This window comes from Lissotriton helveticus, chromosome 1_1 (assembly GCF_964261635.1).
Source record: "Lissotriton helveticus chromosome 1_1, aLisHel1.1, whole genome shotgun sequence".
Lineage (NCBI taxonomy): Eukaryota > Metazoa > Chordata > Amphibia > Caudata > Salamandridae > Lissotriton > Lissotriton helveticus.
Window position 1 is genome coordinate 66,573,280 of NC_136057.1, and position 144,179 is coordinate 66,717,458.

At 46.7% G+C, this 144,179-nt stretch overlaps 2 protein-coding genes across 2 annotated transcripts; one reads left to right on the forward strand and one right to left on the reverse strand.

Moving 5' to 3' along the window:
- Window positions 1–12,178: 12,178 nt before the first annotated feature.
- Window positions 12,179–117,997, reverse strand: LOC144826987 (uncharacterized). Its single transcript, XM_078685488.1, has 6 exons — window positions 117,877–117,997; window positions 106,421–106,611; window positions 90,359–90,460; window positions 47,419–47,542; window positions 46,154–46,267; window positions 12,179–13,890 (listed from the first exon to the last, which is right to left on the reverse strand). The coding sequence occupies exons 2-6, from the start codon at window positions 106,442–106,444 to the stop codon at window positions 12,632–12,634; spliced, it is 1,623 nt and encodes a 540-aa protein (XP_078541614.1). The 5' UTR covers window positions 106,445–106,611; window positions 117,877–117,997; the 3' UTR covers window positions 12,179–12,631.
- Window positions 117,998–130,094: 12,097 nt separating this feature from the next.
- On the forward strand, window positions 130,095–133,715 carry LOC144827095 (uncharacterized). The gene is made up of 5 exons (XM_078685557.1): window positions 130,095–130,264; window positions 130,537–130,605; window positions 130,886–130,951; window positions 133,322–133,410; window positions 133,589–133,715. The coding sequence occupies exons 1-5, from the start codon at window positions 130,175–130,177 to the stop codon at window positions 133,713–133,715; spliced, it is 441 nt and encodes a 146-aa protein (XP_078541683.1). The 5' UTR covers window positions 130,095–130,174.
- Window positions 133,716–144,179: the final 10,464 nt, after the last annotated feature.

Consider the following 144,179-nt stretch of genomic DNA (forward strand, 5'->3'; position numbering starts at 1 on the left):
GTCAGGTGAGGCGTAAAACTCGGGGCAGTAGGATGCGTTTCACTTGGACCCCCACCATAATTTGGTTTCGGGAACAAAGTTCCTGTCCCAAACGACCTGCGCTCTTCCCCATATGGAGGCTGCAAAAAGGGTACTCCTGAACTTACTGGCTTTTCTTCGTTTTCATACAGAGGTCTGGGGTAAAAGAGTTTTTCACGGGAATATTTTTCCTCCGGGTTCACGGGCATACTGGGATATATATTTCGTACTTCCAGGGGCTCGGGCTTCTCAAAATAGGGCAATACCTGGCCCCCTCCCCCCCTACATGGGGATCTGTCCTCCTCCTTAATAGATGGACGCTGGAGATTCTCTCCTGCACTGGAAGGTCGGGCTCCTTCATTATAAGGGGGCGGACTTCTCGTAAAGATGTCATCTAACAATTCATCATCTGACTTTCCAAGGGCTCCCCAATGCTTACACTTTTCTGTCCTTTTTTCTCCCCCCGACGGGGTACATGCTGGCATCATAGGAAACAGACCCTCAACAATCATGCTCTGCCTCCACTGTTTCATCCTCTTGTCCCTAGTCTCCTGTTTCAGCCTTGGGTACCACTTGGTCAGACCTTTGTCCATCCGGGGTTTCTCCCTTTCGAAAGCCTCAATTTCCCATTCCTCTAATGCCTCATACTGCGTTAGTCTCGGTCTGGGATGTAATTCATTCATTCGGGTTCTCAAATTAAATAAAATTCTGCCATTAAAAGTACCGTCTAACGGAAAAGCCAATACTCCGTCATCTTTTGTGTACTTTACCCAATTCTCCAACCACACACAGGTGTTGTACCCTCGGTCAAACATCATGAATGAGGCAGGAGTATTCGGTGGCGGGATAGTAACGCCCTCTCTAGACTTAATCGGGTTGTCCGTTTTGAAGAAATTCTTTACCCTGCTTACAAGGGACATCTTTCTCTTAGCTCCGTACATAATATCGTATCTATTAGCTTTCCACTGATCCCTTTCAAACCCTTGGTTTCTTGGATCGGGTCTAGTCTCTGGACAATACGAGTGCCACATACAATTTCTACGCTTAACTCTGTTTACAAAGTCACCTCCAATCAGAACGCGCCTTGCAATTCCGTGCGACCAATGAGGTGCACGCGTTCAAATAATTTTGGCCAATGGGTGCGCGGCCCCTTCGTGAGACAGTTCTCACTCCTCGGCGCTTCACCCCTCCTTTACAATTTCAGCCCCGCTACCCGCCCGCTGTTTCTACCAATCCCAGCGCGGCACGGAGTGACGTCAGAGGCGCTTCGCGACTGACTCCCTCCCTTCACAAGGTAACGGAAACTTTCTTTCCTTTTAAAGTGCTCAGTGCTTGGTTATTTTACAACAAATACACATTCGCCACAGTGCTCAAGTGTCTAGACAGAAAAGATTTCTTTTACTGTAAGTAAACTACTTCCATTTACTTTTCACGCGCTGCGGGCAGATCTCTTCCGCCTACCCTTCACTCTAGCATCGGTGAACCTGTTATTCCCCTAAACTCATCCACTTCTTTCCGGGATATATCCGAGTCTAAGGTTTCCCAGCGGACCCCTTTGCTTTCACCCAAGCTCCGATGAACCTGCTACTCTTCCGATGTGACCCTTACTAGGTTACGCCACTATGGGAATTTTGCCAATGAACCTCGTTACTGACATTTATTCACACATATATTCAGAAAAACCCTAGTTAGTGCTTCCCGGTTATCCTAACCTGCACCTAACTTTCCTTAAGCCTGTGACCTCAGGACAATGGATTCTATTCACCACTTGCCCTTTCAATTCCCCGGGGAGTTCGGACAACAAGAAACAATACGGTTTACAAATGCATGGATTAATACATATAACAATATAAGAACAAGAATAATAACAATACAACAATTCATGAATTTCAGCCGCGTATTCACAAGAGAGTGATCGGTTCCCTCGCAACAGCCGCTCTTATAGCAGCATTAATGTACTAGCAGCTTCCGACTTAACTAGTCTAACCTTTAGCTAGTCCCTAACCATCCTCTGATCTACCAGAAAACTGATAGAGCGCGCGAGGTCACCCAGCCAATGATTTCGCCGTTTCCGGCTTCAGGGCCCATATATTTTCAATACACACTATTCATTGACCAGGCGACTTCACGGGCTGCTACCAATTGTGTGTGTTCCCTACTGTTATTACTTAGTGTACCCGACTTACCATCCACCGACACGGGTACCTATGACTTCAATGGATCAGGGGCCTAGCTGTAAAAGGAAAGGCAGCAAATGCAATTTCAAAATGACATTCAATACTGTTGTAAATGACCACGGACAACTGGAAGTTTTAAAATGTTTATCTAAAGTTCGTTTTCTGAAAGCATGAGATTTACAAGAATAAGGCAATCGATAATCAAGATAATGAAAAGTACATAACTATAGAGAAATAAAGTCAGGGTAATCATTAAAATGCAATAATGAGATGCAAAGGAAATATGCTATGCATTCAAGGCAGGAATTCTTTAGAAAATCTAAGTAAGGTCGTTCTAGACCATATCAGAAAATGACAAACTGCAATGCAAAATATGATTTCTAAAAGGTAGGGTAACATGGGAACATATCAAGAAAAATTATGCAAATGACTTTACGTTTCAATAGTTTGCGGCAAAAGCATGGAAAAATCAACGTATGCAAGATGTCTCTTTATTTGAGCAAAAGACAGAAATATAGAAAGGTGCAAGTTTAAAGAACTTAGAGCAGTATTTACCTAGACTGGTGTGGAAACCAAACCCTGGCCACGGGTCAGTTAAGGACAGGAAACCCTCAAGGAAGGATACCCCTCAAAGGACAGCAGGTGCAGAATGGACACCCCGGACAGGACAGGATACCCTCAGATTAGGAATCAGGACAGGACCTCAGGACAGGACAGCAAACCCTCAGGACAGGACCGCTCAGGACAGGACCACACCCGCAGTTTGGAAGCAACGCCTGCGTTCCACCCTCTCTGCAGCTATCGATCAAGACCCCGATTGGGTCAGCGAACTCCCAGCAAAGTGCTTTTGCCAGCACTTTAAGGTTCAGTAAAACCTTAGTCTATGGTCAATTTCGGACAGAGTGCTCCGCAGCGCTCTGTATCTTCAGTCACCTATTGAGTACGATGGGTCAGTGACAGGTCAGCTAAACCAGACAAGTCGGACAATTCCCTAGGTGAACCCAGGGTAGATATACTCTTTTGGGTCAGTGTACCACCCCCCAAATGTTGCAAAGTGTCAGAATCCCCAATTTCGATTGGTCCTAAGGTAGGCTTTGGGTAACACACCAATCATAACAGTCTATTTAGATGCTACATTTACATATTTGGGTACCGCCTAGCGAGATTGGGGTTCCCATGAGAAATTGTGCAGAAATACGAGTGACAATTAACATTGTTGCCGAGCTAGGACAATTGTCTCCGTTTTCCTGGGTTTTTCAGGTCAGTTCTCAGGAGCATCTTGCCCATCACTGCCAGCTGGCTAAGTTCCATCAGCCAAAGTTGTCAGGTCCCTGGAAAGGCGATCATGTGCAGAAGGGACCTCCAAGATGGCTCATCGGTACAGACAGACCCCCATTCCCCGCGGTACATGAAAAGTAAGCGAGAACAAATTAATACATAGAAATAACGTTATGAAAACACATCATTTGGTTTTGAACTTTCAACTTATCACTACAAATTATACTTATGCAGTCTAAATGTTAGCTAATATAACATACACAAGAGCAGTGGCACGAGCAGTACCACGTTGTAGGCAAAGCTATGAATTACGCATGCGCATAAATTTCCCTCCACTTCTGCAGACCCGTCAGGACACGTGAGTGTGGCTGACGCATGCGCAGTAACTAAATACAAGCGGCGGCCATATTTTACGGACACGGATTCAAATCATTAGGAATACACATAGGCAAGCTTCTTAATCCTTATTCAAACTAAATATAAACGTTAGTAAGACGTACACTTATTACCTTGTTACACATAGACGAGGTTCATGACTTCGGCAAGGTCGCAAAATATGCGAAGCTTTGCTTCATCACCATTCAAGCCAGCCTGCAGTCCATCGATGGGAAAATTGAGGCCCTTAATGGCCAGTGATACGATCGATCGCAGCCAGGCTTGTACATTTTGAAATTGATGACAGGGGCGAAAGCAAACACAGCCCCTGGTGCCACCTTGCAATTATAAGCCCCTATAGGGGTCTCATTCCAAGCGACTGGGGAAACTACAGGAGAAGAGCGGTACAAGGTTCTTCAAAGAATCAAATGGTCAGCTAAGCTTGGAGATAATCTGTCAGTGTGGGTGGAGAAGAGAAAGCTTGGCTCAAAGCCATCGACTGAAACCTCAGTAATAGGTCATTGGGAAGCTCTCATCGCAGATCTTCAACAGAAGCTGGGGAACGCACAATACAAGATCAGAGTAATAGCCTTGCAACATCATCATATGTTCCCCGCCATCTCAAGGACTGAATCAACTGTATTCGCGCTCTTCGCAGGGCCTTGGATGCCAAGAAAAGAGGTGGCAAATCAATTGATGGGCATTCCATTACTGTAGGTTATCCTATAAAAAGAAAGTATGAAAAAGTGAAAGGGAGCATATCAAAACAGAGTGGCTTAGAGTCTTTTCTCTTTCGAAGGGGAAGAACCACTCCAGGCTGTGGTGGTACTTAAATTAACAACCTAGGAATAACAAAGGAGACCTGGGTCACCGAACAAGCCTGTAGGAGGCATGTCAAACATCTCTACTCAACCGATTCACTGGATGAGGGGAATGCTTCAATGAGTCACTCGGAAATGGTCCCTGTCACCCCCCTCCCTCCCCCCCTCTCCATCCCCCCCCCCCCCCCCACCCCCCCAAGGCATTTCAATCATCAAAGGCAAAGTAATAGGAATCAATAAAAGATGGAAAGATGAAGCACCAGGGCCAAACAGGATTCCTGCCCCAGTATTAATGTCAGCACAGGATTTCTGTGCATCAATTTGAATCCCCCTTTTTAATCGCGCTTTTATCACCGCAACAACGCCGTGCTCTTGGAGAGGCTCTATACTCTTTCCTATCAGTTAAAAAGGTGACCGCTACAACCCAGCAAACTACAGGCTTGTTGCCTTGCTTGACCTGGAAGCAAAGGCTTAAGCCAGAGTCCTCTTGAACGAGCTGGAGTCATGGGCAAAAGTAAAAGGAATCCTCCTGTTTTTACAGTCAGGATTTAGTCCACACTCCTTAACCATGGACCACATCATAGCGTTGGCATATTGATCCACACAAGCGGACAAGAAGAAGCACCCACCCCTGTTCTACTATTTATAGACTAAAGCACTGCTTTTTAGGGTGGATCGCGGTAAATTATGGGAGAAATTGACCACATGGGGGATCCCACCTAAGCTCCTTAAGTTGAAAATATTGGGTTATTAGGCTGTTGAGCCGGAGACATTCTCCTTTTTTTCCCCAATTTTCCTGGCCTATGGCTCCCCCCAGATGTTGATGAGGTCTCGTCCCCAGTTTAGTCTCCAAGTCTTCAATAATATTATCTATATCAGTTAGGAAACAATTGTCTGCAGTGTGTGTTACTGGCCACACATTCTTTTTCTCCCCCTGGAGGCTTTACACAGCTTTCCTCTTTCCCATCTGGGCAGTATTTATCCTATACGGCTCTCCCAATGGGCCAAGGCAGGGTTGTAATACAAATCCACAACAGAACACGATTAGGCCATTACAGAATCCGCATGAAGTGGGTCATACAAAGTTAGACCAGTGTATGAATCTCTGTTATCCTATCCTTGGCGAAATTAGGATGGCTACTCGTCAAGGAATAAGGGTGGTTGAAACACTTGAGCCTGAGCCAAAAGGGGTGGCCCAGCCTCCTTCGGGCGATGACTGGCTGCTCTTGGACCCGGCAGATCCCATGGGAGCAACAATATCCTTTTGACGCACCTGCCCGGCTCCATGGTTGGTGCAGCCTACCAGCCGCCGGGAAGGATGGGCAAGATAGTTCTGTTCCCCACCTGGGCAGCAATCAACTGGGCATCCTAGAAATGTGTGTTATTTTTGGGGCTTTGGAGCAAGGAGAAGTGCTCTGACCAGGGTACGGCCACAGTCTTCACAGACAGTAGGGTTGCTTTGCATAATTGGGTGCTGCCCTGGAAAACGGAGACACAGAAGTACAACATCATGGGGTAACCTCTACATGTGGTCGGAGGTCAAGCACTGAAATGGCTCCAATCATTTCTGTCAGACAGGTCTCAATCTGTTCGCCTGGGCAATTACTGCTCCACGAAAGGCAGACTCCCTTGCGGAGTCCCGCAGGGCTCCTTCTTATTGCCCCCTTTGTTCAACCTCTACATGCAACCTTTGATCACTGCCTTGAGGGAGAGGAATGTGCTGGTTTTCAACTATGCAGATGATCTGCAACTAATTTTCAATCTACATTCCTCCAGCTCATCTGAATCCCACCTGCGGGTTACCATGACTTATATTAGCAACTGGATGAACCTGAACCAACTCAAGTTAAACCCGAACAAAACAGAGTTGATCTTGACAGGTGGTAATAACAGCCCTTGGAACTCCAACTTTTGGCCTATCCACTCGGGATCTCCCCCCGCCCCGGCAGTAACGGTGAAGAGCCTGGGGATCACGATAGGCAAGGATCTATCTATGAGCAAGACCACTGACTCATTGTCAGTGAAATTGCTCTCCCACCCTCGCAGCTCCACCATTAAGTGAGGTGCCCCTGCCCCTGCACTCTTGAGTGTTGGTGATCGAGGCCCTCCTCCACCCGCAGGTTTCCCTGCGCCTCTTCCCTGGTGGTCCAGTGGACCTCTGTCTCCTTTCTCTCACTCTGCTCCTTCACTCGTTTTTCTACTCTTTCTATATTTCACCTTTCTGCACCTTTCTGCATCTCTGCTCTTTTGTGCCTTATTTCTGCCCATTTTCCCTTTCTCTCCCTCTGCTCCTTCACTTGTTTTCACTGTTTTTCTACCCTTTCTATCTTTCACCTTTCTGCTCTTTTCTGCATCTCTGCTCTTTTGTGCCTTATTTCTGCTTATTTTCCCTTTTTTCTTTATCCCTTCTTTCCTCCCTTTACCTTTCCCCGCCGCTGCTGCGCCCGCGGCTCCCCCCCCCCCAGCGCGACCGGCCCACTCCAGCTCCCCTCCCCGCTCCCGCCTCCCAGCTGTCCAGCCCTCCCCGACCCCTACTTAATGCCGGCCACTGCGGGGACAGGCGAGCAAGACCACTGACTCATTGTCAGTGAAATTGCTCTCCCACCCTCGCGGCTCCACCATTAAGTGAGGTGCCCCCGCCCCTGCACTCTTGAGTGTTGGTGATCGAGGCCCTCCTCCACCCGCAGGTTTCCCTGCGCCTCATCCCTGGTGGTCCAGTGGGCCTCTGTCTCCTTTCTTTCTTTCTGCTCCTTCACTCGTTTTTCTCCCCTTTCTATCTTTCACCTTTCTGCACCTCTGCTCTTTTGTGCCTTATTTCTGCCCATTTCCCCTTTCTCTCCCTCTGCTCCTTCACTCGTTTTCACTCGTTTTTTTACCCTTTCTATCTTTCACCTTTCTGCACCTCTGCTCTCTTGTGCCTTATTTCTGCCCATTTTCACTTTCTCTCCCTCTGCTCCTTCACTCGTTTTCACAGTTTTTCTACCCTTTCTATCTTTCACCTTTCTGCTCTTTTCTGCATCTCTGCTCTTTTGTGCCTTATTTCTGCTTATTTTCCCTTTTTTCTTTATCCCTTCTTTCCTCCCTTTACCTTTCCCCGCCGCTGCTGCCCCCGCGGCCCCTCCCCCCCAGCGTGACCGGCCCAATCCAGCTCCCCTCCCCGCTCCCGCCTCCCAGCTGTCCAGTCCTCCCCGACCCCTACTTAATGGCGGCCACTGCGGGGACAGGCGAGCAAGACCACTGACTCATTGTCAGTGAAATTGCTCTCCCACCCTCGCAGCTCCACCATTAAGTGAGGTGCCCCTGCCCCTGCACTCTTGAGTGTTGGTGATCGAGGCCCTCCTCCACCCGCAGGTTTCCCTGCACCTCATCCCTGGTGGTCCAGTGGACCTCTGTCTCCTTTCTCTCACTCTGCTCCTTCACTCGTTTTTCTACCCTTTCTATCTTTCACCTTTCTGCACCTTTCTGCAGCTCTGCTCTTTTGTGCCTTATTTCTGCCCATTTTCCCTTTCTCTCCCTCTGCTCCTTAACTCGTTTTCACTCGTTTTTCTACCCTTTCTATCTTTCACCTTCCTGCACCTCTGCTCTCTTGTGCCTTATTTCTGCCCATTTTCCCTTTCTCTCCCTCTGCTCCTTCACTCGTTTTTACTGTTTTTCTACCTCCTCACTCAACAACTCCACCCCAACCATCGCGGAAAACCACGACCCCAACACCGCAGCCCGAACCCTGCATAGATGGATCTCGGACAGCATCAACACCATAGCCCCCCTCAAGAAAAACAACAATACCCGTGCCAAGAAAGCCAGATGGTTTACCACCGAACTTGGAGAATCCAGGCGCACATGTCGCCGCCTCGAAAAGGCCTGGAGAAACACCAAATCCACAGAAGTCCACAAAAACTTCAGAGCCACCACCAACGCCCACCATCAACTCATCAGAGAAACGAGGAAAAAAGCGATTGAAGACATAATCTCCACCCACGCACACAACAGCAAGGAACTCTTCAGCATCATCAAGGAGTTCGCCCAACCCACCAGTGAGTCTACCGACATCCCTCCCTCACAAGAACTCTGCGACAAACTCAGCACCTTTTTCCACCACAAAATCAAGAGCATCTACGACAACTTCGACGAAGACAACCAACACATTGAACCCTCACCAACCACCCCAACACCCGGGAACCAGCGATTGATGACTGGACAGCCCTCACCACCGAAGACACACTGAAGACAATGAAGTCAATCCACTTAGGGGCCCCCATGGACCCCTGCCCCCACCACATCTTCAACAGAGCCGCCGACACCATCGCACCCATGCTCCGCCACACCATCAACCGCTCCCTGGCGACGGCCTCGTTCCCCGATGACTGGAAACACGCCGAGGTGAACCCCCTCCTAAAGAAACCCTCAGCGGACCCCACCGACCTCAAAAACTACAGACCCATCTCCCTGCTTCCGTTCCCAGCGAAAGTCATCGAGAAAGCCATCAACAGCCAACTCGCCACATTCATTGAAGAACACAACATCCTCGACTCCTCCCAATCCGGCTTCAGAAAAAAACACAGTACGGAAACCGCCCTCCTCGCCGCAACAGACGACATCCGCACCCTACTGGACAAAGGAGAAACAGTAGCCCTCATCCTCCTCGACCTATCAGCGGCGTTCGACACAGTCTCCCACCGCACCCTAATACGCAGACTCTACGACGCAGGAATCCAGGACAAGGCCCTCGACTGGATCTGCTCCTTCCTCTCCGGCAGGACGCAGCGGGTCAGACTCCCCCCCTTTCCTCTCGGAACCCCCACCTACCGAGTCCCCCAGGGCTCCTCCCTCAGCCCGACGCTCTTCAACGTCTACATGGCTCCACTTTGCCCCCATCGTCAGAACCTACGGACTCAACATCGTGTCATACGCAGACGACACCCAGCTCATCCTCTCCCTATCCAACGAGCCCAACACCGCCAGACGCAACTTTCGAGAAGGCATGGAAGCCGTTGCCAAATGGATGAAAAACAGCTGCCTACAACTAAACACCAACAAAACAGAAGTACTCATCATGGGCCCAAACCCCGACGCCTGGAGCGACACCTGGTGGCCCACCGCCATCGGAAACCCGCCAACCCCCACCGACCACGCACGGAACCTGGGAATCATCCTGGACTCCAAGCTCAAAATGGACCGCCAGATCAACTCTGTCTCATCTTCCTGCTTCCACACCCTCCGCCTCCTTCGTAAGACCTTCAAATGGATCCCACTCGAACACCGAAAGACAGTCACTCACGCCCTGGTCACCAGCAGACTAGACTACGGCAACGCACTCTACGCCGGAATAAACAAAAACCTCATCCGCAAGCTACAGAACGCCGCCGCAAGACTGGTCCTCAACCTGCCAAAACACTGCCACATCTCCCAGCACCTGCGCACACTCCACTGGCTCCCCGTCGAGGCGAGAATCACCTTTAAAATGGTCACTCACGCACACAAGGCCCTCCACGGCACCGGACCAGCATACCAGAACAGCCGGCTCAAATTCCACGCACCCCAAAGGACCCTACCATCAGCCCAGCTCTCCTACGCTGTGGTCCCCCGCACCAGAAAGATCAGATCGGGAGGCCGCTCCTTCTCCTTCCTCTCGGCCACGTCATGGAACGCCCTTCCGCTCCACCTCAGACAGACAACATCGCTCCCCATCTTCGCAAGAAACCTCAAAACCTGGCTCTTCGACAGACCCCCTCCTTGATGGAATGGAACCTGCACCCCCCCACACCCCTAGCGCCTTGAGACCCTTACGGGTGAGTAGTCGCGCTTTAACAAACCCCTGATTGATTGATTGAACCCTCAAATCAACTCAGTGGTTTTTGCTTGCTTCTTTATGCTGCGGAAAATAAAGAAGATAAAAAGATTCCTCTCGAAAGAAGCAGCCACTTTGGTAGTCCAGGCACTAATTATTTCCAGACTGGATTATGCAAACTCTCTGTATGCCGGCATCCCAGCCTATCAAGTGCAACGCCTACAACTGATCCAGAACCATGCAGCCAGGCTTATCTTCCAACTTTCTTCTCGCCACCATGTCAAACCCCTGCTGCAACAACTGCATTGGCTCCCTGTGAGCCAACGTTGTGCATTTAAATTAGGCTGTATTGTCCACAAAGCTCTGACGTACACCGGCCCGGCATTCATATCCAGCAAGATCAAGAAACACAGTCCTTCCCGCACCCTTCGATCATCCTGCCACTGCCTCCTGAGCACCCCAAGATATAAAAGAAATAAACATGGCGGGCTGTGTTTCTCAACGCTGGCTCCCCAGCTCTGGAACTCTCTCCCTATTTCCCTACGTCTAACTGACAACCATCGTCAATTTAGGAAGCAGCTTAAAACCTGGCTATTTACGTCAGCTTATTCCATCTAATCCACTTTTGTGCAGCGCCCTGTTCCTAAGCGCCAAGAAACCTATCCGGTGTATGATGCGCTATAGAAATAATTTTTAACATAACATGTGGCATGCTTGGAATGCTGGGAGACTGCTTCAGACCCAAACAGCCGGATGCTGGGCACGGCTAACATTCTCCCTCTTTCCTATTGCACAAGGGTGGTGTCACTGCTTCTGTAAGCCCTAACCAGACACGCACTGTAATCCACCAGACGCTACCCAAAAATCCCAATCACATCACATTGCTCCTTTTCTAGAGCAGAAGGCACTTGAGGAAGGTGATGAAAGCAGCAGGGACTTCCTTTTGCATGTGAGGGAAGCTTCCTTTACAGGTCTTTGAGTTTGTGCATGGATTCCTCTTTGCAAGTTGATGAACCATGGTAATATTCTTTCACTACACAAAAGTCATTATTATAGTTATGTATAGGTTAACTAAAAGTTCCCACAAGAAGCAGGAGAGCACCAACCACAACTTCAAACAACCTGCAGGGCACACAGAACAGTCACTCACACTACACACTGAAGAAGCACAACAGGACACTCACAAATCCAGGAGAGGGCAGGAGACTTGACCGGGCATTCCAGGTGAGGGATTATGTAACAGCAGGGGAGGGATTCAATATATATATCGTTTCCTTTTACTTGGCAAGCAATGTTGCCTCTCTTTGGAAACACTTACCATAATAAGGACTCATGAGGGTATCACTTTAACTGCATTTAACTCTGGTCATTGAAACAAAACTGATGGATTGTGTGCAGAATCCTGTGTACCTTGTGAAATCACAGATCCATATCAGAGTAAAGTTCAGATGTAAACAAAAGAAGACAGGCCATACTAGCACACGTTCTTTGCAGCACAACATAACTGCAAAACAGTGGTACAAATGTAAAGTGGCAGACAAGTGTGTTTGCTGGCACAGCAGCTTCCGCCATTCCGTAGTGAGGCCCATGGGCTCAGCATGAAGCCCACTGTTAAGACTTCATTAGTTTGAGTATTAAAGAGGGGGCACCTTTGATGCATTGTAAGAAGCACAATATGGCGAATGTTACCTTCTTAGATTAATAATTTAACACAAGCAGCGTTCACCTTTCAAATGTTTTTTAATTAATTATGTGTTTGTGCTACTTATAATTACATTCACATCTATACAAGAATGATTCATTATTTAAGTACACAAGAGTTTCAAGAAATGTATACATCTTTAATACAGTAAACTTTATCAGAACCTGATTCAGAAAGTTCACAGTTCTAGAATATGTCTGTAAAACTAACATATCCTGCAGCATCTGGTATGAACCAAGACCAGTCTCTATTCAGTCTGGTCTTTGAAAATAATAAGAATGGAAACATTTTTAGGTGAAAATCCTCACCAGCAGGTTATGCAAAAAAAAAAAGAAAACATCTTTACAGTGAAAAAAACCCGTAACATGAAGGTGCACTGCTGGATGGGAGGAATGGTACAGTACTAGTGATTTTTCCTCAGTTTTCTTTATTGCCTTCGGTCTAGAGGTAAATGTAATAACATGATTCCTGTTCATGTGTGTATGCGTTGGTGCCTGATCACATAGTAGGGCTGTCGGAATCCCTTTCCGCAGTAAGCACATGTGTAAGGTTTTGCTTCGGTGTGTTTGACTGCCTGGTGCTTCACAAGGGCTGACTTATTCCTAAAACGCCTCCCACAGACAGCGCAGGTGTAAGGCCGCTCCCCAGTATGTGTTCTCTGATGTTTAACTAGAGAAGACTTATCCGTGAAACCCTTTCCACATTCACTGCAGACAAAAGGTTTCTCTCCAGTGTGGGTTCGCTCATGTTTGATCAAGGATGCCTTATGGGTGAAACAATCGCCACATGTGAGACACGCAAAGGGCTTCTCTCCAGTGTGTATCATCCGATGGGCTGTCAGCTGTGATGACTGGCGGAACCTCTTACCGCAGTCACTACATGTAAAGGGCTTCTCTCCAGTGTGTGTGCGGTGATGTCGGTCGAGGCATGATTTCTGTCTGAACCTTTTCCCACAAACACTGCATTTGTAGGGCTTCTCACCTGTGTGTGTTCGCCGGTGTGTACTAAGGGACGACGAGTCACCAAAACACTTTCCACAAAACAGACAACTGTAGGGCTTTTCTCCGGTGTGTTTCCTTTGATGAATAGTTAGAGTTGAGATATGGCTAAAGTTCTTGTTACATTCTTTGCAAGTGTACTGTTTCTGCTCAATATGTATTTGTTGGTGATTAATCAAGTGGGACGACTGGTTGAACCTCTTCCCGCATTCTTTACACTCATACTGTTTCTCTCCTGTGTGTATTAGCTGGTGACGTAGCATGTGAGATGAGGAGCCAAACCCCTTCCCACATTCGCTACATTTATATGGTTTCTCTCCTGTATGTATTTGCTGGTGTTTTATCCTTGTGGATAAATGAGTAAAACTCTTGCCACAGATGGGACACAAATATGGTTTCTCGCCTGTATGAGTCCTTCTGTGGCTGTGGAACGAAGAAAGGTACATATAGCTTTTTCCACATTCAGTGCATGTATAAATCCTCTGGTGGGTCTTTCTTCTCTCTGGTGTGCTACTATGAGTTGGTTGGCTTACATTTTCCTCAATTTTAATGGCCATTTTCTGCAATTCGTGATTTCTGTTTTTTGTCTTGTGGTGCTTTTCTCTAGCTTTTTTCAGTTCTGAATAATTCACGGCCATCTCTTTTCCTTTTCTTGATTTTACTAAACGAGACTTCAAAAAACTTGTAAACTCTTCTTGGTCCATTTTCTGAAATTTACTCTGGAACACACTGTCTGTTGGATTAAAAGAAAGTTCAGACATTATATCAAAAGCCATTGCAAACAGAGATTTGGTAAATCAGGTACGACCGGCAAAGTTCAAGTTAGAACAGTCTTGATAAATCTGGAGAATTTGCTAGGCCAGGACTTATTACCTACACACCGCGGTTCAGTGGTTTTTTTATCGACAAGTAACATACGTTTTAAAAAAATAAATAGATAGTTCGTACAACTCTTAAAGAGATGTAGAAAATTCGACTTAAGAAAATTCCCCCTTAATGCTCATACAACATGCTTTCAAGCAGTCATTTCTAAATGGATGAGTGGATTACAAAGACCACTAAATGCATCACAGTATTTAAGGAGCCAAACAGTATCACCTGCAACAAAAATGGAAGTATCTGTATCATGATCTAAGGTGGATGCCAGCCAGAATGTTTACGAATAGAAGTATTTAATGAATTACATTTTCTTTAAGTTTCTAAATGGAAATATTAGAGCATTGTTTTTATCCTTATTTGATCTGGAGAGGCACAGGCAGTCAGGAAAAAAACAAAACAAAATGTAATAAATCTAATTTCGCAAAAGGCACAATCCTTTTCTCATTTGCCAGAAGATTTGACCCAACCACAGCAGCTTGTGTGGGGTAAGGTTGATGCTTTTCATCAAAACCTAAGCAATTAATGGCGGGTGACACCCACGACATTGACTCCCCGCTGGCGTCCTTGCGAGTTGTGAGCTGGAATGTAAGGGGTATGCTTGACAAAATCAAGAGAGGTGCGGTATTGCGGCTGGGAAAGAGACAAAGGGCAGATGTGCTACTCCTGCAGGAGACACACCTCCTGGGGTCCAAGACTCTGAGCTTACAGCGCTATGGGTATCAGCAGGTATATCATGCTGGCTTTGAGCGAGGGTCGCGGGGGGTTGCGACCCTTGTCCATTGTAGATTGTCCTACTCTCATGAAGCACAATGGGTAGACAGCCATGGTAGATACGTATTCATTAAAGGAAAGGTGGGGAGAGAAACTATGGTATTTGGAAGTGTGTATGCCCCACCCCCACTGCAGGGAGCCCTTGTGGACAAACTGTTTGATGTGTGGGCTGAAATCCCGACCGTGTTGGCGATAGTAGGAGGTGACTGGAATGACGTGATGGATGGGAGTATGGATCACCATAGACCGGGAGGGGGTCGCCTAGCCGATACCCCAACTAGACTGAACGGCATGGTGCAGGGGCTGGGCTGGATTGATGCCTGGAGGTATCAACATGCGCATAGCCGTGAATACACCTATGTTTCTGCAGTCCATGGGTCGTTCTCAAGACTCAACTCCGTATTCGTCCCTCAGAGCTGGATTGGGCGGGTGGCCTCCACTTCCATTCTCCCCCGCGGTTTGTCCGATCACTCCCCGGTCCTGATGGACCTCCACCTAGACAGGAGACGACAGCCTTTCAGATGGCGTCTCTCCACCTGGCACTTGCAGCAAGTAGACTATCAGTCGCATATGAGGAACGCAATAGCCCATTATTGGGATGAAAATGACAAGCCCGAAACAGATGCGGTGACCCTTTGGGAAGCCTTGAAACCTGTGCTCCGGGGGGTGGACATTGCCTGGTGTGCCGCAGCCCGAGTAACCCGTAGGGAGGCGATCACTGACGCAGCAGATAGGGTCCGAGACCTGGAAGAGAGATGTAGGGTTGGGAATGATGCCGCTGCTGTGGGACAGCTGCTCCTGCAGCAACATTCATACACCTCCTTGTTGATGGACGAGGCTCGCCAACTCTGGTTAGCTACACAAAGTAGGATCTATCAGTGGAGGGACAAATCCAGCGCCATGCTCTATAGGCTCTGCCAGGCTACGTTTCGGGCGCACTCCCTACCAGGCCTCTGTGATGAGGCAGGTGAAGCGGTGACGGCCCCGTCTGCTATTGCGGCTAGTTTCGCGCGCTATTACGAGTCCCAATATACTCCTCGGGAATCTATCTCGGCGGAGGACGTAGACAAATTCCTAGCAGATCTCCCACCACGGGCGCTGTCGGATGAGGGGCAAGCCAAGCTCGACCTTCCCCTATCGGCCGAGGAACTGGGCACGGCGTTGGGAGAACTGAACGCCGGCAAGGCCCCCAGGCCCAATGGCTTTCCCTGCGAGTTCATGAAGACGTTTCATCTCCAACTGGGAACGTACTATAGGCGAGCGTTAGAAGCGGCCAAGGATAATGGTCGCCTTCCGGTAAATTGGCGACACGCCGAAATTGTGGTGTTCTGTAAACCTGGGAGGTCTCCTAAACAACATGAGTCTTATAGGCCGATCTCGCTCCTGAATGTGGAGGCGAAACTCCTGGCAAAGGCCTTGGCTAATCGTTTGCTCCCTTACATAGCAGACCTGGTTCACCCGGACCAGGCCGGATTCATGCCCGGTAGGGCGACACGCCACAATATCAGGCGTACCCAGGTGGTGGTGGAGGCGGCTCGAGCGGACGTGTTTCCGGCGGCGCTTCTACTAGCAGACATCGACAGGGCGTTTGACGCCCTGAGTTGGGTCTACCTACGTGCCCTCTTGTCTCGCCTGAAACTGGGGCCCCGGTTTCTTTCCGACGTGCAACTGCTGTATACGGACTTGACGGCGTCCATAAGAGTGGCGGGAGCGGTGTCCAGCCCGTTTCCTATAGGTCGGGGCACACGCCAGGGCTGCCCCCTCTCGCCCTACCTATTCGCCCTGGCGATGGAACCGCTGGCGGCCTGGGTGCGTGTAGACGCACAACTGAGAGGCGTGGAATGGGTGGCGGGACCGTCTGACAGAATAGCACTTTACGCCGATGACGTCCTGTTCTTTCTTACAGACTTAAATAGGTCCGGGCCGAGAGTCCTGGAAATCATGCGTGTCTTTGGTGAGGTGTCGGGCCTTTGCCTGAACCCGCGGAAGTCTACGCTGTGGACGCTGGGAGATTGCGTAAGCCTGGGGCCCTGGGCGGAGGGGTTGCAGAGGGCTGCTGGAGGAATTAAGTACCTGGGTATATTCCGGACGGACATCCCGGGGGTCTCATGGGCTCGTAATGTACTGCCTGTGTGGGATCGTGTACGTTCGGACATGTTGACGTGGTCCAGAATGCCCTTGAATATCTACGGCCGCTCAGCCATATTTAAGATGGTAGCTCTCCCGCGCCTACTGTACCAGTTACAGAATCATCCATACCCTATTCCACTGGTATGGTTTCGCCGAGTGAACTCGGCGCTAAGCCAGTTCCTTTGGGCGGGTGGGGTAGCGAGAGTGGCACTTCGCACCTGTTTTCTTTCCACTTACTGCGGGGGGCTGGCCACATCGGACATTCTGTCCTATTATCAGGCGTCCTGTTGGAAAGGGGAGTCTCTGGTTGGCGCAGTGCAGCACTGGCGACAAGCAGGGACCCTCTCTTCCACGTCAGGGCTAAGGGTTACCTTCAAGAACAACCTCTGCTTACCCTCTAGGTAGTGTGGCGCAAGCAGTCTAGGCTAATCTCTGGGGCACATAGGGTTAAACATTTGCAATATCATACCATCACAACCAACCCACCACACAATGACACCAAACTGTATTTGTAAAAAATATATTCTCTTTATATATTGTTTAGAAGCAGGCTTGTAAATACAGTCTTGATTACTTTAAAGTTGCGAGGTTCCAGTTACTCTTAATAAAAAGTCACAGTGTCTTAAAAGGCAATACTTTTGGGCCTTCTGCCCAGGAGTGGCAAGGTTCAGTGTTTTTCTAGCGCTTCAATGCGCTTTTCTCCGTCTCCGCTCACTTCCCGGGAGAAGTTCGGGCCCGGCCTGCCAAAGCTCACGCTTCCCGCGTGGGCACGAAAGGCACGGCCGGGTCTACTCTCGTAATGAGTCACCCTTCGGGGCTCGACTCGAGGGGAGGGGGCCGCGGGCCACCGGGAGCGTTAGGAGGGGCCTCGGGGGCCAGGAGCAGTGCGGGCCTCTGACTCAGGGGCGGCTCGCGCTGCACGGCAGATAGCAGCTGCGGGGCTCCCGGGGTGCCCAAGATCACACAGCGCGGTGCGAGCTCGGGTTGCAGGACGCTCGCACCGCGAGGGGGCAAAAACACAGTACCTTTTGGGATTCTTCGGGGATCTTTGAAATGGACGGCTGCAAGGGGAGCTGTCCCACGTCGCGTTGCTTCCTTGACGGGCGGTGCTCGATGGGGGTCACAGATCCCTTTCCTCAGCGTTCACTTCGGTCCTGATGGCGGCGGCTGAATGCGGCGCAGTGGCAGTACGGTCCCCAAGTGCGGGACGTACCCAGCCAAAGTGCCGGTCGCGGTGATGCCTGTTCAGTGGGGCAGGCAGGCAGGACGCTGATAGAGGGAGAGGACAAAGGGCGGCAGTCCGTCTTTGCGGGGGAATCTACGGCGCTTGAGCCCAGTAGACCTCGATGCTTGGACCGGACGGGTCCTCCGTTACTTTGTTCTCGTGGGGCAGAATGCAGACGCCGTCACGGTGCTCGGGCCAGCGGCGGCTGGGCCTCACATTGCTAGGGCGACTGGCTTAACCCACGGTCACGGTGTGCAGGGGGTGTAGATGCTCTCGTCCTCCTCAATCAGCGCTGCAGCGATAAGCAGCACACACAGCAGATGCCTTGGTCAGGGAGGGTAGCGCCCACTGTTCCTGGGGCGCTGGTCGGGGGGCAAGTTCCACAGCAAGCCCTTGGAGATCTTTTTAGAAGTTTGGCACAAAGTTCAAATAAAAGCAAAAGTCTCTTGTAGTCTCTTCTTTTCCTCTCCTTCTGCAGCAAGGCACCAGACACAGGCCAGAGGCAGCACTCCTCCTTGTAGTCCTTCCAGGTCCTTCTCTTCGGGCAGAGTTTCTTCTGTAGCGCAAACAGGATCTAATTTACAAGGAGCAGGGCTCCTACTTTTATATCCAGTTTCTTTTGTTCTTACAGGCCAGGGGGGCCTTTGCCTAACTGCTCTCAGCCTCTGAGCACTTGTGGTGGGTACTTCTGCTTCTGCATTCAGTGTGAGGGCAGGCACATCAGCCGCTCCCCAGGGGGGCGGAGCCAGCATTGTGAGGACAGGGGCAGCCTGAGCACTTTGTTGACAAGCTTCGGTCCTTCCTGGGCCAGGTGCAGGCTGAGTCATCAGTCGCTCCCCAGGAGGGCGGAGCCAGTATTGTGGAGGCAGAGCACACCCTGATGCATCATTCAGGGAAACTCCCACCCCCCACTAAGGTGTCATCCTGCTATTCACCACCTGTCAACTCCCAGCCCTGTCACTCACACAACTCAGACAGTCAGATACACACAAAAGCAGAGGTGGGCTGAAATGGTTAGACAAGCAAATGCTAGCTTTCTAAAAGTAGCATTTGCAAACACAGGATATTAAAATAAACTTTACTAAAAGAAGTATTTTATTATTCTGAGTTCAGGCATACTAAACATTAATTTCTACCATGTTCCCTGAGCCTGCTGGGATTATAGTGTAATAATTCCAGCAGCCCATCTGGCCTAAAGGGAACTGGTAGCCTTACAATAGTGAAAAACGAATTTGGCAGTAATTCACTATTAGAACATGCCACACAAATCAGGGCATGTCCTACCTTCGGGGCACCGCCAGCCGGAACCAAGTAGGTTTACCGTCTGATGATCAGAAGCTGCAAGAGACGGACTCTTGCCGTCTTGGAAGCGCTGGTGCCCATGAAGCGGCAACACCGCAAGGAAGCGTTTTTCTTTTAATAAAGAAAACGCACTATTTTTACACGAGTTCACAATTTGTGCACTCCAAATTGGACTAGGGCAGGACGCACCTTAGCGTGTGTGGACCACCCAGTTCAATATCACGGTCCTGACGAAAACCAATGAATAAATACAATGGTTGAAACATGTAGACCTTTTTAATCAATAGCATTTATCACACTTCACATAGCACACTTAGCTATTTTTATCAAACACTACTTTCAACACCAAAGTCTACCTAATTAGGCATAGGTGTTACACATTTTTTAACTAGGGTTCAAGCACTCAAGAATAAATACTTGCAGTGAGTAGTGTTGGCCCTTTTTAAATTCACTTGTTTGATCGCCTTGAACACATAAAAGAAAAATTAACCAGCTCCACTGTAGTCAGGTGTCGCAGCACACCCTATAGGCACTCGGCTTATGGGGTGGGACCCCGATGATGAAGCATGTCACCAACTAGGTTGGTGAGTGAGGGGTCTTCTACAAGGATATGCATTATCCTTAAACAGGTTGGGGCACATTGTGCTGAATTGAGCACATAAGCCCATGTCCAGAGAAACCTTTTTCTCTGTTTCTGAGTGGACACTCCTCCATTGTTTTTGTAACTAATTCCGGGGACCAGGAGTTCCCAACTCACATAGATAAGTGTAAATTTTCCCTCACTCTCTCTTTTGTTATTGAACATGTCCTACCTTACACTTACAATGCACCCTGCCCTCAGGCCTACCATAGGGGTGACTAATATGAAGTTAAGGGAAGGTTTAGGGGCTGGCAAGTGTGTACACTTGCCCAGCCAGCATGACAGTACCAGACTGCACGCAGGTTCTGCAATGGCAGACCCTAGACACATTTTAAGGCTGCTTCTGTGGGTGGCGCAACCAGCGCTGCAGGCCCACTAGCAGGGTTGGCATTCACAAGCCCTGGCACTCCTGGTGCACTTTACTGGGGACTGACAGTAAATCCAATGAACCAATCAGGTATATCAATCACATATACATTTTGCACAGGGAGAGCATATGCACTTTAGCACTGGTCAGCAGTGGTAAAGTGCCCAGAGTCATTAAACCAACAAAAACAGGTCAGAGAGAGTATTGGAGGAAGGCAAAAAGTTTAGGGATGACCCTGCCAAGAGGGCCAGGTCCAACACAACCCCCTTCCAGCCAAAACGCAGGGTAGACCAATCACCACTGTGATGGGCTTCCCTGCTTAGGGCGATAGAACATGGACCTGGCCCGCAACAGCAGGGGCACATTCCAGTTCTACGCCAATCTGAACCTATTTCAAATCCTCTGTCCATACTCTCAGGGTCCACCCAGCTAATCCATGGGGCACCCTTCTCTTCCTCTGTGGACACCACCTGTGCAGCCTCTAACCTTAATTCGCTCACAGGTGTGTCCCAACAGGCAGACAGAAAAATGTCACAGTGGCCACTGACAGTAGTCAGGAATGAGACCCAGGCCTTACGCCTCTCAGGGCTCTCAAACCTCTGTGGCCTCAGAGAGCGGGGGGCAGTAGCCCCAGGTGCTTGGCACCCTTGGTCCACTCTCCCTCCTGTCAGGTCAGGTATAACATCCTGGCACTGACCCACCAGTCCCAGGTCTGTACCTGGCGGCTGTACCAAAGACTGGGGTGGCCTCTCCCACACCTGGTCCTCCTCCTTAGGGCTCTGTACCCTCCCACCTGGAGTGGTACCCCCTTCCAGAATTGTCAGGGCACCTGGGGCAGGTGACCTGCCCAATTCGCCCACCAGTTCAGGGGTGCTATCCTGCAACTGGGGCACCAGGTCAGGGGGGACACCCTGCACCTGGCCCTTAAACCTAGGGTCGAAACCCTCAAACTGCACCGGGGTCAGAGGCAAGGACTCCCTCCTTCTGCACCCCCTTCCAGAGTACTGCCCACTCCCCACTGGAGTGGTACCCCTAGAAGTGACATGGGTCAGGACACTGATTACAGTGGTCCCACCCTCCAGGTCAGACAACACCTGAACCTGGCTCTCCAACTCAGGGACCCAACCCTGCAGTTGAACACTTGCCTGGCGCACCAGGACTTCCCGGGGAGCACGCCTGCCCCCCCTGAGGGTGGCACATAGCTCATGTGCTGTGCGACAGTCTGCCTGGCGCAGATCTCCCAAACCCTGTCCCTCTGACAGTGTGGGAAGATCCCCCAGGACAGAAGTGGTGTCCCCCTGGTCATTCATTGGGGACGCAGCCCTGCTGGCTGGCCCCTGACCCACTGGTTCTTCCACTGGGGACTCTTTCCCCCTCTCGCCCCTCCTTCTGGACTTCTGCACCCTCCCAACTGGAGCGGTACTGCCAGACACCAGAACTACTGGAGCTCTGCTTACAGAGCCTCCACGTTCTCTAGCCACTGGGGGATCCCCCTCAAAGGGTGACTCATCCGGACAGCCTAGGCTCCCCACCTGGTGTTCCCTTAAAGAACCATCCAGGCTCTGAGACTGAGGTTGGGCACTACCGGGACAAAACCCATTCTCACTCCTTCCCCTTAAGGACAGGACGTGAGACCCTACACCCCTCTCACTACTACAGGACCTAGCTGGGCTACTCTGCGCCACTTCCACGACTCTGGGCTGGAAGATACCTGAGCCACTCCCCACAGGATCACACCCCAATGCCTCCCCAGACCCTCGGGAATCCACCACAAGGTCTGTCTCCAATGTGAGCTCCCTGGGGTCAGAGAACTCACTCTCAAACAGGTGTTGGCATAGCTCTGGAAAACTGGGACGTAAAGTATGCTCTCCCACAATTGGATTACACAGCCCCCTAGCAGGGTTAACCAAATTATCCTTCACCTCACCATCCAGCGCCTCACACACATACTCCACACCATCCTTCTGAGACTGGCCAGACAGTAGCGTACTGACTCTGTCACACAACCCACACTCTTCTGGGCGGTCCTTACACTCACCCACCAGGACCTCAACCATGGGGGAATCCCTCCCACCACTAGGACCATGAACTCCTACGCCAGCTACCCTATTCCCTTCAGGGACGCTGCACACTACTGGAGCTACCTCATGCCCTTGAACCTCCTGGTGTAAGTTAACCCCCTCCAAGTCAGGTGCCATACCTCTAGGTGTGCGCGCTATGCTGTCAGCACAAGATACCTGAATGTTGCTGCCACCAGCTGAGCTGAACTCCACCTCCAACTCAGCAAAGCTCAATCTCTGAGCTACACACATTTCTTGTTGCTGGGCTGAAGCCCTCCTGGCCTCACACCCCTTGAGCTCCAAGTCAAGTTTCCTCATTCTTAAGTCATGCGCAAGCTCCATTTTCATTTCTTCCAGGGCTAACTTCCTAGATTCTAGCTCCAGTTGGCAATTCAATTTCAGCTCCGCCAACTTCATTTCATGTATTCTGGCCTCCTTCCTGTCCGTCAACTCCTCTGGCGACAGGGCTCTACCAAAATCCATGATGCTTCTTGCTGGTTCAATTTCCATTCTGACTGATCCAGGCATGACTTCACAACAAATGGGGATTCTCTCAGTAAAACATAAATAAAAAAGTCTGTGGCTTAGTTACTGGACTGTCATCACCGTGCAATGGTCAGTAGCTAAGGTAAAACACTGCAAATGTAAATTCGCGATCCTCACCGCTGCGTCCAATGTTGGAAAGGGGAGTCTCTGGTTGGCGCAGTGCAGCACTGGCGACAAGCAGGGACCCTCTCTTCCACGTCAGGGCTAAGGGTTACCTTCAAGAACAACCCCTGCTTACCCTCTAGATAGTGTGGCGCAAGCAGTCTAGGCTAATCTCTGGGGCCAGGAGCAGTGCGGGCCTCTGACTCAGGGGCGGCTCGCGCTGCACGGCAGATAGCAGCTGCGGGGCTCCCGGGGTGCCCAAGATCACACAGCGCGGTGCGAGCTCGGGTTGCAGGACGCTCGCACCGCGAGGGGGCAAAAACACAGTACCTTTTGGGATTCTTCGGGGATCTTTGAAATGGACGGCTGCAAGGGGAGCTGTCCCACGTCGCGTTGCTTCCTTGACGGGCGGTGCTCGATGGGGGTCACAGATCCCTTTCCTCAGCGTTCACTTCGGTCCTGACGGCGGCGGCTGAATGCGGCGCAGTGGCAGTACGGTCCCCAAGTGCGGGACGTACCCAGCCAAAGTGCCGGTCGCGGTGATGCCTGTTCAGTGAGGCAGGCAGGCAGGACGCTGATAGAGGGAGAGGACAAAGGGCGGCAGTCCGTCTTTGCGGGGGAATCTACGGCGCTTGAGCCCAGTAGACCTCGATGCTTGGACCGGACGGGTCCTCCGTTACTTTGTTCTCGTGGGGCAGAATGCAGACGCCGTCACGGTGCTCGGGCCAGCGGCGGCTGGGCCTCACATTGCTAGGGCGACTGGCTTAACCGACGGTCACGGTGTGCAGGGGGTGTAGATGCTCTCGTCCTCCTCAATCAGCGCTGCAGCGATAAGCAGCACACACAGCAGATGCCTTGGTCAGGGAGGGTAGCGCCCACTGTTCCTGGGGCGCTGGTCAGGGGGCAAATTCCACAGCAAGCCCTTGGAGATCTTTTTAGAAGTTTGGCACAAAGTTCAAATAAAAGCAAAAGTCTCTTGTAGTCTCTTCTTTTCCTCTCCTTCTGCAGCAAGGCACCAGACACAGGCCAGAGGCAGCACTCCTCCTTGTAGTCCTTCCAGGTCCTTCTCTTCGGGCAGAGTTTCTTCTGTAGCGCAAACAGGATCTAATTTACAAGGAGCAGGGCTCCTACTTTTATACCAAGTTTCTTTTGTTCTTACAGGCCAGGGGGGCCTTTGCCTAACTGCTCTCAGCCTCTGAGCACTTGTGGTGGGTACTTCTGCTTCTGCATTCAGTGTGAGGGCAGGCACATCAGCCGCTCCCCAGGGGGGCGGAGCCAGCATTGTGAGGACAGGGGCAGCCTGAGCACTTTGTTGACAAGCTTCGGTCCTTCCTGGGCCAGGTGCAGGCTGAGTCATCAGTCGCTCCCCAGGAGGGCGGAGCCAGTATTGTGGAGGCAGAGCACACCCTGATGCATCATTCAGGGAAACTCCCACCCCCCACTAAGGTGTCATCCTGCTATTCACCACCTGTCAACTCCCAGCCCTGTCACTCACACAACTCAGACAGTCAGATACACACAAAAGCAGAGGCGGGCTGAAATGGTTAGACAAGCAAATGCTAGCTTTCTAAAAGTAGCATTTGCAAACACAGGATATTAAAATAAACTTTACTAAAAGAAGTATTTTATTATTCTGAGTTCAGGCATACTAAACATTAATTTCTACCATGTTCCCTGAGCCTGCTGGGATTATAGAGTGTAATAATTCCAGCAGCCCATCTGGCCTAAAGGGAACTGGTAGCCTTACAATAGTGAAAAACGAATTTGGCAGTAATTCACATGCCACACACATCAGGGCATGTCCTACCTTACACTTACAATGCACCCTGCCCTCAGTCCTACCATAGGGGTGACTAATATGAAGTTAAGGGAAGGTTTAGGGGCTGGCAAGTGTGTACACTTGCCCAGCCAGCATGACAGTACCAGACTGCACGCAGGTTCTGCAATGGCAGACCCTAGACACATTTTAAGGCTGCTTCTGTGGGTGGCGCAACCAGCGCTGCAGGCCCACTAGCAGGGTTGGCATTCACAAGCCCTGGCACTCCTGGTGCACTTTACTGGGGACTGACAGTAAATCCAATGAACCAATCAGGTATATCAATCACATATACATTTTGCACAGGGAGAGCATATGCACTTTAGCACTGGTTAGCAGTGGTAAAGTGCCCAGAGTCATTAAACCAACAAAAACAGGTCAGAGAGAGTATTGGAGGAAGGCAAAAAGTTTAGGGATGACCCTGCCAAGAGGGCCAGGTCCAACACGTCCCATCTGCTGATACTAAACGAATGGTGGTATGGGGATCGGAGCGATCCGGCCTATGCCCTTGAGCGGTTCTTGATGGACCCAGATATGCTACACACAATCTTATATTCAGCGGCGGCGCGGAAGAAGCTTCCGTAGGTCACACAGGTGGTCTTTTGGGTGTGGCGCAGCGCGCTGCACTGTATGGGTTGGTGGAACAAATTGACGGGGGAGACTCCCCTCTGGCACAATTGGCGGCTGCCGGCGTTGGCATCCCTGAGGGGTTTTAGTGGCTGGGATGCAATAGGCATATCGGCCCTGGGTCATGTAATGAAAGGCACGGTTCTTAAGACATTCCAAGCCCTGAGAGAGGAATATGATATGCCCCCAACACAATTTTTTTTATATCTGCAGCTTAGACACGCCCTGTCTCCCCTCCTGGTTGGTCTAGACTCCCTGCCCGAATTCAGCCCGCTGGAGGCTAAGATCTTCATGGGTGAGTTAGGCACGGAGAAAATTTCCAACATATATCAAACATTAGTCACGCATTGCTCCTCTTCTTTAGACACTCTGAGATCTGCTTGGGAAAGGGATATAGGAGACCTGGAGGAAGAGGACTGGAGGGAAGCCCTGGAGGCCCCGAGGGGGGCAGCGATAGCGGTTCGCCTGCGCTTTATCCAGTTCAAATACTTGCACAGGGCCTATTATACTAGAGCGAGATTGTAGAGGGCGGGCCTGATAGCCTCCCCTGATTGCTTGCGGTGTGGCAGTGCGATTGGAACCTTTGTGCATACGGTGTGGGAATGTGTTAAACTGGCGAGATTCTGGACTGGTGTCTGGGACTGCCCGTCTGAAGTGTTGGGGTGGGACATTCCCCGCTCCCCGAAATTGGGCCTCTTGCATGTTATGGAACAAGTGGGGGGTAACATTTACAAACTACATTTACTACTTTTAGGCCTTACAGTGGCCAAACGTGATATCGCCTGAGCCTGGAAAGACCCAAGGGCTCCCTTGCTAGGGGTATGGAAAAGGGGATTGGACTTCTGTATGGGGCTGGAGCGTCCAGTGTTTATTGCCAGGGGCTGCCCCAAAAAGCATTTTAAAATCTGGAAGAGGTGGGCGGAATATAGGGGGTTGTTGTGGCTGGAACCGCCGGCAAGTCAAGATGGTGATGATGGACAGTCGCTTGTGGACCTGGGGTGAACAGACTCACGCACGAACTTTGTTACTGCATGGTATTATCTATTGGTACACGCTGAGACTGTGAGGGGTTAGGAGTGGGATCCGGGCGGGAGACTCTTGGGATGGGGGTTGGGGGGCAGGGAGTTTAGAGATGGGTGTACTTATTGAATATTGCTTGCATTGCTTGATGATGACGATTACTGTTCGCACACTATCTCTCTGGTGCTCAGGGAGTGGTGCCGTTTTTTTGCAATGCTTCAACACCCAACATAAAACTAATATAATTTGTTTTGAAAAAAAAAAAACCTAAGCAATTAAGTGAGTCATAAAAATGAAATTCATTCCACTTGCACACTTATTGGGTTGGTTGTATTGCACTTGCATTTATTTTATGAACGGGTCATAGTAACCAGACGAGTAGAGTATTTTATTTACTCCTGTACTGTGTCATATGCTCAAGTGACAGTCTGTGTCTCAGATACTACACACCAGTTAATGCTGCATTTCCCCCATTTGAGAGTGCTGCTGTGGACGACAGGAGCAAATTCCGTCTGTTTGTGTGTCCAGACTGGTAGCTACTCGTGTTTCTCTCGTCCTTTTCAGGACATATCCTTTCTAGACTGACACATAAAAAGGCCGATACAAGCAGTGGACACCTAGAACACAACGGTATAATTAGAAGCTCCATGTTACAGGTCGCTTCAGGATGCACAAGGACTGATCCAGGACACCTCTGGATCTTCACATTACAGGGTTGTGTGAGTAGGGAGGTATTAGATGATGTCTTTTCCAGGAAATCCAGATGATTGTCTTGGCATACAGAGGGCTACAGGACATAACAGTCCCAGATTTTCTGAGAAATAACTTTTCAGCTATCACCTTTCCACCAATATGTATACATTAGTTCTTCATACACATGTTTTTCTATTAATATGACATTATTGTCTGCCTGTTTAGTAGGTACGATTATTACTAATGCTAAAGGACAGAATATATACCTATATTCTGTCCTTTATCATTGGTAATAATTTGTGCAGGATTTATTGCTGCTATTGAGTTCTTTATGTATTTAGTTCTCACAATATATTTTCACGTGTACAAGGGGAACTTTCTCACATATGGCATGGGAAAGGAACACTTGTGTTTCTCACACCTTTTCTGCTTATTACCAGTATCAAAATCCTTGCCTCACACTTGCTCAGGAAGAGCATCTTTGTACCACAGGGAGCCTCACACTGCGTTTAATGGAGTACAGCACAAGGCTCTCACATGCTGTAGTGAGAGATGCCCCCATTAAAAAGGAAGGTATGTGTCTCAATGAAGCAGCAGGACAGTATAAGGATGCCAACAGAAACAAATATTAAGTTGACTATTTTCTTATTATTCATTTTTCTTGTGTTTGCGTTTGCCTACGATGTTGTAATTACTATGATAATCCTTTTGCACATCTTCAAAGCCCGCACAAACCATAAAGAAATGTAACTTAGCTATACAATTGGTTTGTGGCTTTTAGTGTTGTTAACCACATGCTCTGCTTTCACCAGACATCTAGATTTGGGTTCAAAGTGAATACGTTACTTACCTCCAGTAATGGGTTTTCTAGTAGAGACTCTATTTAGTCACCTCCGGAGGGAGGTGTTCAGCTACTGATCCTCAATGTCCAAAGATGATGGTGGAGATTGGGATGCCCGAGGGCAGAACCCTTCCCTGTTGCTGAAACAGTAGGTCCTCCTGGAAGGGCAGCCTAATCAGAGATCAGATGCTCCAGCCCAGGAGTTCTGGATACCACACCTACATGCTCTGTCCTGATCTTGTTGAGAACTCAGGCAGGAGTCGAATGGAATTGGGGGAGGCATAGCGCAGTCTCAAGTTCTACTCGCAGAGGAACGTGCCTCCGGAGACTCCAACCTGCAGAACGGTTGATATTCCACGTTCTTAGAGGTGCCGAAAAAATAAAGCCATGGTTCGTGCAACCGCCAGGTGTAACTGCCACTTGTGATCCACAAGGCACTGACGGCTCATCCGCCCTGGCAGTCAATGATCCTGCCAGGTGGTTCACCACCAACACAATCACTGGAGGCAAGTTTGCAGACGATCTGTCACAGATATTTGATTGCTACAGTCCTTATTTGACTTAAAACCTTTTTTGGGAGTAGACATGTACATGGTACACTGTGAAATACGTTTTGGATTGTGGTAAGGGTTCCTAAGAAATGAATGATTGCTCTGGATCTGCCAGGTGAGGTGGAAGGAACATGCAAGTGGCACCTACATAGGCTCTTCACGTCATTTCTGCTGCAGAACAGCGTCAGTGTATAGCTGGCACCACCTCCCCCCTTGCAAAGTTACTGCTGAATGGGGGGCATATATCATGTGCAGAATGACTCAAATGAATGCTCCATGAAAGTCAGAATGCATTGACTTAGAGTCTCATTATGTGTTTTCCTAACAGCATTGAGATGTCGGAGTACTTGTGAGAATAGTATGTACCATTACTTTATTTGTAAATCTACAGGCTGCCTACGTGGAACACCCAGTGTGCAAAGTTTTCAGTCTATATTGCTGTAGATCACATGCTATACACAGAGAGTAAGGCAGAGCCCTCCATCTGCAGCAACTGATGACCGTTTTGAAGCACCACTAATATAGGCCAACAAAGTGTTTCATAGAAAATAAATAGCAGCACTTATCTGTAGAATGAGAACAAGATGGGCGGTCAACCTCAAATCTGGGGAACCAGGTTCGAGTCTCGGCAATGATGCTGAACATCCTGTGATTCTGGGCAAATCACGTAATCTCCTGTGCCTACAAAAAATGAATGTGTGTCCTCATGTAATGCAACTGGTGCTATATAAAGCGCTCCGATACCCGAACCCTTCGGGTCAAGTTTGCGCTATATAAAACTTTGTAAAAAATAAAACAAGCATTTGCAATGCAATAGGTCTCGCATTTGCGAGAGTTTAAGCTATTAGCATTGTAAATGACAATGCCTTTTATTTGTGTTTTAAAAACCAAAACCGAAATAAAAGACATTATCATGTACAATGCAAATACATCAAACCCGCGTAAATGCAAGACCGATTGCATTGTAAATGCTTGTTAGTCATCCCCGTGTGTTTAAACTGTCTTAATGTACATTAAGTCAAAGACATTATTAACGTTTTTGTACCAAAAAGTATATTTTTCCTGTGATGCATTAAAAGTAAAAAAAAAAGTTTATATACCTGTCCTAAGTATGTCTGCTTACCAGGAAACACCTAACTTGTTCTACTGAAATTAAATGTGATAGTTAATATTTCCCCCAAAAATAAAACAATCTTCAAATATTTGGCTGACTAAAATGTTTGGTTGGCTTTTTTTCTTCTTTTTATTTTTGCGGCATATGCTTGCAATTTAAAAATAAAATAAATATCAACCATAGCACTAGATTGCCAGTGTTGGATCTACTGGCTTAGCCAATAGTTCTTCTCCAGACAAGATCACAACTTTTTTCATGGGGTAGAGCCAGAACGATACCCGGCATGGTGACGGACGTGGACCTCTGCCCTGAGTGGCCCAGCTGCATGGAAATCTGTTAGGAGCTATGGGTTTTTAAATCGGGATTCTTTTTAATGACATGTTCCGTCGGCACTCTTCCTTGTGCATGACGGCTACCTCCTAATCTTCATTACCTGTGTGTTTTCGTGCCTCAGAGACCGCTATAGAGAGGAGGAAGCGTGATAAGCAGTGCTTAACTTTTGCCGGTGGTTGCACAGCCCTGGAATTTATTTTTCACAATCTGGTTTTGAAACAGTGGTAAATCGAGAATGCAGGGATGAAAACAGATCCGTAAGAGTGAGATGAACAGAAAGTGTGGAGAGCTTGAAGAAAGAGGCATATGGTGGAAGACAAGTCAGCCGCAGCATTGCAGCGCCGGGATTCGGTAGCAGGGCGACAAATTCAGTAGCAAGAATTTGGACCACTGCACTTTTTTTTCGAAAATATGCACTGAGGGAACGAGGGTACAGGTACGAGCTCAGAATGGAGGGAGGGAACAAAGGCTTTAATGAGAACATGGGAGTTAACCCCCAAGAGGCGGCAAAGTAAAAGGGGGCAATCGGAAAGGGCGAAGTGATGTTTTTTAAGATGAGTCAGTACAGGACGGTACAAAGTGACAAGTGGCCAGTCCCTTATGCGGCTACAGCGAAGGTCTGGGTGTAATCAGAGTGGAAGGATACAATCCCAGCAGGGCCGACTGAGCAATTTATCCTTCTGATATCAATGAAGTGAGCACCACTGACTAGTGATCTTTGAACTAGAGAGTGCAGCGCTTAGACGCTAGTGACCGTCTTATTGCTATGAAAGAACTAGTGATCGAGGAGGAAGTTGTGTCGAACCCTGAGGTTAAAGGAAGCCGGGGCAAGGATCATTGCACCCCCAGATTGACCGACAGGAAGAGGGACGGCGCCTTCGGGCACCACTTCAAGCCTGGGAACTTCCTATACCGTGAGTAAACCCATAGTAACAGGGTTTTGGAGGTCACAGCACTTTTCCTTGAATAAGTATTCCTCACGCTGGGAAATACAGCAGTAAGCCAGACCGAGGTGTGAGTAAGACAGTACTACTCATGCGCATGCTGTGTGTGTTGTGCCCCATAGCGAAAACCAATGGAAACATCTTCCAATTATCCCTATATGAGCGCAGATAGCGTGGGTGCTTTATCGTAAGTTGCTACAGCACATTTTAATGTAATTTTTGGCAATCTGGTTCCACTAAAATAGAAAGAGTCTTTCCTTTGGCCCCCCTTTATCGGAGCAGGCAGATCGTCCCGGCGTTTGGCGGTTTGGACGAATGAGGAGTTTCCACATTTTGTGTCTTTTTTTGCTGGAACTTGGAAGCATAGGAAGTAAAATGCGGGCCTGGAGTCCAGGGTCCTAGCTTGACAACAGATATGGATCTTTTCCTGAGGGAAGAATGCTCGAGTCCTACGGATGGCTCAGTGAGCTATGCACATTGATTTATAGTGGTTTGCCTGGCCACTGGGATCCAGTGTAGGGGGAGCAGGCGTGACGAGGCTCCTAAGTGGAAGATTATGCAGCTGTCTGAAAGTTGCATTCTGGATTCAGTGTGGTTTCCAAAGGGTTAGTTGGGGTGCTATGGGCTATCCAGTGGGTGGGCAAGATGACGGGTACTAGCGTGATGGTAGATGGGAGCTTCTGTGGGAACCTGAGGTACGGGAGAGTCTGACAGAGACGTGGTTCCTTCAGTGTAATAACAAGTACTTCCCTATAAATCACGCGACTGGTTAGAAAACAAGCATGTGGGTCGTGTTGAGAAGCTTGGAGCACTCAGGGTGGTGATGAGTGTTCCTTAGAGGCAGGACCAGCAGACGGGTTTAGCCAAAGGGGGTAAGGAAAGTGAAAGCGAAAGCACGCGACCTCACAGGAACACACACGCAGTCCTTACGCACTGGGCATGCGTGCGGCCAACTTTGCCTGGGGCATGGAGCGCACGGCAGTGTCCGGGGTTCCCGGGAGCTGAGGGAGCCCTCCGTGTTGTAGCCCATGTGATGGAGGCATGAAGCCCTCTCGCAGAGAGCGTGTGCCAGGTGATGTGGCAGAGTGACTAAGCGTGTAGCGGAAAGAGCCCGGTGAGTGGGGGAGTGGGTGTGTGTGCACGTGTGTGTGTGTGCACGTGTGTGTGTGTGCACGTGTGTGTGTGTGTGTGCGTGTGCGTGTGTGTGAGCGCATGTGTGTCTGTGTGTGCGCGCGTGTGTGTGTGTGCATGTGTCTGTGTGTGCGTGTGTCTGTCTGCGTGTGTCTGTCTGTGTGTGTGTTCGCGTGTGTCTGTGTGCGTGCGCGTCCTGATCCATTGTGAGTGTGAACAGCATGCCGGACTCGGAGCGCGTGTTCACGCGCGCGACCTGATCCGATTCCGGCATGCTGCGTGTGCCCATCTCCTGTCTCCTGGGCCGGTGACTATAGGTCTCGCAGGCGAGACAGCGCTTTCGCGCTGTAATCGCCAGGTGCGAGACCTAAAAATAAAAAGATATCTCCCAGATAGCCCTTTATCCATGCAAAACAGATCTGTATTGAAGAATATCCCAATGTGAAATCCCAGACTTGGAGATCATTTTACCCACACATGTTGGAGAAAAAAATGCCACAACTGATTCATCTTTCATATCGATCTCATCCTGACAATGTAATAAATGAAAGCTTTTTCAAGAGAATACAACTTTGGGAAAAAAGTAGAGTGTAGGCTATTCCATTGCCTGATTAATATGGAATTGGAAAATTACTTCTGGGAGGAAAGTTGGGTACATACACAAACCATCTTTGTTCATGTACCTGCATATGTGGTTCTTCAACAGAAGGATGTCAAAGGTCATTCATCCTGTGCAAGAAAATGACAGACAACTGAAAGACATCGTTCCACATTAGAGCTTGTAAGGTACTAGCATGTAATGGATCACAGGAAGGCACCAGTGCTTAATACTTAACACCAGCACTAATTTATGACAGTAGGGGCAGACAGCACCCTGGGGGAGAGGCAGCCCCCCCAGCTCCTGGGGGAGAGGCAGATCCTCACGCCCCGGGGCGAGGTGGACCCCCCACACCCCAGAGGGAGACACCCCCACTCCCCTGAGAAGAGGCAGACCTCACGCCCCCAGGGGAGAGGCAGACCCCCATGCCCCCAGGGGAGAGGCCCCCGTGGAAGAGGCAGAACCCACACCCCCAGGGAAGAGGCAGACCCTCACACCCCCGGGGGAGAGGCAGACCCCACACCCCCAGGGAAGAAGCAGACCCTCAGACCCCCGGGGCGAGGAAGACTCCCACACTCCCGGGGGAGAGGCAGACCCCACACCCCCAGGGAAGAAGCAGACCCTCAGACCCCCGGGGCGAGGAAGACTCCCACACTCCCGGGGGAGAGGCAGATCCCCACAACCTCTTGGGAGAGGCAGACCCGAATCGTCCTGACTAAAACAAACATAATTATAGGGGGACACTAGAACATGATTGTGGATCAATGGATGGATCGATCAGTTAAATTTGACCTGAGGCACCCAAGAGATAGGTATTCTGAAGAATATGATTTCAGATCATGGTCTAATGGACCCCTGGAGACTAGTACACTGGGTAGAAAGGAACTACACCTACTTTACTTGCATGCACAAGTGACAATAGCGTACTGATTAACTTATTAATGGCAGTGCAAAATCTGAGAAGAATGTATATGAACACCTATAATGACAGACTCCCTGAAAATCATAAAATACCCAAGTTATTTCTTGCTACCTATTTGAGTGGCGAGATCTCAGTCACCTCAATGCAGATTTTAGGCGCCTCAGTGAGGGGGGTGCCTCGTGTGAGGACCGTGAGGATTTTTTCAGAAGGTCCTCCTCAGGGCTGGACGATTCTGTGTAGGACTTTCATGAATGCCATAGTGAGTCTTAAGCTGGTGTCCCGATCCTGAGAGCGTGGACCTTCGTAAGTTTTTTACTTCTTCTTTGCTATTTTGGGGTGAACACTCTTCGTGTCAATCTTGGTGAATGTTCTATCGTCCTTCTGCGATGTCCTTGCGCTTCTGGTTAGCCCAGCCCTGAGGAAGACTTTCTGAAAATCCTCACGGTCCCCACACCAAGGTCAAAACGCGTTGTCACCTCCTCACTGAGGCCAAGGGCTTCCCTGTTTGAATCCACACAGATCTTGAAAGACATCTAATCTAGGCTGGATTTAGACACCCCTGATATGGACTTTGACAGGCTCTACCTGACCTCACCACTTTGGACCTAGGAATGATTACAGTATGGAGGACATATAAATTAATAAAACCCAATACTTTGTAAATACGGAAGGGCCTTGAAAGGTAATGTATGTTATGTGTAGATGTCATTGTATATAAGGTTTCATGTATATTGTCTGGAAAAAGTCTTCACTATGTTTGGATAATTTTATTTATGTCACTAAAAAGAAAACTAAAAGAAGAAGAATCAAACAAATATATTTCTTTTGAGAAAATGAATTATGCGTTTTGGTTCTGTATGATGGCATATTTTGAGATAGCATTGCATCATTATTTTGACATTTTTACACACAGTAAGACGGAGGAAAGATTTCACCTCATCAGTCAACCTTTGTGAAGGGGCTTCCACTCCACAGGGATACGTGCTGCCACATTAGAAGCTCACCTGGACATGGCCGGGAGCAGCAGGGGTCCCTTAAAACCCTGGCAGTATTGTGCAGAGTTAAGCAGTTTACCCATGCCACTTTCCTCTGACCCCCTCCCTACCATCCCTCTCTCCTCCCCTAACCCCGGATCCCTCTCTCACTTTGCAGGACATTTTCTTTCCCCTATTTACAACTTCTGAACTCTCCCCATTCAACCTCTTACTCCACCTTTAATCACCTCTTGCCATCCTGTCTTTTTGCTGCCCTCATCTCTAACAGTCTCTCGCATTTATCCCATGGCCTCTCTGGCCCAGTCACCTCCCATTCCCCTCAGCACTTGTCATTCACCTCAAGTCTCTCCATTCAAATGTTTGTCTATTTGTATCTTACACCTCTCCAGTCTCCCTATTCATCTTTTCCATCTCCCCTTTGTTCTTCCATACCTTCTTGAAACAACGTCCCTTTCCCCTGTTACATCAGCACCAGTGCCTAATTTGAGTGGGTGGTTTCCGGTGCTCCGCACTGGCACCTAATTGTGCAAACTGGCAATATGACAGTCTTCCAAATGGTGGCTCTGTCTGGGTAATTTAGAGATGATCAGAATAACAGCTGTTTAATAATTCAATATACATTAAAAACGATAAACTCCTGACACCTATGCCATTCTTATAGCTTTGGGGGCTTGAAATAGTCTGAATAGTGAAACTTGTACAAGTCGTATGATTGGTAGTTGCATAGGTATTGTCATTGGCCGCACAGGTAAGGCAATGGGTGGGTGGTTAAAGTTGCAGTGGCCTACTGGTGAGGGCCCTGGCACATGTGTTATTACAAATTAATCACTGCTCAGCACCCACCCCAGTACTCCCTCTCTTCCCCTATGGCTGCTGTCCCTCACCCATGTCGCATCAAATTATCTTTTAAGGTCACAGATCATCTCTCAGCTATCTTCTCTCACAGTTTAACAGTAGCCCTCACCTTTGGCTCACACTCAATTCTTGTGTGTCTGCACTTCCCTTCGGCACTTCACATTTCTCCTAATTTCTGACCTCTTCAATCAAATTCTCTCACTCCCTTGCTGTCCTCTCATATCCTCTCCTCACCGAGCATGTGGGTCGGACCCGTATGCTCCTCTCGGCCAGTGCCACTATGCTTATTGTTCCCTAATTCAGGAACCCTCCTTTGCTTCTATCCATCAAGAATCTATTATCCTTTAGGAAGATATAAAAACCTGGCTCTATGCTCTGTAGGTTACCCCATTTGTCTGGTTCTACTTCCCCTTCTGTGTGTTTCTCATTTGCCTTCCGGCAGCAGATGGTCATTAGCCCCAGCACACTTTTTGGTAACAGTAGGGCACTACAAATGTAAATAATAATAATAGGCAGAAGCAGTGGAGGCACTAGACCTGAACCTCGGGAGGGAAGGGGGGGTTGGAGGCGGTCGCTACAGTCCCAGCCAGGGCGGCCCTAGCACTGGTGGCACATGGTGCAACAGTCTTTTTTGGTTCCCCCCCCCCTGTTTCCTCCTCCTCCTCCATGAATTCCCTCACTACCACGTCATCTCTCTATAGCACCTTTCTGACAGACATTTCATTTTTTGATAACACTACTCATAGTTTACACTCAGTTCTGTGATATGCATGGTACAGGCGCATTAACCCTCTGCACTGTGCGGGTGACAAGAGTGCCCATGTGAGTGCACGGTGAGTGATGCAACAGTGTGAGAGTAGGGTAAGAGGAGTGACTGAAGGGTGAATTTGGAAGAAATGCACAGATGCAAGGGGGAGAGTTTATGAAAATTAGCCATCATAATGCAGGGTGAGTGAGGTGAACATAGGAATTTGGGTGTGGATGTAAGTGCGGAGTGGGACAAATGAATGCATGATTAGTGACGGGCTTGTTTGAGTGAGATTGCAGATTGATCCGTGAGGGGGACAGGTGAGTGAAGTGTTACATGAGTGCATGTAGTAGTGTGCTCGTGTGACTGCAGGGTGAGGTATAAGGTGAACAGCGCAAGTACATTGTGATCACAGAGTGCAGGGTGAGATGGTGAATGGTGAGTGCATTGTGATAGCTGTGAGTGCAGGGTGGGCATGAAAGTGAAGGGCGAGAATGAGGAGTGAGTTTTCTGAATGCAGGGTGCATTCCCAGACACTTGAAATAACTCAGCATGTTATTGACGGCGGCATAGGGTTTAAGATACAAGTACTGCTATTATGGCATTAATCAGGGATCGTGGGTGGAGGAAATGAATAATATGCGGATCCTGAAACAAACTTCCAGTCCTATGGTTAGGGTTGCAAGCTCATTATTTTGTTTGCTCAGACGATACAAAATTAAGCAATCACCTAAAGCCGTATTTTCAGCACTTATCTGTGCATACTTAGAACAGCAAATATAAATAGAAAGCACTTTTAATTGTGTTCAAGGGCTGCCTCAATGATCCATGACTGATAATTAAAGAGAACAAAGACAGAAAAGTCATATAACGAATGAATATATACTTTTTTATTGATAACTATTTAGTGTCAAGAGGAGGTCTTTGCAGGCTCTTTAAACAACACACATCTGGCATTTTTCTTTTGGCAACTCTACTTTATATTCTTTTTCATGAAATGCATTCTCACACTACAGCAGTAAAATACAAATGCAAGGAATAGGCAGAGTGGGGGCCAAGGGGTACTGGAACCAGAAACAAAACTAAGCATCAGTAACCTGTTTACAAAGGCATGTAAATATGCAAATGGTCTTTAAAGACCTGTGAAAAACTCAGGCGTGCCGGAGATAAGACTCAAGACACTGCCCAGCCAAGCCCACAGCAGCCCGAGCTGCACTGCAGCAGCCCGGGCTGAGACATACGACGGGGGAGGAGGGGAGCTGAAGCTCTGTAGTCCTATGGGAAGGGCCAGAAGTTACACCGGGAATGCGCGACCACATTTGTATCACTCCACGGCCCCCCAGGGGGTCGCACCCCACGGTTTGAAGACCCCTGACATAAGGTATCCAGGCCAAATTTGCACCCTTTTCTTCCATCATAGGGGTTTTAAAGGTACCCAGGGTTTGTAGATTCCACTCGAGGGGACCCAGAAATTAGTCAAAATATTTTTGGGTGGGGGAAGGGTGAGGACCAGGGAAAAGTGGTGCAGAAGAAAGCGTCTGTTTTCCCCCCAGCAAAAGGGATCAACAAAGGGTTTGTGGAGCTGAAATAATCATCTTCCCGGCTGTCTGGGCCAAGCAGACTTTTGTCAGAAAACGAACATTTTTTTACGCAGTTTTGGAATTTTACTTAGACATAGCCTATTTTTGCTACTTTTTATGCTTTCAACCTCCTTCCAGTTAGTGATAGAAATGGGTATGAAAGCAATAATGGATCCCATAATGCTGTATATTTCTGAAAAGTAGACAAAATTCTGAATTCAGCAAGGGGTCATTTGTGTAGAACCTTCAAGGTTTGTTTATAGAAACTAACAGTCGAATATAGGAACAATTGAAAAAGAGTTGAAAAAAACAGCCATTTGTGCCAACGTTTTCACCTGTAACTTCTTCCAAGTATGACAGATGTTTGAAAGCAATATACCATTACAACCGCTGGACTGTTCTGGTTGTGGGGATATATAGGACTTGAAGGTTCACCAAGAGCCAGAGGAACCCAGAGCAAATAACTGAGCAGCATCTTGCAGTGGTTTTATATTGTGTACCGGGTATATAGCAATTAATTTGGTAAAATATAAAGAGTGAAAAATAGGTATCGAAGAAACCTATGTATTTCCGAAATGGGAACAAAATATAGAGTTTAGAAACATTAGAAATTTGCACATCTCCAAAATTGTGGTTACCCATACTAGCCTGTGAATTATAGGACATTTTTCAAAGAGACTTCTTTTTCAAAAATTGTCTTACACTAGGAAGGTAGAAATGCAAAGAAAGTCAATATATAATAACACTTTAAAACAAATGCACCGAAGCACACCAAATCCCTGTTACTTTTATCCTCAAAAAGTCATGAAATTCAAAAGAACACTTCAAGTTGATAGACTTCTATTTTCAACTTTCCAAAAAGTGAATCATAGTTGTGGACATTTTCAGATCAATTAAGTTTATTCCATTATAGACAAAACAAAAGCAGCCAACACGCATTTCGTCCTCCTGGACTTTCTCATGGCTTATCTCAAAATTCAAAGATGAACAGTCCTTTCTGGTCTAATAAAAATCAAGACTCCAAGCATGAAAGAAGTATGAGTTCTTTTTCCTTTTTAAATAGTTGTACATCTGCCGACCTGAATTTAGTAATACCACGCCATAAGTAACATACTTGGAGTAAGGGAAAAGCAAATTTGGCAGTTAATCAGTCCCAGTTAGTCCGTTGCAAACGGTTTCTTTATGTTCAAGGATGCGATGTTGTAATGTCGTGGAGGCGCTTGAACCATGTTAAGTTAGCTTATTTGGCTCCCTAGAGCAGAGCATTTGCCGTATTCTCGAAATTCCTCGTCAATGTGATTTCATATTGTGGTCTAGACTGCGGATGAAGTTCTAGCAGATTGTTACCTAAGGTGGGTGGGTAATATGGCACCACAAGAGCACCCTTGTACCTTGACATGTTATAAATTGAATGTTCTAATAAAATAAATACTGACTCAGATGTGCAGATTTGAGAGCATATCCACCGATTGCATTCCTGTAGGTATTAACATTTGCTCTACAATTCTGAGTTCCCCTAAGTCTCCGGATAAAAAATGGTCCTTCACTTGTGTGGGTAGGTGTAGTATTCTGATGTTATAGTTTCTCTCCTATGTTATCCTGTTCCTAGCTGCTCAGCCTGTGTGAGTGCTCTAAGTGGAATTTTGGTGAATGGGCTATGACTGGAAAGACTGTGTGACTGGATGAGTGAAGACAGTTGGTGGATGGGGCTGAGCATCTAGCAGGCTGCTCCAGGTGGGGCTTTTAATGATGACCTACAGGCTGTCCTACAGGAATTATATACCTGTTTATAAGGACTTACCGAAGATCTATATTACCTGTCTACTTATCTGAATAAACCTGCATGAACCTCATCTTACAAGCGTGGTCTTGATTACTACATTCATTTTGGCGATGAGTTGAAGTCGTCCCCACGCTCTTCAGTTGGTACAAGTGTACTTCAAAGTCATCAAGATGCCTTCTACAACATGTTGGGAAGAAGCTACAACAGGGAGAAGACAACAGGAACAAAAACGCAAAAAGCAGGAGTCACAAGATGAAACAAAGAAACTTAAGGAGTCACAAAGGGAATGTAAAGAGCACGCAAAGAAGCCCCATTAGTGTACATCAGATCGGTCGGCCCCAACTCAAGCGTGCTGTACTCTGTGGCCACATCAACAAGATCTGTGTTTTCAAGTAAAGTATGCCTCCACACTTATTTTATGGACACTGCACATATTGACAGACAAAGCGAACAGCTTGACAACATGTGTGTGCTGGGAATGTGGTGTCTATAAGTTGATCTGTTTTTCTGCACTGTAGCAGAAATGGAGAGCTGTTGCGCTGGAGGTTCACCATGGAAACAGCTTGAGCCGGTTCAAGATGTTTGTGACTGGAGCAAGTGGTGGGGAAAATAGTTTGGAGACACTTTTGAGTTGTCACGTCGTATAGCTTGTCTGCCACTACGGGACTTTGCAGTCAGTGGAGGTGAGTTTTTCACTCAACGGTGACATTTGTTTCGACATGCTCTAGTTTTGTTTAGCACTCTGCATTCAAAACGCCAACCACGTCTTCATCGGTGGTGCGGCGTTGGTTGCCACGAGTGGGGGTCTGTATTACCAGATCTTCTCATTGTTCCTCAGATCTATTTGCTTCGGTTTCCTGCAGTGCTAGAGAGTCATCCCATGATCTCTGTGATCGGATGGATCATCTTACAGATTTGATTTGATTGATTTGATTTTGATTTTTGAAAAGCGCGCGATTGCCCGTGGGCGTCTTGGCGCTGGATCTGTTTCAGGAGACACATGGTCCAATTTGCTCAGGTCTATCTTGCTATGAACAGCCAGGTTTTTACTTCCTTCCGGAAGGTGAGCAGAGAGGTGCTATTTTTAATAGTGACTGGGAGTAGGTTCCAAGTCCTGGCCGTGTGCAGTATGAAACTTCCTCCCCACCTAGCCTGTCTAAACCATGGGACCTCGAGCAGTCAGTTGAGACTGGCTAGATCTGAGGGTTCTGGATGGTTCATAGGGTTTGAGCCGTGTTCTAAGGAACAAAGGGCCAGAGCCATGAAGGGCCTTATAGTCCAGGCAAAGTGATTTAAACACCACTCTTTTGGGAATCGGGAGCCAGTGGAGGTGCTCCAGTCTGTGGGCTATTGGATTGTGCTTGGGGACGTCCAACACCAATCTGGCTGCTGCGTTCTGTAAACATTGGAGTTTAGCCATGATTTGGACCTGGGCCCCAGCATACAGCGCATTTCCGTAATCTAGCCTTGATAATGCCAGTGCTGTTACAACCGTTTTCTTGGTGTCCAGCAGGATATAGGGTAGGAGCTTCCTTATCATTTTCAGAATATACCATACCACCGATGTTAGTTTGCTGGCCTGAGCATCAAAGGAAAGCTTACTATCCAAAGTAGCACCTAGGTTCCTTACCTTCCGAACTGGAGAAGGGCAATTGCCCAGGCTATCTGGCCACCATTCCGATGTCCATACATTGGCGTCAGATCCAAGCAGCATTACTTCGCTTTTCTCTCCATTCAGTTTTAAGCAGTTACTCTGCATCCACTGCTTGATTTGTAACATACAGGACTTTCATTTTTTTACGGTTTGGTCAACATCGCTGGCTATGGACACAACTATTTGTGTGTCGTCGGCATAGGAGACAGCCACAAACCCACTTTCCCTTATGATCGCCAGAGGCCAGTGGATGCTGTTTTGGACACTGATGGTGAGTGGCAGTTTGTTTTTTCCATTGGATTACCATCCGGTAACAGAATCGGTTTGTCTTGTTGCCGTTTTGCACTTGACATAAAGAAAGAGTAACAGGAAGATATTTTCCTATTCGAAATGTGCAGAACACGATTGAGAGGCTTATCGGAGCGGTGGTGACTTTACAACATGAACAGTGACTAATTTTTTCGTGGAGGTTGCACACTTCTTTAATGTTGTTTGCTCAAGTGCTGCATGTTTTTCCTTGTTGCAAGGTTTTGTCCTTGTTATTTCAAATGCTATGTGCGAGGAGGGCCAAGGGCTCCTGGCCGTCTGATGCACTGAAGGGGTAAAAGAATAGGTTACGAACCCTGTAAGCATCTGTTCCTGGCATGTAGTGCTGTTGATTCACATGCTTTGCATATTGCTGCCATCTAGTGTTGGGTCTGGATGTGTGCAAGTTGTTTTTCTTTGAAGAAGTCTTTTGAGTCACGAGGTAGAGTGACACCTCCTCTTCGTGATAATGCAGAGGGCATCCACTCAATTGTTAGATTGTTTTCTTTCCGCCGTCTGGTTTGCACATGTGAGCCTGCACTCCGGTTCAGCGTCGTCACAGTTCTCTTTTTGGCTTGAACAACACTATTCCCCTTGTCGTCATTGTTTAGATGACATTTTCCATTATGCGTATTGAGTTATAGCTAGATCACACATCAATTTGATTTGCTTAGGTCACAGTCCCCCAGAGGGCCTCGCCCAACGGGCTCTGCTTCGGTCTCCATCAATTGCTCAGAGAATGCCTGGCTGGAGATGGAACGACGCCCTTCTGTTTCTGCCCTCGCTGCCACACAAAGAATCCTCTACACCATATTTGTAACCTGTGTTTGTCCCCAGAAGACAGAGAAGCAGATGAAATGAAATGAAATGAAATAGGGATTTATAAAGCGCATGGCAGCCCTTGAGCGTCCCAGCGCTAATGACAAGGTAGTGGCAGAGGAGGAAAGATCAGGGAAAGAGACAAGTTTTCAGACCCTTGCGGAACGTGAGATGGTTGGGTTCTGCTCGCAGGGTAAGGGGGAGAGAGTTCCACAGTTTGGGAGCGATGAAGGAGAAAAGACGACCTCCCGAGCGGGCCTTTTTGATCCTAGGTACATGTGCCAGATGGAGATGAGCGGAGCGCAGGTTTCTTTTAGTAACATGATGTCTGATGAAATGTTTGAGAATGGGTGGGCCGTTGTTGTGGAGGATTTTATGGGTCAGACAGAGCGTTTTGAAGTTTACCCGCTCCTGCACCGGGAGCCAGTGGAGAAGCCTTAGGGCTGGTTTTGCCGAGCTCCTACGGGTGATGCCTGTTAGCAGCCTGGCTGCCGAATTCTGTACGCCCTGAAGTTTGGCAATTACTTTCTTTGGGGCGCCGAGATACAGGGCATTGCCGTAGTGGGGTCTGGATATTAAAAGACTCTGGATGATGAGTTTCCTAGTGTCTTGAGGAAGCAAAGGCAGGATTTTGCGAGTAGTCCTGAGGATACCGTAGCATGCTCTGTCAGATTTCCTAGCTTGGGTTGTGAACGAGAGGTCCTGGTCTAGCCATAAGCCCAGACTTTTAATAGAAGACTTAGGGGTCGGAGCTCGACCCATACAGGAAGGCCACAGAGAGTTTGGATTAAAGTGGGCTGGGTTATCTAGTACCATGATCTCCGTTTTCTCGCCGTTAAGCCTAAGGTGGGATCGGTCCATCCAGCGTGAGATGTCGCAAAGGCATGAATAGAGATTGTCGGGGGAGAGGTCAGGTTGGTTTAGAGATACTACAAGCTGCATGTCGTCCGCATACGTCATTAGCTTGAGTCCATGAGGAGACACAATTTCCTGGAGGGGTGACATGTAAGCATTAAAAAGGGTAGGGCTCAAAGAGGAGCTCTGGGGAACGCCACAGGGTAAGGGAGTGGAGTGAGATTTAGAGGATCCCTCCCAAATTTGGAAGGATTGGTTGTGGAGGAAGGATTCCAACCAGGCTAGAGCCGGCCCTGAGATACCTAATGCCCTTAGCCAATGGATCAGGATGTGATGGTTCACGGTGTCGAACGCCGTGCTTAGATCCAGGAGGATCACTGCCACTGACCCTCCTGAGTCCAACATTTTGCGCGTTTCTTCCACGACAGCCATTATGGCTGTCTCCGTGCCCCGACCTGGGCGAAAGCCCGTTTGGGAAGGGTGGAGGAGGTTGTTATTTTCAAGATAGATTGAGAGCTGCTTATTGACAAATTTTTCAGCCGTTTTACTCACTATGGGCAAAAGGGAGATGGGGCGGTAATTACCCAGAACTGTTGGGTCGAGATGTGGCTTTTTCAAAAAGGGCTTCACAATGGAATTTTTCCATCCTGGGGGCACAATGCCTTGAGTAAGGGAAGTGTTTCTAAGTTGGACCAAAGGTGGGAGAATAGTCGGTGTGACTGATTTAAGAATATGAGGGGGGGGGGGGCTGGGTCACGTGGGGAACCACTTTTGATGGATGAAAAAATAGGGAGAAGGTTCTCTTCTGTGGCGGGGGAGAAGGCGTTCAGACCGGAGCCGGGTTGTAACTGGGTGAGGGGCAAAGGATCAGGGAAAGTATCGTCTGTGAGGGGAGGAAGAGATTTTAAATATATTGTGAATTTTTACGTTGAAGAATTCAGCGAATTCATTACAATGATCTTTAAGCGGGTCATCAGGTAGGGCAGGGTCTGGTGTCTTTAAAAGTTCATTGATTATGCGAAACGTTTCCTTGGCTGGGTTGGAGGAGGTTCTAATTTTTTCCTCGAAGAAAGCTGCTAGAGCAGATTTAAGAGCTTTTTTATAGATAAGGATTGCGCATCTATAGTCTTTCTTTTTTTGGGGTGGGTTCTTTCCTCCAAGCTCTTTCATGTTTTTTACATAGTTTTTTTTCTAAGCGGAGCTCCTGGTTGAACCATGGGGATCGCGGCTTACCCCATGCGATGTGGACTGGGGTCTTGGGAAGGGTTAAGTTGAGGGAATTTTCAATCCCCATTTTATGAGTGGGTCGGTTACTAAGGAGGTGGAGTTGGTAGGCTGCGAGATCAAGTAGTAATTCTAAAGCTCCTTTATCATTGGGTTTGTCGAAATGAAGGTTTAAGTCACCCAGTATGATGAAGTTGGAAGAAGTACTGGCTAATGCGAGAGCGGCTTCCAGAAGAGAGCTTGAAAAGCGCCCTTGGGGGCCCTGGGGTCTATATACCAGGAGGCCTGAGAGGGATTTCGGAGGGGACATTTGGATCGAGAACAGAGCATTTTCACAATCCAAAATGGGGCTATCGGTGATGCGACAGGAGAGGTGGTTTTGATATATCAAAGCGATTCCACCACCCTTCCCTGCTGGTCTGTCAAGGCGCTGTATTGAATAATCCAGGGGCAGAGCTTGCGCAATATCTGGTTTACAATCAGCTGTTAGCCATGTCTCTGAGAAACATGACCTCTAGGCGGAGGTCTTGTAACAGCATATTTATTTCTAAAGCGTGTTTGGGCAGCGAACGGCAGTTAAGTAGGGCCATGTTGACTGGGGCCCATGTGGGAAGGCGGTAATCGGGTCCCTGAAGTTGGAAGGGACATGATGGACAATGTGTGAGCGGATTCATCACTGTGAGTGTATGGGAGCAACTCGGCTGGGGGGTCTGTCTAAGTCGGACTAGAGCCTCCCTTGCGTATACAGCTGAGTGTGCGGCACTGGCACAGATAGTGCTGGGTCCTGGGCCCGGTCTGGCGCGGACGGGCGCAGACGGACTTGCCTCTGGCGCGCCTCCAGCGTGCCATCGGCGCGCCCGCTGCGCTCGTCCGCTGCACGGTCGGAAGGGGTGTTGCATTTTATAGGTTGAGTGGGCTGGCAAGAGACTAGCATGCCGACCTCCCTCACCCCAAATGGCGCCCGCGATGTATTCTCGCGTCCAGGAGCCCCAAATCGGCAGCATGGATGAGCCTGTCCCTACAAGAATAGGAGCAGTGTGTAATAATAAAATAATAGATCGTTTTTAAAAAATTACGATTTCTTTTTTAAAAAGTCCGTTTTTAGGGGCAGGTGGTGCAGACACATAAATGTAATTCTTTATGGGAGCACACAGGACAGTAGAGATAAAATAATAGCCTAAGTCCCCATCTTTCCACCTCAGGGACTACTACCTTAGATTGCGACGCCTGCCACTCGTTCTACAAACACACATGCTTTGAACATATATACACAGTTTATAAGCATTTTTACTCCCAATAAGTCCACCCAAGCTCTTCGGATGGAGCCCTATAAACAGCTAAATTAATTCAAATGAACTAGAATTAGAATACATTCTCATCAAAGAAGCCATTTAAACTAAGTGCACTTTAAACAGCATAAATGCAAGATGACCTACGGCTATATCAGGACACCGAGCACGGTCAGTTATCACAGGATGAGCTCCAATTTGTGTTTAAAATCCCTGGGTGTGGAGGAAGAACTTTCCTTCAATATACATAGGATGCAGGAACAACATGGATCTTACCAAAGGCACTGCTTGTAATCGTCTCACTGTCGCAACAAAACTTGAAATCTTGCAAGGGGACCACGCCTCTTTCGTCGAACGCTGGCACCATTTCTGTTTTTACCTTCATAAAGCCTGAAGCACAAAATAAAAAACCATAAATCAAATGTTTGTAATTGTACATCGGTAGGTTAGTTACGGTAAGTAAGTATTTTTGTGCAAGTAGGTTAGCAAGGGCATGGCATGTAGTGTTGTAGGTGTAAAGGGAGGATAGTTTGGTATGAATGGCAGGTTATGGTTGGTAGGTTAGTTATGTTAATACTATTATGAAGAGGAGGAGGATAACAGTTTAATAGCACACTTTAAGATCCCAGGCAGGTGCAGCTTGTGGTTGGTATGACTTGTCATAAGTGCTCGTCCCTTATGCTCATCTATCTGTAGTGTATGTATAACCCCTTCGCCGCGGGGGTAATTCCCCCACGGCGTGCGGGAAGGGGGGGGGGTGCGGCACCGTGGTACCCGTGACGAGCCTAGCTCGTCATGAGGCACAGGGTAGCTGTGCTCATATCTAGCTGGGCTTGTCACGACTCCGCCCGCTAAGTGATTCTCCCGCACAGGCGGGGAATCAATTATGCGTGGGAGTGACGCGGCCATTATGACGAGCCCAGCTTGTCATGAGCACAGCTCCACATGCAAGGGGTTAAAATATCTTCCATGCCCTGCTCAGGGCAGTGCCACTCAAGAGGTCACCTGTGATGGTATAAGGAGTCGTGCAGCCCAGGACTGTCGCTATCACATGTGTGCTTCTCCCCAATCACCAGCATGGTCAATATTGCCAGTCTGGCGGTGTGATGTACACGTGACCACAGCGTTGGCAAATGTAGCGCAGAAGACAAATCCCAATTATGCCATTTACTTCTCTTATCCTGACCCATGCTGGTGCCTGATGGATCCAGATCTCCCTCCACAACCACCCAACAGACGGCTCCTCTTTACGTCAACTCAACTCAGAGGTTTTCGTTTCTACCTCACCCCCAACAGAATTATGAAAAAAAACATGTTTCAGTTCAGACAATTATAAAAATCTCTCAATTTACTATCGGTAAACTGACATTTGAAAAGTGTTCCCCATGCAAGGAGTACATGTCCTCTTCCCTAAGATGCGGTATGCTCTTCTCACTGGGTGTTCAGATTACTACTGCAAATACATGAATACAAGAGCTGTCAAGCAATGAAAATAAAATATCCTATCAATGAAGAAGAAAAACATTCATTGCTTTAATTACCATTTGCCCTTTCCTCTCTTGTGCTCACTGTCCTGTTGTAGAAATCCTTGGGAGGTGCTCCAGAATGCTCCTTCTTCCTTTCATTGCGGCAGGCTTTCATGATATCATGCAACTCAATCGCCACCTAAAACCAACAATCGACACCTAGATTGGTAAGCATCTTTGGGATGGTATCGCTTTCCTAAATAGTAACTTTAGGGAAATTAGTACACACCCCAGATTCAAACTTTATCTGTGATAACACCCATCCTACACATGCTATGTAAAAACGGAACTTCACATGGTGTTATTAGAGGATGAACATTGTGGAGATCTTGTTTGCCGCGACTTGGAGCGTCAACCAGCTCTTTCCTTAGGTGACTATAATTGGCAATGAACTCCAGGGACCCGCATATAAAATTCCCGAATTAGAGATAATTTTTCCTGGACTGACCTGGGCTGAAGCCAAATTGAGCTGAGACTATCAAATTAGCACTTACTCTAAAATATACCTGTCCAAGTAAATGCAGAGAAACTAGGATATCTTATGGTGAGTGCTGTGCTAATTTCCTGCTAGCAAGCAACCAAACGTGTAGGCCATAAGATGGAAAGGGAATAAGGGTGATAAATGTACTGAGAGCCAGCATGAAAGGTTCTTGGAAACTCAAAGTGCTGACACCTTAAAGCACGTACAAGTACAGGATAAAGGAGATTAAATAATGTACTAATATCTGGCCAATAACTTGTTAAACATACAGTCTAAAGTCAGACCAGCCAACAAACATATTTAAGAGACAAATCAGACCACTCCTGATTGCCTGGAACAACACAAGGACAAGAGAGTAGAGCCCCAAGTGAAAGCCTTTTAATATTTGAAGCCAGTTCTCGAATCTGCAATTATATGATATTTTTCACTGACCAGATCAGAGGTTTGGTTTGTGGTAGACATGTCGGCCTTAGGGTAGTCTTCCCCCAAACTATTTGCCTGCTTAACTCCTCTTTTTGCTGATTCTTTTTGTTGGTCTTAGGACTCTGAAAACTTTACTACTGCTGACCAGTGTTAACGTGCATGTACTTCTGCTCTAAACATGGTTACATTGGTATTGGGATATTTAATTTACCTGCACGTCCCTAGTAGTATGCATTACCTGTGTCCAGGGCCTATACATTAAATGCTACTAATGGGCCCGCAGAACTGATTGTGCCTGCCACTCAAGCAGTCCTTTAAACATGTCTCAGGCCTGCCACTCCACTGTGCAGTTTACTGCCACTTCAACCTGGCATTTAAAACTCCATGCCAAGCCTTAAGCTTCCCCTTTTATTACACATAAGTCACCTCTAAGGTACGCCCTAGTTAGCCCATAGAGCAGAGTGCTGTATAATAAAAGGTAGGACATATACTTTGAAGTTTTGAATGTCCTGGTAATGGAAAACACCTACATTCATTTTTCACTACTGTGAGGCCTGCTCCTCTCTTAGGTTAACATTGGAAATTCCCTAATTCACCCTTAAGGTGTAATTCTTGAATAGACAGAAATAGCTCCATCATGTTTTATATCTTTGGAATGGTAATAATGGATTCTCTTTAATGGAGAATGTGGACTGTTAGCTAAGCTGCAAGTAGTAATGAGAAACGCAACAAGATCAATTTTCCCAAGAAGTTCACATGCCACACCACTACTGAAGCAGCTTCACTGGCTCCCAATTAAGCAGATGGCCAGGTTTAAGGGCCTATGTATTGCACACAAAGCTCTCTTTGGGATGGCACCAGAAAACATCAAGGACCGCTAAGGATATATGTGCAGGGACTTGTCCTCTGTTCGTCCGAGGCATGCCTGTTGTCCTGTCCACGGTTTGACAAAGTCACCATGGGTGGACAAGCTTTCTCAGATCCGATTGCCCAACTGTGCAATAAGTTGCAGGAGAGTCTGCGTAAGGAAGCCACTCTCCTTCCATTCTGGAAAAAACTAAAGACTTTCTTGTTCACACAGGCCTGGGGACAAGATGAGCTCTGACTGGGTAGGCTCAGTGTTCGGCAACTGCTGGTATGGTTCTGTAATTCTCTCATAAGCACTAAGCGACCGGTGATTATGCGCTACACAATTGTCACTTAACATTAACATGTAACATTACTGTTTTAGCAATACCACTTTTAGAAAGCAGGCATTTATATTCTCTGTGTGCCTGCAGCCTGTCTCCAATGCACTTCTGGAATGGGCAACAGCTTCACTTTGTGCATTCCCTCTAGACAGCTAAAAATACAGGAACAGTAGGTGTGTCTGAGTGTCCGTCTACTTTCTGATTGTCAAACTGGGCAGAATGGGAGGAGGCAGCACTTACACCTGAATAGGCAGTGTCCTGTCCCACACAAGGACCGATTACCCAGTATAGACAGTCTGGAGCCAGGGCTGGGAAGAAAGGGATTCTGTGCATTTCAAAGACCCTTCTTCAAAGTCAACCTCACTTCAAAGTTACAACTGGGTAAAGTAGTGGGTCTCTGACACCCTCAAATCAGACACTTCTAAACGTGTAACTAATCTTGGTCAGAAGAGCTGCTGTGCTGCTACAAGCACTGACACTGCTGGACAGCAAGACCTGTTTCTTCTGCTGTCCTGCCCTGCTGCCTGCTGCTCTTGGACTGCTGAGGGAGAGTTGGACTCTGCCTTCCAACCAAAGTGATCTCCAAAAGGCTTGTTGGCTTTCCTCCTCTTGCTTGAGACCCAGGGCTATCTAAGTCTTTACTCCTGTTCCTGTGCCTAGTTCACTGCAAGTGGACCCAGATACTTGTACCAGAGTAATCAACGCATCTCCCGTCTGCTTGGAGCAGAATCGGAGCATCGGCCCTGCTGCGGGAGTAGAACTGGTTCATCACACACAGGACCAGCGCCTCGCCACAAAAACACGATGAATCAGAACCGTGCTATGCTTGAATGTGGAGAGATCGACGCTATCCCGGAGAAACCCAATGCATCACCTCACAGCCAACACCTCTCTGCTTTGGGACTTCGTCTATGCATTAGACTCATTGGCACCCCTTTGGGCTCGACATTGACGTATCACTCCACTGCGCCTTGCATCTCGCAGTTGTGACCAGAATCCGGGAACTCTGTTCCCCGGTCCTGTGTGGCCCCTGCTTCCAGCCCGCGTTCCATTGTGGTTGGCTTGAACTGTTGACTTTTCCCCTGTCCAGCAGGAGCAGATAACTCCCTTAAAGACCTATTTTCTTCTAAGCGCTAGAGCTGCATTTATTCTTTAAGAATTCATGGCTCAACTTTTTAAAATAGTTTTTTGGGTTGTTTTGGTCTTGTTTTATTTCTTAAATCATGATCTATTTTTAGGTTGAGCATTCGTGACATGTTGTAACTTCTTTTGTGGTCTTAAAGTCATCCCCCTGCTTTTGATTTGATGTTTCATTTATTTTAAAAATCCTTTGCAGCTAGTGGTTAGTCATGCCTGTTTGCCCCTCCTTTTTCCCTTCTGTTCCATCAACGCAAGAGGCACTAAGTGCTGCTTCATTTCGCAATGGTTCTTTATCTGTTCTTTGGGGGGCTATTGTTTTCTTGGTTTCCTGCTCTGTTACTGTGTGTGTGTGTGTTTAGCTTCAGCACCATAGCCGCTTACATGTAAATATAGCATTCTTCCCTCAAACCTCCTCTTAATGCCACAGTTGGGTTAGTGCTGGCTCCCACACAGTGCCACCCACTTCCTTGCTTGTATTTATTTTTACACTTTTTGCATGTTTCGATGTCCACCGTCACTTGGGCTTTTTTTGGTAGGATGTTGTTTTGGTTTTCGGCTTCCTTTTAAGGGAGACTGGGTTTGTAATCCTGTGTTTCAGCACATTGAGATACTTTAAGTGCTGCAGGTCTATAGTACATAGCAATACAGACACTATATAACCAAGCCGTTAGTTCATTGTGTGAACGTCTTTTGAACATATGAATAAAAACTGAGCCTGAAAACCATGTCTCCTGCAGCGCTTTTTTTCCATGTTCTGCCGATCATGATGTGGGCTGCGTGCCAGCAGCTCACCCTTGGTTTCCCGTGCACCTATTACATTACAAACACTTTCACGGGTATACTAATAAGAGAACAACTGCATCCTGTGCCGTTCATTGGGTTCCAAAATTACTTTAAGCATTTTGCACCACCGCAGCAACAGACGACCCACACTGATGAACATTGCAAAAAAAAGATCATGTGGATATGGCTTGGAAAATAAATTATGCCTTTAATACATTTTTAAAAATAAAATTTGGTCTGTGAATAATTTTCATTAAAACCGTTTTGCTTTGGACATTACAAATTAGTGTGCTTCATGTGTTACTTTTGTGCAAAACTTCAGTTTGAAACCGTTCTGTTTTTGTAATGTACTGCTTGCATGAGCAGCAAAAGCCATTTGCTCTATTTTTGCACTTGTGCAGAACTTTACGTAGCTTATTAGTAGTTGTTACACATAAACTGGCCATGAAAGTTAGTACTTAACAGCTTTTCGCAATTATATGCTTCTTTCTGCGAACTTCAACTTTTGTTAGATTAGGGGAGTGAGGCACAAGGTGAGAAGATGCACTGGTTATGGAGAAGTAACACCACAATTAGAAGGTGGTCCTCTAGGTTTCAGATATTTATTTTATGTGATTCTTTTTGCAGTCTTGTGTTGTACACATGTAGGTCAAGAGCATTACATCAATTTACATTACTGCCAGGTTACGATACACAAGGTCATGTTATTTATTTTTTGTGTTCAGGACAAGAGGGATTAAATGAATAGGCCTGGGGATATATAGCTGGAGCCAGGTCCCGAACCTGATTCCTCAGCGCCAAAGCCAGAAGCTCTGGCCGTTAGGCATTGTCTCAACTGTGTTTTGGGCTGAGCTATAAAGCCATCTGGAAGTTCAACTTCCCAATCTCCATTCAGAGGCAACATGATTGAATGCACTTAGGTCTATGCTCTGTTGGACCAACGTAGAATCCGCACTCTTCGAGTTCAGTGGAAATGAACTAGGACTACAACTTCCAAAGCGTTTAAGTTTCCTAAACGAGGCCACACCACAAACATACACTCCTTAACACAGAAGTAAAAACATTGCCACTTACAATGCCAATAGCTCCAACAAATGTGAAACCTATTGCATTTATATTGCTTGTTCTAAACAAGTGGGGAGTCTTTTTGTGGTGTTTTCATCGTGTTACTGTGTGTTGTGCTGCACGAATACTTTACACAATGCTTCTTTAGATTAGCCTGACTGCTCTGTGCCAAGCTACCAGAGGGTGAGCACGGATAATCTTTTAGTGTGTTTCTGACTTACTCTGGCTAGTATTGTGGTTCCTGGATGTACAGGGTGCATAACTTTGCCACCCAGAAACCCAATTTCTAACAGTTTGATTAAAGTACTTATTAACTTGCTCAAGTTGTCTTATATTGAAAGGTGCTAAACAATGGGAAAACGGAAGTCAAGGAGAGGGAGTACTAAGACAGTAACTCCAGTGGATGAGTTAGACGGGCTACGTTACGGGATTGCAGATGATAAGAGTGTGAGGAAGATTTAAGAACTACTTGACTGTAATAACCCACATGACAAGCAAGTAAAAAAAGTAGAAGTCTGATAAGCCCATCAAGAAGCAAAGGATCCCAAACATGAGCATTTCATTCCACGAGTTTGTCTACTTGCATGGCACATAGAACGACAGAAGAGAAACCAACAGGGTAACATTGAAGGGGGTTTAGGCCCTCCCCCATAGAAAAACTCAAATTTCCAGTACAGGTGAAAATATATTTGGATACCAATAATTAGCACTTTCTTCTGGAAAAGAACTCATCTTTACAGGAGGGTCAGGACTCTAGTGGCAATGTGGCAAACACTGCTAATAAACAAATACAACAATTATCTCAGATTGAAAAAATGGGAACCAGCTAGGGGGCACAATTTATTATTAAGAAGATGGAACAGAAATCGTCAAGATGTCAGAACAACACAATGATTACAACATAATGATTGATAAATCTATCCAGGAAAACACTGCCAGGGATATGGGAACAAACCGATATGCCATTCAGCTGTATGCTTGTCAAGGAAACTTGAATTCTGTAATACTAAAAGTACTTCTAGCTCCATATTCTAAGTCAAAATCGTGGCATTGTAAAATGCTGTCTTCAAAATAAAGAACATTCTTCCTATCATATACGAGTGATTACTCAATTGAAAATGGTAGCAAACTCCCAGACAAATGAAGGTCACCCCCTACTAGGAGGTGGGCGTAGAAGACAGCCCCTTTGGTGCAACCTGGACCTCATCCAACAACAGGATTGTTTACAACAACACCAATCCAAAATACTCTGGAAGCCATCCTTAACTTACCGACAAGGTCAGTGAAAGACTCGGACCATAACAGTGAACTTATGTGAGAAAGTGCCCTCTTTCTGCATGGTTTCCCCACCTTTTGCTGAACTGCTGATGTACTTTGACTGGGTGTGCCCTTGGCTCCTGCTAATCAGGTACCCCAGGCCTATGTTCTTTCCCTAACACTGCATTGAAGACAAAACCCAATTGGCATCTCTGGCCACAGGTCAGCCCCTAGTAAATGGTACCACAGGTACCCACGGAACTGTGACCAAGGAAGGCCTCCAGGGGCTGCAGCACATAGTATGCTATCCTTAGATGTCCTGTACCTTTACACTCACACACTGCCTTTGGAGGCTGCGTGACTTGGTGAAGAACAAAGTGAAGAGTCGACATGGCACACATCCCTGTGTGCCATACCTACAACCCACTGACCTTGCATAGATCAGTCACCCCTCTAGCTGGGTGCACTAAACCAGTGATGAGGGTATAGGTGCATGAGCCCTGTACCCCTACAGTGTCTAAGTCTATTCTTAGCCGTTGTAAGTGCAGTGCTGCCATTAAGAGTATATGGTGCTGGGAGTTTGTCATTACAAACACCACAGCACCATAATGGCTACACTGAAACGAAACTGAGGAGTTTGGTATCAAACATCTCAGCACATTAAACGCTCACGGACGCCAGTGTGGTATTTAATGAAAAAGGAAATTATATTGTTATCTCCGTGCTCTCCTTTGATTTGTTTAATGGTTGAGCATTCAGTCCTAACATCTCAACTACTGCACAACTAATTCGCCAGTTTGAATATATAAGCAAAAAAGAAATCAATCAAAGACTCCATGCAACAACTCTAATACATTACCACAAAAACAAAAGAATCCCCAGAGGGTTAAGAATCGCTCACAAACCAATGCTGTGCAGGAACAACAAACAATTCGTAGAAAAATGGTACCAAATTCTTAACAAATGTTCTTTAGATTTAATTTTATTGATAATACAAGAACTCTCAAAGGTTTTGAAAGAAATCGAAATTGATTTGGCAAATATGAAGAAAGAACTAGAGAAATTACCAGACCTACAAACAATCCTGGATGATGTGAACAAAAAATTAGATAAGTACGCTAAGGAAGTGAACGATCGTAAGGTAAGAAAATATAAAAGAGACACAATAGATTATAAATACGACGAGGTGTACACTTGGGCTGAAATTTATAATCAAAGAAAATGGCAACAACCCAAACCAAAAGCATCTGGTAATTCATCACAAGAAAGCTTGGCCTCAGAATCTGACATTTCGCAGTCAAGACAACCAATTGAAAAATCAATTGAAAAATCACAAGAACCCAGCACATCATCAAAAAACCAGTCTTTTTTAGACATAAGTCCAGCACCAACGCACCACCACCGGCACACCAGGAGGGGCAGACAAAACAGCAGAAGAAATTGCAAAAAGAACAAGAAGCCAGAAAACAGTCAAAATGACCTAGTAATCAACATTTCTTCAAAACAGCTAACACCAGCACAAATGACTGTACTGAATAAAGGAACGTCGTTTGTCCCTACATACAAGACCAACTTACCTGAAACAGAAATTGCCCTATTTAAATTTTTGAGAACACTGAAACTTAAGTATTTCTTTAAGGATGCAGCAACATCGGCAACCGAGCATACAAAAATTTTCAAACCAAAGAGTACATTTTGTGCACCCTATTCGCACAAAACTATCGAAGCTTTCGAAAGATCTATAACTTCTGAAATTCAAAAAATCAACTTTAGCAACAACAAGAAAGGCAATCTATGAAGAACAGAATGGAGCACAATCATACATTTATCCAATGACCCTGAATTAACTTTCCAAAGGGCCGACAAAGGAGGGGCTCTAATCATAATGGATACTGTTTTCTACGAAAATAGCGTAAACAATCACGTGAATGATTTAAACACATACATTCCTCTAAATGGTGATCCCACGGAAGAATACCAAAAAATGTTCATATCAATTTTGGAAAATGCACTCAACATGAAATGGATTGATGAAAAAATGTACAAGTTTCTTGATACTAAGTACCCACGCAGACCAAAAGTGTATATGCTACCAAAATCCATAAAAATGCCCAGAAACCACCTTTCAGACCCATTGTGTCAGCATGTGGAGCAATATCGGAAAGTATAGGTAAATATGTAGATTGGTACCTTCAACCCATCGTAAAGAAAGGACAGACTTACATAAAGGACACAACAGCCTTCCTCAATCTACTTAAAACAATTGAACTGGACAAAAACACAGACTATTGGTTATGTACAGTTGATGTTGTGTCACTGTACACATCAATCCCACACAATGAAGGTTTAGAAGCACTTGAATGGAAAGTTTTAAGAGATGAAGATTGTGAAGCAAACAAGGTTTTTCTAATGGAACTAATGCATTTTGCATTATACCATAGTTATTTTGAATGGCAAAACATCTACTATAACCAATGTAACGGTACATCAATGGGTTTTGGGGGGCCCCATCATACGCGAACCTGTTTATGTCTAAATTTGAACATGACCACATCCTGAACAACACAAATTGGACAACCAACATGATAACATTCAAAAGATATATTGATGATCTATTCCTAATTTGGAAAGGAGAAAAGGAGCAACTATTGAACAACATTGCTACATTGAATCAATTGAACCCTAGAATTAAATTCACCCACACCATCGAGAAAGAAACGATATCATTTTTGGATGTACAAATCACAATCACTAACCATCAAATACAAACTCAAGTGCACAAAAAAGCCACTGATCGCAACTCTTGCCTACTATACCAGAGTTGCCACCCTGAAACTCTAAAAAACCATCTCCCTACATCTCAATTCATTCGTTTGAAAATAATCACTTCAGATGCTCATATCCTTGAAAATTCACTGACAGAACAACAACAACAATATCTATCAAGAGGTTATCCTGAAGAGATTTTAAAGGAATCCTTAAAAAAAGTATCTAAGTTATCAAGAGAAAGCTTATTGAGCTCAGCACAACAAACCACAGAAAAAAAACAGTGTGTGTTTTGAAATTTTCTACTGAGGCAAAAAAGATCAAAAAAATCATTAATCGACATTGGTATTTAATCAAATCCGAGCCAGATCTTCAAAATTTGTACAGTGACCACGTAATTTTCGCATTTAAGAGATCAAAAAATTTGAAAGAGATTCTCACTACGAAAAAAACAACGAAATTACCATTCAAAGGAATGATGAAATGTTTGAATTGCATACATTGCAATAACGTCATCGGAAAAACTTTCATGCATCCTACAAAAGGCTATAAAATTGACCTAAAATACACAGGAACATGTGATTCCAGAAATGCAATATATGCTATTAAATGCCCATGCGGCAAAATATACGTCGGCCAGACTGAACGAAAAATTAAAATAAGAATATCAGAACATAAAAGCAATATCCGAACTAAGAACATGAAATACGCGGTGGCCACACATTGGCTGGAATCCAATCATCAAATTGCCCAATTGAAATTCACTATACTGGAGATACTCCCACAACGCTGCGACATGGATCCAGTCAAACAACGCCTACAAGCAGAATTCTTTTGGATCAAGAAACTTAATTCCCTTCAACTCATAGGGATCAATGATAGAATCAAACTCACATGCTTTTTCTGAAGATATTATGTATACTCAGCACAGCTATTGGCTCATTGAGCCGTCCTTACCCTTGATAATAGACGCTATGCATCTTCCTTCTTAATTTTGTCCATTACGCAATAGTACCGATATGTCATCGCATACTGTTATTATGGACCCGGCTTGTATATTCGCTTCATTTTTGTTTACCTTGTTTTTTAATTTGTTCATATTTTAGTCACCTTCGACATAACATAGCACTGTTATTGTTCCTGACGATTATACACGTACTGTTAACCTTCACAGTGTACTATAGTCCACTCGATGTGAATTACGCCTGATGCTTTAGCTAACTTTCCGTGTTTATTTACATTGCATTTCAGTGTATAGTTTGGCTTCCACTCTTTTGATTGGCACATTTTCCATCACGTGACCGGAACTTTTACCCAACCACAGCCTAGCTGGTAGTTGTTTTTAACAACACCGTCTAATTTCATTTATCGTATTCTTTCACATAAACTCATTTGTATACGTGAATGATATTATTTTTTCGCAGTATCATGCATATAGCTCACCCAATTTATCATTGAGACTTATTTTCGACATTGGCGTAAAGAAACTTCTCATTATCATGTGACGCGGTCACATCACTATAAGAACTCCCGTGATAGGCTTAGGCATTATCCCTTCACTTCCGCGTTTTGGAATGCCGTGATTGTTCCTGCATTACCTGTAGTAAGTACGCTAGCGACTTAGTTTATGTTTCGTTTCGTTTTAGGCATTTAACCCAGCACGCTGAATGGCCTTACAAACGGCTCCATCGTCATTCAGACTTATCTTTTGCTAATGGTCCCTTATAGTTTTCTCTACCATTTCCTGAGCCGATTTTTCACAGTCTTTAGGTTTACAATCAGCTACAGATTTAACACCTCAATAGTAACAGTATGCTTGCAACATGTTGAGATGCTTTTAAAGAACTTTTCAAATGTATATGACAGAATGTACTGTAATTACATATACTTATTCAATCAGTTTTTTGCTTTGAGTGCTAAGGTCCTGTATGTTTCTATTCACAGGTCCCTGACGAAGGGTTTTCTTTGTTCAACCCGAAATGCATTGGGCATGATGTAATGCAATGAAAATATTCATGACTGCAATGAATGACTAAATTGATTTGGAAAATAAAATCCTGAATGATAAAATACAATAATGGAGTGTATATTATTGAAGATGCACCGATATATGAAAATTGAAAACTGAAACGCTTACAAATAATTGGTAAAACGTGTGAAGAAACCACGTGAGTTTCAAGTGAAAGGAGCACGTCCTTAGTGATCCTATGACCACACATTCTCTCAATTTAATGAAAAATGCACACAGAGGCCATCTTAGACATGCCCCTGAAAAATAGCCTACCACTAGTGTCCATGCTGAGTGGCTGCTTTCAGCTGCCACCGCCAAACATGTTTCTGGAGGTCCCCTAGGTCAAGAGCCTGCTGCTCTCGGGGGCCTGCAACAATGCACATTCTGGGACGAGGTGTTAAGCCTCCTTCCCCAGGTTGGGCAGGGTCCACGAAGAGGAAACTTCAAAGGCTTGACGCCTTTGTGAGCTTCCCCAGGAGACTTGCTGCTTCCAGCAACTGGTCCCCACTGGTTCTGACCCCCACTTTGGGCGGGAGAACCAGCGGGAAAACCAAGTGAGGAAAGGAGGTGTGCCCATCTCTGCCAACTCCGCCCCTCAGGTGGGGCTGGGCAGGTGAGGTGAAGTACTACTCTCAGTCCCCGCTATCTTGCAGATGGGGGACCCAGCCAACCCGAGTGAGGCATATGCCCCCTCCCACTGGAGGGTGGCTTAATAGGGGGTGTAACCACCCCAAGGAAGGGACCCATTGATCCCAACCTTTACCTGCCTGTAATGCCCCTAAATCTAGTATTTAGGGGGCACCCCTAAACTTACCTCCTCAGACAAGAAACTACAAGAAAAGAAGAAGGACCGAACAGCCATGCCGAAGCTAACAAGAGGAGGACACCTACTGACTTGGCCCCAGCCCTACCGGCCTATCCCCACCTCAAACCTGCAGAAGTGAAACTCCAGTGTGTCATACAGTGATCCCTGACCTGCCTCAAGCCTCCAGCTGACGCCTGCAGCCTAAATCTGGAAGGTCCCTCCAACCACGACCAGGAGCTGGTAAGAAGATCCGAGCATAAAAGGCATCCCTGCACCTGACATCCTGCAGCCTTGGGGGACCAACCTGCGGCGCCTAGCCAACTCCCAACATCCTAACTTACCTCTGCAAGTAGTGGTCGCACCCAGAAGACCTTCGTCCCCAAGCCTGCAGTGTGTTTGCAAACCAGAGACTCCCAATTGAAAGCTAAAGGGAGCGCAACACGCCAAAACAGCACTATGCACCTGGCCGCCCCAGTGCAGCTGAGGGTGCACTTTTTGTGCTGGCTTGAACCCCCATTTGCCCTAAGTCCAGGAGTTTTGCTCCCACAACCTTGTGGCCTTCTCGTAAGAAGCCACCAACCAGAGGCCCCGATCCCCCATTGGATGTGTAAATGTAAATGTATTGCGACTTATATAGCGCACGTATCACCCGAAGGTATCAAGGCGCTTGCTTAGGGAACCCGTCCTGGTATTCCCCTGTGAGATACCCCGGCAGGGTATCCACAAGGTGAAAGCCAGGCATCCCGCCGCGAGGGGCCGTAGTGGAGATTAAGCAAGCTATTGCCCAGAGTCGCAGAGTGTGACCCCGTGAGTCGAGTAGGCACCGGAGCGAGAATTGTCGAGTCCGCTGAATTTTGGAGCCCGAGACCCGCCGAGGCGGGGAATCGAACCCTGGTCCACGGCCGATCTCAGCTTCCGGGTCTGCCGCCTCTAACCACTGAGCCACGCTGGATAACATTGGGCCTCAGCCACGCTGGATAACATTGGGCCTCAGCACCCGGCCACCCTAGTGCTGCTGAGGGTGTAACAAGAGTGCATCCTTGACCCTGGGGGACCCATGAGTCTACCCCCAGAATACCAACTCCCACAACTGAATACTTACCTTCGAACCGATAACCCTATTGTCCTCCATCGGATAACATTCACTGTTTTTTTCTGTGAAAAGTTTCTAAGTGTGGAGTTGGAAAATCTATGAAACCCTTTAAAACTGTAACTATATAGCCAAAATGCTTTTACTTACCTGTTTACAGGAAATGTCCCAGTGTAGTATCTAAGTATACTACACTGCGTAAGAAAAGTAATCTGTACAGTAATCTACTTGACATTCTACTAAAAAGCCAGTACAAAGTACATGTACAGTATTTAAATTCATTGCATTACTAGTAGCTCTACTGTAATCAAATCAAACGTATATATGAGGTTCTGTGATTTTCGACTTCGCTTCGTAGTCAGCCGCCATTTTGTGACAGCCGCCATTTTGTGACAGCCGACATTTTGTGTTGCCCTCACTCAGGCAGCACGGCGAACATAGTGTTTTTGCCTTTCCAGCTGCTATGCGTCTCTTTCTGTTAAAAAGTAACCCTTTGTCCTTGTTTGTGAAACCGATGTCAGGGTCTGGCCGAGAAAGTTAATCCATGTCTAGACTGATTGATCCTTGTCTTAGTTGACTGTTTGGGCCCACCATTTTTCCTTTACTTTATCTTATTTGACTGGCCTTCACTATTCTCTCCTTGTATTCTCCTATTACACAACCATCCTTTGAGGCTCGCAAATACGTCCTGCCACCTGCAAATTGAATTACATGCACTAGCATTGATTAACGTGAGGGGAGGGGAGAACACGGGGTCTGAAAGAAAGGCGTATACTAGATACTTGATAGCTTGTTTTCAAACTTTTCTCATTTGTCAGTTTTGTACGTTTTGGGAGTAGACATTGTAAATATGTGTGCCATAAAAGATTGTGCGCACGGAATGAAGTGGCAGTCTCCAGAGAACCTACCATTGGTGTACTTCTTGGACAACTGTGCTTAGCTGCAGCTAATAAACCTGATTTTCTACGCCTAACAGAGTTTCTCGTGTCTCTGTCTGACAAGGCAGGTGAACCCGGAGATATTAGACGTGCCCTGCGCCGCTCGGCCCATAAGGTCCAGTTCTCCATATATACACAATTGCAGTTCAAACTGTGTACAAACAGTATTATTACTGCAAAGTACGTATCACTTACCTGTGCCAGGCTTTCTTGGTTCTAGGAAATAAAATAACTAAAATAATATTTGTATACAAAACCAATTGTTCTGAAGTTCAGTGTTAGAGTGTGTGATATCTTTGCTGATTGAGTGTGTGCAACAAATGCGTAACACTGTCCTCTGATACCGCCTTACTGCTCGACCACACTACCACCAATAGAGAGTGAGGTGCTATCCAACTTTACCTCTGCCTACCTTTGGGGTTCCAGTGGACTCTGTGCACACTACACCTCACTTTGGTATAGTATATACAGAGCTAGCTTCCTACACCTTACTTTAGCCCTATTGCAACATCTAACAGATTAAAAGCTTAGATAAACAGAGAGGAAAAAAATTTAGTCTCATTGAAAATATCTGAGGTGACATAGGTTCCGATCTGGATTCTGTCATTCATACGGCAGGCAGCAAACAATGTAACAAAATGGTTCGAACAGAGTCCACAGACAGGGTCTAAAGAAATAGTAACGCAAAGGTCGAAAACTCTACGGATATTAAAGAAAAATAATGATGAGCAGAATGATCACGATGTCCATCTACGTGAGGACACTAATGAAATAAAGGAGACTACAGCGGAGGAAGAGAGAATTGTGGAAAATAAAGAAGTAATTTTGATTTTCAATAGTAAGAAACAAGCAAGGGCATTCCACAAGCTAAAGAGAAGGAAGAAGAGAAAATGACCTAAGAAAGGTCGAAGAGTCCTGCAGTACGTCAACACTTGTGTAAACAGCACAAAAGGGTCCAGACCACAATCCAAATTCTAACTGCCCATTGAAGGTCCCTACTCTAGATAAAACTAATGACAAAAAGATATTAAGTGAAACACATTCCCAGCAGGTTTCTCGCATGAGATAGTCACAAATGGAGACTACCTGACCCTGCTATAAAGGGAAAGTTTAGTAAAGAAGAAATACAACTAGAAATCACAGCTCCTGAAGTGAAAAAGACCCATAAAGGCACAGGAGAAATACAAACAATAGAACCACGACTCCATAGTCACGATGGAACTCGAAGGCCCGAAAGAAGAAACTTAGACCAAACTAACCATGCAAATGAAATACTCTCTGTAGGATGCTGGCTCTCTCTATAGTGCACTAAAATGAAGTACGCTGTGCAGAGAGTCCAGTGAGGCACAGATTGGTAAACAGAGGCTAAAGTAGATAATACTAATGCTCTATTAGAGGGAGCGTAGGCGTGCAGTTGGACTTATCAGAGGATAGTGCTAAGCATTACTTGTAGTCACAGAGGCAATAAATGAGACAAACATTCAAGAATAAATCAGAGACCAATTCTCAAAAATAACTTTGATTTGTATGTTATTTTTCAAACCAGGAAGTTCGCTCTTCAGTAAGTATTTTAAAGTTATGACTTTTCAGAGTTCGCAAAATGTATCCTTTTGTGCGTAATTAAGCACAATTGAAGTCATTGGGCAAAAAGACAAATGCACATAAAATCGTACAGTTGATTTTCAAGGTTCACCTCTTGGATTTCGGTAAGTAGACAGATCAGGTCCAATGTTTCACTAGTGAATTCTCTGAAGGATCCAGGATTCGGCTGGAAGCAGGGTGCTGAGATTGTTGGTAGCTGGTGTGCTATAGACAAGGGGGCCCTTGGAAAAATACACTGCACAGGGGGACTTAAAGGTTAGTCCAACTCGAGGAAGCAGGTCATAAGGGCGTAAGGTACACAGGAGCACTGCTGGTTAGTCGTTAACGGGTGCGGTCGGGCCGGGTGCAGAGCTGGTAGGTCATAAGGGCGTTGTGCAACAAGGAGTCCTCGCTGTCAGGAGCAGGCAATTTATAGAGGTGATTCAGGGACAGCTGGGCCACTCACAAAGTGGGTCTCAGGGGTTTCGACGTCCCTCGATGGGTGCTTGCTCCCTGGGGAGTTGGAGTCTGAAGTGGACACTTCTTCTCGGTGTAGGGCAGCTCCGGTAGGTCCTGGTGTCTTTCAACATGATGTGAAGCCACATCTGACCCTATGGAGCTGGTGTGACGCTTTTGGCCCAGGTGCTGCGTCAGTCATCAGACAGCAGCAAGTCGGATTCTGCGGTTCGTGCATGCTGTTGCAGGGGAGTAGAGCATGTACTCCTAGGGAGATTCTTTGGCAATTGTCGATGGCCGGAGGGGCTCCGGGGTCCTTGAAGGCCTCACAGATGCAGGACGAGACCGCACACCATGACAGTCAAGTCCTTAAGGCAACAGGCAGGGTTTTGTGCTAATTTCTTTGCAGCAGGGCTTCAGTTCTTGGGCAGCAGCTCTTCTTTATCAGTATCTTCTTCTTCCCTGACTAATTTAAGTTGCTAGGTCCAGGAATGCCACCTTAATACTGAACTCAGGGGCGTTAAAGGGAGTGACCGGTAGTAGGCAATGGGCTACCTACTTTTGGGATGTCTACACCATCTAAGTGACCACATCCTGTGGGAAGGGGCACTACTCTAGCCCTGAAATGTTAATTCCTGCCATCTCAAGTTGGTGGAACTGGAAAAGTTGTGCTCACATCACCTGCCCCGCCTTAGGAGTAGTGCTGGCTGAATGTGGTCACACCTCCTCATCTAACTAATTTCCCCACCTTTCTCCCCACCAAATGTGGAGCAGGCAAGCAAGTATGGCATCCTTCACTACCTGGAGCTGCTTGGGTCGCATTTCAAAGAAGGCATTGCATTTGAAGCTTTTTCCGCCCTGGAAGAGCATCTAACTTGGAGGAGGTGTGAAGAACCTCTGCCCAGAGCAGGCTTTGTTCCTGGCGCTGGCCCTCACCCCATGAGGTCAGAAACATGTCTGCTGATGGCAGGCTGGCTGAGACTAGTCAGGGACCACACCAGTACTTGGTAGGTTTTCAGGAGACCCTCTAAGGTGTCCCCTGTAGGAAGCTGCCTCTGTATATGGTATGCCACTTGGCGGTTATAACGTGCACAGAGTTCAAAGGTTCCCATAAAGATTACAGGGCTCAATGTAAAACCCAAAGTGCTCTATGAGTGTTAGTCTGGGTGAGCAGCCTTATGCCCAACACAGAGGAGTGTAAGAAATTTATTGCACAACATTGACCAATAATGGACACAAGACTCAAAAAGGAGATCCACACCAATTTTATAAACATTTGCTTAGTTTGCACTTTATTTTAAGACCAAGAGCTTCGTAATAAGGTAAGTATGTTTTTCATTAAAAATACTTTTCACTTTCAAAATTCGACACTTAGGCCTTGATTACGAGTATGGAGGTCCGAGGACCGCCAGACTCGCAGGTGTACGGCGGTGGCGGTCCAACCACTGCCACACCAGCAGTCCGTTAGTCCTATTAGGAGTTTGGTGGTCGGATTGCCATTGCACTGGCGCAACTGCCAGGGAACCGCCATTCCCTGGCAGTTCCGAGGGCCACAACAAGCTTGTGCGTGCCCCGAGTAACTGCCAACCATATTACGACTTTCCTCACCGCCAGTGGTCTTATGGAGGTTCTTCCTCTGTGCAAATGCTGTAAGTGAGGAAAGAAAGTGGGTCCCGTCTCCAGCCCCTACGCACGGGGGTGAATGCAGGAGGGCACATGTTGTTGCCCCCCTGTAATTCTGCATCCCCTGTTCCTGCACAGGAAGAAATGCACAACATGGTGCATTCCTTCCTGTGCAAGAACATGCACTGGTTGCTCCTCTGCGGTGCCGTTTCAGGCTCACAAAGAGCCTTTTAAACAGCACCGAAACAGGACCGCCACGGCACCCGCCCCACTAAAAAAACAATGTGGAAGGTGGGCACCAGCGACTCTTGGCAGTACAGGGGTGCGGCGGTAGAGAGCCGACTGCCCTCCCACAGCTAAAAGTAGTAATCGGGCCCAATTTCTAAACAGTTCCATGTTATCCTATGGAGGAAAACAATAATGCAGTTAAACAGATAAGTATGCAAATTACAGTTCCACTCTTCTGGACCAAAGGCCAGCAAGGGACAACGGTCAGTTGAGTACCAAAACTGCACCACCAGCGGCACTGGGTTCAGAGGTCAAAATCAGCGTTGCGCCCAATGCGTTTCAATGGAGACTGGGGGAGTGCAGAGCCACCCTGCTAGCAGGAAAGCAGATCGGTTGCAGGGGCCAAGCTTTGGAAGTTAGGACCAGCCCGGGGGCCCCCACAAAGCAACACCAAACATACACCACCAGCTATAGAAATGTTGATTGATTGAGTGATTGAATAAAGAAACTGACAGCCCACGGGTGAGATGGTTATCTGCAAAAATACTCAAATAAACCTAATTGTGGATTCAAGACTTTAACCCAAAAGAAAAAAGTTTCCTAAAAGTGAGCATCTAAAGCCTAGAAGCCAGTCAACAGGATAGGTGGTAAAGAGGCTATGGTCCAGTGGAGGAACAAACATGGTGAACATGCTGCGACAAGGAAACCACCGAATAAGAGGCAAGCAAATTAAAGTGGCAATAAAGTCAAACAATCGTAAGCGATGGCCTAAAACAAATGAGATCATCAAATAGAAAGCAAAAACTTACCAGTGACCAAATAAACAAGCATCTCCAACACAACTAGTCTCGAGTTTGTCGAAGTTAGAGCTTTTGGCATTGAAAATTACACATTTTTTACTTTCGTTTTTTCATTTCCAGTGGAGTGTTCATATTTGCATCTTGCTGTTGCCATTCGTATGACCTCATATTACTAGATTATGAGGAAGAGGAAACCAGCGCAATATGCTGGCTGAGAGAAAAAAAACAACAACAGATTGAAAAAAGCAAACACTCCTAGAGAATGCAAGATTAAGTGGAACTTACATGGTTACCTTAATGTTTTTACACTTATTATTCCGAAATTAATGAGTGTTTTTGCCTGAAAAGTTAATGACATGACTACAGGGCCTTCAAGGGACCCATTTCAATGCCCATTGATTATACCCTTACAAAACTTAAACAGTATGGATTGAAAATACCACATCCTGTGGTACATATTTTTAAACTCGTCAGCAGCAGACTGGACTACGGAAACACCCTCTACGAAAGAGCCTCGGCTAAACTCCCGAAACGGCTCTAACGCATCTAGAACTCGTCCGCACGCCTGATCCTCGACATCCCTCGCCGCAACCACATCACACCCCACCTGAGAGACCTGCACTGGCTCCCTGTCGACAAGAGGATAACCTTCAAGCTCCTCACCCACGCACCCTAGGCACTCCACAACACCGGACCAGCGTACCTCAACAGCCGACTCAGCTTCTACACCCCCACCCGCCAGCTCGGCTCCGCCGACAGAGCCCTCGCCACTGTCCCCTGCATCCGAAGAGTGACCGCTGGCAGAAGATCTTTCTCCCACCTCGCCGCCAAGACATGGAACACCCTCTCCATCCGCCTACGGCAGACCCAAGACCTACTGACCTTCAAAAGACTCCTCAACACCCGGCTCTTCGAACAGTAGCAGCGCCCCCCCCCCCCTCAGCACCTTGAGACCCTAACGGGTATGTAGTTATTATTATTACTGAGTTTTATATCGTGCCTGGTTACCCTTGGGCATCCCCGCGCTTTTCCAGAAAAAGAACAGAGGCACCATAACAAAAGACAGAGGCATTAGGCAGGGAACAGGTGGGTCTTTAAAAGTTTACGGAACCGTGTAGTGCACTTTACAAATGCTATGATTGATTGATTGATACATAAGGAAAATAGCTGATCAGGATCACATTAAACGTTTTCCACTCTACGCATCAAACAGGTATTGCAGGACATTCAGGAATGGTGCACTTCCCCACGCGGGTAAAACAATGTTAAAAAAAGACGGGAAAAGGAAAGTAGAGCTTCACTGGTAAACTCGGTAAAGTGCCGCTGATGTGTGTGGGTGTGAATAAAACCAGTTTGGCCACTTTGACTTTGCGACCACTCATTTTGTTTTTATTTAATTTTTGTATTTTTAACCTTTTTTTTTTTCTCTGTCCCGAGGATGCACTTTAGAATAGAAAAGGTCAGAAAAATCCGACATTCGCAGCAAAAGTGTATAAAAAAAAGCATTGGCATAGCCAATAGGTCTCGCCTTTGGGATCTTGTAAGTGTTTAGCCATGCAGCAGTTGATGTTGTTGCAGCAAGGATATTGTGGTGCATAACTAAATACTTATAAGATCCCAAATGAGAGACCTATTGGCTATGCCAATGCTTGTTAAACTTGGTAACACTCTCTGGGCATTGGTTGCATTACATTAATACCACTTAAACACCTAAATACAGCAATATTTGACCTGTCCAGGTTTGTAAAGGTCCTTCCACTGTGCAGCAGCACGTGCCGTCACATTTTTGGTAACCTTTGAACCGTTTGAGCTAGAAAAAAAATTGGGGGGTTAAAATCTGCAGATTATGCGGCACATGCGGCAACTCTATAATGATGCGAAAATCGCAGCGGCCACACAATTGCATAATTCCAGTGGCCTTGGACAAGACAAAGTGATGCAGTGTGATAAAACATATTGATGGAGTGTGGAAAGACATTATGATGCGGAGTGATAGACATGCCCAGAGGTACTCTCATTTATCACAGTTACTGACACAGTGTTATATATGACACATGGGTATGCACTTTAGGCAGCGATACCACAGTGGGCTAGTCGGGAGTGGTTGAAAATGTACACGGGCTGCATGGATCACTTGGAAGGTTGTGGAAAAAGCACTTGCACAGGACACGTACCCACTCATTATGTAGACAGTGAGTCCACAAGTGGCAGGCAGATTGATATTTTAGTACAGGGCCAACCTTTTGTTGAATGATCTGAAATGTGTTTCTCCATGCTGCATACCTACTTCTGACCTGTATGCCCCCCAAAAAGCATGCACAGAAGAGGCAAAAGGCCTTTAATTGCATATGTGCATTCCTCGCAGAATCCGCCAGCGCTCGCCCCGCATTGCACGTTATCCACTTACATACCAAAGGAAACTCATGAGACATATTTGTGGGAAAGCAGTGCTGCAGGTTTATTTCGTACAACACAGGTAGCTGTTAAGGTGGGTCATCTTACAGGCGATCCAATGCGGCAGCCCCTCGCTGACCCGCATGCCTAAGGAGCCATCTTGCACGGCGAGACGATGCTCTGACGGTGCAGTAAATTACCATTTCGTTATACTCCAGCCCCCCCTGTCAGGGTGGAGCAATGAGGCACACCCCCGGTCGGTTCAGGCCCCCCGACCGCCCGAAGGACTAACGGGGCGCCGACGCTGTTTCCTGGAACCTCCTTCGGCTCCAGGTGCTTGGCTCAGGCACCCTTACTGTGCCAGGCAGAGGTATCTAGACTGTATCCTTCTGCCGCAGAGGTACCCTTACTGTCCATCTGCTTCCAGATCGCCCTGTACTCCGCCACAGCTCTGGAGGAGGCCCACGTCGATGACAGAGCCCCCCCACCCACCTAGCTACTTTCGGTCGCTGTTTAGTGCACCTTTATCATAGTACCCTTCAGTTTTCTCTTCGTATTGGTACCTGACTGTTATCGCATGGTAACGCCACACTGAACCTGCATGCACTCGATTATGCTAATGGCCTATTGACCCTCCAGCGGGATTGCTTTGCCTGGATCCGTTGACCCACCCAATCTAAAAGTGGCATGGTGGTCAAAAGCCTATGGCTTCAACTACTAACCCGAGCGACTGCCAGTGGTTAGACAAATTGCAACGTTCCTCCTATCCCCACTGCGTATTTGAGTGGCTCTACCTACACTCCCTCGCCTGCCCAAATTAATAGGGGTACTGTCGACTCCAGGGGTTCTTAAGCATTTACGATTACCCCAGTTCAATTTAACCCTCAAATTCGCTTTCTGGTTCTTCTCAGAAGTTATGTCTTTGCTCTCCTGAAGTCTGATTACTTAAATCTTCCTCATTCTGTACTTGGAAGGAGGGTACTGAAAATTAACATATTTGTTCACTTTTCCTTGTTCTGCTGAATATGCCCGTTAATTGGGTAGGACAGGGGACAGCAAAGACATCTGGAATCTTACAGGCCTCGCTTATATATAGAGTGACAAGCCCCAAATAGTGCTAATAAATCGTTATTTGGGTGAGTAGGGACCGACAAAGACATCTGGTAATCTTACAGTGCCTGGACTTATATATAGCATGAACAAGTCACAGGGAAGCCTCTCTTAAGTCCCTGTGGAGCATTTGCCATTTATTGCCGCATTGTCCCTGTACCTGAGTTTGGTGCTATTTCGTAACGCGCACCCATCAATTATCCTTGTAACACACTGTTTGCTACTTCTCACATGTTGTTGCACTCTCCAATTGCTGTTTAAACCGTTGAGGGATACCAATATCCTTGGTAAGCTGTGCGCGAAATAATGGCACAGATAACCAAGACTTTTCTTTGTGTAAGTGTGGTTGCCTCGGACAATTTCATATTTTACGCACTTCCTGACCGTGCCATTCAATAAACTACACCCTGCCTGCAGGTATTGTTGAACCTATGCCAAAATAGGCAGATAGATACCCGCCTCCCGTGCTCATCTGGTCATGGCCCCGCAGCATGCATTAATGTTTATCCAACCCACATTGCCTTTCGGGACTGGTAGTTTTCTTATTGACTTTCTGACTTTTGTGCTTAAAAATTCGTACCCGAATATTAAGAGGGTTGCACAACTGTTCAGCAACAACTATAGCTGGACTTTTAGTGAGTTTATCAGACTCCAAATTAATTCGAGGTGTAGACCTATCATTTGCGGGTGTATCGAGCATCACTGCATGTGCCCGAGTCTATTCAACAAAGTCAAGGCATGTCTCTCCTAAGTCCCTGCCATTTGCTGCAGTATTATCCTTGATTTTCTGTTCCTATTGTGAAGCTCTCACTCCTTCGGGTAAAGTCCGTGTTATCGAAAAAACGCCTGTATACAATAAATAAATCGAAAGTTGACCTCAAGCAAATGAAGGAATGCCCCACTCACGATGACGTGAGCCGAAATGCATTGCATAATTATTTTTACAGTGCCATATAAAACGTATATCTATAATGAATTCAATGCGAAGTCTGTTAATGACCATTGCACTTTTGTACTTTGTGACTTTGGCCTGACCTTTTAAAACCTTCACTAAGGAAGTGTATTCCCATGTGTTCTTGTGGATTGCGAGTCTGCCATTTATTGTCTTATTACAATTTGTCCTGTGTTTGGTTCTCTTTTGCAGCATGCACACGTCACTTTTCTCTGGTAACACACTGTTTGGCAGTATTCTACCTCTACTTGACTTTGTACGCTTTCGGGGACGAGAGCGTGAATTACCCAAAATCATTGGAAGTGACGCGACCAGGGCGCGAACCCTGATAACACACCAAAGTTATCAGCACTAACTCAACCCGAAAGAAGGAAGCGCCTTCAAGTACCGTGTATACTTTACATATTCGAAGGAAGCGCCTTCAAGTACCGTGTATACTTTACATATTCTGGCAGGTGCGGGCTACGCTCTTCGTCCAGAGTCACCTAATTGAGCGCGGCCCTCAGGCTCCAATCCTGGTCTAGCACCCTGGTTGACAGCGTTCGCTCTGCCCGGACGTAAGGAGCGCTTAATTACGCAGTAATTTATTGCCATACAAGACACCTGCAAGGTAGGTGAGTTGACCAAATCACTGTATGTGAACGCGGTCCTTAGGCATGAGACCCTAGTCCTCCAGCGCGATCTCGACCCCAAAAATATGGGGCATATACATGAATCGTATTGTTTACATGAACCCATGTGATATTGAAAAGGAGGGCTACGTCAAAATTCAACTTCTTCAATTAAGTTGTGTTCTTAAATTATGTTACAATTCAACTGCCACAATTTGAGTTGCGTTCTAAAAATTACTACAGAGGTTGCCGGATCCTGTATCAGAATGTTTTATGTAGCACCAGTTATGTTACATGACCATCTCCCTTGGACTGGTGAAACTAAGAAATTTTCCCAGAAGCACCGATGTTTCGCGTCCTCACCAAGACTCGAACCAGTTCCCCAGGTAACATAGTCGAACCCAATGAATAGACCCCACATGCAAGAACAGTTAACAAAGCTAATCTATTGCTGGAATCACATTTGGCTCTACATGCGTGTTGATATCCAGTGATGTTAAAGGGGCAGAAATAGCTTCATTCGCGCCTATAGATAGAACTATTCTATTGAATAAACTCCCTTTAACCAGGTTTAGCTTGATCGCAAACCTAACTGCTTATGCCCCAATATTAACCCAGGACGAGACACAACGATTGCCCCGGAAAGAAAGTGACGAAAATGTACTGCTCTCGAAAATGTACTGCTCTCACCGAAGAACACACAGGTAGTACAGGCCGAAAGAATTTTAACGACTTTGTTTCTGGAACAAACGGTTATAAATGGAATCAGGTCGCTCATATTTCACAATTCCCAAGGAGCGATGGTTGACTAGCTCTGCGATAATTCATTTTAGTGGTAGCATGGCACCCTACAACGGCGCTTTCTATTCTATGCGACCGCACTATACAACCACGCACTTTCGACCAGGCTGAACAAAAGGAGTAGCATAATACCGTAGTACTCAAAAGCGCTTGCAGACTTTATGGGGGTCACGCATCGCTATACATGAAACTACGCCCTCACTTTATGAGGGTCACGCATCGCTATACATTAAACTACACCCTCACTAGGAGATGAAGGCCAAATAAGAGACCAGTGGGCGGAGCTGCACTAAATATGTGCATATGTTCACCCATCTAAAATACTACACATGTACGTTTTATTGCACATCACCCCGGTGGCATGGTTGTTTCCATGTTTCTCCCACCTTACCCACGTCTCACACACTGAAGAATCCACCTCTAGGTGCAGGACACTCACTTGTACCGTCTAGCTGGCAATACCACTCAGACAAGACAGCACAGCATATGCAGCACAACACGCCCCAGCTTCCTGTGAATACACCCGTGTCATATCGGAACCATGCACATATATGTCAGCTGAAATGTAGGCCTCCTTTGTACCACGCTCCGAAATAATCAAGCAGCAAAAGTGCACAATCAACCTCAGCCTTCGTCCCCCGTGATCGGACCCTGCACAGATCATCTCCTCACAACTCGCTGCTAGTAGTGACCACTGAAAGACCGGGCTGCCGCAATGTGCACAAGGAGGCAGGCCGCACCCCCGACTGAGTGCTCCGGGTTCGGATGGGAGAGCAGCCTCCACCGAGCCCTCGCGGTGCATGACCAGCAACAAGCGACCTGGAATGAATGACAACATCCAGTTGATCCAACCAAACGCTGCACCTCCCGGCACTAACCACAACACCCGTAACGCCCGAGGAACACCCGAGGAACCCTGCATGGATCGCACACCGGAAATTCGCCATTTGCCACCAAGACGAGGCCGAACTCGCTACATCAACTCTGAAGACCGATGCCCAATCCCCTCCGCCACTGGGTTACCGCATGAGCAACAGCCACACAGTTTAACATAAGTGTCCCAAAACGCAATGCATTTCTCTCCCGCAGGGACACGAACCCACCAGCTACACCTCCCCGGCGCATCCTCGCAGCTTCTCACCAATGTAGCGCAACGATTTAACCAACGAAACCGCATGCAACCTCCACGCAATTTCACCTAAGTGGCCTGAAAACGCTATGCATTTCTCTACCGCAGGGACACGAAATTATGAAAATGTCACACAATCTGAAGCCTTGGCAGCTATGCATTTCCCTAAAGAGACACGTGTTGAATGGAACCAGTGTAGAAGGGAATTTGTGTAGAAATGGATCAGCAAGCAACTCCATATTGTGTTTCTCAAACATAGGGTGCCTTTAGTCGAGCACTAAGATTATTTGTATTTAAAGCTACCTGGAAAGCAACATTGTGCTTGTGCGAATCCTTAGTCAAAATAATCACCGTGCCTGAATAGTAAGCGCTCTACCAACTGCTCTTTTCAACATCGACACATGGGGAGCAATTCAATAGCATTCCAAAACAGAAGAGCCGTGATGGGATGATAACAGTTCGCGTCCGAAGATAAACCAGAATGAGGAATAACAAGTCTTGGATGTGGAAACACGACACTTGGGGCTAAATGAATATCGATGCGTGGGGATAAGGAATAACTATACAAAGGCGCGCTGCTTCCCCGTACACTGCTGTGAAAGCCTAGGGAATGGGGGATAACACGCCCACGGCAATGACTCACTACTCGAGTCTGCGCAGTGGCGTGCAAATAAGGGGCGGGAATGTAGCGCAACGATGTAACCAACGAAACCGCATGAAGCCTCAACGCAATTTCCCATAAGTGGCCCGAAAACGCTATGCATTTCTCTACTGCAGGGACACGAACCCACACAGCTACACTTCCCCGGCGCATCATCGCAGATTCTCACCAATGTAGCGCAACGATGTATCCAATGAAACCGCATGCAACCTCCACGCAATTTCACATAAGTGGCCCGAAAACGCTATGCATTTCTCTACCGCAGGGACACGAAGCCACACAGCTACACTTCCCCGGCGCATCATCGCAGATTCTCACCAATGTAGCGCAACGATGTATCTAATGAAACCGCATGCAACCTCCACACAATTTCACTTAAGTGGCCCGAGAATGCTGGCCCCTCCCACTGCCCGACACCAGACTAGAACCCCAAAGACACACTACGTGGCGAATCATAAAGCGTGCGCCCTGTTCGACCACTGAGTAGTGTTTTGCCCTGCAGCAAACCCAGCATACCGCGCAGCTGTAACGTAAATCTTTAGCCAATGACAGAAGCAAATGCCGCGCGCCCAGCTTACAACTAAAGGAAGGGACAATTGAATGGGCTGTGGTGCGCTACCTTTATACAACATAGGAACGTTTCTGTCAGTCATGTCCACGTCTCCAGGGACTAGCCCACCTAGAGGGAGGGCGCTTGACAGTACCGTATGGAAAAGGCCGCAGACGGAATTACTTCGTTAATTTGCACTTTGTAATTCTGGCTCTGTGACTAAGAGTCGCCGCCAACATGTCGGAATACAATATTAGCAGAGTCGAGCAAGCGGGCACCAATTTATCATGTTGCATTACATCCCCTTAGTGGGAATCAAAGATGGCCGCATCCTGCTGGGCTGCAATTTATCATGTTGCATTACATCCCCTTAGTGGGAATCAAAGATGGCCGCATCCTGCTGGGCCTCAGATGCGTGCGTTTGAACATTGTCTGAGGTGTTTAATTTCATTCAAGTGCGTCACATTTCATAAAGGACTTCGTGGGCTTTTTTTATTCAACCCTGGCGTGGTCAAGCCTCAGGTATTAACATCTACCATCTACATCTACCCTCGTACCGGGAAAACCGAACGCCGCCACAACAAACATTACCCGGCACGCTCTCCCTCGGCCCCCAGACCTCAGGTATTAACGTCTACCTAACCTCCGTACATGGAAAACCGAATGCCGCCACAACAACATTACCCGGCACGCTCTCCCTCGGCCCCCAGACCACGCAACCCCCCGCTCTGCATCCAGGACAACACAGGCCCCCAAAAACTCCGCGAAAACCCCCGCAAGCGGGCCCCGATCACCAGCACTCACCGCACACCCGTCGAGACAACCCGACGCAAAACCAGCGAGGCAGATAGGCGCAGGACGGCCACGAAGAGGCCGAGACAGGAAAGAGGCCGAGACAGGACCGGCGCCTGATCAGCGCAGAGCCTAAGGGAATCCTGGCGGGAAAGAGAGGCAGAGCATGGTTGCTGCGCCGCTTTATACCATAGGGGACGCCCCCATCCCCAGGTGAGCCCTCCCTATTGGCTGCTTGCGTAGGAGGTCGGATCAGGGAGGGGTGCCGTGCTAAGGGCTCTGCTCGCCCGTCGTGTGGGACTAGGGCGCTGTCCCGCCCATGCTCCCCTGCGTGTCGCGAGTTCAGCGGCAGAATGCAAGATTAAGTGGAACTTACATGGTTACCTTAATGTTTTTACACTTATTATTCCGAAATTAATGAGTGTTTTTGCCTGAAAAGTTAATGACATGACTACAGGGCCTTCAAGGGACCCATTTCAATGCCCATTGCTTATACCCTTACAAAACTTAAACAGTATGGATTGAAAATACCACATCCTGTGGTACATATTTTTTAAACTCGTCAGCAGCAGACTGGACTACGGAAACACCCTCTACGAAAGAGCCTCGGCTAAACTCCCGAAACGGCTCCAACGCATCTAGAACTCGTTCGCACGCCTGATCCTCGACATCCCTCGACGCAACCACATCACACCCCACCTGAGAGACCTGCACTGGCTCCCTGTCGACAAGAGGATAACCTTCAAGCTCCTCACCCACGCACCCTAGGCACTCCACAACACCGGACCAGCGTACCTCAACAGCCGACTCAGCTTCTACACCCCCACCCGCCAGCTCGGCTCCGCCGACAGAGCCCTCGCCACTGTCCCCTGCATCCGAAGAGTGACCGCTGGCAGAAGATCTTTCTCCCACCTCGCGGCAAAGACATGGAACACCCTATCCATCCGCCTACGGCAGACCCAAGACCTACTGACCTTCAAAAGACTCCTCAACACCCGGCTCTTCGAACAGTAGCAGCTCCCCCCAGCACCTTGAGACCCTAACGGGTATGTAGTTATTATTATTACTGAGTTTTATATCGTGCCTGGTTACCCTTGGGCATCCCCGCACTTTTCCAGAAAAAGAACAGAGGCACCATAACAAAAGACAGAGGCATTAGGCAGGGAACAGGTGGGTCTTTAAAAGTTTACGGAACCGTGTAGTGCACTTTACAAATGCTATGATTGATTGATTGATACATAAGGAAAATAGCTGATCAGGATCACATTAAACGTTTTCCACTCTACGCATCAAACAGGTATTGCAGTACATTCAGGAATGGTGCACTTCCCCATGCGGGTAAAACAATGTTAAAAAAAGACGGGAAAAGGAAAGTAGAGCTTCACTGGTAAACTCGGTAAAGTGCCGCTGATGTGTGTGGGTGTGAATAAAACCAGTTTGGCCACTTTGACTTTGCGACCACTCATTTTGTTTTTATTTAATTTTTGTATTTTTAACCTTTTTTTTTTTCTCTGTCCCGAGGATGCACTTTAGAATAGAAAAGGTCAGAAAAATCAGACATTCGCAGCAAAAGTGTATAAAAAAAGCATTGGCATAGCCAATAGGTCTCGCCTTTGGGATCTTGTAAGTGTTTAGCCATGCAGCAGTTGATGTTGTTGCAGCAAGGATATTGTGGTGCATAACTAAATACTTATAAGATCCCAAATGAGAGACCTATTGGCTATGCCAATGCTTGTTAAACTTGGTAACACTCTCTGGGCATTGGTTGCATTACATTAATACCACTTAAACACCCAAATACAGCAATATTTGACCTGTCCAGGTTTGCAAAGGTCCTTCCACTGTGCAGCAGCACGTGCCGTCACATTTTTGGTAACCTTTGAACCGTTTGAGCTAGAAAAAAAATTGGGGGGTTAAAATCTGCAGATTATGCGGCACATGCGGCAACTCTATAATGATGCGAAAATCGCAGCGGCCACACAATTGCATAATTCCAGTGGCCTTGGACAAGACAAAGTGATGCAGTGTGATAAAACATATTGATGGAGTGTGGAAAGACATTGTGATGCGGAGTGATAGACATGCCCAGAGGTACTCTCATTTATCACAGTTACTGACACAGTGTTATATATGACACATGGGTATGCACTTTAGGCAGCGATACCACAGTGGGCTAGTCGGGAGTGGTTGAAAATGTACACGGGCTGCATGGATCACTTGGAAGGTTGTGGAAAAAGCACTTGCACAGGACACGTACCCACTCATTATGTAGACAGTGAGTCCACAAGTGGCAGGCAGATTGATATTTTAGTACAGGGCCAACCTTTTGTTGAATGATCTGAAATGTGTTTCTCCATGCTGCATACCTACTTCTGACCTGTATGCCCCCAAAAAGCATGCACAGAAGAGGCAAAAGGCTTTTAATTGCATATGTGCATTCCTCACAGAATCTGCTGCCTAATGGGGTCTCGGAGGCAAACTTTGCACTATTGAAAACCACATCTACTGCAGAAGAGATGTCTCATAAAACAGGATCTCTAGAACTCTCTGCAGTGCCCCTGGAAAGATCTCCGGGCACAAACGAGTAAGAGCATTGAACGCAGCAATACAAACCTTATGAGCATGCTTATCTCCAAGATTCATGAACTACGCAAAGATGCGGATGCTGTAGGCTCCAGGATATGTGACGTCATGAGTCCAGCCAAAACTTTGGAGTCTACGGTAATTATGACCTAAACTTACCCAGGGACCTAACGACAACACAGTTCCAAGTACGTACTATACAAAAATCCTATGTTGCGTGACAAAGACGACAGAAAAAAATACCATCCTGATCAGTGCAAACTTCAATAAGGCTAATGACAATTGGTTTATATCCTGAAAGGATCACCTTTCAAAGTCGGTTTTGAATTGAGACTCAGCGAGATCAGCCCTACTTAAAGCTCTGACTCCCTTCCTGACAACCTACCCTCATTTGGCAGGTGCAACCCTCGTTTAAATAATAAGGAGTCTCCCATAGTGTCTAGGATTCCGTCTGGGTCGAGTGTCGCTAGATACTTTCAATGTGCTCAGGAAGGGAGGAACAGACAGGAGGAAGGTGGAATGGAGATGTGCAAGCTAGGTCGATAGCAAATGAAGAGCGATCTTGAGAATGGGAAGCACTCACTTTGCACGGCACCACAAACAAGACAACGAGCAGTCCGATCTTCAAGAGTTCAACACTTGCGTGCTAGGAGAGATCTTTGCAGTCTGATTTTTCTTAGTGACACACAGTGACCACATCTAAATAGCAACTTGCCCTGAAGACGGCCGTTACAGCATTCTTTATGCAAACCTTCATCACCTTCCAAAAATGTTATGTTCTACATTCATTTTAATATGGTCACCCTCTTGAACATCTAAGTGCATTCTAATTTGCGAGCTAACTGATTGACAGGTAAGTAACTCAGAGAGCAATCAACTGTGTTTCTATAGTACTTCGTATGCACGTCTATAGCGCTATATAACGTACTGATAGCATTAATGTGTGCAGGAGGTTCTGCGTTCTTCTGCTGGTGTCCTGCCTTCAATGGTTCTGGTTAATTCACTTACCCACCTGCTCGTTGTTGGTTGATGCGCTCCTAAGGATGACACCCGGCTCAGGCTGTCAGCATTACACAGTACGAAGACCAGTTATGCTAGCACATGGCACCATGGAAACCGAGGAAAGACAAGTTAACAATTTATTGAAGCATCAAGACGTACGGCCATGTTGAAAAAGTGCAGTCTCACAACCAAAATACTTTTTAATGCTGCTTGTTAGAGGATGTTCGCAGTAACATCCATATTAAAAGTCTATTAAGTACATTATTATTTATTTCATAAATACATTTTAAGCAGAACAGCTGCATTGAAAACACGGGGAAAAGAGTATGAAATAATAAAGTAGTCATTTAGTGCATTGTACAATTAGATTTGTATTCGTTCTACGCCTTCCTTGGTATATTGTATGGAATAAACGGGCATCTCACGAATTATGATCTGCTGAAAACAATTGTTGACTACTTAGGCTACTGACAAGATCCTTTGAAGGATTCACATGAAACGATAGAATATGATGTATGGTTAAAAACAGGCCGGGTGGCTAGCGTCACCGGAAGTCTTTCTACCGCGGGATAGCATACCAAAAAGACTTTTAACTCTCAAAGGTTGAATCAATATTATTTGATAAACCCAGACCATCTTGATGGGCAGCAGCCTGGCAAGCCTTCGCCTGCTGCTAAGCGACGTATGATCTGCATTTTAAGGTGCCGGTAAGCCATATGAACACATGCAAGACAGCTGTATGCAGCTCTTCCAGCCCCTTAATGCTAAAGAGACCTTCAGCTGTTCTGAAAGGAGTCTGCATTAATAATGGTTTTGAGAAAAACACAAGACGATATTTATATAAGAACATAAAATATTATTGGCAAGCTCGGTGTGTGAGGGTATTTCAGCTCCCTTCCAATCACGACAGTATCTTCAGTAAAGCAAAACTATCAAATTCCTTCCAAGATCCATACAAGCACAAACCAGTAGCGGCAACGGCGGGCAGCAAATACTAAATTACAAGAAGCGCGGTCGTGAAAGTTAAAGCGACGTGCACTCTTGTGGAGGTTGGGTGGAGGGGAAGTACATGGGGACCAGACACACACATCGTTTCCCTTGTAGGAGCGAGCAACGGCACCATCTGTTTTGAAGATAATTACTAACAGATGGCGCTGCTGCTCGCTCCCGCAAGGGAAACGCCAAACGTGCACGAGTTGCAATACAAAGCAATGCAAAACGTGCACGCCTTCAACCAAAAGTGGCGAGCAACTGCTAAAGGTCCCCTCCTAAGCAGCGCTTGCGTGCTGCGTAGGCGAAACCTAAAAAGGAAAGGAGAGGAAAGAGAGAGTAAGAGCCGTTTGTTGAAGTTACTGTGTTCAACAAGTAAGGAGCAGGGCACCGCATGAGGAGATAACGCAGCAATGAGCAGGAAACCATATTTAAAAAAAGAAAGTTGTCTCTAAAGCTGAACAAGCATGTCACCTAACACACGAGCTGGGCTTGTAGTGCATGGAAGGGCAGCAGAAGAAAAAGAGTTCTCCCAGACAACAAATAAGCCCTGAAAGCATAAGGAAACTGTACTTGGCCAGTGCTCCTCAGCCTTCACCGGAAGTGACAAATTCGCTGTGGGAACGAGTTAGGAAGCAGTAAAGAAGAGCCACATTTTAGCCAACCTAAGGTAAGCAGCAGGCAGGAAAAAAGTTGTGTTATTGATTATAGCAGGTCTTGCAGACAGTACATGCGCGCTGCCTAGGCTCGACCTAAAAAACAATGGAAAGCAATAGGTGGAGCTGCTTTCCAGGTCGGCTAGCAACATGTCCCCGGTAAGTATTTTTCAACACAGCTGTACGGACTGGAATATTTGACCTACAAAGTGCTCAGACGGTCTTCAAAACAAAATAAAGAATAATTGCACTGCAAGACATCTCAAATAAAACCTAGGTAAATCATATACTAAATGCTTTGGAAGTGAGGGCGAAAAGGAGAAAATTCTGCCAAAGACGAAATTAGGCTTTAAGAAAGGTTATTCAACTAATGATGAGTGTTTCACATTAAAGTTATTGCCCAAGAAATATGCCTTATGAAAAGCCAGACCCTTTATTTGGCCTACATGGACTTAACTGCATTCAATACCATCAACCGGGCTCATGGGAAAAAGATGGGAAAATGGATGATTCCCGTGGGCATACTGAAATTAATCATTCAACTGCATGAACAGTCTTGGACATATATTTAACAGAGAGGAAATGGCGCACTGTCAAGGAAAATGAGTACCTCAACTGGGTTTAGGCCTGGTGTATTCTGGCACCCCTTCTCTTTCCATATGCGTAGCCGATTAACCAATAATCTTGATGGCCACCTACACATTCTCAACTAAATTAAGGGACATAACCATTTCCCATATGTTTTATGCAGATGACACAGTTTTAATTGATCTCACACCGCTAAGTCTACTAAGGCAATTTGCAAAATACGGAGTTCAAATGATGATCATAAATGTTGGTAAAACAAAAGCTGTGTTTTTTTTCAACAAAACTGAAAGAAATAATTAGTGGTGGCTTTATGACTAACAACTAAAGATTGTGAAGGAGTACACATACCTGTGCATAGTTGATAAGATCAACCTTTGAGAACGATATTGAGAGTTTGGAGCAAAGCGGGAAGGAAAGGGGCAGGAGTTCTAAGAAGACATACAGCCTAAAAATTGCAAATATAGTGCTTTATGGGAGTGAGATTTTAGAATGGGACAGATAGAAGCTGCATCCAGGTGGTGGAAATGAATAGTTGGAAAAACAGGTTAAGGCTGCAGCTTGGATTTATAAACATAAGATTCAAATAATACCAAAGAATTATGAACTACTGGTACAGTTTTGTCACAGCAGGAGAGGGCTCTTTGAGGCAAAAAATACAAATTCCACCTTCAGTCCGGGAATATAGTAGTCTGTCACGAGAACCGAAGCAAAATAATGAAATTATTCAATCCTGCAGCAGTAGCAAAAGTAGGAGAAACATCAGTACAAAACAGGACAAAAACGCTTAAACTTCTGGCTATGGGATTTGCCATTAAAAAAAGACCTTTAGGACTGATGAAAAAGAAAGCAATTTGCCCATCTTATAGTACTGGACGTCAGTGGCAATTACCAAATATATTTAAAACATATTAAACCCAGGAACACTAAGGGGTGGGAGCTGAAATTTAGACTTGGGACGGTCATTGCATTTATTAAATGGAGGATAAACAATAATAAGAGCATAAATGGGGTCACCGAAGTATCAAGTTGTCCCTTCTGTAAGCCCAACGCAGCAAAACTTTTACATTGGACTGAAGTTTGCACACCCACTCAAAGGTCCTCTGAAAAAACGTTGGGTCTTATAACATTTTCAGGTAGAAATTTCCAAAGCTCCAAAGCTTCAATAAAAACAACCTACTTCACGTTTTCAGCCTGCGTTCCACAGCGGCGGCTACAATTCCAGCGGGGAGAATTTTTCTTCTCAAACAGTGTCAAACTGCTTTGGCACTTTGGAGAAATTTCAATGCTTCTCTTCTCAAAAAGTGACACGGTCCTCTTCTGACATGGAAATTTCAAAAGTTTTGACTTGCAGACCTTTACCGGGACGAATCCACTTGGTGTATCCAACCAGGGCTTCATTGTGGTCAGCCTCAAACTGCGCTTAGGTCCTGGTTTTACTGCCTCCATAAACTATCATTGGTGCTCAGAGCTTTTCTGTGCTATTTCTCTTTAAAGCTTTAGTAATTCATATCTCCAGTTCCTCCTTATTAGATTTTTGTGTCATTTTGTTTATAAAATTTTACAAAAATGTCTTAATTCGGTTTGGAATAGTTATTACTTGGGGTATTGAATGTATCACTGTTTTGGTGTTGCACAAATACCTTAAACATTGCCCCAAGTTAAGCCTGCCTGCTCTGTGCCGAGCTACCAGGGAGGTGAGCTTAGGATCATTTAGGGACTTTCAGGGGTCACCCTGACAAGGGCTGCGATTGTTCCTTGACATGAGTAGTCACTCACCCCAAATAATACTGCAATTTCTTACAAATAGGAATGGATGACCACCAGGAATCTAATTAAAGTGATTGCATCTGGAGTGTTAGTACATTAATTACTAGTAAAAGATTAAAAAATAAATTAAGAAATTGGGACGTTAACATGAATTTAAATTTGGTGGCAACAGGAGATATTTGATTCCTGCAATGTGGAGTAAGCAGAAAAAACAAGATTTAGATCAGTGTGCATCAAATGAAATCATGTTCTTACTTTCCGGTTACTTTTAGTTAAGTTAAAAAAAGTTTGGTAAAGTTAAACGGGACGGGAATGTAAGGGCGGTTTTAGAAATTCTCTTATCTTACTCAATGTCAAGAGCTGGATGCAACTATTGAGTCTTTTTCTCTTGCCAAGACAGCCGAATGTAAGGGTGGGGTCATCATTTCCTGCAGCCATAATTTTGTTGGATTGCAGAGAAACTAAGAGTACTTGCACTGCCTCTGGAAGATCTAAATCAGCAAATGTCTGCCCGACAAGTGTGTTCTCAAATCTCAACTCTGAAATGCTGAAGTCTTGAGCTTTCTGTTGGAAGTTGGCTGCAAGGTCATGTGCAGGATTCATATCAAGGTTAAGGAAATGTTGGCACAGCAATCTGGCAACTGATGGATGCAACGGTCGAGGATTCTTCTCTTGCTACGATGGTCAGAAGGCAACAAGCGTCTTCTGTTAAGGGGGGCAAGAAACCAGGAACCCCGAGACAGAGTTGCAGAGGACCAGATCCAACAGGAGGCTCAGAAGACTAAGTGAGGGAAGAATCAAGAACCTACATGCGCTGGAAAAAAATATCATGATTCAAAAAAACTGTAACAAGGGAGGGAACCCAATGCCAAAGTTACTGGAGTGCTTGCAACATGTTGCACAGACAGCTCCAACTCCTTCTATATGGAGAAACAGAAGTAAGGGCAGAGAAATAGGAAGGGAAATACAAAAGGTGCATCTCCCATGATGGATTAGGACACTAGTAGACATTGTTGACAGGGAATCCAGCACTCCCTCTCCCCTTTTTGGGGAAGAATCCAGTATGTAAGCCTTGGAGTCTCAGAGACCCCTCTGAGAGAGTCCACTGCGTAAAGGGAGTTTTCCACAACAGAGATAGGGAAGTGATACCACTTACCCTGGGATCACAGCTTACTGGACTTTGGACGTTGCTTTGACTCGTCTACCGGTTTTTGTCCCAGTCACCCTTCCCCTCCTCTTTCCTTACGGTGTCTCTCACCCTCCCCTCCTCTTTCGCCTTCATTACCTGTCCGCTTCCCCACATCCTTCCCCCCTCCCCTGAATATTTCCCCTTGCCTGCTTTTCCCCTTACGTATTTGTGCTTATTGTTTATCATGACCTTACAAGTAACTATGTTGCCATGCTCTAAGAACTGTGTAACCTTTCTAACGATGTAACCTGTAACTATGATCTGATGCTCATGTAAAGCACTCTGATACCTCCGGGTCTAGCCAGCGCTATATAAAACCTTTAAAATAATGAATCATTGTGGTTTGGGAAAAACAAAAAGCTTCACTTCCTGTTTCAGATAAAGAGTGAAATGGAGAAGTGTCATCTACGAATCAGCAGAAATGCCTAAAAACACCCAACAGTGTTTTACAGGTAAAATGTTCACAATGAATGCCATGCTTAAGAAAATGGCATTAGAGCATAGTTTGCCTCCAAATAATCTCCAGGCAGAACGCAGAGAACATGAGGGTCCAAGCCTTTTCAAGAACAGCCCTGTTCTTCAACCTCCCACCTGGAGAGAACCACAGTGAAAAAAACACACACCAATCTCCAATACAAACTACCAAGAGGACAGTCAGGCGACTGACGAGTAGGCGGAAGAAGGACAGCAAAGAAGTTACCCAAATATGCCTTCCTCCAGAGAAGCCGCGCACTCTGAGATACAACACTGAATTCCAGACTTCTCCATATTCTTATCTAGCTACCTCATATTGAGATGAGAAAAGCTTCCATAGTAAAAATGATCATTTATTGGTATGGTGGCAAATTAATACTTGGTGACGTGCAAAATTTAACACGCGGTATGATAAAAAAAATGGTCAGTAAATGGGACTGCTGCCATTGGAGGAACTGTTTGCCACTCATAAGAGGATGCTGGGGTGATTCAGTGATATGCCTCCCCAACAGGGTTATGTTTTTCGGTATGGTTTCCCATAACCTTACCACAACTGTGCATGTAATATTTGGAACAAAGCAGGACCACTGCTGTTCTCCTGTTGCTGCAGCACAGTTCGCCTATGAAAAACATAATGGTCATAGAACCCAGTGTTCATGAAGTTACTACAAGGATTTATAAGGCATTAACAAGTAACGCACAAAATAATTATGGAAAACTGAAGAGCTGTAGACAGAGGATTATTGGCCCCTACATTACTCGGAATGGAAAGGGCCAGGATGGTTAGTTCAACAGAGGATCCTACACTGTGTGTTGTGCACACACCTCTCTGGTTACGTTCAGGAGAATCAAAGAGGCCTTGTCCCTAAGGGGAAATATGTGAGGGATATATTTTCCATAAAATCTGGGAGTGTCCCGGGGTTCAGAAATTCTGGAAGAAAGTGGCTGACCATCATGTTCTGGTTACTGGTATCCCAATACGATTGGATGCCAATGATGCTAGGTATCTGGGGTAACATTCCAAATCTGAATTACACAGACCTTTTATTAATTAGGGATTGGCTGTTGCATTATAACGCTGCACAATTGCGAGGTAGCCAACTGGTACCAAGAATAAAAGGATTGCACTCAAACATGTACTGGTGCATGTCTAAAGAGATGGTGGTGTACGCCAAGCAGAGTTGTCTAACAGTTTACAAAGTTATTGGATGAATTGCGTGAATATCATACACTTAACTGATCTGTGTGTACAGTTTATATTTAATTCTCTGGTCCACATCTTAGCTAAATTGCAGATGATGCCAAATGATTAATATCATTAAATGCACATGGTGTGCCTGTTCAATTTGCTGGGAATTAATGTAACAGGTGGAAACTAGACAGAAATGTGTGTCATCCAGGTAGAGAAGAGGATGTATCAGTACACCAGAGACAGTCAGATATTTTGAGTTTGGTCTTGAGTGTTCTGACTGAAATAAATATCAACAATTTATTATAATTCAAAATGCTGCGGTGAAGATCATAACTTATTGTTATATGTGGAAGAACATTAGCTTAACTATTCGAAGATTGAATTAGCTCCTGGTTTGTAACCATGTGGGGTATGACATTTTGGCTACAATTTACAAATCTTTTGATCCTTGGGCATCAAGTTCAATGTCTTTACTCAAAGGCCTTGCCTAGGGCCTCAGGTTGAAGGATGGCGGATTCTTATCTATTTCAAAAAGAAAACACTGGTGGAAAATGTCTGCTGCCTACTGAGGTAAATGTGACAGCAAAGAGTATCCAGTGGACAGAAGTTCAAAAAGGGTTTGTAAACACTATCTTTGTAGCCGCTTCCTTTCCTTGGTCTTGGACTTCACTCTAAATTATCAGCACAAACAAAATGAGACAGTGGGATCTACTCTTGAAATTAATGCAATCAGCTCTCAGAAGCCACATATTCCTATATCATTGAAAACATCAAGGAGAACTGGTATAGAACTGGAACAATTGTATTCAATATCATTAGATAATATTTCATAATGAATCTATCAATACCAAGTGACTTTCCAACCTTCTTACAGTCAATGGCATTTTCTTTTTCCTGACTTTGGAGTCAGCATCCAACTATCATCTTTCTTCACTTGCATAAACAAGTGAAAATTATTTCGTTGATAAATAGTTTTAAATCCTCCTCGCCACTAAAGCATCCTCACTATACAGTATCGTGTAAAAATGAGCTTAGGCTTTATCAATTTTCCGCGGTTCCCTTGAATTTTAGAGCCTTCCAGGTAATTGTTTCTACGGTCTCTTTCATAGTTAGACTTGTTCCGCCAGGTTTTTGTCTTTCAGAATAGAGAAATTTAGTCTCAAGTATTGGTTTACAGAATCAGAATTTCTAAAATAAGATTCAAGCATGTGTCTTTATGGTCAGAGAATAATATTTTGCTCATAATAGCAAACACAATTTCATCCATCAGATAAGAAATCAAAAAAGATGTATATGCTGATGTAATTGATGTAGTTAAGAAAATCCCTCTTGATGTGATACTGATATCAGTAGCTGCAACTACCCATGAAAAAAAACAGCCCCTCATATTCCTTAAACAAAGATCCTGCTTAACCAAGGACAAATATACATAAGACTCTCTTAGCATGGCATGAACAAACCTACAATAATTAGTGATAGTCTGTAATCACTGTTCCTCTTACACTCGCCACCATACATTCACTCCAGCCTTCACTCTCCACCATACATTCACTCCAGCCTTCACTCTCCACCATACATTCACTCCAGCCTTCACTCTCCACCATACATTCACTCCAGCCTTCACTCTCCACCATACGTTCACTCCAGCCTTCACTCTCCACCATACATTCACTCCAGCCTTCACTCTCCACCATACATTCACTCCAGCCTTCACTCTCCACCATACGTTCACTCCAGCCTTCACTCTCCACCATACGTTCACTCCAGCCTTCACTCTCCACCATACGTTCACTCCAGCCTTCACTCTCCACCATACGTTCACTCCAGCCTTCACTCTCCACCATACATTCACCCCAGCCATCACTCTCCACCATACATTCACCCCAGCCTTCACTCTCCACCATACATTCACCCCAGCCATCACTCTCCACCATACATTCACCCCAGCCTTCACTCTCCACCATACATTCACTCCAGCCTTCACTCTCCACCATACATTCACTCCAGCCTTCACTCTCCACCATACGTTCACCCCAGCCATCACTCTCGACCATACGTTCACCCCAGCCTTCACTCTCCACCATACGTTCACTCCAGCCTTCACTCTCCACCATACGTTCACTCCAGCCTTCACTCTCCACCATACATTCACCCCAGCCATCACTCTCCACCATACATTCACCCCAGCCTTCACTCTCCACCATACATTCACTCCAGCCTTCACTCTCCACCATACATTCACTCCAGCCTTCACTCTCCACCATACGTTCACCCCAGCCATCACTCTCGACCATACGTTCACCCCAGCCTTCACTCTCCACCATACGTTCACTCCAGCCTTCACTCTCCACCATACGTTCACTCCAGCCTTCACTCTCCACCATACGTTCACTCCAGCCTTCACTCTCCACCATACGTTCACTCCAGCCTTCACTCTCCACCATATGTTCACTCCAGCCTTCACTCTCCACCATACATTCACTCCAGCCTTCACTCTCCACCATACATTCACTCCAGCCTTCACTCTCCACCATACATTCACTCCAGCCTTCACTCTCCACCATACATTCACTCCAGCCTTCACTCTCCACCATACGTTCACTCAAGCCTTCACTCTCCACCATGCATTCACTCCAGCCTTCACTCTCCACCATACTTTCACTCCAGCCTTCACTCTCCACCATACATTCACTCCAGCCTTCACTCTCCACCATACATTCACTCCAGCCTTCGCTCTCCACCATACATTCACTCCAGCCTTCACTCTCCACCATACATTCACCCCAGCCATCACTCTCCACCATACATTCACTCCAGCCTTCACTCTCCACCATACATTCACTCCAGCCTTCACTCTCCACCATACATTCACTCCAGCCTTCACTCTCCACCATACATTCACTCCAGCCTTCACTCTCCACCATACATTCACTCCAGCCTTCACTCTCCACCATACATTCACTCCAGCCTTCACTCTCCACCATACATTCACTCCAGCCTTCACTCTCCACCATACATTCACTCCAGCCTTCACTCTCCACCATACATTCACTCCAGCCTTCACTCTCCACCATACATTCACTCCAGCCTTCACTCTCCACCATACATTCACTCCAGCCTTCACTCTCCACCATACGTTCACTCAAGCCTTCACTCTCCACCATACGTTCACTCCAGCCTTCACTCTCCACCATACGTTCACTCCAGCCTTAACTCTCCACCATACGTTCACTCCAGCCTTCACTCTCCACCATACATTCACTCCAGCCTTCACTCTCCTCCATACATTCACTCCAGCCTTCACTCTCAACCATACATTCACTCCAGCCTTCACTCTCCACCATACATTCACTCCAGCCTTCACTCTCCACCATACATTCACTCCAGCCTTCACCACCATACATTCACTCCAGCCTTCACTCTCCACCATACATTCACTCCAGCCTTCACTCTCCACCATACATTCACTCCAGCCTTCACTCTCAACCATACATTCACTCCAGCCTTCACTCTCCACCATACATTCACTCCAGCCTTCACTCTCCACCATACATTCACTCCAGCCTTCACTCTCCACCATACATTCACTCCAGCCTTCACTCTCCACCATACATTCACTCCAGCCTTCACCACCATACATTCACTCCAGCCTTCACCACCATACATTCACTCCAGCCTTCACTCTCCACCATACATTCACTCCAGCCTTCACTCTCCACCATACATTCACTCCAGCCTTCACTCTCCACCATACGTTCACTCAAGCCTTCACTCTCCACCATGCATTCACTCCAGCCTTCACTCTCCACCATACATTCACTCCAGCCTTCACTCTCCACCATACATTCACTCCAGCCTTCACTCTCCACCATACATTCACTCCAGCCTTCACTCTCCACCATACATTCACTCCAGCCTTCTCCACCATACATTCACTCCAGCCTTCACTCTCCACCATACATTCACTCCAGCCTTCACTCTCCACCATACATTCACTCCAGCCTTCACTCTCCACCATACGTTCACTCCAGCCTTCACTCTCCACCATACGTTCACTCCAGCCTTCACTCTCCACCATACGTTCACTCCAGCCTTCACTCTCCACCATGCATTCACTCCAGCCTTCACTCTCCACCATGCATTCACTCCAGCCTTCACTCTCCACCATACATTCACTCCAGCCTTCACTCTCCACCATACATTCACTCCAGCCTTCACTCTCCACCATACATTCACTCCAGCCTTCACTCTCCACCATACATTCACTCCAGCCTTCACTCTCCACCATACATTCACTCCAGCCTTCCTTCAACCTAGATTCCTCACATGATCTATCCAATTAGGAAACTAAAGAGATCATTTAAGAACCCAGAAGGCTGCAAACTGGCCCCTGGCAGGTTGAGATATGCCTCTGAAATGGTGAAATCTTCCTACTTCCAACTCCTGTTACTTCTCTCAGACTTTCCCCCCTCGACCTGCACACAAAGTCAAATCTCTGTCTTTGCAGTCTGTAGAGATAACTCCAACTAGACGCCCACCATCAAATGCAGTCTACAGCCACTACTCATGGGACGCTCTTGGGCAGCCATGCGCTTTATAAATCAAATTTCATTTCATTTAATTTCATTTCATTTCATTGCACTGCACTGCCTCGGTTTCAACATAGGACTCCTGAAACACATCCATGTGCCCGTTTTAGCATCACCTGTGCACTCTCTGGCTCGTTCAGATCTCCTTTTCTGCAGTCCTGACATGAGTCACAACACTACGTAGCCACTAATTTCCTTCAAGGATAAGTCACCCAGGTGTTTCTGTCTGTCCTACACTAACTGTAAGTGAACCACAGAAGAAAGAGCAACCAGAGTCACACTACTTACCGTGCAGTGACGCATCTTGAAATCCATAAATTCTACTACTGGAACACCGCCACTTTTTTTAGGTACACTCTTGTCACATTCCAGCACAGCAGCATCAAAACCCTACAAGGAGGAGAGAATAAAAACAATGTTAATGGACACATCATGAGCGACCGTACAATCTCACAACGACATTTACTGCAAAGCACAACTAGAGTTAAATACAAAGGCTGGTGCACTATGCACTTCGAACCATAGGTGCAACTCAGAAGGTATGAAAACAAGATAGTAGCAGCAGTGGGAAATGAGAACTGCTATAGAGTTAGGGCCAACCGTGCACATGAAGTAGTCCGAAAGAAAGTAACAGCGTACAAGGAGCCGTGGAGTCCAAAGAAGACCTGCAAAACACATGTCATAAGGTCCACCGTCAGCATCAAGGAGAAGCAGGTCCAAATATTGGTCATGGACTACGCGGGAGATGGTTGGGGTGGAGAGTTTGACACTTAAGTAGTGGCTGAGGTAGACAGGCTGCAAGGAATAGTGCACTATTACCACATAATTTACTGCTCATCACTCCAGAGCAGATCCGTCAATACGTCAGGGACCACGCTCCTCTTTTATCCCATTCCTCTTTACCCTTTGCTCCTCTATCAGCTCAAGGCCTTTCACAGCGGCCAACTTTATGGGTTTTCATCTTATGCTGAACTCCCTCCAAAACTGTTGCCAAATACTTTAACTCTGTCAGCACGAATTCTATTCCTCATCTCCCGACTGCTCCAACTCTCTTTTTTGACCAAAAACTTGATCTCCAGCCCTGTGATATGGCTGGAATCCTCCTTCTCTAGCAATGCCTCTGCAGCCTTGTGGCAGGAGATAAACAGGTGTTAAATCTACCAGGGACTTTCCTTCCAAACAATTTGGGAAATTTAGTTAGTTTTGCCATCAGGACTTTTCAGCTTCTGGTACGTACAAGCACCAGTCATTACCGGCTACAGGCGGACTTCCAGAAATCGCATCTTGTACAAAATGGCAACGCTGGTTTTCAACTCTGTGCTAGACCGTGCCATTATCACTCTCCCAATCTATTTACTATACTTGGTTTAATACACGCCCCCTCCTTCTCTTTGGGATGTTTGGACTGTGGCAAATGCCGGAAGACGCTTGACCCTAGTAGGCGGAACAGAGGGGCAGAACCTTTGATAAAAGTTTGACTACAAGGCTACCACTACTACCGCATCCCCTTGAGACACATGAAATCCTCCTTAATCGGGCGGATAAAAAACATTACAGAACTGGATTGGAGATAAGTGTACCTTCCATGTTTAACAAGAGTGCAGCTTTCTGCAAACTCACTTTAAAAGTTAGGGACATTTCCTCTTTGAATACCCAGGGAGGGAACTGCTTTTTGCCCTGAAGAAAGCCCAGGAGCCAAGTGGCCAATTAGAAGGGCTGATACATGCTGCATGACACTAGGGTCATGGGACCATCAACTCTTGACGACCCTTTAATACAGCTTTTCAATATCCCCTGCGTCTCCACAAATAAAGGGATACCTGGAGACGGAGGAGGATTTTTATCTTTAGACCCCCTGGCCTATCACTCTAACGTGCTCCCTGAAATACGGTTGACCCCACCCTGACCTTTAGGAGTCAGGGTGAACCCAATGAGGTAGCATGACACTACTAGTGTGTGTGAGGGTTACTTAACAAAAAGGAATTGCTTCCTTTTCCGTGCCACAAGAGTTTAGTGCTGAACTTTCGTTATACAGGTTGGGATACCTCAAGTGATTAGTATTTGATTCGGGAAGACGTATCCACATCCAAATGTAAATGTAAATGTAAATGTACAGTAAATGTATCCACATCCAGGAATACCTCCCTACGCTTCCGGCTTAGGTGAAGGACCCTTCTATCTTAGCCAAGTACAGTTCTGACTCAGCGGTCACCTGAAAGTTCCACAGCTGACTCCAGCCCACAGTAACAAGGACCTTATGTTCTACTCTCAGCGTCCTCTCGTTACAGCAGTCTCTTCAGCTTCTCCATACGTACAAGCACTATTCATTACCCACTAAAGACTGCCTGCCATGAATCATGTCTGTACAAATGACCAATGCTGGTTTTCAACTCTGTGCTAGACACCTTCCAGTGCCACTCTCCCAGGCTATTTCCAGGTGCCTCCACACTAGAACTGACTTCATTCCAGAGCTGCCATTTACCTTATCAGGACTCCAATCTTTCTACCTACACTGCATTTCTGGAAAGTAGGACGACGGCAGGGTGAGGCGGGCAGAGTGGCAGACACCAGAGTCGGAGTGGGGGGTGACTCAATGTAAGGCAGCCCCACATTCAAGACCACCCTCAGCTCCCAGGGCCTTGTGAGAATAAATGAGCCATAAACCTTTGAACCAGTACGAATAATAAACGAATGCAAGTTGTTTATGCTTTTGCACAAATAGAAAATGTTTACGAATTATAGAAAATACTTTGTATGTTGCATTCAGCAGCAAATTAACGCTACATGATTTGATTTACATACAAATTAAACAAGCATTTGCAATGCAATAGGTCTCACCTTTGCGAAAGTTTGAGCTATTGGCATTGTATGCCTTTTATATTTTTTGGAAACCTGCAAGCAGTGCGTAAACACGCACTTTGTACTTAAAGTCGTTGCTTACAAGAAGCAAGGCTGGCAGTAACTGCGAATCTTTTACTGCCAGCCTTGCTTCTCGTACGCAAAGACTATAAGTGCAAAGTGTGTGTTTACGCACCGCTTACAGGTTTCCAAAACACATAAATGAAAGGCACTGTCATTTCCAATGCCAATAGCTCAAACTCTCACAAAGGCGAGACCTATTGCATTGCAAATGCTTGTTTATTTAAGTTCTATGTGGTGGCCACGGATGAATTTTCTTAAAGTCTAACCATGGACTGGGCTACGTCACTGACCTTCTCATTGTTTTAATCTCAAGAACAATTTTAACAAAAAACAAATAATAATATGACTTTTAGCTTTTTTACCTGTTTTAGCATTGTTTGTTCTTATCTGTGTCTGTTCTTTTATGGTGCACACCTAAATAAAGAATAAAGAAACGAAACGAAAAAAAAGAATGCTCATAGCACCTCTGGAAAAGAAAGTCCAACCAACACTCCAAAATCAAGCCTTTGAATGATATCCTGAACAGTAAAACGTCAACCAGAAAACTACAGATGATCAACAGACATTCAAATCTAAACTGTCAAACAACCAGGAGAACATTACAACAATACCTACAGCTAGGATGCACTGTGCAAAAAGCCGAAGAAATTACTAGGGAAATCTTCAAATATTGGCCTTCCTTAAACCCCCTTCAGTGTCCCCAGCATCTAATGCGAGTGATGTAATCAAATCTATCCTTTACCATGCGCTTTGCCCATCTGTTTGTTGAACAATAAATACTCACGTCGTTCTAGAATAGCAGTGGATGGAGTGACTACAACAAAATCATGTGTGGAACACGAACCAGATAAGTGTGACTCTGTTGGGCACAGACAGATGTTTATTCTTCTGGGGTCAAATAAATAAGTAAAATCACGCTGAACATTTAACCAAAGGCCGAGATACAAATATGTCAGTTATATAAGTGTATTAGCCTTTTATTTCAGCGAGGAAGCAGGACCAAACGGTTAACAAATAAGCTCCCTGCCTTTCATTTGTCCTCCAGTAACCTCAACTAAAGAAACTTTTTCCAGTAGACTTGTCTACACATTCTTGCAAATGAAAACAATAAGAAGCAGTGAGGTAGTATTGGCTACCGTTCTTACAAAAAACGTGGAATATTGCTGGCACTGAGTCTTCAATGCCTAAAGGCTTCCAGAACTCTGCTATACTGCAGACACTGCAAACACGTTTCTTCCCCTCAAATTCTCAAAACACACATTTACAAAAATAATTCATACACACTGTTATGACTTAAGCAAAACCCCTGAAAGCGTTTCTGAATTCCAAGTGTATATGATGTATTGTCGATGTTTTGCAGCTTACCCAGCAGGGTAGCTGCATTGGCTGCAGCCCAAGAGGCTGCCTTTCTTACAATACTGCCAGGGGAGGATGAGCCATTTCAATAACCTACATTTATCAGCAGCATTTGACACCCGGGCAGCTATGGCATTCCGTCAGACTAGTTCCACAAGGTGACCACGGTGTCGCATTCCTCTCTTCATCGGCTCGGTTCCCATTTAAAAGATGCCAAATAAAAGTCACTTTTGGCAATTTCCCCTCAGACACACCCATGAACCATGGCACCCGAGATCCTTCACGCTTGGGCCCATTCCACAGCCTGCCCTCAGCCGAAGGTGTACATTTTCTATACCCTTTGCAGGCAAACAAAATTCTGCTATAAAGCTAACATGTAGATCAGCAAGCAGAATCATTTCCTATTCTACTTATTTGGATGAATACAGATAAAACTTATGTTTGCACAACTCTAAGAAAGAACTTCATATTGCTGTACACCGAGTAGCTTTAAACCAATAAACACAGTCGTCCACCTCTTAAAGTCAATGATAATCAGGTCACTCAACTAAACAAATCGCTCTCACTGAAAAAACAAGATAAATCCAGTGATTTTCATGAGGCTTTCCATTTTAAGATGAGTCCAAATAGTAAAAAGTTGCCTGCCCGATTGGTTGTCTTTGCATTGTACAACATTCAAATGGTGACATGGTTGGCTATGCTAGTGCTTTTTATGATAATCCTTCGGTCAGAAGCAACAGATTTCATAAAACACGGCTACATAACTGCGATCTAGGAGGAGGAGAATAGAAAATAGCTCCTAAACTGATAAAATAAAGAACTGTTTTTACGGGTAGTTAACAAAGGGCTCTATGTCTAGTGGGTGATAGGCAGATGAGACGAAGAGGAAGTACCACTGAAAAGCAGCATGTAGATTGAAGAACAGAAACTAAAAGAAGTGCCAGCAGTAGAGTGAGACTAGTGCAGGCTCTAAAAAAGAAGGACGGAGCATACAGCGAGAGGAGTAGAAGCAGAGTCCCCCAAAAAAAAAAGCATTTGCAATGCAATAGGTCTCGCAAGTACACGACTTTAACCTATTGCAAATGGCAATGCCTTTTATTTATGTTTTGGTTTTTAAAAACATAAATAAAAAGCACTGTTATTTACAATACCAATAGCTGAATTTTACGTAAATGGGAGACCTATTGCATTGCAAATGCTTGTTTTCTTAGACAACACTTTGGGGTAACGAGGCTTTATCGTGCTGTACCACGGATATAACCCCTTTTGCTCAGGACCTGCTAAATTATGCCCAATGAGCAATCCGAAGTGGGAGCGCGCGCTCTGCAAGGCATGAGAGCGAGCGGTGACTCGTGTTATTTTCTGCTGAAGTAAGCAACGGTTGCTTTAAATTTAACATTCCTTGGAAGTTACCATGTTAGAATATTAGATAATATCTACTTGGCGGGGAAAAAGAGCTGGCAAAAACGGCTCAGGTGAGGGAGGGTAAGCATTGTTAGTGCAGCCGGTTCAGTGGCACCTGGGCCCAGATGTTTGACTCCCTATCAGCAAGGTTTCTTTTTATCCAACTGGGAGGGGGAGGAGTGGGGGTTGCAAGAGTGCATTTTCTTTGCTGCAAATAGGGCCCTTGACACTTTTTCTAAGCTTACGGCGCTAATAACATTTAGACAAAAATATAATAAGTGACGGTGAATGAAAGAACATATTTGTTGGTGATTAGCATGTTTGACTAGCTCAAATCCGTGGCATTAGCACAGGCACACACAGGCCTTAGGCCCAGCTAATAATAGTGCGCCACCGTAGCAGAAATGCTGGCAGGCTGTACCAGAGTGTGCCTTTGGCTCCGTGAAGCCTCTGGTACACATGCCAGAACTGCTGGGCTGGGTTCTACTTTTAACAAGAGTTGAGCCTGGTATCAGTAGCCGATGAGCCAGGCTGTAAGAGGCCTCTCACAGTCGGGGCCTATGCCACCTTACTGGTAAAATTAAACACGTCGCCAATGTGCTCCGTTTCCTTAAATGCCAGGGACCACGAGCCTTCTAATCTGTTTTGTTACCTGTGGGGCGGGGACCACGTGGTCGGGGTTAAACAGCTCATCACCCCTACTTGTAGGGAATGGCTTTTAGTTGAGATCACTGGCCTTCCTTTTATGAGATAAAAATCCATATGCACTAATCATCATATAACCTGACAAAATATAAAATAAGAGAACAGGTATTTGTAAAGCTCGTGTTTAACCAACACGCTAAATAGCCAGTGCTATATAAAACCCTCCAAATAAATAAATAAATATCAAATGGTATTTCTACCCAACTCAAAGGGGTCATGTTATCGACCTTGGAAAAATGAAAGGTGAGTGGGTCTTCCAGGATTCAAACCTGTGGGCATGGGGCCAAACATGAGTCCCTGTAGTGGATACATAAATCCACAATCGCACAAACCAGAATAAGATACAATTCGATTGCAAATGACACCAGGTCTCCAGCGACAAAGTCCAAAGTGCATGAACTACGAACTTGTACGATTTCTATAGGTTTATCTAGATGTGGTTTAGAATGGTTCTTGTTAACTGCTGTACTTAAGTCCCCGACTCGAATGCTAGGTTAACCTATTTAAAATCTAGAAGAGCAGTATCATTACAATTAACTCTAGCTCCCTGGAGTAAACCCGATTGTAGGCACCCACGGGACCTGTGCGGGTTTGGGGGGTGTTGGGAGTGAGGGAGGTGGTCGGGCAGACCAGGGAATAGAAAGGCTCAGTTTATGCTCAGAGGGTGGGGGGGGGGGCTCGTAATGCGAAGCAGGAGTGGGGAAGCAAAAACAGCTTCAAGGGACATGCCGCGCCTTGCATAAGGAAGGTGGCATGGCTTCAAAAAGTTTGTTTACCCACGCTTCTGGTGTGCACCCATGTTATAAATAAAGCTTTGAATGCATTCTGGGTAAAATAAAATGTTTTTTAAAAAAAGCAGGCGCGGTGTTACGGATAAAGCATGTGTGTGTTTGGTAAAAACAAATAAAATGTTTGAGCTACGCGATGGCCCCTCGCATCATGCTGCTCCTTTTGCTGTATAACATAAAGCATGCCTGCCGGTTAAAAAAACAAGCTAGCAACAAAGCAAACAAATCCCGCCGCCCCCCCGGCCCTCACTTACCTACCTCCGGCCGCTGGAACACGCTGTGACTCACACCGCAAGTCGGCCTGGAGCGCGCCTCGGCAGAGACGCGGGAGGACAGGAGCGTGACGCGCGTGAACGTGCACGTTGACGTTCCCGCGCGTTCACGGACCTGAGTCGGCTCGTTCCCAGCTCTGTGTCGGGCTCGTTCACAGCTGCTACTCCCTTGACAGGGATCAAGGCGGCTATAGAACTCGCTGGCGGGAGCGCTTCGCGCTCCAACGCCAGGCGAGCCCTAAAAAGAACAGACATTGGAAAAACAATAGGTCTGGAGCGTTTTAGGGATACGAGTACTTTTGTTGCAATGGTGGCATGTTTGTTGTTGACACATGCATAGGGATAATATGCAGATGTACGCACAGACACATGCACTTAGACAACAGGTTTGCACGCATGTGAAAACAGATGTATAAAAGAAGTTATGTGGTTATATAAAATGATGAAATGATTGTGGGATGGCTCAGGGAGCTACTATAAAGTGCAAACGGCTAGGAGGTTCAACAGCTGGATGGATGAACGATTAGTTATGAGTTGATGGATGGAGACTTGGGTGTCGGTGATGGGTGTGGCATGGAACTGGGCAGACAGATGCAAATTGTAGTAAGAGTACTGTAAGTAAGAATAAATCTTAATAGGAGTAAGAGTAGATTAAGCAGGATAAAAAGTTGTAATAAATAGAGGTACATACACGAACAGTAGAGGAAAAGGTAATTCTGCAGGAAGTACAAGTATAAGTATGAATCAATAGTAAAGTAGGCACACGTAAGGTAAATTACAAGAGTGGCTGTAAGCAGTAGGTGTAGAAGAACAGAATCAACCAGAAGTAGGCAGGAGCAAATAGCATTAGCAGTAGAAACGTCAGACTGAGCATATCAGTGCCAAACCACTTGTCTAGGTCCCAAACCACCTTGACTCTTTAAGTAGTAATTCTTACTAATTAGTCCGCTTCTCCTCTCCTGGACACAATGCCATGTACTCAAACCTGCACCAGTATTTCTTGCCCACTGTTCACAGCACCCTTGTGTGTGACTGTACCATGTTCTATATACGATATGTAAAGCTCTTGGATTGAGTCAATGCTACAGAAATATTATAAAATAAAAAGTACAAATAAATAGGCAAGTAGGAGTATGATTACGAGTAAGAGTAGGTGTAAGCAGGAGTAAAAGTTGATGTAAAAGTAAATAAGAGTCCGCTTTAAAAGCACTGTTGATGCATCCGGTTCAGTAGGTGATAACTCCTCTTCATTCGTGAAAACAGCCGGTTAAAAGCAGTCTCGGCTCTTCGCTTACTGTACGGACAAACCACTCATCCACAACCCTGATAATGTGCTGTATTACAAGTACCCTCGCCATTTGTACTCCCCATTGGCAGAAAAGATAAAACTAAGCTGCAAAACACAGGTGACTGTGCTGTTGAAAAGACAACCTCCCCAGGAACAGTCCAAGGGGTAGACATCTAGGAAAAGTGTTTCAGAGTTACATTAAATGCTTCTTCCACTGAAATACACTCATTGCTCAGTAGCCTCCATCATTCATGCACTTGAAATAATACACACTACTGAGCAAGCTGAAGTCATTCACAGCTGTAAAATATAAACATCTGCAAAGTTCCCTGGCTTGATCCAGAATGCGAGGGGTTCTACCATGATATCTAAGTTATCTTCCAACATATCGTCAAGGTAAGTGCATGGGGAGTTAAGAATAGTACATGTATTCATCCCTGCGTGTGCTTGGCTTGTGAAACAGCTATTCATGCAGGTTGATATTCCTAACCCTAGATATTGTGACAAACAAACTTAATGTGAATGACACTTACACTGCTTTTCTGCTGATCAGGGAGCTTGCTACACAATCCCTGCAATGTACCTTCTGTTGCAACTACTCTTGCCACCTCTGGACCTCGCGGTACCCGCTGCGCGGGTCCCGCATCGCCCGTCTTGCTGGGTGTTCAGCCGAGGAGAGGAATCCTTGCTTGGGACCTTGGACGCATCGCCAGGCGGGAGGAGAACATTGCTGCAGGGCTGCGAGCGCCAGGTGAGGGACAGGGACTCCATTTCCCAGGAGTCCCTGTGTTACCATCACCTGCACCTGGTCGCTCTCCCTGGTTGCCCCGCCCCCAAACATCGAGCTAAAGGTGCCGCCTGCCTTGGCACATTGGGAGACGCCTACACTGCTTTTCTGCTGATCAGGGAGCTTGCTGCAACGTACCTTCTGTTGCAACTACTCTTGCCACCTCTGGACCTCGCGGTACCCGCTGCGCGGGTCCCGCATCGCCCGTCTTGCTGGGTGTTCAGCCGAGGAGAGGAATCCTTGCTTGGGACCTTGGACGCATCGCCAGGCGGGAGGAGAACATTGCTGCAGGGCTGCGAGCGCCAGGTGAGGGACAGGGACTCCATTTCCCAGGAGTCCCTGTGTTACCATCACCTGCACCTGGTCGCTCTCCCTGGTTGCCCCGCCCCCAACCACCTTATCCCTTTAATAGGAATAGTCGAACCCCGCTGCGCGGGAGCGCGCGGGAGCGACCGGGAGAAGCCCCGGACAAGGGCGGGACCGTCTGTGGCCGTCCATGGTCGGACAAGGTTGGGTTGGGCCCAGACCCTTGCCAAAAATTACTTTCTGTCTCATGCTATCCATCTCGTATGGTACAAAAAGGTATTTCTACTAACTATAACAAGGGAGGGGGCTTATTGGTACCTACAGCGTAGCGTAGTGGACCTATTTACATTTACTTTTACATAACTTTCCACTCAGTCTCTCACTATGCCATTAAGATCTGGGAAAGAACGTTTAGTCCACATACAAACCTCTAAGGGCGTAGTTTCTGGCCCCCTTGACGCCTTTATCACTAGAGCCACTGGAATTTTGGAAAAAGAAATCGAAATGGTAGAACAAAGGCTGTCCCTTGATTTAGTTACCGGGAAGCGCTCCTCAATTGGTGCTCTAGCCTTTGCCAAAAGCCCAGTCTCTCATGCAGAATTTAACTGCATTTCTACCTTGGAGACAGAGGCAATAGTTCATGTGGATGGTGACGGGGTTACTATACCCCCATCCCATGACAACAGGGCACAGAAATCTTACGATAACCAGACTAGAGATGGGGATGATAGTCAGAATACTGAGGATGATGAATATAGTTTGGCCAACTCACCCCAATCTATCGACCCTATCCCACCCGATCTGACCGAGCCGACCCAAATAAGTCTAAAACCAATATCTCGGAAGAGAAAACATGTTTCGAGCCCACAGGGGGAGAAAGATCAAAAACAGCCCAAAATTGATGATACAAGTAGTGTGAGTTTACCTCTTCCTCAGTCCCCTCATGGTTTCCCAACCGTGTATTGTCCATCATTAGCTCCCCTGGGGTCATCCAATCCTTGCCCAACTTGTCTCAATAGTGATGATATCTTGTTGGTCTAAAATGGAGGCAATATTAAAAACTATTCTGCTTCCGGTCCTGGAGAGAACAAGGCTGATGACCGCTAAAATTTACGCGCTGGAAACAGTAGTAAACACCAATTTGGGTCTCCTGCAAAAACTAATAATGCCTATTCCCGGGGTGGGGGTTTGTAACTCAATACAGGGTAAAAGTCAAACAGCTGGTAAACCCTCAGTGATCCCGGTAACCAAGTCCGTACTCTCAGGGATAACCGCTGTTAATAACAAACCCTTACCAGGGGCAAAGCCCGCTGCTACCTTAACCACCCCTAGTAGAGGTCCCGCAAGGAACTTACCAAGGGATAAATACCCACCGACATCCAATCAAGCTATAGTGAACCAGCCCATGTTGAAAGGCCTGCCAAAACAATCTAATAGTACCCCAGTGCAATCACTTAATAAGGGTAAAAATAAAAATAATTTTCAATCATCCTCTAGGTCTCAGTTGGTGGGTAATACAAAGATACGCCCCTCACCTCGAGTAAACCTACCCCCAGAAGCGTTCCAATATACTATAGTTTTAACTGGTGTGGCCCCCCTAAGAGATGGCATCAAAGAGACCCAAGGGGACTTGCGGAATAAAGTCATATACTGGTTAAACAAACACCGTCCACTCCCACCATCATCCCCTACAGAAATCCTCTATGTAAGTAGAGTAGACTGGGTGGGTAAGGGCTCAAAAGACTTAGAAGGGGACTGTATTTTGATATCATTTAAAGATCCCTGGGTGGTGGACCGAATACGACGGAAAGCTAGATTTGCCCGTCAAGGCGACGTTCAAACATTGGACCTTGCCTACTTCTATCCCCACATACATACTAATTATCCAATAGGCCCTAACCTGTGGAGAGTGAGAGATGGGAGGTTTCAAGGGTCGAGAACACCCCACCCACAACAGTACCCCCTACTCTTTAATCATTTTGGAGCGCTGTCCGATTTAGAATTGGTAGATTGACTGTGTTTACCCAGCCCGACGAACAACCAAATCGATGAGAGCAGGGAAGAAGTACAAATTCCAATCAAACACTCTATGATATCAACACTGGGTAACCAGCTCACGCCATACAAAAATGCAACTATGTTGGTTCCGCCAGCAGGGGAAAGTGTGTTAATTACCAACATTGAAGAAAAAGGAGTTAGAAATATGCCCATAAGCACTACTCTATCTAATTCCCACTCCCCTCCCCATCTAGGTAATAACCCTGCAGAACTCGACACATCGACATTTAACATTGTGTCCTGGAATGTAGCTGGAGCAAAGGCTCGTTTGGATTCTGAGGATTGGTTAGAGTTTATTGACAAATATGACGTAGTGTTATTGCAAGAAACTTGGGCTACTGCACCTATATATAAAGCTGGTTTCATAAACTTCTTTAAACCTGCAATAAAGAGCAATAAAGGGCGTGCCTCGGGGGGATTGACAACGTGGGTTAAACAGGTATGGGGCTACACAATCACAGAACTCTATGAGGAAAATCCCGATATCCTGGCTATTAGGCTGAGCAAGGAAGGTGGTCAGGACATGCTTATTATTAATATCTACTCTCGTGGCCTCCCTGGTGGTCGATGCCCCCAGCTGGTGGGTGCCTCGGACAATCTTCTGGCAGGGTGGAACAAGGGAACATTTATCCTGTTAGCTGGCGACATAAATTGCACCATTGAGCCGCTTTATCTAGCTGGGGATAGCTGGGGGTCTGCAGAGGATGCCACTTGGAATATACCGGTACTAATGCACAGTAAACCTGTCAAAGCAACGGAGGCTGCTCTGAACTGGACTGCTTTTTGTCTCACCTGGGGTCTAAGGGCCGCAAATGGACGCACCCAATCGGACCTCGGTGCCAACTTTACATTTGACAATGGCCTGAGAAAAAGTCGCATAGACTACATTTTCTTAAAAATGGAATTCTGGAGTCTGATGGTTGATATGGAAATTGTCACTCGCCCCGAAAGCGATCATAACCCTCTGTCTTTGAAACTAAAGCTGTACGATGTGGCTAGACTGGAAGGTCCAGCTCCTAAGGGGCAAGGGGCTGTAACCCTATCAAATGATCGGAGGAGATTGAAATGGTCTATAATATCAGGTGATGTAACTATACAGACCAATATAGAGAATGTGGTGAAGCTTGCACTAAACAAAATGATGATAGAGGTCATTGGGAGGGGATACACTGAACCAAACAAAATTATGGGCTTGCATGAACAATGTTTTGCTGAGCTTAAGCAACTTCTCTCAAAACCATGTAAGAAGGGCGTTGGGCGTCCGCTAGCCATTCGAGCAAAATGGTATAACAAAGACTGTAGGGAGGCCCACAGTACGCTAGTTGAGAAAGTTAAATCTAGAAATATGTGTTCTGTAAAGGAGGCTAGGAAACGGTACAAAAGAGTACAGTGGGAAGCAAAGAGGGTGTGGGAGGATGATTACTGGGCGGATCTCTTGGACGCCAGCAAGTCAAACAATCAGACCAAATTCTGGGACATTGTAAAATGGGGAAAGGATGGCGACTCCCGTACTCCATCTAATCATGTGTCCCCTGAAGTCTGGATAACCTATTATTCATCCCAATTTAGCTTAGAAGATATCGACTCTCCCCCCACTTCGAATTTGTTGCATGTAATGCCCCCTCGTGATACGACCCTGACCTTTACCAATACTGAAACAGAGTTAGCCCTAGGTTTAACACAGCGGGGGAAAGCCCCTGGGTTGGACCAAATACCAGCCGATCTGTTTAAAATCAATACTGCTCTTTGGGTGCCATACTTAACAAACATAGCTAATGCTATAGCAAGGGGTGCACGCATCCTCAAAACATGGAAGGGGGCTGAGATTCTTCCTATACATAAAAAAGGAGACAGGTCTAATCCAGGCAACTATCGCCCGATTAGTTTAATCGATTGCCTCCAAAAAGTCTTTGCCCGTATGATCTTGGCCAGAGTGCAGGGGTGGTTGGACTCTGAAAAGATACTGTCTCCAATGCAGGCGGGCTTCAGATCTGGTAAGAGTACCATTGATCAGGTGTTACGATTTTGTATGATCTTTTGGAAGGTTGTTACGCTTGGCGGTGGTACCATCTTTGCCGCTTTTATAGACCTGAAGTCAGCCTTCGATCTGGTACCAAGGGGTAAATTATGGCAGGTATTGAGGGTCCTGGGTATGCCTGGTGAATTACTAGAGATGATTATCAGATTACACGAAGAGAACTACGCTAGGGTAAGGTGGGGAGAACAAGGTCAATATACGGACTCCTTTCCAGTAACTCGAGGAGTTCGTCAGGGGTGCGTTCTCGCTCCCACCCTTTTCCTACTCTTTATTGACCAAGTAGTTAAATTCTTCGTGCCCACCCACACTGATGCCCCATCCTTGGCAGGGACCAAATTCCCCATGCTGATCTTTGCCGACGACACCCTACTCCTATCTAAGACCCGGGGAGGCCTACAGCGGGCCTTGAACCGCTTTGAGGAGTTCTGTATAAAAAATGATCTCCAGATAAATGTGGGCAAAACCAAGTTCATGGTTTTAACCAGGAATAACATCGTACGTAGTAACGTACAAATGAGCGGGGTCAACTTGGAACAAGTTGAAACCATGACTTATCTGGGGGTCACTCTGGACCGTCGTCTGTCGTGGAAGGATCAAATAGCGACCCAGCAGTTAAAATTCGCCCAATTGACTGGATGTCTTTTGCGCGAGCAGAAGAAATCCATTACAAAGCGGGTCATCCCGGCCCTGAGAATTTATGACACTAAAATAAACGCTGCCACACTTTACGGGGCCGAGTTATGGGGATTTATGGATCTTTCTAGTCTTTATAGAATCCAGTGCAAATTCCTTCGGAACCTGGTAGGGCTACCACAATCCACCCCATTGATTCCCCTTTGCCATGATATGGGTTGCCCACCAATTATGGATATGGCCAGATTTAGAGTAGTGTCCACATGGAGGCGCTTGTGGACCTCCGATCTTGCACTCTTTGCAAAGGAGTTAGCAGAAGTGAGGTCCATGGGGGGTTCTGAACGAATCCCATGGCTTCGCTCGGTGAAAAAGAGCCTGCATGACATGGGCTTAATACATCTGTGGGTGTCCCCAGGTACTAATACCTTTCCATCTAAAAAAGAATTCAAAGAACTATTTTGGGCTTCAACCCGTCTCTCCTTGGTAACCGCTTCCAGTTCTGGAAGTCTAACGGGAAGATTTCTAAGCTTTAAGTTGGATCCCTCCCGTGAGACCTACTGGGATTCCATCACCAGACCACTGGATAAGAAACTTTATCATCAGTTTCGAGTGGGTGCCCTACCTTTGAATTCATTTACTTCATCCTGGGGTACAACCTCTTCTAGCTCTTGTAGCTGGTGCCCAGATCATAAAGAAACAGAGGGTCATCTACTGTTTGCTTGTCCCCAGTATTCAGAACCCCGCTCAACATGGCTAAAACCCCTATTCAAACGCCTTTCTTGTAGAAAGTCTTCCGATGCAATCTGGGTCTTGAAAACCAATACCTCTGAAATTTTTGTGATATGCTTGGCCACATTTTTAGGTTGGGCATGGGCAATTAGGGCTAGAAGGAACCTATCTTCATCTTAATTATATTTTGTAAGATCTTGTCTTTTTTTAAATGTGCTAAAATTTTGCTTTTTTAGTTTCAGGTTTATTTATGTCTTGTAAAACCGACAAAGTTTAATAATTAGTTTTAACTGTGATCTTAGTGTAAATTTAATAATATGTCTATTGGTTTTTCATATAATCTTTTATACAGTGGTTGTTTTGTCTTGTAAATGTTTTCATTTTGTCTTTTATGATTTTATTATCGAAATAAAGACACTAAAACCTGAACCTGAAACCTGACACTTCAGAAGGCGGTTCCTCGCTATGTATTTTTGTGTTAATTACAGGAACTCTGGCAACATCTTAAAGCTTCCTCTAGCCAGACCTATAAAGGAATGACGATTGTTTCACTTCTTGGATATATATTCAATATGTTTTTTTTATGGGATCCCACAATCATTTGTCTAAAGCTGATTGAATCAAATTCCTAAGTTTAAAAAAATGCAGTGAGTGATGAACAGAAAGTAAATGAAATGTACTACTTATACAAAAAATAATAATACACAGGTGTAATAGGCGGAGGTCCAGTAGCGGAGGTGTATATTGTATATATGACTGTTTATTTGTCTTAGATGCAGGTAAGTTCCAGTAGTAAGCCTCAATGAGAAGCCCCACCAGGACCAGCTTCGCACTCCTCCGGCACCTAAACATTCCAACGCAGCACTCAGACTGGCTGAGGAGCAGGTTATGACAACAGGGTGGACTTAAATAGCCAGTCATGCATAATTACAATACACCTCTGTCCCAGGACAGTCACAACAAATGGGTTACCTAGGCTTTCGCTCCAACTGCCTCCTGGCAGAAATGTTTTCGAGGACTATAGTCTATCTCTAAAAATACAAAAGGTGCGACCCATCCCCTACCTGAGCAGTGACCGGTGCAGACATTTCCAGACTCCTGTATCCTGAAGAGTGGGCACATGCTCCAGATGCAGCAGGGCGTGGTGAGAGTTAGGTCATATCACCCCAATTCCGAGCTGCAAGATTAAAGGACGCAGCCTCCAGTGTTCGATGAAGTATCGATGGTGCGGGTTCGGGTACGAAGGACACACTGCCTGCATCCAGGAAAGAAATGTAGGATGTGCTTAGTGTGCAGCCAGTACTAATACAAGTTGTTTTAATCACATTAAATAACAGCTGTCCTATCTGGGCCATGGAGATGAGCACATCTTCAGCTAGAAGCCTTGCTAATATGGGACTGCTGCACAGGTAGATGTCCTGCTTCCTGCTTGCAGGAGCAGAGGATGCAGCAGGTGCTATGGAGGGTTTGGGGCAGTATGCAATGGCCGCCATTTGCACAGACACACAGACTCCTTTCTGAAGGCTAAAGAAGGTTCAAAAGGCTCACTGGAGCTTGCAGTAGCCTGGGTCTGTAATCGAAGATCAGGTGCACAGACACACTGGTCCCTTCACTACAGGGTATGAAAGGAGCAGATAATCGGGCACCTTAGGTCTTAAGGAGGGCGTGTGAGGTGCATACATGTGCCCAGTTTCACAGACAGATACATTCCTTCCAATCTACACAGCAAGGTGACAGATTGAGGTCTGACCAAAAATATTTATATATGACTAGTCGCCTTCTGTAATTATAGATATATGGAATTAATAGATGGATAATAGTGAATTATAGGGATGTTTTTCACTGAGAGGTTCAGAGTGATTTCAAATAGAAAACAAGAGCAAAGCTTGATTTGTTTGTGTTGTGACTCAGAATCCCGATATGGAAAAAATGCTTGTAATTGACTTTTTACCCATCTATAATGTATGTTATGTATTGCTGCCCAAATCCATCTGCCCTGCTTTAACTGGCTTTGCAGGGGCAGAGAAAAATTGGGGGGGTTAGGGGGGGCATACATAACATCCCTGTCTCAAAAGTAAAAAACAAGCATTTACAATGCAACGGTCTCGCCTTTGCAAAAGTTAGCGCTTTTGGCATTGTAAATGACAAATGTTTTATTTATGTGTTGGTTTTGGAAACAGATAAATAAATGGCATTGTCATGAGCAGTAGAGAGTGAGTAGTAGAGAGTGAGTAGTAGAGAGAGTAGTAGAGAGTAATAGTGAGTAGTAGAGAGAGTAGTAGTGAGTAGTAGAGAGTGAGTAGAGAGTAGTAAGTGAGTAGTAGAGTGTGTAGTAGAGAGTAGTGAGTGTGTAGTAGAGAGTAGTGAGTGTGTAGTAGAGACTAGTGAGTGTGTAGTAGAGAGTGTGTAGTAGAGAGTGTGTAGTAGAGAGTGTGTAGTAGAGAGTGTGTAGTAGAGAGTGAGCAGTAGAGACTAGTGAGTGTGTAGTAGAGTGGTGAGTGTGTAGTAGAGTGGTGAGTGTGTAGTAGAGTGTGTAGTAGAGTGTGTAGGAGAATGTGTAGTAGGGAGTGTAGTAGAGTGTGTAGTAGAGAGTGTGTAGTAGAGAGTAGTGAGTGTGTAGTAGAGAGTGTGTAATACAGAATGTGAAGTAGAGAGATTGAAGTAGAGAGATTGAAGTAGAGAGATTGAAGTAGAGAGATTGAGGTAGAGAGATTGAATTAGAGAGATTGAGGTAGAGAGATTGAAGTAGAGAGTGTGGAGTAGAGAGTGTGGAGTAGAGAGTGGAGAGTCTGTAGTAGAGTGTAGTAGAAAGTAGTGAGTGTGTAGTAGAGTAGTAGAGAATGTGTAGTAGAGTAGTAGAGAGTAGTAGAGGGTGTGTAGTAGAGTGTGTAGTAGAGCGTGTGTGTAGCAGAGTGTGTAGTAGAGTGTAGTAGAGTGTGTAGTGTAGAGTGTGTAGTAGAGAGTGTGTAGTAGAGAGTGTGTAATGTAGAGTATGTAATGTAGAGTGTGTAATGTAGAGTGTGTAATGTAGAGTGTGTAATGTAGAGTGTGTAATGTAGAGTGTGTAATGTAGAGTGTGTAATGTAGAGTGTGTAATGTAGAGTGTGTAATGTAGAGTGTGTAATGTAGAGTGTGTAGTAGAGTGTGTAGTAGAGTGTGTAGTAGAGTGTGTAGTAGAGTGTGTAGTAGAGTGTGTAGTAGAGTGTGTAGTAGGGAGTGTAGTAAGTAGTGACTGTAGTAGATAGTGTGTAGTAGAGAGTGTCTAGTATAGAGTGTGTCGAAGAGAGTAGTGGCTGTAGTAGTGAGTGTGTAGTGAGTGTGTAGTAGAGTGTGTAGTAGAGAGTAGTGACTGTAGTAGAGAGTGTGTAGTAGTGTGTAGTAGAGAGTAGTGACTGTAGTAGAGTGTGTAGTACAGTGTGTAGTAGAGAGTTGTGACTGTAGTAGATAGTGTGTAGTAGAGAGTGTCTAGTATAGAGTGTGTCGAAGAGAGTAGTGGCTGTAGTAGTGAGTGTGTAGTGAGTGTGTAGTAGAGAGTAGTGACTGTAGTAGAGAGTGGGTAGTAGTGTGTAGTAGAGAGTAGTGACTGTAGTAGAGTGTGTAGTACAGTGTGTAGTAGAGAGTAGCGACTGTAGTAGAGAGTGTGTAGTAGAGTGTGTAGTAGAGAGTGTGTAGTAGAGTGTGTAGTAGAGAGTAGAGTGCGTAGCAGAGAGTAGTGACTGTAGTAGAGAGTGTGTAGTAGAGTGTGTAGTAGAGAGTGTGTAGTAGAGTGTAGTAGAGAGTAGAGTGCGTAGCAGAGAGTAGTGACTGTAGTAGAGAGTGTGTAGCAGAATGTGTAGTAGAGAGTAGTGACTGTAGTAGGGAGTGTGTAGTAGAGAGTAGTGACTGTAGTAGAGAGTGTGTAGTAGAGAGTGTGTAGTAGAGAGTGTGCAGTGATTTGAGTTTTACATCAAATTAAAAACGGGAACGGAACAAACTCATCCTATACATTATTGTGGTAGGTGCCCACGCATATAGGGTTAAATGATGCGTTAGATGCCACAGGTCCCACCAACACGCTTCCTTTATGATAGGAGAATGCCCAACATCGCGGAGATTTGCTCTCTGCTCTTCCCGGATATTTGTATTTTCAAATGTATAATGTTATCCTGCTAAACGAAGACGATGCTCAAACTATAAAAGAAGAGGGTTTCACAGATATGTTAGTCCTTCCGGGCAAACGAAATGACCCAAAGAAAGATCAAGTGACAGTTTAGAGCTCCAAGTGAGTCTTAATAAAATCAGTGTCTGGAACGCATAGCATCAAAAAACGAGCGGGGCATCAAACTGCAGTGTCATTCAATCAAAGCTTCAAGGCTTCTGAGCGCTAGCCGAGAATTATTTTTTGTGAAGCACTAATCACTGTGGAAGGTGCCCCTGCTATCCCAGATGTGAGAAGTCAGTCTGATATGAAAATAAGCAGTATTTGGAATGAATGTATTTGGCAGGGGGAAGGTGGGGCGGCGCAAGACCGTACTGACGAGTGAACAGGAGCCATTTTGTACCGAGTGATTCTGCCTGTGTGCATGTAGACAAACCAGGCAGCAGCATGAGCATGTGATTCGGTAAAATAACAAGCATTTACAATGCAATGGTTTTGCCTTTGTTAAAGTTAGAGCTATTGGCATTGCTCTTGACACTCTGAAGCTCCACTCTGCATTCTGAAGCTCCACTCTGCACTCTGAAGCTCCACTCTGCACTCTGAAGCTCCACTCTGCACTCTGAAGCTCCACTCTGCACTCTGAAGCTCCACTCTGAAGCTCCACTCTGAAGCTCCACTCTGAAGCTCCACTCTGAATCTGAACTCTGAAGCTCCACTCTGAATCTGCACTCTGAAGCTCCACTCTGCACTCTGAAGCTCCACTCTGAATCTGAACTCTGAAGCTCCACTCTGAATCTGCACTCTGCACTCTGAATTTGCACTCTGAATCTCCACTCTGCACTCTGAATCTCCACTCTGCACTCTGAAGCTCCACTCTGAAGCTCCACTCTGCACTCTGAAGCTCCACTCTGCACTCTGAAGCTCCACTCTGAAGCTCCACTCTGAAGCTCCACTCTGAAGCTCCACTCTGAATCTGAACTCTGAAGCTCCACTCTGAATCTGCACTCTGAAGCTCCACTCTGCACTCTGAAGCTCCACTCTGAATCTGAACTCTGAAGCTCCACTCTGAATCTGCACTCTGCACTCTGAATTTGCACTCTGAATCTCCACTCTGCACTCTGAATCTCCACTCTGCACTCTGAAGCTCCACTCTGAATCTCCACTCTGCACTCTGAAGCTCCACTCTGAATCTCCACTCTGCACTCTGAAGCTCCACTCTGAATCTCCACTCTGCACTCTGAAGCTCCACTCTGAATCTCCACTCTGCACTCTGAAGCTCCACTCTGCACTCTGAATCTCAACTCTGAAGCTCCACTCTCCACTCTGAATCTCCACTCTGAAGCTCCACTCTCCACTCTGAATCTCCACTCTGAAGCTCCACTCTCCACTCTGAATCTCCACTCTGAATCTCCACTCTCCACTCTGAAGCTCCACTCTGAAGCTCCACTCCACTCTGAAGCTCCACTCCGAATCTGCACTCCGAATCTGCACTCTGAATCTGCACTCTGCACTCTGAAGCTCCACTCTGAAGCTCCACTCTGAAGCTCCACTCTGAAGCTCCACTCTGAAGCTCCACTCTGAAGCTCCACTCTGAAGCTCCACTCTGAAGCTCCACTCTGCACTCTGAAGCTCCACTCTGAAGCTCCACTCTGCACTCTGAAGCTCCACTCTGAAGCTCCACTCTGCACTCTGAAGCTCCACTCTGCACTCTGAAGCTCCACTCTGCACTCTGAAGCTCCACTCTGAAGCTCCACTCCGAAGCTCCACTCTGAAGCTCCACTCCGAAGCTCCACTCTGAAGCTCCACTCTGAAGCTCCACTCCGAAGCTCCACTCCGAAGCTCCACTCTGAAGCTCCACTCTGAAGCTCCACTCTGAAGCTCCACTCTGAAGCTCCACTCTGCACTCTGAAGCTCCGCTCTGAAGCTCCACTCTGAAGCTCCACTCTGAAGCTCCACTCTGAAGCTCCACTCTGAAGCTCCACTCTGAAGCTCCACTCTGAAGCTCCACTCTGAAGCTCCGCTCTGAAGCTCCGCTCTGAAGCTCCGCTCTGAAGCTCCACTCTGAAGCTCCACTCTGAAGCTCCACTCTGAAGCTCCACTCTGAAGCTCCACTCTGAAGCTCCACTCTGCACTCTGAAGCTCCGCTCTGAAGCTCCGCTCTGAAGCTCCACTCTGAAGCTCCACTCTGAAGCTCCACTCTGAAGCTCCACTCTGAAGCTCCACTCTGAAGCTCCACTCTGAAGCTCCACTCTGCACTCTGAAGCTCCACTCTGAAGCTCCACTCTGCACTCTGAAGCTCCACTCTGAAGCTCCACTCTGCACTCTGAAGCTCCACTCTGAAGCTCCACTCTGCACTCTGAAGCTCCACTCTGAAGCTCCACTCTGCACTCTGAAGCTCCACTCTGAAGCTCCACTCTGCACTCTGAAGCTCCACTCTGCACTCTGAAGCTCCACTCTGCACTCTGAAGCTCCACTCTGCACTCTGAAGCTCCACTCTGAAGCTCCGCTCTGAAGCTCCACTCTGAAGCTCCACTCTGAAGCTCCACTCTGAAGCTCCACTCTGAAGCTCCACTCTGAAGCTCCACTCTGCACTCTGAAGCTCCACTCTGAAGCTCCGCTCTGAAGCTCCGCTCTGAAGCTCCACTCTGAAGCTCCACTCTGAAGCTCCACTCTGAAGCTCCACTCTGAAGCTCCACTCTGAAGCTCCACTCTGAAGCTCCACTCTGAAGCTCCACTCTGCACTCTGAAGCTCCACTCTGAAGCTCCACTCTGCACTCTGAAGCTCCACTCTGAATCTGCACTCTGAAGCTCCACTCTGAATCTGCACTCTGAAGCTCCACTCTGAATCTGCACTCTGAAGCTCCACTCTGCACTCTGAAGCTCCACTCTGAAGCTCCACTCTGCACTCTGAAGCTCCACTCTGAAGCTCCACTCTGCACTCTGAAGCTCCACTCTGAAGCTCCACTCTGCACTCTGAAGCTCCACTCTGCACTCTGAAGCTCCACTCTGAAGCTCCGCTCTGAAGCTCCGCTCTGAAGCTCCACTCTGAAGCTCCACTCTGAAGCTCCACTCTGAAGCTCCACTCTGCACTCTGAAGCTCCACTCTGAAGCTCCACTCTGCACTCTGAAGCTCCACTCTGAAGCTCCACTCTGCACCTTGAAGCTCCACTCTGAAGCTCCACTCTGCACTCTGAAGCTCCACTCTGAAGCTCCGCTCTGAAGCTCCACTCTGAAGCTCCACTCTGAAGCTCCACTCTGAAGCTCCACTCTGAAGCTCCACTCTGCACTCTGAAGCTCCACTCTGAAGCTCCACTCTGCACTCTGAAGCTCCACTCTGAATCTGCACTCTGAATCTGCACTCTGAATCTGCACTCTGAAGCTCCACTCTGCACTCTGAAGCTCCACTCTGCACTCTGAAGCTCCACTCTGAAGCTCCACTCTGAAGCTCCACTCTGCACTCTGAAGCTCCACTCTGAAGCTCCACTCTGCACTCTGAAGCTCCACTCTGAAGCTCCACTCTGCACTCTGAAGCTCCACTCTGAAGCTCCACTCTGAAGCTCCACTCTGAAGCTCCACTCTGCACTCTGAAGCTCCACTCTGAAGCTCCACTCTGAAGCTCCACTCTGCACTCTGAAGCTCCACTCTGAAGCTCCACTCTGAAGCTCCACTCTGCACTCTGAAGCTCCACTCTGAAGCTCCACTCTGAAGCTCCACTCTGCACTCTGAAGCTCCACTCTGAAGCTCCACTCTGCACTCTGAAGCTCCACTCTGAAGCTCCACTCTGAAGCTCCACTCTGCACTCTGAAGCTCCACTCTGAAGCTCCACTCTGAAGCTCCACTCTGCACTCTGAAGCTCCACTCTGAAGCTCCACTCTGAAGCTCCACTCTGAAGCTCCACTCTGAAGCTCCACTCTGCACTCTGAAGCTCCACTCTGAAGCTCCACTCTGAAGCTCCACTCTGAAGCTCCACTCTGAAGCTCCACTCTGAAGCTCCACTCTGAAGCTCCACTCTGAAGCTCCACTCTGCACTCTGAAGCTCCACTCTGAAGCTCCACTCTGAAGCTCCACTCTGAAGCTCCACTCTGAAGCTCCACTCTGAAGCTCCACTCTGCACTCTGAAGCTCCACTCTGAAGCTCCACTCTGCACTCTGAAGCTCCACTCTGAAGCTCCACTCTGAAGCTCCACTCTGAAGCTCCACTCTGAAGCTCCACTCTGCACTCTGAAGCTCCACTCTGCACTCTGAAGCTCCACTCTGCACTCTGAAGCTCCACTCTGCACTCTGAAGCTCCACTCTGAAGCTCCACTCTGCAGCTCCACTCTGCAGCTCCACTCTGCAGCTCCACTCTGCAGCTCCACTCTGAAGCTCCACTCTGAAGCTCCACTCTGCACTCTGAAGCTCCACTCTGCACTCTGAAGCTCCACTCTGCACTCTGAAGCTCCACTCTGCACTCTGAAGCTCCACTCTGCACTCTGAAGCTCCACTCTGAAGCTCCACTCTGCAGCTCCACTCTGAAGCTCCACTCTGAAGCTCCACTCTGCAGCTCCACTCTGAAGCTCCACTCTGAAGCTCCACTCTGAAGCTCCACTCTGAAGCTTCACTCTGAAGCTTCACTCTGCACTCTGAAGCTCCACTCTGAAGCTCCACTCTGAAGCTCCACTCTGAAGCTCCACTCTGAAGCTCCACTCTGAAGCTCCACTCTGCACTCTGAAGCTCCACTCTGAAGCTCCACTCTGAAGCTCCACTCTGCACTCTGAAGCTCCACTCGGAAGCTCCACTCTGAAGCTCCACTCTGAAGCTCCACTCGGAAGCTCCACTCGGAAGCTCCACTCGGAAGCTCCACTCGGAAGGGGCAAAGATCGGAGCATCACGGAACTAAAACAAATATAAACAAGGCAGTGAGTGCAGCACCGCCTTAGCAGTGGGATAGCAGCCTTGTTAACATCGGAGCAGCCCCTGCGCCCGGCCTCAAAACAATAAAGGCAACTCTAGAATGCAGATTTACCTGTATCCCGCAAGTGATGTACGCAGATGGGAAAGAAACAAATAGCAACCTTGGAGAGCTGGCGGGGCAGGCAAACACAGCATCGGGAGACGCAATATAAATAAAATAACAGCTAGTATCAAATTATACAAAAGCCCAACGTAACGAATTGCTCAAAAAAGTCAAACATCATGTGTACATGAAGACGCAATATAAATTAAAAAAAAAAAACAGCCACCAACAGATTAAAGAAAAGCCCCCCCATAGCGGATCGGTAAATAAACTCCAAACGCATCTGTTTATGCAGCATCACACAACCCACATGCCCGTAATATTAAACAAACAAGTGATAGCCGCAAACCTTATCATTTAAATTAGTTAAAAAGCCGTTGTCCGAGCACCCGTGAATTGCCTGAGAGCTGGGGTACAAGCCTTCGCCAATGCAGAACGGGCACAGAGAGGCAGCCTGCTGTGGCGGAGCGCAAAATGATGCCCCCCCTGCAGAATGCGAAGAGGCCCCGAGGCTCTTGAGTATAAAGCATGCCTCGCAGATATGTAATGAGCTTGGGCTGAATAGGATCCCCCCGAAAGGCTGCAGGGTTTCTGCATGTTAGCCCCTAAAGAGCGGTAACATTATTAAAGCCGGTTTATGAGGTAATGGACAAAGTAAATGACTTCAACTAAAAAGGGTGTAAAAAAGGGCCGTGTCTTGATTTCGAGTGCTCGATCTGTTTATGAATTATGTGATGACTCGGTTCAGATATGGGGTCCAGGATCAGTACATATCCAAACGCCTTACGCTATCGGCTTGGATAGAAAGTATTGTAACCAAACTCGAGGGGACTTCAGAAGTACAGTGCCATAAAATTCAGCCATCAATGTTTAAAACTAAATAAAAAGGTAGCGTCCCAAAAAAATAAATAAATAAATACCGCCTTCGGGTAAAGTCCGCGCTATATAAAAATGCATAAATAACTAACTAAATACATACCGCAAATCACTGCCGTCACTCTGCCGGCCTGCGACCAGGAAGTCAGGCAGGCCGGCGCGTCAACAGGAAACAGGAAGTAGGAGGGCGGGAGCCTACCCCGCCTCCCACGGAAGAGCCGCGATTGGACGGAGCCGCCGTGTTTGGAGCACCGGAGCAGGCAGGAGCCTACCCTGCGCCCCGGTGCAGAAGGAGGGAAGAAGAGTCCTGCTGCCGGGCCCTGCAGCTGAGGAGAGCCGCCGCACGAAGGAAGCCGGTGAGTGCGTTGCTGAGCGGGGAAGGGGGAGGCGGGGGGCGCGGGGAAGGGGGAGGCGGGGGGCGCGGGGAAGGGGGAGGCGGGGGGCGCGGGGAAAGCATGTGCGGGCGGGCGGGCTTTGTATGTATGTGTGCGTGCGTGTGACTGTGGGGGAGGGGGGTGTGTGTGTGTGAGCGAGTGTCTGTGTGCCTGTATGTGTGTGCCTGCGTGTGCATGCGCTCGCCTGTGTGTGCGTGCGTGCGTGCATGCAGAGGGGTGGGGGCTGCCTGCCTGCGTCTGTAAAAGCAAGGGCTGTGAGTTACTCTGCGCATGCGCGGGGGCAAGCCTGTTCATTCCAAGCCAGCCTCAGCCAGCCTCGGGAAAAACGAAAGTAATAAAAAAGCGAAACTGACACTGCCACTGCAGACAATGCTGCTCGCTCCCGAGGTGAAATCCGGCACTGAAAACGCTCGTAACACTTTGGTGTCCACTCTCCTAAAAACGGATCACATTAGTTGTCGAGCTGACAGCATTCATGCTTCGCATGAATGCTAACGTCAGCTCGACCTAATAAGTACCTTGCCTGCCATGCTTCAACAGGCCCCACCCCCTTCCCTGCCTTCCTTCTGCTCTGGCAGCTGTGCTTTCTGCCACAGCAGATAAGCTGCCCTGCATGGACCGACGACTCGAAGACAGCTCGCGCAGCCGGGCCTGGAAGGCCTCATGGCGTAGCAACAGCACGTAATAGGTTTTGTATCAACTGTTGCAACGTCATAGTGATGAGATATGACGTTTAGAAACAGAAATAAACATTAGGTTTTCTACCAGAGTTATATACAACAACTTAAATGATTAAATGTAATCCACCAGAAGAATGAACACTGCTTCAGACTGAGTCAAGCATTTCCATGATCAACTCTGTGCGGTCCAGGCGTATGTGATGGAGAACAGGTTGAAATCGGTAGTGAAAGGTCAGGGCTACAGGCATGAGCACTGTTCCCTGGCTGCAGACTCGTGTATGTGCAATGGATGCTGCAGAGGTTAAACGCGGTTAGCAAGTCGATCCTTTAAGGATACATGCCGGCATTATAGAAGAGGAAAGAGGGAGATTTAAAAAGAAGTTAATGTATTCCCCCCATTAACTGCTATTGAAGCTGAGGCAGTTCAGGCAGGAAACAGAGAAAGAAAGCTTTTTGGGGGGCTTCAAAAATCAGTTGTATTGATGTAAGCAACAGGAATGAGATACACATACCACTCCCTCCCCTGTGTGCACATTATCAGGCGAGGGGCAGCTGCACACATTGCAGCATGGGTCTGTCTGCATGCTCAGGTGCCTCGGGGGTTGGATCTGGCGGGGGCTCATACGGGGGGGGGCCTGGTGCACAGGACACAGAGGGGGGTCTGCAGACACTTGGACTGCAGGTGCAGTGGGGCTATGGTGGGAGGGGGGCTTCCCGTGGGGGGGGCGGGTGCACAGGACACAGAGGGGGGTCTGCAGACACTTGGACTGCAGGTGCAGTGGGGCTATGGTGGGAGGGGGGCTTCCCGTGGGGGGGGCGGGTGCACAGGACACAGAGGGGGGGTCTGCAGACACTTGGACTACAGGTGCAGTGGGGTCTGGTGGGAGGGGGGCTTCCCGTGGGGGGGCGGGTGCACAGGACACAGAGGGTGGGTCTGCAGACACTTGGACTACAGGTGCAGTGGGGTCTGGTGGGAGGGGGGCTTCCCGTGGGGGGGGGCGGGTGCACAGGACACAGAGGGGGGTCTGCAGACACTTGGGCTGCAGGTGCAGCGGGCTCTGGTGGGAGGGGGGCTTCCTTTAGGCTGGAGGGGGAGCACAGGGTGGAGGAGCTCTATAGACGGCGGGCTCCACGCTGAGCCCCCTGGCACAGTGCGGGGGGCTGGGGGGGGGCTCCCTGCAGGCCGTGCGGGGGCAAAGGATACCCGAGGCGGGGTGGGGGGGGGCTGCCTGTACGGTCAGGGAGACAGTGTCCGGACTACACTGGATTGCGGGAGAGGCGCTACCTGTGCAGGGGCGTGAGATAGGAGGGGGGGGGGGGCAAGGAGGAAGAGGATAGAGTGGGTGTAGGGAGCAAAGACCAGCTGCACTGCGGGGGTCGGGGGGGGTGCATGGGGCCAGGTTTGGAGCCCCCGTACACACACAGCGCTTCCTCACCGAGGGTGCATGCAGGGGGGGGGTCTGCCCCTCGGACACCCCGCACGTGCCGCGATTGTCGTACTCCTCTTCTGCACCCGGGGGAGCGCGAGCATCACTGCCTGTGCTGTCGCTGCCCCCGCCCCGGAAGTACCTCTGTTGTCACACCGCAGCGAAGCTAAGCACCAGAAAGATAAGATGGCATTCTTCCGGGGTCATTCGATGACCCGTGCGCTCCCACGGCCGGTGTTCTAAGTATATTTCCACCCCCGTCGTTTTGTACACCCCCTACGTCAGAGGGGTGCGGATACATGCAGGTTCTGTTCTGCCTGTGTATTCGCGCTCCCCCGTCTGGCTGTGTACCCTGTCCTTGCGCATGCGTGAACAGGCTCGCTAATCCCACGGGCGCCTGGAAGCCAGGATGGCAGCGCTGCTGCTGAGGAGGTGGAAAGAGGCTTCTTCAGCAGCGCGGGCTGCACCTGGCCGCACTATGCTTTAAGATGCCCCTTGGTTCAGCTCCCCCCTTTCCCTAGGGGAGGGGAGTAGTGATAGGGAATGGAGGCAGGGAAGGAGCTGGGCCAGCAGACCCCAGTGTGGGGTCTGCTAAGTCATACATTTCATCTTGGGAGTTCGGCAGGGAGGTGCGGTGGGTTATTTAAGCACAGACGTCGGTCACAGGGCCCTCTTTCTCCTGGGAGTTGTACAAGAGAAGAGAGGGGCTGCTGCTGCATCCTGTGAGTTGGGGAGAGGGTGGGAGGGCTGCAGGAGCCCTGGGGCTTGGGTGGGATGAAGTGGCGAGGAACAGGGTGAAAGGGTGGGAGAGACGTGGACAGCTTGCAGGGGGTGCTGTGGAAAACTGTGCAGAAAAAACCGCCTGCCACAAACTATACTTTTATATCACAAAAATGACGTTTGGTTGTCAACCTTGAGGACTAAACTTTCTCTATGTTTTTATAATTAACAATTGAACTTTGTGAGGACCTCTTCCTGTGCAATTACGTCACTGCTTGCCCAAAAATCAGGACAAAAATCACAGTAATTTTAATTTCCTCCAAGATCTTGAGGTATTGTCAAATAAAAGCATTGTTGGGAAATAATAACTGTGTAACATGGTTGTCACATGAAGACTGCAATTCGTAGCATAGCCTTGCAAGCAGGGGTTGTCATCATTAAGTGCAGGGCTTTAAGTGGGCCGGGTCTGAGCACCGGCAGTTTTTTTTAGAAGGCCTCGAAACGGGTCTCTGTCGGGCTCTGTTTTGTGCCGTGGCACAGGAGGTCAGTTTTTTTTCGAGTGTTGTAGGGGAAGGGAAATCCTTTAAAGAGTCATTTTCTCTCTGGATTCAGGGCCGGTCCTAGAACTTCTGGGGCCCCGGGCGAAAGGGAAGATGTGAGGCCCCTCTAATTTGCATGTAAAATCCAGTCGCGGCTAGCATGACTCGCGGGTGGGAGGTCTCGCATGGGTTATTAAAAAAATTAAATAAACTTACCTTCCCAGGTCTCGTGTCATCTCTGCTCCTGACCTGTTCTCTTTTTTTCCTGCCTCTGGCAGGAACAGGAAGCAGGCAGCCTCCCTCCCCAATGGCAGCATTGTGATTGGTTGGACGCCGACCAGCCAGGCGCCTATGGGGAGGCCGTTTTCTCCATGTAGGGTGCATTGGTGCCTACATGGAGAAAGGCCAGAGTGTGCATGACTGGTTAGGTCGGTCCCGGAGGGCCGACCAAACAGTCAGGGCCCTTAGCAGGGGGCAAGGCACTCCTCCCCTGCCCTAAAGCAGACCCGCCTGCCCCCAACCAAACACTTCTGCTTTCTCGCAGTGTGAGTAGCAGAAACATAAAATGGTAGTTTTTGCATTTTATATTTCTGCTTCTCGCTCTGCGAGAAAGCAGTGGGTTGACGCTCCTCCGCCCTAGTGGAGTCAATGAAGTATGCCCGAGCAGATGACATTTGCGGCGGAAGTCGCTGTGGCCACGAGGCGCCCCATGCTGAATTCCCGCTCCTCTCCTTTCACAAAGTGAGCAAGTGCCTGCTGTTAAAGTAATTCAAGATTAGGTGTGTAGTAATGCCTTGAAATAGCGAAGCGACGCCCTTCAGATGTACACTAAGCAGACCAGAGTCACTGCCTGCATGCGCCACAGTCGGACTACGTACTGACTCAGACTCATCTACGGCCGTGGCCCAAGACCGTAAGTACCAGGCACTGTGAGCCTGTGTGTGTTTGTAATAGACAGTGATGGTGCCAGTGCAGCGCACAATCACATCAGGTAGCTGCAGTCGTTCCTGCCGGTGTTACTTTAAAGTTGTTACTCTGTAGAGTGACATAGGTGGATTGATCCGATCGAATGTATATATAAATGACACCTGTTCATGATGTTGGGCCCTCTCTAACATAGGTCCGTCCCCGTTCCCAGTTGGCCCAGGTCACTCACATGATGTCAGAGGCCCCGAGTTTGCCAGCGGGGAGGGGGGCCTACCACATAGGCTGGCAATCTGTATTTTGTTTTTCTGGTGGCCCGCCCGCCCGGCAACAGTAGGCACCGGACAGGGCCGGACTGGGAACCAAAACCAAAGTGCCCCCCCCTAACCCCCTCCCCATCCGGGGGGTTGGAGGTGCCGCCGGGCGCTTTGCTAGGGCCGGTTTTCGGCCGATTTTGTTGCAGGGCCAATTTTGCAGCTATGCTGCAAAAACGGCCCTGTAACAAAATCGGCCCCCAGGGGTCTGAAACCGGCCCCCACCCTTGCGGCGCACCGGGGGACTGCCCGGAGCCCGCTATGGCCAGTCCGGGCCTGGCACCGGAGGAGTGTGTTGTTTGTTAGGGCTGTGTCCCACGTGGCAGAGAGGCCCTTGATAGACTGATGCTCTAAACAACAGCATCATTAATTTCAAGGGTGGAGCCAGGGGACCCAGTACGAGTCGCCAAAGGCTGGAAGACCGGATTCTGCCGGCCTGCCCATCAACACAGATGTCCAGGCAGGTCCATGATGTTTTCTTGCCTCAGTTGGGTCTTCACACACCCTGTTTGGGCTGGGTCCCACGTTATTTTATATGTTTTCCTCGTCATCGTTGCTTGATTTTGCGTACTAGAAAGGGTCACTCATGGTCGTTGAAATGTCACTCATAATGACACTGAATTATGAAAATTTCACACATAGCAATTTGAAACCTTGGCAGCTAAGATGGAGGCTAAGGTGTCAATTGCCTATAGCCAAAAACCTGCTCCCTCAGTGACGGCCCGGCATACTCCCACCTGCTCCCACCCCCCATTGCCTGGCAGGGGAGCGGTCTGGGGCAAGACACTTCTTTGCGGGCCCCAATGGGGGGGCTGAGGGAGAATGACACAACACTTAGAGCAACACCTGGCCACAATTAAGGCAGATTGCCACACTTAACACCTTCGCCTCGCACACAAAAGCCAGAATTGTGATGGCCTGGGAGGCAGGAATGAAGTTGAGGCCCTTTAACAACCGGCCCACATGTCACACCTTTCAGCACCGGCCCATCGGCCAATGCTCGACTGCTTGCCTTCGCAATCCGACCCTGTCCCCAATTACAGGTCAAAGCTGCAAATGCAGATGGGCCTCGCACTACATGTGGGCTGCACAGCCCTGGGGAAAAGGGGCCCCCTCCCTGGGGTTAACAGCCATTAACCAGTGCTGCGAGGCACATGGGAGGGGGGCCTCTTCTCCTATTCTTACACATGCTTGCGAAGCCCAGAGGAGAGGCAGCCCTTCCCTGGGCCACGCAGTGCTCACCACAGGCGCGAGGCTGGTAGGGAAACACTTTTGCGAGGCCCCCTGTTGATGGACTGAGCTCGGGGCCCTGGGCAGCCGCCCATGCTGTATTATAACGTATATATATATTATTATCCATAATCAAGACGAGGAGGGACGCTTTCCAGAACCCCGGTCGCATTCCTGCCCGATCCGCTCATCAAGCGCAACCGCTGAGAACAACGTATTTATTTAATCTATACCAAGAGCTGGCTCCATCTAGCACCATAACGAGGAGGGACGCTTTTGAGAACCCCGCCTGACTTTCGGCTTTTGTTGCTAACGAAGCGCAACTGCCGACAATCACTAAACGTCTTAGCTCGCCTCACATCAAGAACCTAATTACTGAATACTATGCAGTTTAAGTCATAAACAAGGTTACAACTGTCAGGTCCGTGTGGCGCCCTTCTATGCCCTCCCAGCTGAATATAAACATCGATGCCACTACGTCAGGTTGTATGAACATCTTACTGAGAGGTTTGGAGATTTATAAGATTTTATTAATACCGCGGATCAAACAACAATAAGAAATATCCACTATGAGCTAAGCGTTCCCCATCGTATTTACTGGACTCTATTCATCAGTGTCCTGCTTATGAAGCGCAGACATAAGAAATAACATTACTTCTACAAGGGTATTCCACATAACCCTACAGAGCATTGATAACAAATACCAATTAGTTGCACTATCTGATCAGAATATCAATTATAGAAGAGAGTCACGCCCACCTTTTTTTGTTATGTATATGTCCTAGTGCAAATGACGGACTCCTGAAGAAGGCAAATGCCGAAACGCGCGTAGAGATTCCACCCACCGCTTTGCTTACTCCAATAGCCCTGTGTACCATCACTGTCATTTGAATATCTGTTTTCCTTTTCTGTCCTTCATTAGTTTTTTCATTTATGTTTCTTTATTGATTAGCTGATTTTTGCACAATTGCTATATTCACATATGTTTGTCATTTTAAAATAATATGTATAGATAAATATGAAATGTGTATCAGAACACAAGAAAATGATCAAAATAAAACAAAAATATATTTCTACATAATCACTATAGTTATCATTTCTGTTTATGCATGATTACATTCAGTCATTTGTCAGATTAGTTTCCTAGGTTGTTTTTGGCTTATTTAATTAGCTCACTATTAGGTACGTTATAAATATAGTTTATATTATTCCCTACATTTAGTGAGTTCACCAATAGTAGGGGTCCCCTTCTTTCTAAATTGTGCAGCCGCCCATGCTGCCCATGCCTTGCGCCGGCACTGTCTGGATTTATCTTCTCTTTTCGGAACTCAGGAGCAGCAACATTGTCGTGGTGTCACCAGGACTTTATGTGGAAGCTTTTTCAATATTATATACAATCCATAGTTGCTGCTTATTTATCTTATGTAACTAATAACCACTGACAAAGCCAATAGCCCTGACTTGTAGGTATGAGGTTGCTTGTTGTATCATATATCTGGATGCAAAGACAGAAACAGCAAAATACCAGTCGGGCGGCACACTATGTTATGCACAAACATTTTGCTTACGTGTTTTTAAGCCACGCACTTAATTACATTGGCCACGCCCCCTTGAGAGATCCCCCAGTTTTTTCATCCCACTTAAGGCCCTGATTAAGTGAACAATGGCCAAGCTCAGCAGAGGTGAACTGCAGTGAGAGTGTAAAGCAAGTAACTCAGAGCCATAAAGAGATGGCTGAAGGTGGCACCTACGATGCTGCTCTCTTGTTTCAACAACTGAAAACCAGGATGACTAGTACTTTGGGGTGGGTGGGAGCTGGAGGGCTCTTTTCTGCATTGCTCTTTACATTTATGGTCCTGACAGGATTCCGTAAAATCGTCTGATCCTCACATGCGGTTGGTCTAACACCGCTTACACATCGAGTTTGTCCAAAAAAGGGCCGCGTGTGCAGTATTTTATTTTTACATCTCGTGGCGATGATGAAGTCTGTTTTTGAAGGGGAAAGTGAGCGGCTCTCCACATCAGACAGGCCCCCTCCCAGCCCAGAGGCCGCCGGGCCTTCAATAGTACAGATTCCTAGGTGATGACAGGTCCCAGGCTGTGACTTCTTGCCGCCACAGGTGTAGAGACGTTTATACACCACTCTCTCTCCTCAAATGTCTTATACGTGATAACGCGCCCGAGTCGGGCGGGAGACTCCCCATTTTTACAGCAGGAAATACGAAACTTTTTGTTGCTTCGCACCTGGAATTGCCTTCACTACAATGGAAGTCAGTGGAAAAAATAAACGCCCCCGTATTTTCTACAAAACTTTCCTCTTCTCAAATGTTGGCACATATGTCAGGTGCACGATTTTCTGGTTGCAGGAGAAATCTGGTGTTGGTTTGGTGGTGCCTCAGGCAGCTGCCCCTATTGCATAGAAAGGGGCATGTATGTGGCTGCAGGTGAATTTAACTGGTTTCGCCTAATGTGGGATGATGAAATGCGGAGGGAGGTCGACATAGGGGTTAAACCCTCTGCAGACATCTGTGTGCTACTTGGAGGTCACCGACTCCACGTATCTGGTGGTCCTCAGTCTGAGGTGATAGCGTGCCACTGGGGGTGTAAAGTCAACACCTGTTATTTACAGCATTACAAAAACGCAGCATCCATGATGACAAGCATCTTATGCCGAATCAAACATTCAGTTCTTCGTCACAGGAGGACATGTTGAGGTTTTTAGTGTAGGAGTATATAAGAATATTCAGAATCTGTAACTACTACTTGAGGTACACCGGCTATTTTACTCAGCTGAACATACTCTTTACACCATTGCGTCCAACAGGTGGACCCCATTTTATTCTTAAATTGATAAGGAAACAAACCCTTAGTAGCTTTAAAGGCAACTTTTTGGGCGCCTTTTATGGCTACGAACCCCTAGAGGTCATATGGTGGCATAGAGTTGTTACCTTGGCTAAGGAAAGCCTTAAGCTGTATCCAGGCCCTAATGTGACTGTGTCTGGCCAGCATCATGGATCCTTTTGTGCACCTTAAAAACCAGCATTGCAAAAAGCCAATGCCAATAAACCTAATGCCAATAAACCTGGCTGTAGTCTGTGAACGTTTTCCAAGACCCTTTCTGTGTGACCAGGTTGGCATTTTAATTATGCCACTACTGTTAGTTTTGTCAATACTTGTTTTGCACACAGCACACACAATTACAATACGGACCCAGATACAGCTAACATTTAAAAAGCATTGGAAATGTAATAGGTCTCGGATTTATTTGAGTTAGAGCTAATGGCATTGTAAATGGCAATGTCTTTTATCCATGTCTTATGGAGTGTATGCATGTGGTGTGTAGTGGAATTGTGTGGGTTGGATTGTAATTGTAGCAATGGTGGCATGCTGCACTTTAGATGAATATGTTTAAAAGTAAAGTGCGCCATACTGCGATTGCTACAATAGTTAATTGTGGATGCGTTAACAATTGATGTGTGCACTGATGGCTGGTGGTGTGTGTGCCTGGTGGAAGCGTGCACTGATGGCTGGTGGTGTGTGTGTGTGGTTGTGTGTGTGGTGGTGAGTGTGTGATGGTGAGTGTGTGGTGGTGAGAATGTGGTGTCCGAGTGTGTGTGTTAGTGGTGTCTGTGTGTGTGGTGTATGTGGTCTTATGTGTATGGTCTTATGTGTGTGTGGTGGACTTAGTTCCAGTTTTTGTACCCTGCACACTCACACACTGCCCCTACACACTCACACACTGCTCACCCTACACACTCACACAATGTTCACCCTGCATGCTCACACAATGTTAACCCTGCATACTCACACACTGCTCAACCTGCACTCTCACACACTGCTCACCCTGCACACTCACACACTGCTCACCCTACACACTCACACACTGCTCACCCTACGTAATGCGAAAAGACCTAGCTCTGCCCTTTGGCCTGTGTTATAATCGTACAGTAGGTTGTGAGTAGTTGGACTTTATAAGTTGGGGCATTCCCTCCTTGCTGCTGCCCTCACAGAGGGCCGGCTGCCTTTATGAAGCTCCCAAGACACGTGTTCACCTGTTCTTTGTTTTAGCTCCTGTTTGTCAGTGCACCGTGTAAGCGCACACGCATACCCTGCTCTATCTGGAACACTCACTCTGCAGAGTCACTCTCACTCTGTAGTCACTCTCACTCTGCTGTCACTCTCAATCTGCTGTCACTCTCACTCTGCAGTCACTCTCACTCTGCAGTCACTCTCACTCTGCAGTCACTCTCACTCGCAGACGGCTGGTGGTGTGTGTGCCTGGTGAAAGCGTGCAATGAAGGCTGGTGTTGTTTGTGCTTGGTGAAAGCATGCACTGACGGCTGGTGGTGTGTGTGTGTTCCTGGTGAAAGCGTGCAGTGAGGCTGGTGTTGTGTGTGCCTGTTGAAAGTGTACACCGACGGCTGGTGGGGTGTGTGTGCCTGGTGAGTGTGTGGTAATGAGTGTGTGTGTGGTGTTGTCTGTGTGTGTGTGTGTGTGGTGTTGTGTTGCGTGTGTGGTGTGGTGTGTGTCTGTGTGGTGTGTGTGTGGTGTGTGTCTGTGTGGTGTATGTCTGTGTGGTGTTGTGTGATCCTCTGTGAGACACCGGGGTCTGTTGTCTGGAATGGAAGCTTTGGTCAGATGGGGGAGCATGGAAATGTTGCGCTCCTGTGAAAGAGCTGGCAGGTGATTGGGGTCCCCCTTAGAAGGCAAAGACTCTGAAAGCAGTGCCCCTGTCTTTAACACCACCACACCAGTGTGCCTCAAGTAACATGTGCCCGGACTTCTACAACGCAGGGGCAGAGAGGAGAGGAGAGGCAGGACAACGCAGGGGCAGAGAGAAGAGGCAGGACAATGCAGGGGCAGAGAGGAGAGGCAGGACACAACGCAGGGGCAGAGAGGAGAGGCAAGTGACAATGCAGGGGCAGAGAGGAGAGGCAGGACACAGCGCAGGGGCAGAGAGGAGAGGCAGGACACAGCGCAGTGGCGGAGAGGAGAGGCAGGACACAACGCTAGGGGGGAGAGGTGAGGCAGGACACAACCAATTAGCCATCTGTCATATTTAATGACAGTGCTAATTGCTAAATTGCTCGGCACCCTTTCATTCAGTGGATGATTGCACCATTGGGGTTACAATCCTTTGTTACTGTTTTAGAGAGCAGGTCCACACTATTTGGTACTCACTTATCAGTGTTATGCAAATTTCTTCACAAGTGAAGCAAGTCACGTACCATTTTTATAACCCATTCTTTAAAACCGTTTATATTTGACACTTAGGGGCCGATTAGGATGGCGGTGAATCCGCATTCTCCGGCCTGGCGGAAGCCACCGCCGGCCAGGAGGATGCGGATTCACCGCCGCGGCCACAGAAAACACCCACCGCCAGATTAGGATGGCGGTGGGATTGTGGTGGGACCAGTGGCGGACGGCAGGTCCGTCCGCCGCTGATCTTCGGTGTGTGTAAGGCCATTTGGTGACGGTGTCTGCAAGACACCGTCAGTCAAATTAGGATGTGCGGTGTAACATGCTTTTCCACGGCGGATTTTCCGCCGTGGAAAAGCATGTGGTCTTTGGTGTTTGGGGGCCCGTTGCGGGCCCCCAGGGTGTGGGGAGTGGGGGTGCACGGGGGGTATTTATGGTACCCCCCCAGCATTTCCATGCCCAAAGCGGCAGGCAACGCGCGGTGCCTGCCGCTTTGTGCATGTAAATGTAAAACATTGTTTTTTAACCTTGCGGCGGGTGCTGCTTCAAGCTGCACCCGCCGCAAGGTTAAAGATACAGGATGTGACCGCCAGGGTGGCGGTCACATCCTAATTGCACCGGAGGGATCGCCGATGCCCCTGCGGACGGTCCCTCCACCTCAGTGGTGGCGGACGGATGCAGGTCCGTCCGCAATCCTAATAGGCCCCCTAGTTAGGTCGCTTTTTATATTTATCATACAGATTATACTCAAAATTAATTAAAGTCCAAAACGCACCATTATCTAATACTGTAGGTGTCTGTTTGCTTTTGTCTGGCCCTGTTAGTCGGATAGTGCTTTTTAAGGTACTGTTAAACATCTGTGTACTAAATAATTACAATTTGCTTACATTTCAGGCAATAACATATAAATATTTATTTTTCAGGTTAATTCTGAGCTATCAAGGCTCTTAGAAATCGTGCGTTCTGTAAGTGCAGCATATCATCCACAGACAAATGGTTTAGATGAGCGCACTAATGCTAGCATTAAAAGGTAAAGCTAATTCTGATTCTTTTTTGTATGCACATGTTGATATGCAATTTATTTATAAAATATTTTCTCTTCAATATTGATAAGTTTGCAAGTAATATACTGCCATTAACTATTATGCCACATGCTAATCTTTTGTTATTTTACAGCACGTTGTCTAAATACGTGAATGAGCACCAAAACGACTGGGATTTATTTTTGGATCATGCATTGTTTGCTTTACGATCAAAGCCACATACCACAACAAAAGTTTCCCCTTTCCAACTTATGTACGGCCGAGAAGCACGATTTCCAAGTGAGGTCCCCGAGGATCTGGTATGGAATTTTTATTGTGTTTTTAATGTTAAGAATTTTTACAATGTTGCTTTTTGGTTGTCATTGATTACTCCAAAGTCTGTTTTAATATGCATATTGTTATTTTGTAATTATACATACATTCACTTGCTGGATACTTTTTAACTTTAGACAATGTTGCCCTGCTTTTATCAAACTACAACTGTTGGCAGATAGATCACAGACTGTGCAAATTGCGAAATTTCTGAAATTGATGGTCAAAATTAGGAAAACAATGGATGGTTTTTAAATATCCTGTAATTATTTAAATTTTTATACTGCTAAATTTTATGCTGTCACTTATGTGCTATTATGGTTAATTGATTTTATACCGAATACAGCGTATTCTGGTTCTGATTCTGACATATAAAATCTAATTTCTCTGTGTGTATAGTTTCTTTTCTTTAGCGTAACTTTTATTTACAATAAAGCAAGTTATTTTACTTTGTTTTAATTTTTATATAATAATACAGTTTTATATAACGAAAATGAGTGATTGCGTTTTATGTTTCCTTTAATAGCTTGAGTTTATACTCCGAACTGAAAGTGAATATGCCGGCATTATCGTTGAAAACAAAATAAAAAAAGCAGAGTTACAGAGGCAGACAAAACAGAATATTGAGGTTGCCCAGGAAAAGCAAAAAGAAAAATTTAAAAAGAGAGTTTCCCAAAAATATAAGCCATGCACCTTCAGAGATGGACAATTAGTGCTTCTGAAAAAATTGCAGAAAAGCTACAAGAAAAGGAGGCATTTTGGAACATAAATTTACTGGACCATACACTATTGCTGAAATCCAAGGAAAGCGCGTTAAATTGCTTAATGATCGCAATATCCTTTTACGTACAACACACAATCTCGACATGTTGAGGCATTATAAGTCGAACGTCAAAGGTAAACAATCTAAAGTAATGTTTTTGGTTATGCAATGTGAGATAATTGGATGTGTTTTGGAATAATATACTATCAACATATGTAAATGTCTCCTTAATTTGGTGAAAAGGTATTAGGTTGAGCAGGAGAACGTGACGCTGACTTTCTCCAAAAGATATGTTTTTAAAAGTACGGTATTTTAAACAAGGTATTATTGAATAGTATTTTTTCTTTGTGTAGGGTTTTGTGTTTGGATGGTGGAGTAGTCTGTTTTCCCAACTGAGTTTTTATCAACCTCAAAACTAATATTTTTCAGGAAGCATGACCAATCATGAATCGCCAGCATCTCTTCCACTTGAAACACTTTCAGAGGAGAATGATGATTTTGCAGAAAACCAAGCTTGCGTGCTGTTGGGGGGTGAGGTTGCTACTTAATTTATTAATACTTCTGTTTTAAAATTGTTTAACAAATATTGACACTGAAGATGTAGGGTGTTCTCACAAGAAGCTTGATTTTACTATCTCTATTTTGGTAATTATACATCTTAGTACTTTGTGTCCGGCTGGTTTACTATATGGTGCTCACTTCGAAAAAAGTATATTACCTTACACTAATCCAAACAACCCTTTATTGGGTTTTCAGTGGTTTTAGACAACATTAGAAAGCTCTCTAAGTGGTAGCTGTTGATAGCAGCCTTCATGCTTAGGGCCCCAATTACGATGCCCTTGGAAATGGCTACGAGCCAGGGTTCGTTGGGAAGGAATCCTACCTGTGGTTTAGAAAAGGGTCTGTAATCACAAAGCCGGCTATATCCGCCCGAGGGATTATGATGGCATATTCCCACTGCCTTTCTGTGCCGGCCTTTTCGACACAGAAAGACTGTGGGAATCTGTTTTTGGGGGGGCCCCAGCAGGGCCCACATGGGTGCAAGGCCTCCGGATGGCAGTCTAGTAGGCACCTATGGTGCCCCCATTGAGCCCTGCACCCCGGCAAAAGTAATTTGTTTGGTGTGACTGTCAGTTTTGAAGTTTATGTAGGTGTCTTTAAAACTTGTTTTAACTTATGTTTCTCACTTATGTATCCACAGACTTAAAAGATTCGGGATCTAAGACCAGGCAAACACTTTTGGATGTGTGGAAGAAACCAGTGATGGGACGCATGGAAGCAATAGTGTCCGACATAAAACTGTATGATTCTTCCTTTTGTTCACTCAAAACGCACCAATGGATTGTTGATGAGGTTCGTTTCTATAACATCGATAGTCAGTATAGTATGTCTCGCCACCACCGCGCTCACGCCTGTCTGTTGGTCCTTGCTCCAGCAGATTTGTAATCATGCACTACTTAACTAAGTGTAATTCTTTTTTTTTAGGTAATCGATGCGTACCTTAGCAAATTATGTATGTCACGATCCAATGTACGTATATTTTCATAAATATCACACACAGATGTACCCCAAGATAACAATTGTTTTACAATGTGTGTAATGATGTCCTTTTATTTTAACCTTAGTGTTTAGCACTTTCTGCAACAGTGTCATCCTCTATCTTCCTGGGCAAATACCGGTTGCCTGTTTTCCGGGTACATATTTGAATCTCTTATTTGACTTTTCACAGTCTCAGGTTGTAATGATTTGTTAATGTAACTAATGGATTTAGTGTTGAAGTGTACAAGACACTTACAATAACGTAATGAACAATTGCCAACATTTCACATGTTGGTATACTGTGAATCTGTGTACTTGTCATCCAAGTAAATATTATAGATTTAGAATTCTGGATAACAATCTATTGATACCTTTGAACGTATGGAGTCAGGATGACAGTTAAAGTTATTAATGAGCACATTCTATTCTATGCAGGTACCTTATGAAACTGTGGAAACTGTTCTTTGTCCTACAAATACTAGCAATCATTGGATTATTTTCGTAAGTGCCAATTTTTTATTTTTTAGTTATCGTTCAGAGGTTTGAAAGTTATTGATGAAAAATATGAGTGGTTGTAATAGTTGGAGAGGCCTACCATTTTTTTAAATATTGTTGTTGTTGTTGTATAGCTTTATTTCGAAATATTTCATTTCATAAAAGCGTTACAGTAAAAAACGAATGCAAAAATGAGAACAGTTATACAATTTGGCCATCAAAACTGACAGATCTCAAAAAGACATTATAAAATATACAACATTAGTAAATAACATCCATCTAAAAGCATTTATACAAACACATAATTATCATCTTTGAAAAAAAAAAAAGAAAGAGGGACACAACAATAAACAGCGGGGCCGGTGGAGTGTGGATTGGTACCCTTACTGGAGAATCATTCTCCTCGCGGATCTTATCCTCCAAGCCCACCCCAAGAATTTTGCCAGGCCACAAGCAAGCAGTGGGTGAGGGTCTGATCTTAACAACTGTAAGGCCTCCAAGTGTGACCGGGTGCCCAGCCTCGAACAGAGCGGTTTCAACCATCTGCGGCGAGGAACAGCATAAGCTGGACATTCGAACATCAGATGGGGAATGGATTCATCCCTATTCGCACAAAAAGGGCAAGTTGCTATGGTTTGCCAAGGTGGTTTCCAATTGGCTGTCCTTGTGCCTAAAGGCAGAACCCCAACCCTGAATTTAAAATACAACGCCCTGTCTGCTGGGTTCAAGATCACATCAAGGTACGGTTCTCTGAAAGGACGGCATTTGGTAACCAAAAACTCCACAGCAGATCTACACAAATTGGAGTGGTTCACTCTCTCATTGTCCACCCATGACCAGAATATTTTCTTTAACAACTGTTTGGGTGGTGAGGATCTATTGGCCCAAGCGTCATCCAGGCCTAATTCGCAAAGAAGGCGCTTTACTTCCAGGAGCCAACCGATCCTACACCAACCCGGGGTTGAGAGAAGTTCGCTTAATGCATCCGCATAACTTGAAAGTTCGGGGACATTCCATATGCGGGCCCACAAAAGAAGAGGACGTAGCTTGGCCTGGTCAGCTATGGATCGTGTACCTGTATCAAGTAGTAAAGGGAGAGTGGGAGAGCTATGGGGGAGCCTCATTAGATCTTTGTGGAACTTGTTCTCAAGATGGAATAGAGTGTCAAACTTCTGGGTGCCCCATAACTCAGCCCCATACAGTGCCGCACTCACAGCTTTTGCCTTATAGATATCTAATATCACCCCGATGGGTTTCAGGGATGAGGCGCGGTGTTCTTTTAGTAGGGCGCCCGTAACCCTCCTATGTGTCAAGATGATTTTTTGGTGGTGCGCCTTCCAACTCATGGAGTCACAGAGTCGGATTCCTAGGTAATCAAATTCCCTAACCCTTTCTAATGGTACTGAGTCCAGAGATGGTGGGTGGACTGTCTTCCTGGGGGGATTCAACACCAGGAACTTGGTTTTACTGATGTTGATAGCCAAGCCCCTGGCGTCACAAAAGCCCTGGAACCTCGTTAGCAGGGTTTGGAGGCCCATCGGGGATTTCGAAATCAACAGGGTATCATCTGCAAACAGGAGTGTTGGTATCTTCCTGCCCGCCAGGGAGGGAGCATCTGCTGGTAGTTGGAGAAGGTGCTCCACCACTCCGTTTAGATATAATGAAAACAGAGTGGGGGCTAGCACACACCCCTGGCGGACACCCCTGTCTACAGGAATGCGAGAGGTTTTTTGGCCCTGCATACCCCATCTGATTTGGGCGAAATTGCTTTCATGGAATTTGATGGTTAAAGCCAACAAATACGCGGGCATACCCATACCCTCAAGTACAGCCCACAATTGGTTGCGTGGGACTAGGTCAAAGGCAGTCCGCAAATCAATGAAAGCGAGATACAGACTGCCTTTGCCTAGTTTGACCACTTTCCAATAAAACATTTTTTAAATATATACATTGGCTATTTCTGAAACTATTTTGTTTTGGAATGTATCAAGAGCGGCCCTCTCTAGCAACAAATTTTAAAACTCAATACTAAAAATCTCAGTAATTTTACAATCTGATATAACGAAGTAGCAATGTAAGCTTTATGATTAGAAATCAATAAAATGTATAAATAAAAAAAAAAGAAATAGGTAAAGCAACATCACTTAATAATTGATGGATGATTGCAAAGGGATTTTCTAAAGCTGTGTAAGGGTACTTGTGTATTATGCTCATTTACTTCACTTACTAATTTTTAAGTTGGGTATAATCCAAAAGACATTATTTACAAAGAACTATAACAATCGAAAAAGTGGTATTAAAGTACAACAAACCTTACCTTATTCCCTTTCTCTTGCTGATGTTGTTTTTCAAACAGCTTTTATATCATTTCCACAGATATTGAAACCTTTTACAAAGAAAATTTTAGTCTACGATTCACTGCTGGCAAATCTTCATACCTACAAAGTCTTCTTGAGAAATTGGAGGTGCCCTTTCCCAAATACAGTTTCCATTATCTATTTAGTACTTTTAAGATTGCAAAATAATAAAATTCACAAACGTTACTAATTGATCACTATTTGTGACAACAATGTAACATCTTTATTGTTTTATTCTGATTGACAAACTCTAATATTTTACATAACCTTTCATATGTCTCTAAAGGGATTTCCTACAGGCACTGAAGCATCCTGACTATGAGCTTTGGGAATTAGTGGTTGATTCTAACATAAAGCAACAGGACAACTACAATTGTGTTTTTTGCATGCTGGTAATGATAAATTCCTATTAATATTATAAACCTTAATTTGTTTTTTATCAAAGTGAATAATTGATCATATTCTCGAATGAGACATTATTGAAGTTAATTATGGTTTTAAGGGCTCGCCTTTTCCATTCCGCAGGAATGGATTGGAGAGAATTCTAGTGGTCAAAATACTCGTCAAACTATGGCTTTTTTGGTGCGGTTTTCTTCGAGTTCACATGGCCACAGGCACGTCCTTTTGGGCCATAAACTTTCACGGCCATCTGTTCGCCAGCTCCAGCACCTCCCCTCTCTTTCCCCGCACACAGCCTTACTCGGATTTCTCCTCCCCTCCCCAGCCAGCTTCCCCCAGGCCGTGTTCCCTCCCACCTTTCCTCCTCTCTGTCCCTCTCTCTCCGTACATCCTTTAACTTTGTCCACCTCCTCCTTAATCTCAGCTCCCGTCTTTCTCGCTGATCTCCTTGTACTTTCTCACATGCCATCCCCTGTCTCACGTTTCTCACCGGTTCTGTCCCTTTTCACCTCTCTTTCACCTGTCTCCCACCATTGTTACTGCTTTGTCTGTCCCACCTGGTTGTCTCAATATCGCATACCTATATCTCACCTTTCCTCAGTTGGTTTTTCTACCCTCTCTCTGTCCGCATAATTATGGATTTGCCGCATTTTCAGGATAATCCACCACCTGCTGCTCAGTTTTCAACATAGTTAAAGTCCGTGCAGGCAGTTCTGATGAGATTCCTATGAAAAGTTATAGTACGTCAGCATATGTCTCAAAGTCGAGAACCAAAGGCAAAAATTCTCCAAGTTATTATTAAGTCATTGGTGCCTCTTAAAACTTGTGCTGCTTCCTCGTGGCTGCTTGCAGGAATTTTATTCAAACCATCCCTCCCACAGGCTTCCCCAGCCTGCGCTCGGCCGGCCTCCCTTCTCCTCCCCCCTAATAACCACCCCCTCCCTCTCCATCACGGCCGCAGGCCGTGACTCGCATCTGCTTCTCCTGCCCACCCCCGTTGCGCTCTCCCCAGGTCCCCCTAGCCAACATAACATTTGGTCTTGTGCTGGAGTATCTGTCATCTCTTGCGGTATTCTTTAACCCTCTTCTCCTCCTTTATCTCAGCTCCCGTCTTTCTCGCTGATCTCCTTGTACTTTCTCACATGCCATCCCCTGTCTCACGTTTCTCACCGGTTCTGTCCCTTTTCACATGCTTTGCCCTGCTACTCCATAACCTGGTTTTCGACCCTGCTATGCCAAGTCTTGTGGTTCAGTGGACGAATGCAACCACTGTAGCGGCCTGTGTTCACCTCATGGTCACAGGTTCAAATATTGGTGAGTCCACTCAGCCTTTCATCCTTCTGAGGACTCCCTCTCCAATCCCTCTCTCTCTCCTCACTCACCTCTCTCTCGCCTCTCTCCCCTCTCCTCACTCACCCCTCTCCTCGCTCCCTCCAGGCCTGACTCTCTCCTCCCCCCTCACCACCCCTCTCACCACCACTCTCCCCTCTCAACACCACTCTCCTCACCACTCTCCCCTCTCCTAATTGTATTTTTTCACGGCCACCAGGCCGTGACACCACATCAAAGGGCTTCTCCTCCCCTAATTATTTTTTTACGGCCGGCCGGCCGTACTTTAAGTTTCACGCCCGCCATACAACATACAACCACACATACAACCACACGCACAACCACATCAGTGCACGCTTTCACCAGTCGCACACACACCACCAGCCGTCGGTGCACGCTTTCACCAGGCACAAACCACCAGCGTCAGTGCACGCTTTCACCAGGCACACACAACACCAGCCGTCAGTGCACGCTTCCACCAGGCACACACACCACCAGCCGGCAGTGCACACTTCCACCACAGCACCACTCAGCACCACCACAGCACCACTCAGCACCACTACAGCATCACTTAGGGGCACCACAACATCACTATGCGCTACAACAGCATCAATCTGTGCAACCATTCAACAACTGCTTCAAATATTTTCTGTCAATGTTTCAAGCTTTATTACAAATGTCATAAAAATATGTTAAATGTTTTCACTTCTGTTCCTGTTAAAACATTGTGATTTGTCAGATCAATACATGTAAGACAGGGGAAAACTAAACATGTACCTTTACTAATGCTATAGATGTAACATTTGCTAACTTTATAACTATTGGCATTTCTAATAACAAAATGAATACTTTTATATTTTGAAAAACATAAACAAAAATTTATATTTTTTTACATTTTACACACCAAAAGCTCAAACTTTTCTATTGCGCGACCTATTGCATTGCCAATGCTTGTTGTTATTGGAGTACTTATAAATAGTAAAGAGGGCTTTGACCATAAACAATTACAGGTGAGGGCAAATTCACTAATGAAATAGTTTAAACAGTCTGCCACATGATGCATGGATTTTAGGGGTGCACCACATGCTGCCTATTAGGGATTTCACTTCAGAAATCAGGCCGGATGAGGCCGTAGAGCCTGTCGGAAGCAGAGCAGTATTCCCCTCAGATTATCTCTCTGACCACTAGTATGGTCCTAATGCGGTTGGGCGGAGACCTCTGATGATGGCTTTCCAACCGATATCATATTGAGACCAATTGTTTTACGTCCATTTCACTTTAACTTGTTCATTTGGATAACATATACATTTTACTCTACTTTTAATTGATGAAAGTAAAACTTTCAACTGTGTTCTCAGTTTGCAGATTTTTACATCAGTCAACAGCCAGTTCCAGAGATTTTAATAAATTCTACATTTATGGAGGATTTTAGATTCAAAATTGCAATGGATCTAATGGAGTCATCAGGTTTGAGTTTAACATTTCATGTCTCAATTTTATAAATGTGTCATGCCTTTGGGTCAACAGAATGTTTTGATGATTTTGGTAGCTATTTTTATTTCTTCAACGTTTTTAAAAGTACACAGCATACATTTTGTACATAGTATTACATATAGTACGGTATGGCAATTATGTTTTTGAGTATGTTAAAAGGTCATTTTTCCTGCCAATAGAAAGAGTTTTTAACAGTTGTGACTCTGTCACAGCAATATCAAGTCTTAGGAATAAACTTAGAAACATGTACCAGATGCCCAGAGATAAGTTTAAGTTTTTTAATTTTCCTGCTAAGATGTGCTGATCTACCTCAATATTACATTTAGATTCTGTCGAAGATTTCTGCGGTGTCTGCAACGAAATAACTTCCAACGTAGGTCAGGAAAACATTATGGTAAATATACACAATTATTTTTAATAGGAACAATTGTAGAGGTCTGGCTAAAGATACTTTCAAATTTCCATTTAATTTTAAATGTATTTATTCGTTTTCCTAAAAACAAAGAACCCCACAGGGGCAATTGTATCATCGTAATACAATGACTCATACATTGCAAAGACAGCCTCTTAGCAAGGCTAGGCATAGCGGTAACCGAAAGTCCAAAAAGAAGAAAGCACTTAGAGATCCCAAACAGAGTCCATCGTGCTATTTGCTGCCCCTGTTGAGAACCAAAACCCCACAACCCCCTCTCCATCCGGCATCCCCTGAACGGTCTTCATTGAGTACCTTTACAATGGTCCCAGAGCCCTCAACCATTTCCTTAGGCTGTGGGCAGGTCCTTTCATAGCTCCGGCAGACGCAGCATCCTCAGATATTGAGGCAGGGTAATTTCGTGAAATTGAGCTGAGAGAAGGTGTAGGAATGGGCTCCAAATTTTCTGGAAGGTGTCAGTGGAGTTGTTCAAGGTAGCAGTGATGCGCTCCATCACCAATATGGACCTGAGCCTATGAAGCCAACTCATGTCTACTGGGGGAGGGGAGGAGCCTGAATGCGTGAGGACATTTTCTAGTGCTGCACCCATGTCCATGTCATTCCCCAGGCAGAGCTGGCCCTTGCTGCCTCCGACCCCCCGCTGCTTTTGGTGCCCCTTGCTCCTCTAAGGTGCTATCACGGCGTCATGGGGTGCCCTTGCCGCCCCACTTGCTGCTCTCGTTAGCTCTAGCCAGTCTCTGCTTGCATCGCTGCGCCTTTGAATGGCCCAATGTATCCGGGCACGGGATCGGCAGTTACTTGTGGCTGGGCATCTCTCCGCTGTGTTGCTCTGCTGGGCCCTGGGCTCGGCACTGCTCTTTGCAGCTACAGTGCCACCTCTTCGGGGGGCCCCAGCTTCACTGTGCCCAGCCCTTGTCTCCAGCCTGACACCGCGCCTACTCCAGACCCCGGCCACCTCAGCCCCTCACTCTCGTAGTACCCAGGAAGAGCCTTCTCAGGAGGTCCTCAGGGCCGACAATCTCTTCACTCGCCCCAACGCAAATCAGTGCCACCCAGAATCTCCAGCCCTCCCTGTGTTCTGGGGCACTCCCTCCACCCTATCGTGACTCTCTCACGCACCAGGACACCCAGGCTGCAGACACACTTTAGAACGAATGTAGGGTCTTGCTGCATGTGTGAATGTGCGAGGCGCTCTGCTTCTAAACACACTACTGCCCCCCAAGACCTGTAGCCCTTCCTGGCTTGTGAGGTCTGCCCTACCATGCCTCTTACACTTGCAAGAGGACGCAGGCTGCAGGCACAGGGGCAGCCTTGTACTACAGGTGTGAATGTGCTTCTAAGCACCGTATGACACTGACACCCAGGACCTGTAGCCCTTGGGGAATCGAATCATTATGCTAGCTGTGCAAATCAACCAACAACATGCCAATGTAGATGAAATGAGTATGCAACCTTTACAATAACTCGTAACTATGAAACTATAATGGTACACATTGTTCAAATATAGCATTACTTAGATACCGAGATGAGCATGTCCTCTCATATAACATATTACTTGTACCATCTATACCGCACTCCAAATATGATATTTTAAATATTATTTCACCAAATTGAAATCCTGAAGTTTGTAGAGAAGGGTCAGAGGCTGAGCCTCTCGAAAAATGCAAGTACGGATTACGAGAGCTGTCCCTGTAGTGCTTACAGGCTGAGGCTAGAACAATCCAAGTGCCCATCGAGACTGTCCAGAGAGACACGGACAGAACTCTGCCTAGGAGCACCTAATACTCTATGCATATTGTGCTCGCTGACGTCCTATGCATGGCTTCTGAGCAACAGTACTGTAACACGCCCGGCACCCACTGACTGCAGACAGCTGCCTGCTCGCGCGCGGCCTTTAATTAAAAGGAATTATTTAACAACACACACTAGGGTGCATTGCACCCATAAAGAACTCACTAGAGACTCACTTTACCATAAAACGTACGAGGGCAGGCTCACGCAAGACTCCGAATCATGAGAATTCGGTCTTCCCTCGAGGATCCTTGGTGACTGAGTCCAGGCAGTGACAGAGTCCTGGCGGCCGCGCTGCAACGTCACTTCGTCCCTGACCAGGTACTGTTGTCGCCGCGCCGCCGCCAGTGACATTTCACTCGGGGTCATGGTCACTGACACTGAGTCACCGCCGGTGAACTCTCTGGGCTGGCCAACAACGCGGTTTTAATTTGCGGTGCCCAGCTGCGCACAAAGGTAGCAGTGCAGCACGTCACGACGGTGAGATCTCCAACTTGATTTAAGTGGCCCGCCTCTTCTGCCTCAGAGTGTGCACGCTTACACTACTTCCGCGGGATGTGACGCAGACTGACTGCAAGACCTGACCAAATTAGCGTCACATCCCGATTATAGCCAGTGGCTGTCTCGGCCAGTTACAGCATCGTGCTGAGGGCGCTCCCCACCCACCCATAATTAATTGCAACTGTGTGTGTCAAAAGGCAGGAAATTATAGCGCCAGCACCGAGGATTGAAACAGTTACATTCTAGCCACCTAGCGCGCTGCTGCGGTCTCACTCAGCCCACAGCTGAGAATAGCCATGATTAACTATTTAGGAACTAGAGGAGCTGCTGGCACTGGCTGCAGGCAGCACGTCTCTCAGACTCGAGTTGGGAGCAGCAGGAGTCCCGCACAGGCGCCAACGGTGGCGCGAGTTTGCGAGTCTGCAAAATGCGTGACAATGCATTTCAGTGCGGTGACGCGGAACACCGTACTGAAATGCGTGAGTGTCACACCCGATGCTTGATACTTGGCAGGCATGGGTTACAAAAGCGTCAATAAATGGAGGACACTCAAACACAAAAACAAACATTACGTAGGCAATGGTGGCACTTGTGCAAGAATTGAAAGCAAACAAAATGTGAGAGGTAGCAAACGGTGTGATACAAGAGAAAAGTGATGTGTGCATGTTATAAACGAGTGCCAAACATAGGTAGAAGGATAATACTGCAATAAATGGCAGACTCTCACACCACAAGAACACACTGGGAAGGCACTTCCATAGTCCTGGAAAGAAGAATTTTCTATAATGGAAGGTCTTCCTTCAGGTAAAAGAGAGGGTGTGAATTAAGTTTGGAAGCGTCTTTAAAGGAGGAGAACTTTGAGGTCAGTGTTAAAGGCCTGGGAGGAGGTGGTGGTCCGGAGCTGGGGCGGAAGTGAGTTCCACCCCAGCTCCGGAATGAAGTGCATTGGAAGAAATAAATATCAGACATTTCTATATTTTGAACAACGAGAAGCTCTAAACGTATTTTGAAAATAATGGGAAACTACTGAAATGAAAGGTCACTAACCTACAACCTCTTTCTAATATAACTAAATTTTTAAACTAATTGCGGCAAAGCCTTTCACGGCAATGAAGACACATGAGAAGGAAGTCTGATGGGGCTGTGAGACACTTGCTTAGCTTGACAAGACCTCACTCATGGATCTACACTGTGCATCAGACAAAAAGGAAGTTCTAGAGGCCAGTGCGTCAAAAAATATAGACGGGCCAGTTAGTGTGAATCCCTTTTGCAAATGTGCTCTCCATACAATTATATAAATCTCAATCTTGGCTGCACAGAGAGTGTTATTATTGGTGCAGAAAAGAATGATGCTTCATTTCAACCGCTCTATTCTAAAACACAGACTCTTATTTCCTCTGCAAACGACGTAATAATTCATTGCCCATCAATTGTCAAGGTACGAAATTGTGGTTAACATGAGGCTTTACCAACAAGCATTTACAATGCAATAGGTCTCGGGTTAATTACGTTTGAGCTATTGGCATTGCTAAATATTGCAACTGCAACAAAAGTCTATAAATTGTAGGCCAAAATTTTTTTTATTTATTTTTGTAGCAATGATGGCGTGCTGCGCTTTAGATTAATATGTTTAAAAGTAAAGTGTGCCATATTGCGATTGCTACAATAGTTAATTGTGGATCCGTTAAAAATTGATGTGTGCACTGATGGCTGGTGGTGCGTGTGCCTGTAGAAATTGTTCACTGATGGCTGGTGGTGTGTGTGCTTGGTGGAAGTGTGCACTGCCGGCTGGTGTTCTATGTGCCTGGTGGAAGCGTGCACTGACGGCTGGTGGTGTGTGTGCCTGGTAAAAGCGTGCACTGACGGCTGGTGGTGTGTTTCTGATGAATGCATGCACTGACGGATGGTGGTGTTTGTGTGTGCTTGGTGAAAGCGTGCACTGACGGCTGGTGGTGTTTGTGCCCGGTGAAAGCGTGCACTGATGGGTGATGGTGTCTGTGCTTGGTGAAAGTGTGCACTGACTGTGTGGTTCTGTTTGTGGTTGTGTGTGGTTGTATGTGTCGTTGTATGTGTGGTTGTGTGTGTGGTTATATGTGTGGTTGTTGCTGTATGTGTGGTTGTGTGTATGTGTGGTTGTGTGTGTGTGTGTGGTGGTGTGTGGTTGTGTATGTGGCTGTGTGTGGTTGTGTATGTGGCTGTGTGTGGTGTGTGTATGTGGTTGTGTGTGTGTGTGGCTGTGTGTGTGGGGCGGATGAGGGGACAGATAAGCGTAATGTTGTCAGCTCTGAGGACCACACAGTTTATGCACATATTCTGAAGCATGTGCTTCCAGACTCCTTGCTCCCCCTTCCCCGTCGGTCCGAGTTATACCTTGCACTGCTGTCAAGCCTCAATAAATCCCAGGCACACTTCCGCTTTGCATCTATCGCCACAGGGAAGAAGCAGTGTACCAGTGCATTGATTAATTGGCCGGCTGATGAGACCCTCCTGTGAAATCTAAAGCATAAAATAAAATAACCCTCATGTTAGCTCTTAAAGTGACCCTCACATTATATCCTCAAATTACCTTCACGTGAAATAATAAAGTGACCCTCCGGTGAGACCCGAGAGTTAGCCTTTGAGATCCAAGGGTGATTATACCTGAGACGCCAAAAGAAGCCGCTGTGACATGTCCAGGAGCTACCTAAATTACCCAAATGTATTTACAACAAGCCATGTAAGGAATATCACGAACAGATGTTTGTGACGGACCCTCGCGAAGTTTGCTTCCTGTGCCTGGCGGCAGAGCACAGGAAGCATCGACTGCGCTCAGTTGAATCTGAAGGTCATGCAGTTTGCTTACTGTGCCTGGCGGCGGAGCACAATTCTAGGGCTGCATCGACTGTGCTCAGTTGAATCTGAAGATCATGCAGGACTGTGAGGTGAAGTTCCATGTCACCAAATATTGGAACTCTTCACACCATGACATGTCGGAGCGTTGTGACACCACCTACCGGTGCGCAAGAGTCCTGCATTAAAGTTTCCAGATCCAGTCTCACACTTGGGGAACATTCCTTCGGTGAGTAAACTGTGGGTAGAAGTATCCATCAGAAACAGGCAACATTGATAACAGGAGAAATGACACCTGGTAACAGGGACAATACAGACCAAGAAGAGAGGAGGCCGGAGACAAATAGGGGACTGACAGAGGCACGGAACAGACGTATGTAACATGGGAAAGGAGATTTAAGTCACCTGGGACAGAGAGAGACTGGGCTAAGTGACAAAGAAGAGACTGTGAAACTAAGGGACACATAATCCAAAAGAACAGCTACACCAGGAGACCTACAATAGACGCAGAGAGACAGAAGGGGTCAGAGAGAGGGAGATCATACCGTGGTGCAGAAGAGAACACAATGCGACATGGGACACACATGGAAAAAGTGACGAAGAAGAGGCGGGGACATCTTGGGATACAGACTGGCAGAGAGTAGACACTCAGAATAGAGACACACCAGGGGTCGGACACAGGGAATACAATCAGAGGAGCAGCAGAGGACAGACTACAACAGAACAGGGACACAAACCTGAAGACATCTTGACAGAAGCAGCGATTAGCACACACAGTGACAACATACTCCGGAAATAGAGAAATGAACAAACTAATCGGCAGGCCGGGGCCTCCAAAGCCAGTCGAATCTTCGCTCATGCCCTGGCCCAGGGAGGTCCTATGCACCTGTGCACGTCAGTGCGGCTCATAAAGGTCACTGGATGGCTCGGCGCCTATACAGGGCACGGCAGAACACGGACCCAGGCAGATCTATGCACCTGTACGCAGCACATAAAGGACACAGGGCAATCACCCAGGCCCTGGCCCAGGGAGGTCCTATGCACCTGTGCACGTCAGTGCGGCTCATAAAGGTCACTGGATGGCTCGGCGCCTATACAGGGCACGGCAGAACACGGACCCAGGCAGATCTATGCACCTGTACGCAGCACATAAAGGACACAGGGCAATCACCCAGGCCCTGGTCCAGGGAGGTCATATGCACCTGTGCACTTCAGTGCGGCTCATAAAGGGCACTGGAGGGCTCGGCGTCTATACAGGGCACGGCACAACACGGACCCAGGCAGATCTATGCATCTGTATGCAGCACATAAAGGACACAGGGCAATCACCCAGGCCCTGGCCCAGGGAGGTCATATGCACCTGTGCACTTCAGTGCGGCTCATAAAGGGCATTGGAGGGCTCGGCGTCTATACAGGGCACGGCAGAACACGGACCCAGGCAGATCTATGCACCTGTACGCAGCACATAAAGGACACAGGGCAATCACCCAGGCCCTGGCCCAGGGAGGTCATATGCACCTGTGCACTTCAGTGCGGCTCATAAAGGGCACTGGATGGCTCGGCGCCTATACAGGGTACTGCAGAACACGGACCCAGGCATATCTATGCACCTGTATGCAGCACATAAAGGACACAGGGCAATCACCCAGGCCCTGGCCCAGGGAGGTAATATGCACCTGTGCACCTGAGTGCGGCTCATAAAGGACACTGGATGGCTTGGCGCCTATACAGGGCACGGCAGAACACGGGCCCAGGGAGATCTATGCACCTGTACGCAGCACATAAAGGACACAGGGCAATCACCCAGGCCCTGGCCCAGGGAGGGGATATGCACCTGTGCACTTCAGTGCGGCTCATAAAGGGCACTGGATGGCTCGGCGCCTATACAGGGCACGGCAGAACACGGACCCAGGCAGATCTATGCACCTGTATGCAGCACATAAAGGACACAGGGCAATCACCCAGGCCCTGGCCCAGGGAGGTCCTATGCACCTGTGCACTTCAGTGCGGCTCATAAAGGGCACTGGATGGCTCGGCGCCTATACAGGGCACGGCAGAACACGGACCCAGGCAGATCTATGCACCTGTATGCAGCACATAA

What these genes read in the sequence shown, in the direction of transcription:
- LOC144826987 (XM_078685488.1), bottom strand. Translation starts at nt 106,444, where the DNA reads ATGTCTGCACCGGTCACTGCTCAG. An exon ending in TCAAGATGCGTCACTGCACG is followed by an intron (nt 47,543 to 90,358) that starts GTAAGTAGTGTG and finishes TGTTGGTTTTAG; the next exon opens with GTGGCGATTGAGTTGCATGA. An exon ending in AAGAGAGGAAAGGGCAAATG is followed by an intron (nt 46,268 to 47,418) that starts GTAATTAAAGCA and finishes TTTGTGCTTCAG; the next exon opens with GCTTTATGAAGGTAAAAACA.
- LOC144827095 (XM_078685557.1), top strand. Translation starts at nt 130,175, where the DNA reads ATGGGACGCATGGAAGCAATAGTGTCCGACATAAAACTGTATGATTCT. An exon ending in ACCGGTTGCCTGTTTTCCGG is followed by an intron (nt 130,606 to 130,885) that starts GTACATATTTGA and finishes TATTCTATGCAG; the next exon opens with GTACCTTATGAAACTGTGGA. An exon ending in GTCTTCTTGAGAAATTGGAG is followed by an intron (nt 133,411 to 133,588) that starts GTGCCCTTTCCC and finishes ATGTCTCTAAAG; the next exon opens with GGATTTCCTACAGGCACTGA.